This window comes from Myotis daubentonii, chromosome 1 (genome assembly GCF_963259705.1).
Source record: "Myotis daubentonii chromosome 1, mMyoDau2.1, whole genome shotgun sequence".
NCBI lineage: Eukaryota > Metazoa > Chordata > Mammalia > Chiroptera > Vespertilionidae > Myotis > Myotis daubentonii.
The window spans coordinates 173242468-173386646 of NC_081840.1; the positions used below are offsets into that span (position 1 = coordinate 173242468).

At 38.3% G+C, this 144179-nt stretch overlaps 1 protein-coding gene and 1 non-coding gene across 8 annotated transcripts; both read left to right on the plus strand.

Annotated features, from left to right (window-relative positions):
* The first annotated feature begins 7566 nt into the window (after positions 1 to 7566).
* SNCA (synuclein alpha) lies at positions 7567 to 118765 on the plus strand. Of its 7 annotated transcripts, none has more exons than XM_059665452.1 (6): positions 7567 to 7662; positions 9288 to 9433; positions 22817 to 22858; positions 28320 to 28462; positions 115654 to 115734; positions 118180 to 118765. In XM_059665452.1, exons 2-6 carry the CDS (start codon positions 9313 to 9315, stop codon positions 118210 to 118212), a joined length of 420 nt encoding a protein of 139 aa, XP_059521435.1. In that variant the 5' UTR covers positions 7567 to 7662; positions 9288 to 9312; the 3' UTR covers positions 118213 to 118765. The 7 variants fall into 7 exon arrangements, with proteins under 7 accessions (XP_059521435.1, XP_059521426.1, XP_059521457.1 ...); XM_059665443.1 differs by lacking the exon at positions 7567 to 7662 and adding an exon at positions 7789 to 7900; XM_059665474.1 differs by lacking the exon at positions 7567 to 7662 and adding an exon at positions 7797 to 7895 and having other exon boundaries at positions 28320 to 28453.
* Positions 118766 to 140771: 22006 nt separating this feature from the next.
* LOC132225298 (U2 spliceosomal RNA) lies at positions 140772 to 140964 on the plus strand. The gene has a single exon (XR_009450833.1). It is a non-coding gene; the product is annotated as a U2 spliceosomal RNA (small nuclear RNA).
* Positions 140965 to 144179: the final 3215 nt, after the last annotated feature.

A 144179-nucleotide genomic window follows, 5' to 3' on the forward strand; every position in this document is an offset into this window, starting at 1 on the left:
TATAGGTTTGTCATATATGGCATTTATCATGTTGAGATGTGATTCCTCTATTCCCACTTCACTGAGAGTTTTTATCAAAAATGGGTGTTGAATTTTATTGAATGCTTTTTTCTGTATCTATGATATGAGTATGTGATTTTTGTCTTTCAGTTTGTTTATATGATGTATCACATTTATTGATTTGTGAATATTGTACCAGCTTTGTACCTCTGGAATAAATCCCATTTGGTCATGGTGTATGATCGTTTTAACTTACTGCTGGATCCAATTTGCTAATATTTTGTTGAGGATTTTAGCATCTATGTTCATTGAGGATATTGGCCTATAATTCTCTTTCTTTGTAGTGTCTTTATCTGGTTTTGGAATTAGGATAATGCTGGCCTCATAAAAAGAGTTTAGAAGTGTTCCTTTCTCTTAGATTTTCTGAAATACTTTGAGGAGTATAGGTGTTAGTTCTTCTTTGAATATTTGGTAAAACTCCATCTGGACCTGGGCTTTTGTTTGCCTGGGGTTTTTTATTATTATTATTTATATTTCATCAGTTGTTATTAGTCTATTCAGGTTTCCTGATTCCGTTTTGGGAGACTGTTTTTTTCTAGAAATTTGTCCATTTTATCCACATTGTCCAGCTTGTTGGCATATAGTTGTTTATAGTATTTTCTTACAATCCTTTGTATTTCTGCGGTGTCAGTGGTTACTTCTCCACTTTCATATCTGACTTTGTTTATTTGGGCCCCCTCTCTTTGTTTCTTGATAAGCCTGGCAAAGGTTTATCAATATTGCTTATCTTTTCAAATAATTAGCTCTTGGTTTCATTGAACTTTTGTATTTTTTTTTTGGTATTTTTAGTTGTTTTAGTTTCTATGTCATTTATTTCCACTTTGATATTTATTATTTCCTTCTTTATACTTACTCTCAGCTGTTATTGTTGTTCTCTTACTAATTCTTTAAGTTGTAGGGTTAAATAGTTTATTAATAATTTTTCTTGTTTTTTTTTTTTAGGTAGGCCTGTAATGCTATTAATCTCCCTCTCAGAACTGCTTTTGCTGTGTCCCATAGATTTGGAGTTGCTGTGTGTTCATTTTCATTTGTTTCCAGGAAGTTTTTTATTTCTTTCTTGGTCTTATTGGTAACCCATTCACTGTGTAATAACATGCTATTTAGTCTACATATGTTTGAATTTTTTTGAGTGTCTTTACTAATTGATTTCTAATTTTATGCCATTGTGATCTGAGAAGATACTTGATATGATTTCAACCTTCCTGAACTTGTGGAGACTCCTTTTTTGTCCTAACATGTGGTCTATCTTTGATAATAACCCATGTACATTTGAGAAGAATGTATATTCTGCAGCTTTGGGGTGAAATATTCTATAAATGTCAATTAAATCCATGTGATCTAGTGTATCATTTAGAGTCACTGTTTCCTTGTTGATTGTTTTGTCTGGGATATCTATCCAGTGAAGTCAAGGCAATTGCTCCCCCCACCCTTCAGGCAAAAGCTACTTGGATAATAAAGGTCTGCCTGAGAAAGATGTCCTCTGCAGTATGGGGCAATGTTTCAATACAGGAAACTGGGGTGGCTGCCTTCGGAGCTTTGACCCCAGAGACCCCAACCCTGAAATCTCCTCCCACAGCTCCAGTCCACTCTGTCCTCCTTCTGCCAGAGCTCAAAGTGAGTGGTTGCACACAAAATTTTATGTGTTGGCCCTTTAAGAGGCCCTGCAGAGAGCAACCCCACTGGTTTTCACAACCAGATGCTATGTGGGCACCTTTCTCAGTTCTGGTGCTTAGGGCTGGGACTACCAGCTTGGGGTTTAGACCCCAGAGCTCTCAGTGGGAACTCCCACAGCTGAGATATGCCTCCTGAACTTTAGTTGCTGCCTTTGGGATCCTGGGCAGCCCCCTCTCTTGCCTCTGCACTTCCTACCAGTCTCTGTGGTCTCTACTCTCTGTCCTTGGTTATAATAGTTCTCTCCAGTCTTCAGTTCATTATTCAGGGTGTTTTTTCCTATATTTTAGTTGTAATTGCAGTTTTATCCTGGGAGAGTGTCAATGTAGCTTCCACTTACTCTGCCACCTTTTTTCACAGCTTCCTTATTTTTTATGCCATTTTATTCTACAGCACAAGCTTACCTCATGGCACATCTAAAAATCAGTTGTTTTATGGGGAAGACAGAGAGAGTTTAGGTTTACCTATGCATTTCATAGAATGTTGCTCTGTTAGCTAACTGGCTATATTAAACCCAAATAAAACAATACTATGAAAGAATAACAAAATATTCAGAATTTATTTATCAAAGAGGAAACCAAACATGTATGATTGTGATGATGCTGTTGTAATAACCTAGTTATTATTTAACAGCAAAGGAAGAAAGGGAAGACTGGACACAGGCATACCATTTATACAGCTTTGCCAAACATTCTCCAAGTCTGTTCCCTGCTGATCGATGGTGGAAGGGCCCAGACAAAGGCAGTTTAGAGGCGTGCCCATTCGGGTCTAAGTGATGTGGGAAGATGCCTGCCTGTTTGCCAGTCACACCTGGGAACCAATTAGTGGCCATGATGGGCATAGCTACTGCAAGCCAGCTAAACCTGAATATTTAAAACTTCCAAATAAAGGGAGTTCCTGCTCTTCACTTTCTCTTGGCTCCAGGCCCTGGGCTCCTGTGACTCCTGTGCAGTGGGCTTTGCTTCCCTGTGTGCATGTAGCTCATGGCCATGTGGGGCTCCACACATGGACTAATGGACTTTAATTAGCTTGGATGCTGAACCACACCTGGCTGCAACATGGAATGGAAGCTCTGGACACTGGCCTTGTGCCTGGCTTTGCTGAACACCCAGCTGCCCCACTTTCAGGACTGGCTTAAGGGAAATGGGACATTGCAGTCTGAAGAATGTAACCCATGCCAATAAAATCACCTCTCATTCTCCTGTGGGGACTTCTGAAAGTGCCAATTTCAGCAGTGCCCTAAGAACCTCACTCCCACGAACAGTGGAGGATTCCCACTCATGTACTCCTCTGGCAGCAATGGCATTAACAAAATGTGCACATTAGTAATACTTCCCAATAGGTTGTTCTTCCATATTCCTTATGAGGTACAAACTATTCAAAGAGATTGAAGTTTAAAGTTATATTTAGAGAGTTAAAAGTTTACTCAAGGACATGCTTTTAATCAATGAAAAAAAATCTTTATTAATTTCCAGTTCCTTTCTTTATTCTTGAGTAGTTCTGCCTCCTTAAGAATACAGAGCTAACAGTCTACAGTTAGAACAAAACAGTGTCATTATCAGTAATTAAAAGTTTATTGAATGCCTACTGTCTGCAATGCATTTTAAGGGGTGAAAAGGAGAATAAAACGTAGAATTATAATTTAAAATAACAAAAATTGTTTTACAATTCTTTATTCCTCTTTGTTGTCGGTGGTGAGAAAATCATCTCCCGCTACTTAAATTAACAACATTGGAAAGGCAAAATTTCAAATATGAATACACTGTTTTATAATAAAATAAATTCTTGATTTCCATTGCCATATCCAAATTCAAAAGCCAATTCTAACATAGTAAGATCTCACATTTTTTCTCCTATCCAATATTAAACCCATTCTGTAAAGTTTCAGAGAGTAACAGCCAATTCCAGAGATAAATATGCCTTCTGGACCAGTTCCTGCTAGATTATCTCAGCTCTGCCACTTTAGAGCAAAAGAGTCTAGGCCTGTTACTGAAATTCTTTGTGCCTCAGATTCCCTATGTATAAAAGGCACATGATAAAACTTAACTTACCTATTTGTTATGATTAAATGATGCAATACACTATTCCTTTGCCAAGCATGAAGTACTACTTAAAGGTGTGGAATCATGCTATCCTATAATAAGCACAAAAAACTAATTGCTCAATGGAGTCAAGACAGTCTCTTCAACAAATGGTGTTGGGAAAATTGGACAGATACATGCAAAAAATGAAGGAAGACAGGAAACCATAAAAATATTAGAGGAATCCACAGGCAGCAAAATCTCAGACATATGTCGTAGCAATATCTTTACCGATACAGCTCCTAGGGCAATGGAAACTAAAGGAAAATAAGCAAATGGGACTATATCAAAATAAAAAAAACTTCTGCGCAGCAAAAGAAACCATCAACAAAACAACAAGAAAGCCCACTGCATGGGAAAACATATTTGCCAATGTTATCTCCAATAAGGGTTTAATCTCCAAAATTTATAGGGAACTCATACAACTTAACAAAAGGAAGATAAAAAACCCAATCAATAAATGGGCAACAGACCTAAATAGATACTTTTCGAAAGAGGACATACAGAAGGCCAAGAGACATATGAAAACATGCTCAAAGCCACTAATCATCCAAGAGATGCAAATCAAAAGGACAATGAGGTACCAACAAGTGACAAGTGCTGGCGAGGATGTGGAGAAAAAGGAACCCTCATGCACTGCTGGTAGGAATGCAGACTGGTGCAGCCACTGTGGAAAACAGTATGGTGTTTCCTCAAAAAACTAAAAATGGAACTCACATTTGACCCAGTGACCCCACTTCTATGAATGTATCCCAAGAAACCAGAAACACCAATCAGAAAGGATATATGCACCCCTATGTTCATAGCAGCACAATTCACCCTGGCTAAGATTTGGAGAGGCCTAAGTGCCCATCAGCAGATGAGTGGATTACAAAACAGTTGTACATCTACACAATGGAATACTACGCTGCTATAAAAAGGAAGGAACTCCTACCACTTGCAACAGCATGGATGGACATGGAGAGCATTATGCTAAGCGAAATAAGTCAGTTGGAAAAAGATAAATATCACATGATCTCACTCATTTGTAGAATATAATGAACAACATACACTGATGAACAAAAACAGATCCAGAGACAAAGAAGCATTGATCAGACCATCAAACCTCAGAGGTAAGGCAGGGGAGAGTTGGGGTAAGGGGGAAAGATCAACCAAAGGACTTGTGTGCATACATATAAGCATAACCAATGGACACAGACACCATGGCAGTGAGGGCATGAGCAGGGGTGGGGGGTGGGGGGAGGTAATGGGGGAAAAGGACACATATGTAATACCTTAATCAATAAAGAAAATAAAAAACAAAACAAAAGAAAGTAACTGCTCAAAATAATATTTTCATTAGTCTTCAGTGAGTGAGGCCTAAAATATCTATTGTATTCCCCTCTTTGTTTTAAAGCCCTGGGTCTCAAGGAGGTCCCTGTTATACTGTAAATATGCCATACGAAATAATCTATATAATAAAAGCCTAAGTGACCAGAATGACCGGTCACTATGATGCGCACTGACCACCAGGGGGCAGATGCTCAATGCAGGAGCTGCCCCCTGGTGGTCAGTGCACTCCCACAGGGGGAGCGCCGCTCAGCCAGAAGCCAGGCTCACCGCTGGCGAGTGCAGCAGCAGTGGCAGGAGCCTCTCCTGCATCCACGGCAGTGCTAAGGAGCAGGAGCCAAGCAGTTAGGAGCAAGGGGTCCCAGACTGTAAGAGGGAAGTCCGACTGCCTACTTAGGCCCGCCCTAAGCCGGCAGGCAGACATCCCCTGAGGGCTCCTGGACTGCAAGAGGGCGCAGGCCAGGCTGAGGGACCCCACTCCAGTGCATGAATTTCATGTACTGGTCCTCTAGTATATTAAATAATTGTCATAATAGTCTGTCAAGGTACCTAGTCATGATGGGCCACAGTGGAAACCACTTATTATTGGCAATAATAAAAAGAAACAAGAGCAATAAAAGGAAACAAACTACTGATACATGCAGCAACATGAATGAACTTCACAAATATGCTGAGTGAAAGACACCGACGGATACAAAGGAAGTTCATACTGTATGATTCCATTTTTGAAAGTCTAAAATACATAAAACTAAGGAGGGCATGAGGGAACATTCTCCAGTGATGAAAATCTTCTAAGTTTTCAAAATGATGTGGATTACACTAATGCATGTATTTTTGAAAACTGATGTAAAGGAACTACTTAAGACCTGAGCATTTCACGGTCTATAAAATTTACTTAGCTTTTTAAAAAAGACCATCTAAAATTATTATGGTTATTTTTTATTAATTCTTATATTTTGTGGGTGTCTGCTGAAATATATACAAATGCAAAAGATGTAATTCTTGGAATTTAGTAAAAAAATGTAGAGGGGGTAGTGATAAAAATTGGGGAATGGGTGCGTATAAAGATGAAACATGACTAGCCATATGTTTAAAAATGCTGGAAGTTGGGAGACATACACAGGGGGTCTCCATTCTCTCCACTTTTGTATATTTTTGAACATTTTCCATAATAAAAAGTGGAAAAGAGAGGCATCGTCAGGGTTCATCGCATTATAAGAGAAAACTGAACAGGAGGAGGACGGAACTTGTTCGAGGTCTCAAAGCCAGACAACAAAGCCACGTGCAAGTTTAACCTTCTTCCTCTGACCCCAATGGAACAAAACATGAGTCTTTTGGGAAAGACTAGTTTTAGAAAGGGCAGGTCCATAATAGAAGGAATTGTTTAAGCATGCATATACTTATTTCCTGTCCCTGTTGCTTTCAAACAGGTTTTTTGGATTTAAATTGCATATGATTCAAATTTCAGACCCAAGTGACTGCCAGGGTCAGAGAAAGCATCCCTCCACCCCCAAATAAACACAAAAACGAAATAAGAACACAGGGAAGGGTTGGCTTTCTTTCTTCCGGTGCTGAAATCATCCTCCCAGGCAAAGCAAGCAAAGGCATTCCATGAGAGGGAGGAGCTTGGTTCTCCGTGCTGGTGTGATGGGGAACAGCTGCGTTCCCTCCAGCTCCCAAAGAGGTGAAAACGCGTTAAGCGATGCAATGATCGTCCTGAAACCTGCGCGTGCGTGTGTGGGGGTCTGTGTGAGCGAAGGGGTGGGTGTCAGCTAGCTCCGAGGATCCGAAGTCAGGAAGGTGTGCAGCGTCTCGGTTTCAGAAGGGGGCGAAGGGTAAACTGGCTGTGGCGGTTCAAGAGGACACACCCACGCTGGATCTGCCTCCTCCACGCAGGCACTTGAGCGTGGAAAGTAGTAAATCCCATTTCGAGAACGAAAACCCTAACGTCCGCTTGGTTTCGACGGCTGGGGAATATTTATTCCTGGTTCAGCTGATGGGAAAACCTGTGCCTGGCAGCCCCTGATTGGTGGAAAGAAAATGGTGATAGTGGGGTGGAAAGAGGATTTGACCAGCCTCCTCCTGCCTCCTCCACCTGTAACTCATCCACCCGCGGGACCCTTTCAGGCTCAGGCCAGGTGAAGAGCAAACGGAAATCTGGAATATATTTAAGCAAAAGCAGCCTTAACCTTGTGTCCTATGACCATCCATCAGATCTGAGCGACCGGAGGGAAGCGTGCTCCAGGTGGGGCGGCTGGGAGCGCCTTTCTGAGCCTCCCGCCTCCTCAGCAGCTCCCCAGAGATCGGCTCTACCTTTGGTGGTGGGTCCCCAGACCCCGCGCCCCCAGGTTGGCTCTGACGTAGGGGTCCCCGTGAGGAGCCAGAAGGAGAGGCGCAGAGGGGAGGAGGGGGTGGGAGAGAGGGGAAGATGTCAGCCCAATCCTAACCGCTCGGAGAGTCCCCGTGACCCTGAACTTGGGGCGAAGCGCAGAACACCCCCACCTTCCTGCCTGGAGCTGAGGTACAGCCTGCCCCCCAGCCACACCCCCACCCCCATCCGAGGAGCGGCGTGAAGCGCAGCTGGCGCGGGGCGAGGGGCGGGGAGAGGCGCTGACAAATCAGCCGCGGGGGTGGCGAGGGGAGGGGAGGGGAGGGAGGAGGGAAACGAGGAGCAGGAGGAGGAGGAGGAGGAGGAAGATCCCGACGAAAGGGGACCCAAGAAAGGGAGCGAGCGACCGCGAGCGGCGACGCGGGGTGAGGTGGGTGCTGGCTTTAGAGCAGACCCGGGACCGAGCCTGGCCTTTAGCATCCTTCGCTCTCTCCCCGCCTTCCCTCCCGACCCCCGTCTGTTTCTCCGGGACCCTCTCGTGCTGGGGACAGGGAGTGGCAATTCGACGACAGGTTCGTGGGCTCGCCCCCCGCGACCCCAGCCTCTCCACGCTGGGCTGTGCCGACTGCAGCCCGCTCTGGGGACCACCCCCTCCGGGTGCCGCCTCTGCCCTCCTGATGCGCTCCGAGTCCCCCCTCTTCCCGTGGAAATCCTATTTGGGGATTGTTTAATGTTCTGAAGAGGGAAGGGGGAGTCGGACGCCTGGGCAGCAGAGGGACCGAGGTAAGCGCCTGTGCTTCCGAAGGGGCAGCTTGGTGCGTCCTGGCGCACCCTGCCCGCGGGGAGAGGCGTCTCCGCGACACCTGGCGGGGGCTGCGCGGCCGGAGGGCCCCGGGGTCCTTTTCCCTGCGCTGAGCCTGCGGAAAGTAAGTTGACCAGGCTTTCCTCCCGCTGCCGACATTGCCTTCCTCTCCCCGGCTGAGAGGCCAGGCTTCTCCGAGAGCAGCTTTTCCTTCGGGAAAAGCGAGGGTGCGAGAGCATCCAACTTTCTCTCTCGCCTTAACCCCCCCGCTCCTCCCTCTCGGTTCTCTCGGAAAACGAGCTGTGTTGAGCAACTAGTTAAATGGAAGTGCAAGCAGGGCAAGTCAACAGGTTAAGGGGTTAACAGGTGCGGGAGCGGTTGGACGCGAGCTCAGAGAACGCCCCCTGCGGTGGCGGGCGCGCGTCTCTTGGCCGCGGGCGGGCGGGCAGGACCGGGCGCCTGTTCTGGGTAGATAGCTGGGGCTGGGGTGGCTGGTGGGGGTGGATTAGAGCCAGTGCGGGTGGGCTCCCCGTTGGCCTGAGGTTCAGCCACACCCAGGGTGCGCAGGTCTCTTCCCTCCCCGTTCCCGGTCTGCCAATTAGATCTCTTCTGGGGTTCATTTTCAGAGAGTCCCTGCCCCAAGCCTCCAGCTCCCTTTCTTTCCCTGTGATCTGTCTTCTGAATGTACTTCTAACTCACACTGTCAGCTTTTGGACCCTGGGAAGTTGAGAGAGGGGTCCATCTTTTCCTGCAACTCCACTTGGGAAATGCAGTGAGAACAGCTGAGATGATTCATCCCAATCCATGTCTAGGCAACTAGACTTGGACTAGCCAAGATGGATGGGGTATGCTCAATTTTTAATGCAAAAGCTAAAAAAAGGCTTTGTCCAATGGTGGAAATAAGGGTGCACTTCAAAGAGCCTCACACTTTGGGGAGTTCTACTGATCTTTCAGGGTGTTTCTAGTTTTGTTTTACCCCAAAGTTCTCATTCAAAATGTATTTTGTGTTATGCAGCGTGGTGTAAAGGAATTCATTAGCCATGGATGCATTCATGAAAGGACTGTCAAAGGCCAAGGAGGGAGTCGTGGCTGCTGCTGAGAAGACCAAACAGGGTGTGGCAGAAGCAGCAGGAAAGACAAGAGAGGGTGTTCTCTATGTAGGTAGGTGAGCCCCGAGTGTCATTTTGATATTTATTTATGACTGATGAGTTAGGATGATTGATGCTCTAAATGCTGATATTTCTCCCTTGATTCATTTTTACGTCATCACTTGTCAAAAGGATGGATGGAGTCAGTTATGTGTGGGTAGATAAATGTGTATATTTGAGCTAATAGTAAAAAGTGAGTGTGATCTTTTGTGTGTTCCCCCCCACACCCCCAGATTACTGAATTTTGCAATAATGCCAAGGACTTTCTTTGTTTCTTTTAAAAAAATGTTTAAGTGCATAAATGACTATTTTGGAGGTTTTTTTTTTTTTTAAATCAGTATTTTAATATATGATCAAGAATATTTTTAAGAATCTAAATCATTCCGGGGTTTTTGGTTTCTTTGTCGTTATGAAGAATATTTGCTAATTTTAGAGTATATTTTTTTTTTTAAAAAAAAGACTTTGATATGGTCCCGGGGTACCTGCCAAGAGACCTGAAAAGGAAAGGACAGAAATGTCTTAGGTGGAGTGATTCCCCGAGATCACTTGGCAAGCTGGAGACCAAGAGCTCAAGAAAGTACTTGAGGGCTGCTAGTAACATCTCAGCAACATTTATATAGTTCATTTCTCAAATGATACACAAAATAAGCAATGAGATTGATGCTTATCATCTGTACCTTTCCCTAAATCCCCACCTTGGAGCATTCATGAAGACCTTGACTCCCTTTTTCTTATCTTAAACTATGTTAGATTGAATATTATTTTACAAACTCCAGATTCTTTGGGAAAGAAACAGACACACATCTATACACACTTATCCACAGGGACACAAATGCATACTTGCACATAAATGCACACATGCACACACTGCCCATTTCACCTCTCCTCTCTCTCCTCTGAGCTCCTCCACAGTCTCTGCTGGGCCCTGTAGCAGCAGTAGCCACAGGATGAGCAGGAAGGTGGGGGATAGGCCTAGTGAGTGGTGTAGGATTCTATGCCCATATCTGTGGGGTGAAAGAATGCTACACTGTCTCCAATATGGATGGGCTGGAGAAAAGTTATTCTTAGAATGATTTTTATGGATCTTTCTCATATTTTTTTCTCATGGTTTATAGACTCTTTTATATTGGTTGATCTTTACACAAATCTTCAGTTTAATTACTTACATGATCTTAGAACATATTTTCAGGAACTCATTGAATTAAGGTGTTACAAGAGAACAACATTGATAAGTTAACTTCAAGTTTTTTCTTGTGAAGTGTAAATTATGTCTTTTAGATGGAATTTGTAATACTGAATAGTGACATGAAGGTAATCAATATCTTTATAGTTGTCCTCAGTTTTCCAAATCGTGCAACTACATGCTTACAAGTAGTCTTTGATTTCAGTTACTTTATAACTTAGTAACTTTAAAGTTTCTTTATAATAATAACATTCACTTGATTAGTTTTTGTGGAGAGCGGCTACAGTGTTTAGACAGGTTCAAGCCTCGAACTAATGAGAGGGCCCAGTCCTCTCATTGCCACATGCAAGTCGCAGCTTGGAGGGCAGAGCCCTCCCAGCACAATTATAGCCAAAAACTATAGTAGTTGTAAGCTTGAACCTATGGTCCGAACACGTGGCCCCACGTGTCTGAGTGATGTGGGCTTGATAGAGTTCAGGTGCATGTAATTGAGTAGGATCGAAACCCATGAGAATGTTGTAAACATCTTGACCATGCCCTTACTTTGCCTAGTGGACTCTGGCTATAAAATAAAGACACGGCTTGTAGTCCGTGGCGCTGTCGCTGGCTCTCCATCAGAGAGGACAGCGTCCCACCCAGACCCAGCTTTCATTCTCTTGTCTGTCTTTTCTCCATCTTTCACCGCCCCCACTCAGGCTCACCGAACCTGGCTGAGCTGGCGTGGCATATAAGGCGCCCAATGTGGGGCTGAGTATGCCGTGGCCGTGCCAGCCCGCCACAAGTTTTTAGTGAATCCAGAAACTATTGAATATTAAATTAATACATTTGCTCTTTTCTAGGTAATGAACAGGTTTTTCTTATCTGGGAAACTTTTTATTTCTTTTCATTGTTATTTATGAGTTTGGATAAATAAAATTTTATTTTCAGAGATTCTGTTATTCATCCTAAGATTATTATATAAAATAGTAATTTTTTTACATGTCATATTTTTTAAAAAATCATCTTCAATGCCTATTATGGTATTTAAAATAGAATATGTTCTATAAATTATTTATTAGTTGTCATCTAATTAAAAGTTGAACTCAAACACAGAACTTAGGATGAGAAGTGACTATGAGAAGACATAATGGTATTGTACAACTGTTGGTAAACTTTTTATGTAAAGGTCTAGATAATACATTTTTAGGCCATAATATCTCTGTCTCAACTGCTCAGCTCTGCTGTTGTCATGTGAGTGAAGCCATAGACAATACTTAGTGTGACTGTGTTCCAATAAAACTTTATTGGTAATAAAAAAATTAGGCTATAGTTTTCTGACTCCTGGTAAAGTAGAACCTAAACTTTATATTAGACAAAATTAAATTCTAGTCCAGACTACACCACTTATTACCTATAGGGTACTAGGGAAGTTATTTACATTTCTCAGCACCACTTCTCTCATTTGTAAAAATACAATTTAGACAAATGCAGCTACCTTGCAGAGTTTTTGTGAGAATGTCATGATAAAACAAAACATATGAGTAACAAAGCATACTTTAAAAAATTTAAACACTTTATTATTTAGAGCAGTTATAGGTTCGTAGAAAAATTGAGAAAAAGGTACAAAGGTTTCCTATGTACCCCCTAACCATACCCATACATAGCTTCCCACATCATCAACATCCCTCACCAGAGTGGTACATTTGTTACAATTAATTAATTAATTGACAGAGCATTATAACCCAGAGTCCATAGTTTACCTTTCAGTTCATTCTTGGTGTTGTACATTATGTAGGTTTGGGCAAACATATAATGACATGTATCTATCATTATAGTATTATACAGAGTAGTTCAATGCCCTACAAATCTTCTGTGCTCCAGGGGAGTTTTACCAAACATTCAAGGAAGAACTAAAACCTATCCTCCTCAGACTACTACAAAAAATTCAAGAGGAAGGAACACTTCCAAGCTCATTCTATGAAGCCAGCATCACCCTAATACCAAAACCAGGTAAAGACAACACAATGAAAGAGAATTACAGGCCAATATCCCTCATGAACATAGATGCCAAAATCCTCAACAAAATCTTAGCAAATCGGATCCAGCAGTACATCAGAAAGATCATACACCATGACCAAGTAGGATTTATCCCAGGGATGCAAGGATGGTACAATATCCGCAAATCAATAAACGTGATACATCACATAAACAAATTGAAAGAAAAAAACCACATGGTCATATCAATTGATGCAGAAAAAGCATTTGACAAAATTCAACACCCATTTTTGATAAAAACTCTCAGCAAGGTGGGAGTAGAAGGATCATACCTCAACATAATAAAAGCCATATATGACAGGCCCACAGCCAACATCATACTCAATGGACAAAAACTAACACCATTTCCCCTAAGAACAGGAACAAGACAGGGATGCCCCCTCTCACCACTCCTGTTCAACATAGTACTGGAAGTGTTAGCCATTGCAATTCGGCAAGAAGAAGAAATAAAAGGCATCCAAATTGGAAAAGAGGAAGTAAAACTGTCCTTATTTGCAGACGACATGATATTATACATACAAAACCCTAGAGATTCCATCAAAAAGCTACTAAACTTAATACATGAATTTGGCAATGTAGCAGGATACAAAATTAACCCCAAGAAATCTGAGGCATTTCTATACACCAATAGTGAACTTTCAGAAAGAGAGATTATAAAAACAATCCCATTTACCATCGCACCAAAAAAATTAAGCTACCTAGGAATAAACTTAACTAAAGAGGTAAAAGACCTCTACTCAGAAAACTACAGGACGTTGAAAAAAGATATAGAGGAAGACATAAACAGATGGAAGAACATACCGTGTTCATGGATTGGTAGAATCAACATCATTAAAATGTCCATACTACCCAAAGCAATCTATAAATTCAACGCACTTCCCATTAAAATACCAACGGCATACTTCAGAGATCTAGAACGAACCTTCCAAAAATTCATCTGGAATAAAAAAAGACCCCGAATAGCTGCAGCAATCCTGAAAAAGAACAAAGTAGGTGGGATCTCAATACCAGATATCAAGTTGTATTACAAAGCCACTGTTCTCAAAACTGCCTGGTACTGGCACAAGAATAGGCATATAGATCAATGGAATAGAATAGAGACCCCAGAAATCGGCCCGAACCAATATGCTCAATTAATATTTGACAAAGGAGGCAAGAACATACAATGGAGCCAAGATAGTCTCTTCAATAAATGGTGCTGGGAAAACTGGACAGACATATGCAAGAAAATGAAACTAGACCACCAACTTACACCATACACAAAAATAAACTCAAAATGGATAAAGGACTTAAATGTACGATGGGAAACCATAAAAATTCTAGAAGAATCCAAAGGCAACAAAATCTCAGACATATGCCGAAGCAATTTCTTCACTGATACAGCTCCTAGGGCACTTGAAACTAAAGAAAAAATGAACAAATGGGACTACATCAAAATAAAAAGCTTCTGCACAGCAAAAGAAACCATCAACAAAACAACGAGAAAACCCACTGTGTGGGAAAACATATTTGCCAATGACATATCTGATAAAGGCCTAATCTCCAAAATTTATAGGGAACTCATACAACTTAACAAAAGAAAGATAAACAATCCAATCAAAAAATGGGCAAAGGACCTAAATAGACACCTTTCAAAAGAGGACATCCAGAAAGCCAAGAGACATATGAAAACATGCTCAAAGTCACTAATCATCCGAGAGATGCAAATCAAAACAGCAATGAGGTACCATCTCACACCTGTCAGACTGGCTATCATCAACAAATCAACAAACGACAAGTGCTGGAGAGGATGTGGAGAAAAAGGAACACTTGTGCACTGCTGGTGGGAATGCAGACTGGTGCAGCCACTATGGAAGACAGTGTGGAGTTTCCTTAAAAAACTGAAAATGGAACTCCCATTTGACCTTGTGATCCCACTTCTAGGAATATATCCCAAGAAACCAGAAACACCAATCAGAAAGGATATATGCACCCCTATGTTCATAGCAGCACAATTCACCATAGCTAAGATCTGGAAACAGCCTAAGTGCCCATCAGTAGATGAATGGGTTAGAAGACTGTGGTACATCTACACGATGGAATACTATGCTGCTCTAAAAAGGAAGGAACTCTTACCATTTGCAACCTCATGGATGGAACTGGAGAGCATTATGCTAAGTGAAATAAGCCAGTCAATAAAGGAAAAATACCACATGATCTCACTCATTCATGGTCAATAGAGACCATTATAAACTTTTGAACAATAATAGATACAGAGGCAGAGCTGCCTCAAACAGATTGTCAAACTGCAGCGGGAAGGCCGGGGAGGGTTGGGGGACAGGAGGTAGGGGGGTAAGAGATCAACTAAAGGACTTGTATGCATGCATATAAGCATAACCAATGGACATAAGACACTGGGGGATAGGGGAGGCTAGGGGACTGTCTAGGGCAGGGGGATAAAATGGATACATATGTAATACCCTTTGTAGTACTTTAAGCAATAAAAAAAAAAAAACTTTCAAATCTTCTGTGCTCTATTTATCTCAGGGCAGAAATTTTAATGAAGCCTAGTTAATTGATTCTTTCATGGATTGCCTCTTCAGTGTTGTATTTAAAAAGTCTTTGCCGTACTCAAGGTCATGGAGGTTTTCTCCTATGCTACATTCTTGGAGTTTTATAGTTTTGCATCTTACATTTAGAGCTATAATACCTTTTAAGGGTTTTTATTATTGTTGTTTTGTGAAAGGTATCAAGTGTCTGTCTAGATTCCTTTTTGTTTTTGTTTTTACATGTAGATTTCCAGTTGTTCCAGGATCATTTGTTGAAAGGATTATTTGTGCTCATTGTATTGCCTTCGTGCTTTTGTCAAAAATCAGTTAACTATATTTATGCAGTTCTGTTTTGGGGCTCTGTTTCATTGATCTGTCTATTCTTTTGCCAATACCACTCTCTAGCATTAGAGTAAGTCTTAAAGTCAGATAGTGTCAGTCCTCTAACTTCGTTCTTCTCCTTCAATATTGTATTGGCTGTTCTGGACCTTTTGTCTCTCCACATAAACTAGAATCTTTTTGTCAACATCCACATAATAACTTCTTGGGATTTTGATTGAGACTGAACTGAACTGTAGATCAAGTCAGGAACATTTAACATATTGACAATATTGAATCTTCCTATTAATGACCAAAGAGTCTGTATATATATATAAAATGCTAAGCAACCAACCAACCATCCAACCGGCTGGTAGGTATGATGTGCACTGACCACCGGGGGCAGACTTTCAACGCAGGAGCTGCTGAGCAACAGCAACTTTGCAGAGTTCCCTCTTGCACTCCAGATCCCTCAGGGGATGTCAGAGAGCTGGTTTCGGCCCGATCCCTGCAGGCCTGGCCAAGGGACCCCCACCTGCTGGAGGGACCCCACTCACTCCACAGATGCCCTTCTTGCTGTGGCGCTGCCCCAGGTGCAGCCAGCCAGGGAGGGACTAGGGAGGTTGGCTCCAGGGCATGTCCGGCCCGTCTCTCCCAATCCCGCCCTACAGGCCACCTTCTAATTAATTTCCTTTCAATGTGCATGAATCCATGCACCGGGCCAGTAGTATCTCTATATTAATTTAGTTGATTTTATTAACCAAAACTTATACAGATCTTATATATATTCTGTTAAATTTATGCCCAAGAATTTTATCTTTATGGTGCTAATGTAAAAGGAATTGTGTTTTTAATTTCAAATTACTCTTGCTCATTGATAGTATATAAGAAAGTAATTGACATTTATTTGTTAACCTCATGTGCAACCTTGCTAAAATTAATTATTAGTTTTAGGAGTTATTTTTTTAAATTATTCTTTTGGATTTCTACATAGACTATCATGTTATCTGTGAATGAGGACAGTTTTTCTCTTCTTTCACATTCTGTATACTTTTTATTTAGTTTTCTTGTCTTACTGCATTAGCTTGGACTTCCAGCATGATGTCAAAAAGGATTGATGAGAGAGGGATATCTTTGCCTTATTCCTGGTCTTAGTAGGGAAAGCTCTTTGTCTCTCACCATGAAATATAATGTTAGCTGTAGGTTTCTTATAAATATTCTGTATCAAGTTGAGGAAGTTACCCTCTATTTCTAGTTTACTGGATGTTTTTGTCATGAATTTTATCATATTTTTCATGAACTTTGCATTTTGTCAAATACATTTTTGCATCTATTGATATCTTTTAAACCTGTGGATATGATGAATTACTTTATTTTTCAAATGTTGAACCAGCCTTGCATACCTGGAATTAATTCCATTAGGTTCTGGTGTTTGATTCTTTTATACATTGTTGTATTTGATTCACTAATATTTTGTTGAGGATTTTTGTAAAACATACTTTTATATGAAGGAGCCATGGTTATTATCAAATAAGTTCTCCAACAGAATAATTACTTAGTCAACATATATATTTTTATCCTTACAAAACCTATTATCAATTACTAGTTTGGAAAATTGGAAGTGACTAAAGAAAAAATTCTAATTTTATTGTGGCTAAAAAAGTTTTGCACACTTTCATAAACCTCATGAGAAAGTAATTTTTTTCCTTTATAGTATTACTAGAGGCTTCTGGCTGAGCAGCGCTCCCTCTGTGGGAATGCACTGAGCACCTGGGGGGTGGGGGGAGGGGGGTGAAGGGCAGCTCCTGCATTGAGCATCTGCCCCCTGGTGGTCAGTGCATGTCATAGCGACCAGTCGTTCCACCATTCGGCTGATTTGCATATTAGCCTTTTATTATATAGGATACTTTTGGCAACTACCTTTTAAAAAAATATTTTGATTGATTTCAGAGAGGAAGGGAGAGAGAGAGAAGCATCAATGATGAGTGAGAATCATTGATCAATCATTGGTCCCCTACTGGGGACTGAGCCCACAACCCAGGCATGTGCCCAGGACCCTTCAGTCCGCAGGCCAATGCTCTATCCAGCTAGGGCAGGAACTATCTTTTGATTAATTAAAGAACTATCATAAGAATCAATGTTATTTTTATGATTTTTCTTTTTGAGTGATACACACAAGTTTTCAATCAATATATTTCAATTTAATAGACAAAGATATTCTCAGTCAAATGGCTGAGAAATTATAAATTGAGAGTCAAATTCAAAAGCAGGTGGTTCTCTTTATATAATGATAAGTATTATAACCGTAAAGGAAGAAAATAATCTTTAAAAATGTTCTAACACCACTTTGCTTACTAAGCAGTAGTGGTTGTGAGTATGGATTGGTATAAAATTCTCACAATATGTCTCACCTACACCAAGTTGGTAAAGTCAACATGAACAGCATAGTTGAGTTCTGGCAAACGGTCGTTACTTCCAACCTTTTTCACTCTGCAGTTTTGTGAACGGAGGGAGAGGATGGGATGCGTGTAGGCCACCTCAGCTCAGGAAAATTACTAGTAGTTATGTCCCTTCAGCTTTCATATTTTTCTAGTCACATAGCCACTTGGCACCTATTTTGTAGCAATATTTTTAAAATTACTGGTTACTCAACAATTAAAGCTTAATTATTAATTAGATACTAATAAATTATTGACAGTAAACAATAGGTCATTTGTTTGATAAGAAGCAATATTATCAAGATTCTCATTTATCTTTAACTCAGGATACATTCCATGACTTAGCCAAAGGTCAAATTCTCAGGTACTACTGAGGAAGAGAGGGAAGACTACAGACCCCTGTTAAACATTTCTTTCTACTAGTCATTTTTAAACATATGGGTTGCAAAGAGGGACAGGTGGTTAGTGATTAGAAATATTCTCTCTAATACAGGCTGTTTTCACTTAATATAGTTCCAGGATACATGGATTCAGTAACTACAGTTAATTAAATAACATGAGTCCCTAACACCACAGTTCAAATTTCTGTTACCATGACACATGAACTGTGAGTGACTGCATAAAATACAAACCCTGCTCTTAGCTCTTCAGTCCACAGTCACTACCTAAATAACAGAAACCCACTGTGATACACGACCAAATCACACTGCTTCTTCCAATGCCTATTGGTGATTGGTCACATCCGCTAGTAAGTTCATATAGACAGCAAAGCTCACGGTTATTTTACACCCATGTGATATTTTACAAAAATGTATAATTGAATTAGGAAATTGGCCCTAAATGATGCAAGTGTAGCAAAGAAAGTGAAAAATGCTGGAAGTAAAATTTGATTCAAACATAAATTTATTTATGGATGAAGTAGCTGACTGTGGGAATATTGACATCACTATAGTTCAAGAGACTCTAGATGTGCAGCCAGAGGAACTTATTGAAGCTGAAAGGATCGACATGCCCATAAAAGTGGTTGTGATGAATATGGTGAAGATGCACCAGAGGAATTGGTCCCCCAAAACACCTCACTTTAAAAGAACAGAGACATATGATGACATTAAAAGTACAAAGGGTAACAATTTAGAAACTGATCCAAATTTACTAATTTACAACTAAGGTTTAGGAAAGGTGTTGCTCCATATAGGAAGTTATACAATGAGAATAAGAATACATGCAGTGTTTAAACTACTTGTTAAAATTTTACAAATAAATAAAACATGTATTCTCAATATATTGAATTACAATATACTAAGTAAATATTAGTTTTACTAATTTTATTCCTCTGCATTTATAAATGACTAAGAGCTTTTAATGTTTTAACAAAAAATGGTAAAGGTCATGGGACAATGCTAATTTTTACACTGATTAATTGATTAATTGTAATTTTTATCATTGATTTTTAAGATCACATTCCACAACTTCAATTCGGCTTGTGCATAGTCATTTTATGATCTCATAATGCTATTCAAAGTGAGCATTGCCTGAAACACACACACACACACACACACACAGACACATACAGACACACACACAGACACACACAGAGACACATACAGACACGCACACATACACACACATACAGACACACACACAGACACACAGACACACACACAGACACACACACAGACACACACAGAGACACACACACAGAGACACACACACAGAGACACACACAGACACACACACATACACATACAGACACACACAGACATACACACAGACACACATACAGACACACACAGAGACACATACAGACACACAGACACACACACATACACATACAGACACACACAGAGACATACAGACACACACAGACATACACACAGACACACATAAACACACACACATACAGACACAACACACATGCAGACACACACATACACACACATACACATATATACACACACATACTCACACATACACATACAGACACACACAGAGAGACACACATACAGACACACACACAGACACACAGCATCATATGTGTGTGTGTGTGTGTGTGTGTCCCAAGAAAATGTATACACACACTTTGAATAATTATAAAGGCAATGTTTATTAAAATACATTTCATTTTCACAATTAAGCTATCAGCTCTTAAATGTGTATACATTTTTTGGGACACCCTGTATGTATGCACGTGTGTATATGTATGTATTTGTATATATATATACAATATGATCCTATATTCTGTAACATATTTAACATCTGCACAATTTCATTTATATGATTTTATGATCCAAGAAAATCTGAATCCAGAGCTTATGTTCTTAAGTACAAAACTATAGTTTATTTTTTTGAGAATTTTTATGAGTCTATTTGAGCCAAAATTGATGACATATGCTGGGGAGCAAGATCTCAAATGCTCCTTTATGTTTTATTTTTATTGGAGATCTTAAATATTCAAAAATTGGAAGTTCTTAAATATCAACACTAATAAAAGAGAAAAATGGTAATTGGCGTACGAGCTACCCTTTTCATTGGCTAATCAGGGCTATATGCAAATTAACTGCCAACTAAGATTGGCAGTTAACTGCCAACAAGATGGCGGTTAATTTGCATATGTAGGCACAATGCAGGGAGGCGAAAGGGAAAGCAGGAAGAAGCCCCCTGCCACTGACAGTGATCGGAAACCCAGGGGGGAGCTAAGAGCTGGGGGGCAAGGCAAAGGCGGCCCTGGGGCCCCCTTTGCCTTGCCCCCCAGCCATGATCGGAGAATCAGGTGCCTTTTCCGCCCTGGCCAGTGATAGCTGGAAGTAGGGGTGGAGCCAGCGATGGGAGCTGGGCACGGTCGAAGCTGGCAGTCCCAGGAGCTAGGGGTCCCTTGCCTGGGCCTAAAGCGAAGCCCACGATCGTGGGGCCACTGCAGCTGCGGGTCCCCGATGCCCGGGCTGGACGCCTAGGCCAGAGGCGTCAGGCCTGGGCAAGGGGCCGATCCTGCGATTGGAGGGTGATGGGGGTCAACGCCTGAGGGCTCCCAGTATGTGAGAGGGGGCAGGCTGGGCTGAGGGGCACTCCCCCACACACACACCCAGTGCACGAATTTCATGCACCGGGCCCCTAGTATATATATAATTTTATTAAATTATTAAAAACTTTCCTTGAATGTTTTGTATAATGGGAATTTAAATATAATGCATGCAAATTTTACTTAATATCATATCAATATATTTTCATAAATATATTTAATGAACATTTTCAATATTTTTCTGCATATTAGATCAACTTATCGAACATCATATTATAGAAATCATGAATGTGTACTTCTAAAGTTTTACATAAATTTGGAACTAGAAATTGCCTCAAACCAGTGTTTCCTAGATTTGATCTATGAATTACCTGCTTTAGATCATGAGCGTTATTAAAAATGCAAATATCTGTACATGATATTTACTAAGTATTTGAGGCTCTGACTCAGTCGTCAGCATTTTTACCTATCTTCCACCCAGTTAATTCTGCTGTACTCTCTCCAGTTTAAGAACCAGCTTCTCAGAGATTGTTTAATTGATCTTACGTATGAATTTTGTTGATAAGGAAACTGAGGCTCCCTTACAGTTTTTTCCTTTGATTTGAAATGTGTTTACAGGTATTTCTAGCATACTTAATAAGGGTTTGCAAAACTGCATTTTAAAACTAAAGATTGGTAAGCAGCTTAATATCCAAAGATAAGTTTAAATATTCACAAATTTTTTCTTCAATTCTTTATATTCTTCTATGTCTGATAGAATTACATTATTTGACTTACTGTATGCCATGGTCGGCAAACTGTGGCTCGCGAGCCACATGCTGCTCTTTCGCCCCTTGAATGTGGCTCTTCCTAAGCCTTAGGAGTACCCTAATTAAGTTAATAACAATGTACCTACCTATATAGTTTAAGTTTAAAAAATTTGGCTCTCAAGAGAAATTTCAATCATTGTACTGTTGATATTTGACTCTGTTGACTAATGAGTTTGCCGACCACTGGTATAGTGAATCTCCAATCCATTATTTTTCTCCAAAAATATTTTATTAGAAAACTAGTATGAATTACACTGAAAATGCTAATATTAGAGAACTTATAAATAAAATTATTAACAAGCTTAGTTTTAATAAAAATATTAATACATTATTTGTATAAAAGGCGGTCAAAATTTGGAGGAAGTTCCTCTCTTTTGCCATCTTGAAACTAGTGTTAGTAATACTTGAATGATAAAATACTCAATTCCTTCTAAAGGTTTACCTGGCTTAGTGGAAAGAACATGAGAGTCATTGAGACCTTGATTTGAATGTGCTTGTCGCCAGTTATTACCTATGCAACTTCAGAAAAATCATTTAACATTTACTTGTAATTTCTTCATATATAAAATAAGCATAATATACCTTTGAGAAATGTTACAAATATCAAATAAGATGAGACTTAAAATGACTTTTACATAATAGGTGTTCAACACCGATTATGATTCTTTCTTTCCCTCCCCCTTCTACTTGTGTTTCATGGGTGAACTAATCTTGGTTGTGCGGGACTTTAGTAAAGCTGCTACAGTTCTGATCTAAAATCATCTTTCCACTCACCCAGCGTTATCTCATCCCCACCTCTGTAAGTTGATATGTGAAGTGGGACACAGTGGGGAAAAAGTCATCATGTGCGCTAAAAACTTAATTGCAGAGAGCCTCCTGTGAGCTTTCCTTCCTTCTGCTTGTAGTGACAGCTGAATTTCCTTGGTTTGGGCCTTTTGGCCTTGAGGATTTCTTTGTGTATGGGCTTCTACAGGTTGAAATTTTGTTTGGATTAGTTGTATTTAAAATGAGCTATTAGCAATGTAAGTCCAGATTGAGACTCATGTTTATGAATTTGTTTGATTTTATAGGCTCCAGAACCAAGGAAGGAGTGGTCCACGGTGTGACAACAGGTAAGCTCCGTGGGCTGTATCCAGGGATGATGTGGAAAATGCCTTGCGAGCTGTGTAGCCCCGGCACTAATCATTCAGAATGTCAGCAACCACTGTGCCTGCGGAGGAGCAGTCTAAGGAAACATCAGCTCTGTTTAATCTTAGTTCTTTACTAAATATTTTAGATAGGTAAATATTTATTATACATAAATAAAACAATATATTTAGCTGTCAAGAATGGTGAATCTGAATTGACCAACTATGTTTAGTTTACAAAGTAGTATAGAATATGAATATTTTGACTTAGTTAGGCCAGGAGTTTTCTACCTACAATATCCAAGGAAAAGAAATTCTCCCAGCCCTAACTGGTTTGGCTGAGTGGATAGACCATCGGCCTGTGGACTGAAAGGTCCCAGGTTCGATTCTGGTCAAGGCCATGTACCTTGGTTGCGGGCACATCCCCAGTAGGAGGTGTGCAGGAGGTGTGCTGATCAATGTCTCTCTCTCATCGATGTTTCTAACTATCTCTCTCCCTTCCTCTCTGTAAAAAAAATCAATAAAATATAATTTTTTAAAAAAAGAATTTCTCCCAGTTAGCTAATCCCAAGATAAAAACCTAGAAAACTCAACCTTTAACCCTGTCTTTTTTATCTCAGGACATTATTATTTCAGTTGTCAACTTCATGTATCACATTATAGGAAAATATGATAGTGTACTTAATCTGGACTTATGGAATTATATCTTTGAAGGTGCTTTAAAGATGAAAACATAAATTATGATATAAGCTTACTCAGTTTTTCCCTCCTGAGTGTATGGTGTAAAAAACTTCCTATTGAGATTTTCTGAAAGCGTTGATTCTTATAAACTGAAATTTACTACATGATATCGAATACACTTAATTTTTAACATGTCCTAATTTAAACTTTCTTACTAAATTGCTTTATAATATAAATTTCTTTATTTTTCTCAAATTTTTAATTTGTATGCCAATTTAAAACTCGATCTTAATTTTATAATTTTGTTTAATGTCAAAGGTTAGATTTACTATATCTATTCTAAAAGTGCCACATTTCCTTCCTGGAATTTTATTAAGTTAGTTAAAGCCAAATATAAATCTAATTAGTGTATTAATTACAAATATACAGATAATTCTTTATAATGGATTCAAAATTATTTGTTGAGTACCTATTTTGAAATAATATAAAGAAAAATACAACAGTATCTCTGATTTTAATGAACTCAAAATACACTAGTGGAGATAGATATACATACTGGGAAACAAATCAAAGAGATATAGTTATTATTCAGATATAATAAATATATCTGAAATACTGAATTTTCTGAGTTGACAGGGCTACTTGGTTTAGGGATGAAGGCTCCCAGTCAGATGAAGCTGTATGAACCAAAATGGGAAAGACTGGTACATTTGGAGGAAAACATAAGCAACTTAAAATATTAGACTACTAGGGGCCTGGTGCACGAAATTCGTGCACTGGGTGTGTGTGTGGGGGGAGTGTCCCTCAGCCCAGCCTGCCCCCTCTCACATACTGGGAGCCCTCAGGCGTTGACCCCCAACACCCTCCAATCGCAGGATCGGCCCCTTGCCCAGGCCTGACGCCTCTGACAGAGGTGTCAGGCCTGGGCAGGGGACTCTCATTTCCCCCCATCACTGGTTCTGCCCCCAGACCCCTCTGATTGCTGGCTCTGCCCCTTGCCCAGGCCTAATGCCTCAGCCAGAGGTGTCAGGCTTGGACAGGGGACCCCCACCTCCCCCCGATCACTGGCTCTGGCCCCCGCCCAGGCCTGAGGCCTCTGGCCCAGGAATCATGCCTGGGCAGGGGACCCCCATCTCCCTCTGATCACTTGCTCCACCCCCCGCCCAAGCCTGACGCCTCTGACCCAGGCTTCAGGCCTGGGCAAGGGGACCATCATATCCCCCCAATCCCCGGCTCAGCCCCCAGCCCAGGCCTGATGCCTTGGCCAGAGAAGTTGACCCTCATCACCCTCCGATCACCAATCACTGGATCGGCCCCTTGACCAGGCCTGAGGCCTCCGGCAGAGGTGTCAGGCCTGGGCAGGGGACCCCCAGCTCCCCGCGGTTGCAGGCTCCGCCCTTGCCCAGGCCTAACACCTCTGGCCTAGGCGTCTGGCCCGGGCAGCGGGGACCTGCAGTGGCAGCGGGGGGTGCCGTGATGGCTTGGGCTCCGCCCCTGCCCCTGCAGGACGCCTCTGGCTGAGGCGTCCGGCTCGGGCAGCGGGGACCCGCAGCTGCAGGGGACCCGCAGCTGCAGCGGCCCCGTGATTGTGGGCTCCGCTTTAGGCCCAGGCAAGGGACCCTTAGCTCCTGGGACTGCCAGCTTCGACCGTGTCCAGCTCCCATCGCTGGCTCCACCCCTACTTCCTGCTATCACTGGCCAGGGCGGCAAAGGCGCCTGATTCTCTGATCATGGCTGGGGGGCACGGCAAAGGCGGCCCCAGGGCAACCTTTGCCCTGCCCCCCAGCTTTTAGCTCCCCCCTGGGTTTCCGATCACTGTCAGTGGCAGGGGGCTTCTTCCTGCTTTCCCTTTCGCCTCCCTGCATTGTGCCTACATATGCAAATTAACCGCCATCTTGTTGGCAGTTAACTGCCAATCTTACTTGGCAGTTAACTGCCAATCATAGTTGGCAGTTAATTTGCATATAGCCCTGATTAGCCAATGAAAAGGGTATCGTCATACGCCAATTACCATTTTTCTCTTTTATTAGTGTAGATAATTGGTTGGGAGGAAGGTGTCCTTTTTGATCCTGGTTATAATATCTTTTCCCTTAATACAAAACATTTATTAGTCCTAGCTTGTTTGGCTCAGTGGATAGAGTGTCAGCCTGCAGACTGAGGGGTCCCAGGTTTGATTCCATTCAAGGGCACACGCCTGGGTTGTGGGCTCAGTCCCCAGTAGAGAGTGTGCAGGGGGCAGCTGATTGATGATGTTCCTCTCTCATCAATGTTTCTATCTCTCTATCCTCCCTTCCTCTCTCTCTAAAAATCAATAAAAATATATTAAAAAATTTATTAGATGTAAAATGTACTTATTTGAATGTTTCTTTTTTTTTTGTCTTTTTATCCTTGTTTGAAAGACCTTAAAATAAAGGTCAAGGTTAATGGATAAATAAAGGTCAAGGTTAATGGATAAATCCTCTAGATAAATCAAGTCCTACAGAAATCTTTTTAAATCTATTATTGTTACATGTAATTCTGTCATTTTATAATATAACTAATTTACTTATTCTGACAATGATAAAACCTAATGAGAATGTAATAAAGCACAAAATGCATTTTACTATGCAGTTTATATGTATTAAAATAGGTTAAGGTTTATACATCTATACTAATAAAAGGGTAATATACTAATTAGACTGGACATCTTCCGGACAAAGCCACGGTGGCTGGGGCTGAGGCAGAGGCGATTAGGGACAACCAGGCCAGCAGGGGAGAGCAGTTGTGGGTGATCAGGCTGGCAGGGGAGAGCAGTTAGGGGGTTAAGGCCGGAAGTGGAGAGCAGTTAGGGGGATCAGGCAGGCATGCAGAGTGGTTAGGGCAGGAAGTTAGGTGAGCGGTTAGGAGCCAGAGGTCCCAGATTGCGAGAGGGATGTCCAACTGCTGTTTTAGGCCCAATACCTATACCAGCAGTTGGACATCCCCCGAGGGGTCATGGATTGGAGAGGATGCAGGCCTGGCTGAGGGACACCCCCACCCCCCCATGCACGAATTTTGTCCACCAGGCCTCTAGTATAAAAATAATTACCTAAGTGTTGTAAAAATAAAATTTCATGACTGGCAAAAAAGAAAAATTATGAATCTGTAAAAAGATCACAATTTACTGTTGTCTTTGCTCTTCCTTGAACAAAGCAAGCATACCCTTGCCCTGGGCTTTCCCTCTGTCTGAAAAGCTCTTACCCAAGATCATATACTTGGCAAGCCCCCTCATCTCCTCCAGTCTGTTAAATGACACCTTCTCAGTGGGGCCTACCTGGACCTGTTTAAAATTGGCACCATTCCCTTCACCTCTGGTAGGCCTACTCCTCCCCCCGTCCACTCTTAATTATTTTTTCTTTTTTTTGCCAAAGCACTATCACCTCAAACTAGTAGATAAGTTATAACATGAAAATGTTCATTATCAATCAAAATTTTCTATTCAGGTTCTTGGGGTGGCGTGGGGTGGCGGGGTGATGATAACCCAAAGCACATAATTCACTATTTTTAAAAGATCAACATTCTAGAAATGTTTAAAAACATGAAATTTGCAGTACAGCTTTTCACTGCCATTTAAATTTGAACTTTGCATTGCGAACAGCCATTACTCCTTAGGAGGCATCAGTCATGTCCCAGAAGGGGCAAAAGCAAATATCAAGCAACACCTGCTGTGCGCTCTTCCTGGGTTTAGACTCCAGGGTCACTTTTCTCAGATAGTGTCTTAGAGAATTTTTGATATTAGATTAAATCGCTGCATCTAAATATAATCTTAAACTATTGATACTGTTTTCTAAATACTTATTTTTAAAAATCTACTGAAGGACCATATTCTATTTTGCTTTGTGAAAAGGAATTTTCAATGTGTTCAGCAAACTTCTTCATTTTCATATTTTACTTAATGTCTGACTCTCTTGTTCCCATTAAAATATTGAAAATTAATCATATTAAAAACCTTTCTGTTTCAACTACCTGAAGTTTTGGTTAGGTAGGGCCAAAGGTTCCTCGTAACCATCCCTTACTCCACTGTTTATTTCTGATAGTAACATGTATGAGCATGGATGTGTTATGTGACTCAGAAGGTATGGCGAAAATTAACCTCTTGAGTGAGATAAAAGAATTGGCACTGAGCCCTGGCTGGCATCACTCAGTGGTTAGAGCATTGCCCCACACACCAAAGGGTCATGGGTTCGATTCCCTGTCAAGGGCACATAACTGGGCTGTAGGTTTGATCGGGCACATGCAGAAGGAAACCAATCGATGTGTCTCTCTTGCATTGATGTTTCTCTCTCTCTCCATCCCCTTCTTCCTCCCTCTCTTCTTTCTAAAGATCAATGGAAAAATATCCTCAGGTGAGGATTAACCAAAAAAAATGGAACTGAAATTGGAATAAAGAAATAAATTTCATGCTGAGTCTGATACAGCTGTAATTGCACCTGTAACCATAGCTTTCTGCAAACTTTCTTTAATAAAATATAAACCAAACTCAGATTGCTCATGGCTTTAAATTTGCAGTCATAAACTCCAAGCACCTTTTAGTGATTAAAACAAAGTATCTTAGCCAAAATTCAATATTTGGTGCTATGCTCACTTTGAAATCTTTACAGCTTTCATTTTTTTTCGACTCTTTAGCTGTCTGTGGTATGTGTACATAGAGGTCCTGAGAACTGGATAGCTAGTGGAAATAAAATTATCTTAAGTTGCTGTTGTTCTATCCATCTCTTAATCCGTTGTTGCTCTTGATGTACCCCAGTGGCTGAGAAGACCAAAGAGCAAGTGACGAATGTTGGAGAAGCGGTGGTGACAGGGGTGACCGCAGTCGCACAGAGGACAGTGGAGGGAGCAGGGAACATCGCGGCCGCTACTGGCTTTGGCAGAAAGGACCAGGTGGGCAAGGTATGGATGGTTACATACGTTTCACGTTACACTTGTAAGCTTATGAGGTCATGGTGCTTTTCCATGCAAGGCTCTAGACCGGAATAAGATGCTTACTGGGGGAGGGATAACTGGCCCTCTCCATTCAAAAGTACAGCCTTTATATTAACCCAGATAAATGCCAGGAAGACTGCATAATGATCATGATTGTTTCATTTTGTGGAAGAAAGTTCATGAAATGAACAATGTAATAAATGTCAAAGGAAGAGTGACATTTCAGAAAGAATGGGTGCTTTCATGTTGGCTATGAATCTTGGAATTTCTCTTTGTCAGAATAGAACAAATCACTTTGTGCCCAATTTCTTAATTTTCAAAATGAAGATCTTTTACTTGATTTCTTTCTAATGACATCGCCTCCGTTTAAATGACATGTTGAAATATCATGTAACAGTTTATTGCCAAAAATATGTTTGTGGGAACTGAGCTACTTAACGTGCATAACAACCAGACATCATGGTTCTGGGGTGATTTAAAAATTCTCAGAAGAATTTTGACTTTGCGTCTTTGATGCAACTGTGACTCTAGCATGATTATATGCAAGATATTATGACTTTCATTTTAACCAGGTAAGTAATAGAAAACGAGGTGTCAACTGGAAGATGAAATTTTATAAATTTCATGACCACAGCAGCAGAATGATTTTTGCTTTTCCCCTTGCTCTTCCTTGAACAAAGCAAGCATACCCTTGCCCTGGGCTCTCCCTCTGGCTGAAGAGCTCTTCCCCTAGGCCAGTGGTCGGCAAACTGCAGCTCTTGAGCCACGTGTGGCTCTTTGGCCCCTTCAGTGTGGCTCTTCCTAAGCCTTAGGAGTACCCTAATTAAGTTAATAACAATGTACCTACCTATATAGTTTAAGTTTAAAAAATTTGGCTCTCAAAAGAAATTTCCATCGTTGTACTGTTGATATCTGGCTCTGTTGACTAATGAGTTTGCCGACCACTGTGAGGCCTAGAGCTTATTACTTGGCGAACTCCTTCATCGACTCAAGTCTTTGTTAAATGACACCTTCTCCATGGGGCCTGCCTGGACCTGTTTAAAATTGGCAACATTCTCCGCACCTCTGGTAGTCCTAATTCCCCTACTCTTTATTATTCCTTTCTTTTTTGCGAAAGCATTATCACCTCTAACATAGTAAATAAGTTGTTATTTTTTTATGTATGTTATTTATTTCTCACCTTCTAAAATACAAGCACCATAAGGGTAGAATATATGTTATTCGCTGATATTTCACACATGTCCAGAAAGCACCTCTATTTTCTGGCAAACTGCCCTGAGTCCCTCTACTCCATGTGATCCTATGTGCCAGCTTACCTTGATGGATCATGAAAACATTGATTAAAAAGAACAGGACTAAACACTATGATATATTTAGATTTTTTCTCATGGAGTTCCATTGTCTGGGGCAATTGATGCTAATTACGGAAAATCTGGACTGGGCTTTCAGTGACGTTCTTCAGCTAACACTTGAATGTATGGTTGCTGATGGGACTTCTTTGTGCAGAATATGGTTTTCAAATAATCTTATCCCTTGAGCTAACAGCTACAATAATCCCTATTTTGTGTCTAGAATCATAATTACATTTATTCCTTTATTACATTTCAAAACAAGGGAGACTTCAGATATCAGTACAGAGATAATTAACCTGTTTTGTGTCCCAGACACTTTTACCAATCTAATAGAAGCTATGGGCCCCCGTCCTTCCAAAAATGTACTCTCACATACACACAAAAAGGCTTAGTGGGATCATGGAAGCCCTAGACTGACAGAGCCCATGATTTATACCATCCCCTAATTACACAAGTGGGGAAAGTGAAATTTACAGGGGAAAGTTAGTCCAACATCACATAGCCAACTATAACAGACTGGATACCAGTAGTGCTTTTCCATCCATTACATCCCTTCCTCATAACCTAGCATCCTTTGGGTTTTTATAAACTGATTTATGACAGGCAGACTTAACTGGAGAAATTCTCAGCTTTAGAATATTAAGAAACCATGGAAACATGTACCCCCACCCCATTTAAAACATACAATATAAATTGTAAATAAGGCATGAAAGTGCTTTATTTCTTACAAAATAGGACTTGTGTTTTACTCTTCCAAAATATTTTAAAGCAGAAATTTTAAATGATGTGACAAAATTAACCATTTGGAGATATTCTCTTATGGGTACTTACAGGTTCTCACAAATTTCTAATATGAAATAAAGTCATAAAACCTAGAAGTTGCATTATAGTTGTAGGGAAAACAACATTGAACTGGGAGTTGAAATGGCTGGTTTTCATCCCTGCTCTGTCACTAACTGGCTGGATGACCGTTTGCAGATCTCCTAAGACTCTTTCTCACCTAATGAGGAAACTATAATAGAAAATTGGGTTAAAGCCCCATTTAGCAATAAAATTTTGTATTTCTATAACTTAAGGAAGACACCAATAAACTTCTTTCATTGTGGTCACTTGCACTTCTATGAGATGGCAAAAGATCTGGGGAGTTTAAATAAAATGGTTGAATTTGCTCAGTATAAAATTTGAAATACTTTAATTTTATCATTTGAATTCTTATCAAAGTGATTCTGGTGAATGGAAATAAGCAGTTTATTGTTGTTTAACCATTTGTTACTGACTCATTGAGAACTTATTCTCATTAAAAAAAACAAACAAACAAACAAAAAAAAAACAATGCTATTCCCAGAAACTTTGTTAGATGTTGAGGCTAAAATAATGAGAAATATTCTAACAAACAAACAAACAAACAAACAACCAAGACTGCAAATCAATAAACAATCAGGAGCTGAAGGAGTAGCATTTCAGGCAAAAGCAAAAACATAAGGGAATCTCATGTGGTGGGGGGTTCAGTGGCCAATCAAAGAGGGCTGTGGCTGGCGCCCTAAGAAGCTGGAGGAAGAGGCTGCAGCCGTGGGCAAACTACGGCCCGCGGGATCCGGCCCGTTTGAAATGAATAAAAATAAAAAAATAAAAAAAAGACCGTACCCTTTTATGTAATGATGTTTACTTTGAATTTATATTAGTTCACACAAACACTCCATCCATGCTTTTGTTCTGGCCCTCCAGTCCAGTTTAAGAACCCATTGTGGCCCTCGAGTCAAAAAGTTTGCCCACCCCTGCTAGAGAGTATGCTGGGGTCACATCATGGCTGTCCATATTAAGAATGCTGGTCTTTATTCTAAGAATAAAGGAACCTATCAAAGCTTTTTAAGCAAGGACGCCAGGTTACAGGTTTGCATGTTGAAAAGATATCTCCGCCTTAATGTGAGGAATCAGCTTAAAGGGGTCAGAGTGGTAGCCCAGTACCAATTAGTGGGTTGTGGTGGAAAGTGGAGATGACTGCATATACCAATCAAATACAGTGCTGGTGGGGGAAGAGAAAAAACATGGATCAATTCGAAGACTATGTAGAAGATAATAGCAACAAGATTTGGTGGTGTATTGCATGAGATTTGGGGTAACAGGGATGTACCAAGTAGGGCTACTAGATATTAGATTGTAGAGTGGAATCATGTTGGTACTATTCTCTTGGTGGTTGGTGCCCTTCTTGAAAATCAGGAACACAGCAAGAGCAGTAGCTGTGTTAGTGTTCAGCTTTCATGCATTTTAAGGATATTTGGCCCATTACTCCCTGACTGAGGAAACAAAGCCAGCTTCCTCCCTCCCTCCCTCCCTTCCTTCCTTCCTTCCTTCCTTCCTTCCTTCCTTCCTTCCTTCCTTCCTTCCTTCCTTCCTTCGTTCCTTCCTTCCTTCCTTCCTTCCATTTTGTGCTTTCCTGGTTTGTTTGTGTTTAAAACAAGAGCTCTAGTAATTCTCTCTCTCTCTCTCTCTCTCTCTCTCTCTCTCTCTCTCTCTCTCTCTTTCTCTCTCAAGTTTATCTCTTTGTAACATGCTAGATTTGGTGTATTCTGTCTCCTTTTGATGTTAACAGGGAGATATGACAACAGATACCTAAGTGTTTTTGTGAATTTGATTATCATATAAATGAAGCCACTCTTAGTAATCATTTCTAATGATCAGATATCAGATTAAAGGACAAATAAGATGTCTCGAATTTTGAGAATTTGCTTTATCAAATATTATTAGCTTCTTTGATTAATACCTCCGAATAATACATCTTCTGATCTGTATTTTTACCTGAGCACACAAGTGGTTATCAGCCATAGAATTCATTTTTTGAAGCTCAGTCATTTGATTGGCATGATAGAACAGACCACGAATGCATTGGCAGGATATTCAAGTTAAGTTCAAACAAACAGTGATGTTATACAGAGAAAATTTGTTGCCCACGTCTATCAAGAACAAGTGATCTGCTAGTTCCAATGATATTATGTATAGAAAGCAGCTTGCATAAGACTGGTTCTGTAGTGCCACCGTTTAAAGTATACAGCTCGTCACTAGAACATTTGCTCCATCTCAACCTCAAAAGTGCTTTGCATGTCCTTCTGCTCAAATCCTTGCTGAACAAATGAGTTCCTTTCATGCTATCTGGAACGCCCTGGAAGAGTTGGGTCCTCAGTATCCCTGAAGTTTAGAGTTTTGTAATTATCTGGGTTCACAGAGAGTAAAAGTCTTGAATAAACTAAAATCCACTACCTGACAAAGAGTACAGCAGTCAGTTTCACTATCACATTCCAGTTAGGCACTGACCAATCTACAAAGATTGTTTCTGTGCAAGAAAAAAGTTTGGAAATATTTATAGCCTCAGATATTCCAGTTCATCTGTTTTCTCTATTTTTTTCTTCAGAATCAGAGTGAAGTTTTCTACACAGTGCCAATGTGGGAAAATTAGATCAGATTATAAAACACTTTTTCTATCCTCAGCATAGAAAAATGTTGATTTCAAATGGATAGATGTCCGCATTCTCTGTAATCCTGCCATAATTCATAAGAGAATAGCTAACCAAGTGTGTGCTCAGTGACTAAACAAAGCAGGCCAGAAGCATGCCAGGTTTGACATTACGATCTATGACATTTAAGCATCTTTCTGCTTAATTCCTTTGACTTACTAGAGCTATCATGTAAGCTTGATGCAATTTTATTTTTATACACTTGAGTGTTATGGGCATTTTTATTAAATGATTAATCAGATGATGGATGTTGCCATCAGCTAAGTCATTTTAGGTTGACTTCACAAGTAAGCCAAAGATCACAGACAACCTTTCATATTTCTTTGAAGAAGCATACACAGATCATAGATGTTATCTTCGCATCGTTCATGAGAAGGTAATTAGAGATGTCAAGATTAGTGAAATATTTTACAGTAAACTTTCTCCTTAAATGACTAATCAAGATTGATATACTGTCTTAAATAATTAAAAGTTCGAGTGTTGTCTTTGTGCTTGATCTCAGAAGATAACCAACATGACTATTAGTCATATTTACACCTAAACTAAAAGATCTGTGGCACAATGACTGATTTGTATTCCTGGTGGGAGTGGCGTATAATATTGATAGCATTGTATTCTTAGATTAAATCACAATGTGGTCATTAAAGAAAAAACCTAATTGACCCAATCAATTTATATATATATAATCTGTAAAATTTTGACATGTGATATGTAAAATCAATATTTTATACTCATGTGAGAGTCAACTAATGTAGATACACTATCTCCACTTAGAAACACATCCATTATGATGGGCTTTTATTGTACCTAATAATATTTCAAATATTTCACTGGGTCAGGGATGGATGAATCATGGTTCCTATGACCCTTAATCCTGCAAGGTAGTAAATAGGAAATTACGTTTTAATTATATACAAAGAGGTAAGGAAGATAGGCTTATGGTTATGTTTTTTATTAAAATTCAGCAGCATTCAGTCTATTAATGGGTACTTTATATGTGCTGGACACTCTGCTGGGCACTGTGGGGAATGCAAAAGTGCATAGCTTGTGGATGGCTCCTGCCTTCAAGAAATATACAGTCCGGGGATGACAACTGACATATTAGCCCCTGGGGCAAAAGACCATCTCTACTCTTTGAGAACATGTATGTATTTGTATCAAGTGTACATCCATCATAGAGAAAGAAATGGTTTTTGTTAGAAATGAGAGAGATCTATTTTCCAATACATATTATACTTTAACTTTTTTGTCAGTATACTATAAAATTACTTCATATACGTAGAGATAAGAGCCATATTATTTTAGCTGTTTAGAAAAAAAAATAAAAGCACTTCCATCGAGTCCTAAGACCAGTGGTTAATAATCTGTTAGCATTACATCCATGCAGTATATACCAGGTGTACCGGTTAATGCAGATTTTTTTTTCAATAGATGGAGTTACACATATGTTGATATGTATGTGATTTGATATGTTTGCTATTTTGTTGTATTGACAGCAAGCTTCAAAACTTCATATGTCAAATTTTCTGAAGGTGTTAACATCATAGATATTTTTACGCTTAAAAATGTCAAATTTCATGCTAAAAAAAGAGCATTTACAGGAAGTTTTAATGCATTACTTTGTTTTGAAGAAAAGTGCTGCTGAATACTTTGGGAAGCTTATGGTGAACATGCTCCATCTCAAGATACTTGTGAACGCTGGTTTAAACACATTAAAAGTGATGATTTTGATGTGAAAGACAAAGAACGTCCAGGTCAACCGAAAAAGTTTGAAGAACAACAGTTACAAGCATTATTGGATGAAGATGCGTGCCAAACTCAAAAACAACTTGCAGAAAGATTAAACATTGCTCGGCAAACAAATTTCCGATCATTTGCAAGCAATGGGAAAGATTTTAAAGGAAGGAAAATGAGTACCACATCAACTGAACAAAATGGAATACCGAAAAGTCATCAGTAAAATGTTGCTTCAACGGCACGAAAGAAAGTCTTTTATTGCATTGAATTGTGACTGGAGATGAAAAGTGGATTTATTTTGAGAATCCCAAATGTACAAAATCATGGGTTGATTTAGGTCAACCAACAACATCGACTGCAAGGCCAAATCACTTCAGAAAGAAGACAATACTCTGTGTTTGGTGGGATTAGGAAGGTGTGGTGTGTTATGAGCTTCTAAAACCAGGTGAAACCATTAATACCGATTGCTACCAACAACAAATAATCAATTTGAACCACACTTTGATTGTAAAATAACCAGAATGTGCCAGAAGACATGGCAAAGTAATTTTGCTTTTTGATGACGTACCATCACACACTTCAAAACCAGTTAAAGACACGTTAAAAGATCTTACCTGGGAAGTATTAACCCACCCGCTGCATTCACCAGACCTTGCTCCTTCAGATGACCACTTGTTCTGATTGATGGCACATGCACTTTCTGGGCAGCACTTCAAAACATATGAAGAAGTGGAAAATTGTCTCTCTGAATAGTTTGCCTCAAAACAAGAAAAGTTCTATTGGGACTGTTTCCACAAATTACCTGAAAGATGGGTGAAATGTGTAGCTAACAATGGACATTACTTTGAATAAAGCACTGTTAATGTTTCTCTTGAAATTATTGTGTGTGTTTTTTTTATTACAAAATCTGCATATTAACCGGTACACCTGGTACCTGAGTGCAATTCCAATTTCAGTCTTCAAAGAACTGATCATGGTGATAGTTTTGTTTGGTAGAGGAATTTTAGTGTTTTAGCAAGAGTATGATAAAATTTTGGTATTTTAGCAAGAGTAAGATAAAACTTCTTCAAGGCATACCATCAACAGCTTTAAGTCATATTTGTGCAGTTGGTTTATTACTTATATATGCTTAATGTAGATTAAAATTCTGAATGTCACTTGAGAGCAATGATCATACTTATATGAACCCATCTTTTTTAATTTTTTTTTTTGTTAATCCTCATCTGAGGATATTTTTCCATTGATTTTTAGGGAGAGTGGAGGAGAGAGGGAAAGACAGACATAAACATCAATATGAGAAAAACATATATATTGGTTGCTTCCTGCACAAGCCCTGGGCTGGGGAGGAGCCTGCAACAGAAGTATGTGCCCTTGACTGGAATCGAACTCGGGACCCTTTGGTTCACAGGCCAATGCTCTATCCACTGAACAAAACCAGCTAGGGCTGAACCCATCTTCATTGTGTACGTGCTAACATCTATTGATAATGTCCCTTCACATACAAAGATAACATGATATTTTTATAATGTTTTGTTAATCAGATGCTATTATATGAAGGGTGATATCAAGTTTAGGTGGTTCTTCTTTTAATCTCTGTTATCATCTGAGCTATTTTTATTTAGGTGACAGGCATGCTTGCATATCATGACATGCAATAGTCTTATCACAAACTTCAATGAAAATCAACTTGTCTGTCCCTAAAAAGAAAGAAATAACTTGATTTTTTTCTGCTTCAAAAATTATCTTTTAGTTGATTTTTTAATTTTCAGGGAGACAGTTGATGGTGTGTTTGCTTTAATAAAAAGAGGTTCTATGGTTCTCAAATATTCAAAATATACAAAAATCTAGGACAGAATATGTTCACTTGAATTAAAAATATATAAATAAGGTAAATGAGATACCAATTATGTTTTGCATGCAAATATATAAATATGGGACTAGAGTTGGATGACCCATTGCCGGGAGCTGGTCCATCCTTGCTGTTTCAAGGGACTTGGCATATATGGCATACTGTTCTTAATATGTTTGCTCACCTTCTTGGCAATATGTGTTTTAACCAAGGTCACCTCTCTGAGAAAGGTTGTTTCCCCAGGTAGGGATTTTCCCCTGAAGTTAGGGAGGGAATAAAACCCCTTAACTAAGTGCCAGGCGGGTAATTAATCACTTTAACTATGAACAATCATGCTTAAGCTACATAATCTTTACTCCCGGGAATGGAGATAAGAAACGCCCTAACCTTTGGAATAGAGATTGATAGGATTGGAATCAACTGGTATAAATACAGATGAATCAAGACAACAGGACACAGAACCTAGACTCAGAACCTACACACAGAACCTAGACACAGAACCTAGAGACAGAAGAACTTTGCTGGAGAGAACATGGCAAAAGATCCTGGACAGAAACTGGAGACAGAACCTAGAGACAGAACCTGGCTGAAGAACCTAGAGACAGAACCTGGCTAGAGAACCTGGATAGAACATGGCAAGAGAACCTGACTAGAACCTGGTGACTGAACCTGGCTGGAGAATCTAGCGAGGGAACATGGCTACAGAACCTGGCTGGAGAACCTGGAGAACCTAGCAAGAGAACATGGACACAGAACCTGGCTGGAGATCCTAACCAGAACTTCGCTGGAGATCCTGACCGGAACTTGGCTAGAGATCCTGGCTAGGCTGCTGATCAACTGAACGCTGTCTCTGTGTCATTCCTTCTTCGCCGACTCCGTCCACACCTTCTGGGACCCCTGGACCTGCTGCGGTTGGACCCCAGCAACCCATCTCATCAACCTAACTGTTTTTCTGTGAGGGAAAAATAAGCAGTTTGTCAACTAAAATATAAAGTAATTCTTTTATAAGGAACTTTATTAAATCTTCACCAAATGTTTGAATATTTAAGTTACAATTTAAGTACCTCTCTAACAGGTGATTCTGGAGCCACTAACAGATATTTATGAACATCCCCAAAGTAGTATTTACATCTTATCAAGGCTATAGTATATATATATATATTAATGCAAAGAACACTGAACCATAAATTATGTTGGCTGAATAAATGATTAAATGAATGTGAAAAAAATAAAAAGAAGGAATATGTATTTTATCTTTCTGATTAGAGGTAGACACTGTCTCGCCTTTCTTTTGGGCCCTTCATACTAACACAGTATGATGGATCTATTTGGAATTCAGTTCATAAGAATAAATTCACTTGCAAATTTATGGATTGTGAAGAATAATGTGAACTTTTAATTTAAGAAAATCATAGATTTTAACTATCTATGCTTACAAGGAAATGATTTAAGTCTGATAATCCATAGTAGCAAATCACCTCCAATTCATATATATTCCTATTTGATTATTGAAAATCCCCCCAAAATAAAATAAAAAATTCTTTCATTGTACATTAATGCCACACAGATTTTCTGAGTATGTCCATATAGCTTTACCTAATTTTTGCTCATGGATTGTGTATTTTTTGCTGTCTCTAGGAGAATTGGAGTAGATATGCACTTCCTATTATGTCACTGAGTTTTAGGATTCACATAATTGCCATACAAAGCAAATGATATCAGTTAAAAATGTTTTATCTTTAATTTCTAATGCTATGATTTATGTAGAGTAAGCTCCTTTAAAAAATAATCTCTTTTGGGTAGTGAGCACATGGTGCAATATACAGATCTTGTAACACAGAAACCCACCCCTGAAACCTATATGTTCATGTTGACCAATGTCATCCCAATAAATTTAATTAAAAAAATAATTTAGAAACAAAAATAACTAAATAAACATAAATTTTAAAAAATTAAAAATAGTCTCCACCAAATTTCTGCAAAGGGGAATTAACATTTTTGAAACCACACCAGTTCATAAGTGTTCTAACTAAAGCTGCTCTGTATCTGTTTTGGTCCACCATGAGAGCCAGCTGGCCTTTATCTGCCTATGGGGCTTCTGGTTTACCTGCACAATTTGATTTGATCATCTACAGGGAAAGCATGACTTAGTGTAGAGGGCATGTGAGTTTCAAATGAGGGAACATGAAGGTGCTATTGTCTCTCTCCCTATGCTAGATTTTGTCATCACACCTCTCTGAGCACAGATTTTCTCATCTGTGAAATGAAAGTGTTGGATTAAATGAGTTCACAATGTTTCCAGTCTGTGTTTAATGGCTTGAATTTTAGGTTCATTTGTTCAATTATACATTGCCAGACCTCTGGCAACTCATTTAACCTTTCCAAACCAAAGCCACTCATCTATTACTGGCCATTCCCGGCACAGAGTCAGAGTGTGAATTAAATGAAACAATGCAGACAAAAGATAAACAATCAACTGTAATGCATTAAACAGTTAAAACATTCTGCTAAGAAGAGTCTGCCTTTTCTCTAAAAGTTGTGTTAGATAAATGATGGTGGAAGGTCTTTTCCATATTTGTTGACAGTTTGATGACTTTTAGTAAGCAAATTGTATAACACAAAGAGGGAAAAGCTATTCCCTAAGCATTCCACTTTAACTTAATAAAATGAAGTCACACTACTATTTGTCCTTAGAGTTTCCCCAAATAATGTGGCTTCATTGAATATTATACTCCGTCGTGATTAGAAAGAAATGATTTGGGGAAACACTGGAATAAACAAAGCTAAATTTTTTCTCTTTTAAACTGAAAAAAATTTCAGAGCCCTAATATGTTAGGGTTATAGGTCTTTCCTAATGCTTTTTTTTTTTATAATGCCAAATCCAGGGAGAATAGTTCTGGGTATTCAGTGAAACACAGGACATATTTGCCAATGATACATCTGATAAAGGGTTAATTTCCAAAAAGGAAGACAAATAATCCAATTAAAAAAATGGGCAGAAGACTTGAATAGACATCTCCAAAGAGGACATACAGATGGCAAGGAGACATGAAAAAATGCTCGAAGTTACTAATCATTAAAGAGATGCAAAGTAAAATGCCACCTGCCAGAATGCAATCATTAATAAATCAACAAACAACAAATGCTGGAGAGGATGTGGAGAAAAAGGAACCCTAGAACACTGTTGGCAGGAATGCAGACTGGCACAACCACTATGGGAAGTATATAATCAGAAATAATATATGCACCCCTATGTTCATAGCAGTGCAATTTATAATAGATAAGATCTGGAAACAGCCCAAGTGCCCGTCAGTAGATGAATGGATAAAAAAAATCTGCGGTACATCTACACCATGAAATGCTATGCAGCTGTAAAAAACAAAGATCTCTTACTCTTTGAGACAGCATGGAAGGACCTGAAGAGTATTATGCTAAGTGAAATAAGCCAAACAGAGAAAGCCAAGTATCATGGATCTCACTTCTATGTGGAATCTAATGAACAAAATAAATTACAAAATAGAACCAAAGACATTGAAGCATACAACAGACTGACATATTTCAGAGGGAAAGTGGTGGGGAGGGATGTGAAGAGATTAACCAAAGAACTTATATGCATATATACATAACCCATGTACACAGACAAAAGGGCAGTGAATGCCCAGGGAGGAGGAGGGAACAGAATGGAGGGGGTTAATGGGGGAAAAAAGTGGACATCTGTAATGCTTTCAACAATAAAGATACATTTTAAATAAATAAATAAATAAATAAATAAATAAATAAATAAATAAATAAATAAATAAAAAAAACAATTTCTTCAACTAAAAATCTCATTTCTTTTTCCTTTTTATACTTTACTGAGGGAAAAATAGAGAAAGTGTCTGGCTAAGGATTTAGTTTTGTCGCCTCAACTGTGAGCTTATTTCCCAGCAATCCTTACACTTTCTACTTAGATGTAGGATAGGGAAGGGACCAGCTATTATCCAGGGTTTCGTATTTTCATTAATTTTATGTTACATATGAGATGTCCACTTAATCATTAATAATGTAGTTGGAGAATAAATTGATACAAATTATTTTTGTGAACATAATGAAAATCTATATTGAAATTATGCATATCCTCTGACTCAACAATTTTACTTCTAACTTTAAATGATCATAAATTTAAATATAAGGATATTCATCTCAGCATTGATTATAGTTGAAAATCTGGGGGGGGGGTGGTGAAAGCTAGAAATTTGACAATAGGTACTTAGTTAAATACACTATGATTGATCCATACAGTGGTGAGCAGCCATTAAAATGTTGGTGTAGAACAATAATTAATGGAGTGGAAGGATGCTCTTGCTGCACTAAGTGAAAAGAACAGATTATAAAACAATATGGACAGTTTACATAGTATAGCCTATGTGAAAAAAACATCCAAATATGACATATGTATGTATAACGACCTGAAGTAAGTGCACCAGGCTCTTGGGTTTTTCTCCATTAAGCTCTGTTTGCATTTCCCACTGACTAATTCTTTGCTTTGGGGAACTGTGTCATTCACTATAGTTTGGTTCCCAGCCCCAGGCCTTACTTGTTAAGGGCCAGTAGTGCCTCCTAGGCTTTGTAACAACCACAAAAAGGCCTCCCACATTGTCCTTGAAGAAATACTGCAACTAAGTGACTATTTCTGAGTCATGGATCACATTTTATCGTCTCCCTTTGCTTATATTTTAAAAAATTTTCTTTAATAAGCATGCGTTTATAACAAAAGCCTAATAAGCATTTATAATATTTCACCCTATTCAACATTTATGTGACTAAGCATTCTGTTTTAACCATAATTAGAACTCGAAGATGCTAATTTTCCTTTTTAGCATCTTAGTTCCCACTCACATTTATTCAACTGATTCAGAAAATTATCTTAGCTTCACAGGTACTTAAAAGTACAGGTATAATGGCCCTGGCTGGGCAGCTCAGTTGATTAGAGTATTGTCTTGATACACTAAGGTTGCAGGTTTGAGTCCCAGTCAGGGTACATACAAAAAAGTCAACCAATGAAGGAATAAATAAGTGGAACAACAAATGTTTCTCTCTCTCTCTCTCTCTCTCTCTCTCTCTCTCTCTCTCTCTCTCTCTCCCTCCCTTTCTCCCTCTCTCCCTCTCTCTCTCAAATCAATAGATAATAAATAGATAATGAAAATAAAAGTACAGGTATAATTATCCATTTTTCAATTCATTCATGCGACCCACATTTGTTAAACTTCACTATGTGTAAAATACTATGCTAGGAACCCTTACATAAAAATAGAAATATATTTATATGTAAGACCAATTTCTTGCATTCTAGGCATTGATATCTGGTTGTTAAATCATGATCAGTGTAGGAATGGGTTAGTCTGTTAATATTATATACCTTGCTTAAAGATTTCTTTCCCAACCTCCTTCTTTTCCAAGTTTCAAGGAAGGCTGTCTCTGAGTGAGTTATCTCATAGCACTCATAGTCTCTTATAATTTCTCAAAAAAATGTGGTTATAATATATTTCATTTATTCCTTTTGGTCCTAATTATCAAACCAAATTAAAATACCACCATTTCATGCTTTTGGTGCATATTAGTAACTTAGTATTTTGTAGAATATAAACCTATTCTAATTAAATTACTTGTATCATTCATATTTATAATAGTTCTTGCTTTTCCACACTTTTATAACAATTGAGTTGATTATATATGGATACATGAAATTAAGAACAAAGCAAACATTTCACTCATGACATAAATGTTGTATTATCTTAAAACAACATTATCACTACACATTATTCCTTTTCCATTACATATTTTCTCAGTAAACCACATAAACTACATTGACTGTTGGACAGATGGGCAGAACCACATGCATCCAATATTAGGCAGTTGGTGAGGCATACAATGCCGGAAAGAAGATTAGGAATATCAAGATAGAAAGCTTCCGATTGCTCTTTAAAATGATGACCCTTTGCTCCTGACTCTCCACTCTGTTTCCCTTTGAAAGTAATGCCCTACAACTTTTCATGTTTTATATCCAAACACATGCTCAGTGATTTCTTGTTAAGTTATATATTAATAACAATGAAATGTTTAGGCAGATTGAAAAAGGAATTCCCCATTTCTCTGCTTTTTATGCTTGGATGACAGCTATGAAATGTATGTTTTCTCAGCAAGGAATGTGATACTGTTCAGCTGCAAGGTGAGAGGGAGAGAAAGGCTGCACACGGAGGAGTAGTGTGGCATTTGTCACTGCCAGGGCTCATCAGCTGCGAGGGCCTCGGGGAGACCAGGCTCCTTCACTGATTTCTTTTGGAATATTTCAGCGATAAAGGTTTCCTCGGAAGCAGAGAGAAACACAAAAACTAGTTAGCTTTTGTGAGGCAGAGCAGTCATCTCTAAACCTTGATAGAGATTCAAGAGGAAAGGTTTATAATTCTTTTATCCAGAGGCTCTACTGAGGTATCTAAAATATTCCAATCTCAGAAGCTCCTTTGAGGTGTGACAGATCTTGTTAACAACAAGTGAATATCCATTCAAACCAACAGATAAATTCTGCCTACTGTGATGTTGGTCTGGTTGAAACCCTTTTAGTCTAACAGTTCCTCCTTTGTAAAGGGAATCAATAGACAACTTACAGCAAATTATGTATTAAGGGCTACTAGCTTGACAGTCAATGAAAATCGTGCATATATTTGCTCTTTCTTAATCCAAAATATCTCTCTCAAATCAAGATGGCAGTGAACATTGTGTGAGCAAGAGGGCTTGAGGGCCACAGCTCTTTTCACTTCCTATTCTCAAACCTCTTCTGATTGATAGAGTAAAATTGGTAGAGTCCTCAAGCAGCCATTGCAGCCCCATTCATTCTGCCTCACAAAGGAAGATGTAATAGCAACCACAGTGATGGTGGTCAGTCTCACTATTTCATGCTCAGTATGAATATTTGCTTGGAAATAATGCTTTCCACCACATTAAAAATATTAGAAAATTGTTTATGTAAATCAGCATGCCCGATTATTTATCTATTTAATTATTTTATTTATTCATAGTATTTTGTGTGGAATTATTTCAGTCCAAAATTTTCATTTCAGTTGTTCTCTACCCAAACTATTAACTGAACCCAAACCAGCTAAACACACATGGCTTTTACTATCATGCAAATTAATCCTTCTTTAAAAATAAAAATTTTAAATGCTGGTAAATATGCTTTTGAAATTTTTCTCTCCTTTTTTAAAATTAAATTTATTGGGATGACATTGATTGATAAGATTACATAGGTTTCAAATGTACATTTCTATGCTACACCATCTGTACAGTGTATTGTGTGCCCACCACCCAAAGTCAAATCATCTTCCATCACCATATAGTTGGCCTCTTTACCCTTCACTATCCCTCCCACCTCTCTTCCCTCTGATTACCACCATGCTGTTGTCTATATCTATGAGTTTCGGATTTACATCCCACATATGAGTGAAGTCATATGGTTCTTAGCTTTATCTGACTGACTTATTCACTTAGCATAGTATTCTCAAGGTCCACCCACGTTGTTGCAAATGACAGTATTTCATCTTTTCTTATGCTGAGTAGTATTCCATAGTGTGTATATATGTCCCATATCTTCTTTAACTACTCCTCTATGGAAGGACACTTTTTATTCATGATTTTCAAAAACTTATCTCCCTTTTCTTTTTTAATTTAAATTCTTTATTGTTTAAAGTATTATATTCTCCCTTTTCCTTTAATTATGTCTGTAGTCTTCATTTCTCAAATTGATTTTGAACCTGCTTTTAATGTTAGTTCTTATGAACTCCTCTCTCGATTCTAAATATTCCTGTCTTAATTTGTTTTCTATACATACCTTTTCACAGTCTTGAAGAACATTTATTCATTTGTTAGAATTATGTTTCTTAAGGTAATGCATTTTAAAATACATGCAATCACCAGTTAACACAGCCTTGGAGTTTTCCTGTTAGAGATGCACTGTTTTCTGTATATCTCACTGGGAAGAAGCTGGCGTGACACTGTTATAATGTACTTGATTGATATTAACTTTTCTAAGATGCATTGTTTCTGAGAATGCCATTGTTTTGTTTCATTTGGGTGCATTTCACACAAAATGATTCTTTTAGATACTTATTTCAGTACTATTATTGCACAGGCATTAAAACTTGTCATCTTTTATCTGTCCAGTTCAGATTCTTTATGTGACTTAAGTTAGATACACATTTACATTTAAGTTGTCATTTTTTTTAAACTTTGTATTTTGAATGAAGGTTGAAGGTGATCCACTAGAGAGCAATCAGTAATAATTTCTAACAGCAATGCTATTTAAAAACTTTATAGGTAAATACAGAACACAAGTGAGCCCATAAAAATTATATGAGGTCCTGTTTACATCACTACTTCCCTTCACATCTAACACTCAACTAATATTTAACCAATTCCTATGCAGTATTATATGCTATGATAATTATAGGACACAAGAATGAATAAGAAATGTTCTTGAATCATTTTTCAAATGGAACACAGCATATCTGTGTAAGAGTTACTCCTACAAATCTCAGTAATGCTAAAGGAATCATTTTCCCAGAGCTATTTTAGACTCTAGACACTTAGTTCACTGTCTTTCTCTCCTTATCAGGCTGGAATCATTCCAAGCTTTTTAAATTCTGGGCAGCCATGAAAATAAGACAGAGAGGATACTGAATCTGCCACAAATGTGACATTCGTTTCAGTCTTGTTTGGTACTGAAGGTCACGAATAGAATGAGGTTTTGTGTGTCTTGTTTTTCCCCCTGTTTTTTTTTTTCCATTGATATAAGAAAATAATTACTAAAACCAGCAACATGAGCACTAGGCCAAAGACTAAAACTAATTCTTAAGTAAATCGGAATCTTCTTCTTAATGATCTCCGTGTATTTAAAGAGATCCCATGTTTTCCCATTGTCTGTGAACGGCGGAGTAATCTATTATATGTGGCATAGTTTGAGTTACAGAAATCTGAGTTCTGGAAATGGCCCCTGCAGTTGTATAAGGATATATAATGTAGCCCTCTCCAACTTTCCATGAAAAATGGAACTGCACTAAGTTTACTAGTTGTGTGATCATGAATAAATTGCTTCACTATTCAGTTACATCATCTGTATATAAAGAGAAAAATAAAATTCGTATCTCAGAGGTGTGGCGGAGTTTACACATGATAAATGTGGGCTCAGAGCCTGGCGCGAAGAGCTTAATACTTGTAGTCCATCCTAGTTTTCCTCAGTATTCCAAAGGACGTTAGTCGTATCCCATCTACAACACTAATCCACTTGTACTCTGGTTAGTGTGTGCTTCCCTGCCAAATTGTGGGATAATTTGGGATAAGGTCCTTGCTGATACACCCCATATTTTACATAGTGCTTTATGATTTTCAAATTGTTGGCATAGTGACAAATACACAGCATAGTTTTTAGGTGCGCATTATTGTCATTCTTGTTACAGCAGCTTCCCCGTAAGATGGGCAGAAAAAAGAATATACTTTCCATTTTATTTATTTTTTATTTTTTTTAAAATGTTAAGTATTCCATTTTAAAAATCTTTATTGTTGAAAGTATTACATATACTCCCCCCTCCCCCCATTGACCCCTTCTAGCCCACCTCCACTCCCTCCTCAGGCCGTCACCACCCTATTGTCTGTGTTCATGGGTTATATATATACTTTCCACTTTACAAACACATTTTCAATTCTCAAAGAAATCAAATGAACTCAGGTCACATGTAAAGTGAGTAGCTCAGATTAAACAAACTGAAGTCCACTGTTTGTAAACTCAGTGCTTGCCCTGATAAGTATCCTAGAGACTCCTACATAGCTCTCATCTATGTACGTGTACGTATCAGAAGAAAGTATCCTGCTACTCAACATTGCTAACAGTTAACAGGTACTGACAGTCATTGGTACTTAAATGTTTACCAAATGAAATATTGATATCCATGCAAGAATGGACAAGTTAATATTTATATCTTGTGTATATCACAAATCAACTTTTTTCAACTATTCATTAGTTAAACATCTTTTTTTAAAAAATATATTTTATTTATTTTTTACAGAGAGGAAGGGAGAGCGATAGAGAGTTAGAAACATCGATGAGAGAGAAACATTGATCAGCTGCCTCCTGCACATCTCCTACTGGGGATATGCCCGCAACCCAGGTACATGCCCTTGACCGGAATCGAACCTGGGACCTTTCAGTCCGCAGGCCGACGCTCTATCCACTGAGCCAAATGGGTTTCGGCTAGTTAAACATCTTAACTGCTAGAAAATTCTTTATATTTAGCATTCAGCCTTTTTATAATTTCAACCCATTTCCTCACAACTTCAACATGAAAGCAGACTCTCTGTTCCTCTGTTCTTTCCTTGGTCATTTGCCGGTTCCACAAAATATCTATCAAATTGTAAACCCACAATACACTATTAGAATTCAAAACACTAGCAGCACCTAATGTTGGCGAGGATGTGAAGCAGTAGGAACTCTCATTCATTGCTGGTGGGAACACAAACTGTTATAGGCACTTGGAAGGCAGTTTGGCAGTCCCTTATGAAACGAAACAAACTTTTTACAACACAATCCAGCAGTCTCATTGCTTGGTATTTACCCAAAGGACCTGAAAGTTACATGCACACGGATGTTTGTAGAAGCTTTATACATAATTGCCCAAACTTGGGAGAAACCAGGATGCTCTTAAATAGGTAAATGGATAAGTAAACTGTGGTGATTCCAGACAATAGAAAATTATTTGGTAATAAAAATAAATGAGCTAACAAGCTGCAAAACACATGGAGGTACTTTTAATGCATATTTCTAAGTGAAATTAGCTAGTCTGAAAGGGCTACATACTATAAGATTTCAACTTTATGACATTCTGGAAAAACAAATCGATGGAGACAGTAACAAGTCCAGTGGTTACCAGGAGTTCGGGGGAAGGACAGAGGGATTAATATGAGAAGCCCAGAGCATGTTGAGATCAATGAGGCTGTTCATTATTATACTAGAATGGTGGCTACATGACATTATACATTTGTTGGAACTCATCGAACTGGACAACACAAACAGGGAACTCTAAAGTAAACTAGAGCAGATCAATATTGGTTCATCGATTTTAACAAATGTACCACCCACTTAAGATGTTAATAATAATTTTCTGTAAATCTAAGATGGCTCAAAAAAAATAAAGGCCATTTAAAATATTGTAAAGCCCAGATTTATGGGGGAATTATTTGAATTTCAAAATAATCCTTAATTAATGTGCTACTGCTAACGTAAGCCAGAATGGAGCAGTTAATGCTCATTTAATCAAAGAAGATTGATGTATGTCAGATACTCCAGGAATGCAATTAGAAACTGGGGAAGCATGCTATACTGATAGCTCCCACACAGCACTGTGAGGTATCATGGTTTGTTTGTTTTTCTTTTCCTTTTTCCTTCAAATTCCATTTAATCACACATTAGATTCGTACTTTTGTAAGCCTATGACGTGGCCCTCGCTAGCACTGAGGATACTGTCTTTGTCATCATGGTGATTCAACATACGAATGTCATTTTCCTCTGCAGTCTTCGTGGTTTTTCTTCACCTCAGGAGAGTATAAATCCTTCTAAGGGTAAAGTCTACTTCTTAATCACCCTTCCCATGGAATCTAGCACAATGTGTTCAAAAACAACAGGCTCCAAGAATCTGTTGACTGCATGAGGGCTGCATGACTAACGTAATGAACAAACATCTATTTATCCTTCCCTTGCTCATTGATAAGGTATAACTATCAAATATTGAAACTCTCATTTCTTCATGATCCTAATACCTCTTCCCTGGGATAGTACTGTTTTATAGTTCTGCTGGATTGCCACCCTTTCTTGTCAATTCATATCCCCATTTTACATGAGAGTAACAAGAACAAAGACGTGGTGTTTTTTTTAAATCTTTGTTTGTTTGTTTGTTTGTTTTTTGCTTAAAGTATTACAAAGGGTATTACATATGTGTCCTTTTTTTTTTTCTGCCCTTGACAATTCCCTGGCCTCCCCTATCACCCAGTGTCTTATGTCCATTGGTTATGCTTATATGCATGCATACAAGTCCTTCAGTTGATCCCTTACCCCCCTCCCTCCTTCCCCCCAACCCTCCCCGGCCTTCCCGCTGCAGTTTGACAATCTGTTTGAGGCAGCTCTGCCTCTGTATCTATTATTGTTCAAAAGTTTATAATGGTATCTATTATCCATGAATGAGTGAGATCATGTGGTATTTTTCCTTCATTGCCTGGCTTATTTCACTTAGCATAATGCTCTCCAGTTCCATCCATGACGTTGCAAATGGTAAGAGTTCCTTCCTTTTTAGAGCAGCATAGTATTCCATTGTGTAGATGTACCACAGTTTTCAAGATGTGTTTTTAATGATCTTTTTACCCATAGCTAGTTTTCATCGCTCATATCAAAGTATAAAAAGCAATATAGGTATTAACCAGTAATTAATATAAGGCTGTATTATAAAACATTACAATGATTGGGGCTGATATGGAGAAAACACCTCAATGATTATTTGGTATTTTGCTTTTCTGTAAATATTTTTATATGTACTTACCCTGTATCAATTACAATTTCTGCAGGAAGCAGATGGTACACACAAATTAGGTAGTTTGCAGAGACTTTTATAAAGTGACTAATATGAAGGTTTGGAGAGAGTTAGGAAACACAGGAGAAATAGTGTAGTACCTCAATAGTAACAGGGCACCACTGCAACCACTAGGCCTAAACGAGCAGGGGAAGATTCTCAGGGCAGGGTGTGGTGGGGAGGTGGGCGAGAGAAAATGAGCCCACAGGTGAAAAGGCAAGGGCTGTGTGAAGCGGGCAGTCTGGCAGGAGCTGTGATCTTAGGAGTAACAGCCCGCCTGCACTGACTTGGCAGGGAGTAAATAGTTGGGGGAACAGTGACCTCCCCATTTTATCTTCCTGGGGATCCCATTGGCCAGCACACACGGTAACTGAAAGGCAAAGGAGTACACTGATGCAGCCCAGTGGTTCTCAAACAGGGGTGATTTCGATCCCCGGGAACATTTTTGGCTGTCACAACTCTGGTGGAGAGGGAGGGGGAATGCCACTGGCATCCAGAGGAGGGAGGCCAGGGATTCTGCTAAATATCCTCCCATGATAAAGGAATATTGGTTCAAAATGTCACTCGGGCCAAGGTTGAGAAATTCTGATATAACCCATACAAGGCATCTTTTCAAGGTGTAGAGCAAGAGAAGGGGTGGAGAGAGTTTCTTATGGGGAAAAAGAAAGAAATAGAGCACTCTACAAATAAGCCATGCAATAGCAGATGTGAGAAGAAATCGCTGTGGGAAATACAGAAGTCTCAAAAATATGTCTGGTAGAGTTTTATGGAATTTATGAAAATTCAAGTAGGGGTGCATAATATTTAGCAGGCCAGGTTTGTTTTTAGAGAAATCCTTGTGAGATTTGTATAAAGATTTATTAATAAAGGGCACAAACTATACTCAGTTGACAGCCAGTCATGTTACACAAAACATGGACAAGAATATAATAAAAACAAAGGATTTTATGACTACACCGGAAATCCTCCATCACTTTCATTTATGTACTGATAACGGCTGTAGTGTACATAGTAATATAGCTACAGTGCAACTTTATATGTTTGCACACACTAATATACAATGTCTTTCTATATAGTCAATATTTAATTCTTTTATTCATTTCTGTTTTATTCACAAGAGCATTCTCGATAAAAACTGTCTCTCACAATTTTTAAAAAAATGTTTTTATTGATCTTTAGAGAGAGAGGAAGGGAGAGGGAAAGAGAGATGGAAACATCAATGAGAAATATCAACATTCATCAGCTGCCTCCTGCATGGCCCCTGCCAGGGATGGGGCCACAACCCTGGCATGTGCCCTGGCCAGGAATCGAACCAGTGACCTCTTGGTGCATGGTTGAGGCTCAACCATGGGACACACTGGTGGGGCTGTTTCTCACATTTGTACAATGTAAGCCTTTAATCTGCTATATAGATTCCTGCCTCATTCTCTGACTTTTTCTCTTTTTCCTGAATAACATCATATGTTCTCATGACTACTTATCCCTTTATTCATTACTAGTGGGATCTGTTACCTAATCTACAGTCTCATATTTCTCATTATCCCCTGCACATTTTTACTTATACATCACAGTTTGATTTCAACTGGTCTAAAGTTGAACTTAATCTCTCCCTCAGGCAAGGAGCCCTTCCATATCAGTTATCACCATGGACAACTGAAATTTCCCTATGACCCACAATATTGATCTTTAGTGTATTACAATCCCCCTCTTTCTCACATTTAGCCATGAAATTATTCTAGGATCCTTATTTTTTTTTCATTTTCCCATCTTTCTCCCTCCTCTTCCATTATGTTTGGAAAGGACTCTCATCAACTCCTGCCTACTTTAGTACATACAATAGGCTCACAGTGCATCTACCTGTGGCTTACCTTTTCCTCCCAGTAAACTTTCAACTACCGTATGTACCGCTTCATACCTTACTTTCCATTCAAACGTATTTAACTGGCTCCTCACTTATTAGAAGCCAACGTTTATGTCATTAAACTGTCTACATTTTTTCTTAGTGTCTGCATTATATCTTTTGTCATTGGTTTACTTGTACATTTTTAGTTGGCTAACCTTTGAATACCATTATTATCAGATCAAATTGGGCTTTTACTACCTTTGTGTATGTGTATATGATCTATGCCTAAAACACACCCTCAAATCTCAAATATCTAACATACACACTTTTGTCCAAGATCACAAAAATTCTTACTATGATTCTTATAGCACCTGTTGCCTGTACTATGCCTGTTGAACCTGTCAGAGATGGCCACACATGTTAATTATCTTTTCAGTACAAAATCTTTATTTACATCTGCATTGTATTACTTTAGCTTTGGACTGTAATATTTTTCCTCTTGTGTTCCCTAGTGCAATTTCTTCCATATAATAGGTATTAACTGAATATATCCTGTTGATCTCTACACTTGCATTGCCCCATGCTATAGGCACAAGATTCATGTTACTATTAAGCTCTTGAAATGTAGCTAGTCTGAACTGATAAGTAGTATAAGATAAGGTAGGAAGTGTCTCCTGCTGCGGTGCAGCGCTGAGGAAGTCTTGGCCTCCAACAGGGAATTCTGGTACAGAGATTGCTTGTTAAGGAGAAATGCACCAAGCAGAAATGTCCAGGCCCTAGTTATATTGCTGTTCTCAGTCACTGGCAGAAGGCTGGCCTTGGTTCAGAAACCCAGCGGATCCTATAGCTGCTTCAGTATGTAACTAACCGCAATTATTGCAGCTAATTGGCTTTGGAATAGAGATCCACACTGTGTAACTTCATGGCTACCATCCAGGGTCAGGGCCGAGGTTGCAGAGGGGCTTAACAAGAAAAAGGCACAAAGGAAATTTTGGGGAGATAATAAAAAAATATATGATTTCATGATTAGAGTGGTGAAGATACAGATTTTTAAATGCATCCAAATTCTAGAAATATACATTAATAATGAGGTCACGTTTTTGAAGGCAAATTATACTTCTGCATGGTTGACTTTTTAAAATTACATCTCATTGATGTATGAGAACAAGCTTAAGGCCACTTCCCCTCTAAAACTTAATTGTCTTGTGATCAGCAAAGCAGAAGGTACCTTGTAAAAGATGCAACCTGTGACATTTAGCAAAGGAGGGGAAATGGGCCTTGTCCTAAGTTATCCTAGTATACAATTTTGGATCTATGAAGGGGCTACACTATTGGTCCAGGTGAATAAAATATTGAAGATCTATTATGGGGTCTGGAGAAATAAAATGAGAAAGATTGCTTCGCTAGATGACATATTTAACTTTCAGAACATGTGGAATAAAGTTGTGTAGGTTATGCAGGGTCATATGATGAATCAGTTCTTCCACCTAAGCTTGCTCCTCCTCCCGTGATGTTTTTTCAGTCACCTTCAACTCTTCCTCTGCCTCACCCACCTCACTCACTTGTAGTCAGTCACCAAGTTCTGCAGTTTCACTTTCTACATTCCATATGCCTGTAATTCATCTCTGGATGTCAGAATCTCTTAGGTGGGCGATTGCAGTTATATCCGACTGGTTTCTTTTATCCTCTCCCCGCTGCCATTCAAGTCCAGGTCTCATAATTGTCAGAGTTGCCCCCAGCATCCATGAGCAGCTCTCATTGTGTCAATTTCATGACACAAGCCTTTCTGTGTGCCAGCTCAGGCTCTCTCCCACCTCATCTCTCGCATCTATTGGTCTATGTTTTGCCCTCGGGTTGGCTGGTGCTCCCCTAGCATATCTTTTCGTGAATATTTTTTCATGAATATTAGGGCTTTTGATACATAGTACCTTTGTTTACTAATTTATCTCCAAAGTTTGACAAGGAACTTCTTGAAAGTAAGGATTGTCTTTCTCATTTTAAAAAAAATTCTCAGCATTTCATAAACTCTTGGAACATAGTAGAGCCCCAAATGGAATAAATCAATTGTTATTTAGTGAGTTACTTCTCTTTTGTTTTATATGGTTTTTAATAAAAAGTAAGTTATAACCTTTTTATTATGTAAGATAACGCTGAGTTTGACATAGGTGTTAGAAAAATTGGAGATACTTCTTAAAATTTTTCTATCTATAATCCCCCTATATATTTTTTCATAAGGTGCAAAATAATAGGAAAAAAATCAAGACTTTCAGTATCTTTCCATGAAGTAATGTTATGACAAATAAGGCCTGGGAGCTATTTGAATTCTCTACACCTTCAATGGGGCAAATCTCATTCTAGAGTTTTCTATTCTCCTGTAAATGAGTTTCATTGGAATATTGCACACAGCCTTCCAAATTGGACTTTGCTTTTTTCTTTTTTTTCTGGGGTAGTTTTTTTTCTTCTTCTCCTCTTGGAAAATTACCGAAGATGACTTAATTTAAAATCAGTCTATCCCTCCCTATATATTTGAACCAATTTTAGGTGTCAATCCTCCATCCAAACAGAATAAGACTTACTGTGACCTGTAAGTAGTAGTGGCTACTTCATGTAAAGTAAATAGCTGCATTTTATCTCCATCTGAAGGTCAATTAGCTCAGCGTTCCTTCCAGCACCCTGACAATAAAGGAAAGAATATTATGTCCATTGTATGACTTGGTAGTATTTCTAATTATAATACTGAATTGCAGGGGTAATTGAAGCAGTTCCATGGGAACACATATTATGGACGTTTTAACAGTTGTTAAGTACACGCTTTTATAGGTCAAGGAATCCCCAAGTAATAATCGTGGAGAAATGAGATTATAGTGATGAGAACTAAAATAGCTCTGTGTTTATTATGTGGGAAATAAATGTAGGAAAAGTACATTAAAGAGTTCTGGAACTTCTATTCCTTTCTTCACAAATTCTTCTCATAGTCATTACTTTTCTACTCCTCATTTTAAATAATACACACACACACACGCACGCACGCACGCACGCACGCACGCACGCACAATCTAGATCTACAGAGGATATGGATATTGAAGTCAAGGATGATTTATTCTCCCTCACTCTTTAATGCACCGAGACTACTGACTTGGCCTTGCTTAAGTGTTCTCTCTTACTCCCTCACTTCAAAATAGCTCACCTGGCCTGTAATAACTTTCTAACTGCTTTCTGTCACTAGAGCATATTCCTGCTACACAACATACTCTATTGTATTATAAGTCACACACTGCAACCTCTAGGAAAGAGACTGTCCTAAGGGTCTAAATCTGAGACTTATGAACATCTGTTAAATGAATGAGCAGTCTTCAGATTTGGACATTTAAGCAAAATGCTATGACTAGGTAGGGATATATAATTTCGGGGAAAGTATTCATGGCTTTTACTGGGTTCTAATAGGGTTAAATAAAACATAGGACATTAAGAATTCAAAGCTTCTTCCATACCTATCACCAACTCAACCACTGTTCTACATCCCATATTGAATTCTGAAACAAAATCTTTAAGAACATGACAGCCATCAAATAGAGAATAAAAGTCCCCTAAGGTTCTTTTCTAATTGTAACTTAGTTCAACAAACATTTCTCCAACTCCTACTATGTACCAATCACTGTTCTAGATACTAGAAATACAGAGTGAAACAAAGATTTTGCTTTTGTTGATTAAGTAAGAATAGAGTAAAGAAATAAAAAAGCAAAGTAATTTGGATAGCTGTAGGTGACATAAAGAATATAAAACAGAATACTTTAAAATAATAACAGTAATAGCATCATTTTTTCATACTGTGTCAGACACTATGCTACTGGGTATTCACAAATATAACCTCAATTATTTTTCAAAATAATATCTTGATATTAATACCCCTAGTTTACATATGTGAAAATTGAGGCTTAAAATGGCTAGCTTTCCACAGGTAACATAGTTACTATGTGACAGAGCAAAAAATTGGTTCATTTATTCATTAATCCAAGTTGGCTGAGTGCCTATTATGTATCAGGCATTGTTCTTGTTTGAGACACTAGGATACAGCTATGAACAGAACAAGTAAAAATTCTTGCCCTCGAGGAATTGACATTCTCATAGAGGTTAGGCAAACAGTAAACATAAAATGTATAATATAGAGTGTCCCAAAATTCACGCAAGAAGTAATTTTGATAGAAAAGACAGCTTTATAATTTAAAATTGTAAATTTTTTATTGGTTCATAAAGTATACAGTATAGGCTTATGTATGGAATAGCACATCAGGTAAATGGCCTCCACGGCTTCGCTGGCACATATGCAAAGCCGTGGTCTTCATTGGTCTTCATTGTCCCCGCTCCTGGGCCATAATTGGTACTTGGTAATGCTTATCAAATTGAAGGTATTGAAATCAAAGAGCAACAGATATTAGAATCTGATTCAATAAACAAAGTAAAATTAGACTTTTGTTTTTTGTTGTTGTTAATGCTCATGCAAAATTCAAATCTTGCGTCAATTTTGGGACACCCTGTATATAGTTTCCTGGCTCATGGTAAGAGCTATGAGTGGCCTTGAGAAGCTAGAAAAGGCAAGAAAACAGATCTCCCCTAGAGCCTCCAGAAATGAAGAGTCTTTCCAACAACTTGAAGCTCCTGTTGGACTTCTAACCAGCAGAACTCGAATCTAATAAATTTGTGAGCTTTTAAGCCATAAAATTTGTGGTAACTTATAGCAGGAATAGAATAATACTATATCAAAATATTCATAAAGTAATAAGGTATAAATGTGACATAATATCTAAGAAATTGTAAATGCTAAAGATAACAATTTAAAACACTAAGGACAATGTTTGACATAAAGTAATGTATGCTATAATGTTATCATCATTATCAAAATTTAGGGACTGAAATAAGTGGCATACATGTAAGAGATATATGGTTTCCTGCTGAAGTAGAGGTTATAATAGAGTGTACACGGGTAGATAACAGCTATAAAATATGGAAATACTGAATGTTTTATTGGGTTAAATCAAATTTTAAAAAGAATGAAATAAGAGATCTGCTGGGGTCCAACCCCAGCGGGTCCAGGGGTCCCCAAAGGTGTGGACGGAGTCAGCGAAGAAGGAACGACACAGAGGTAGTGTTCAGTTGATCAGCAGCCTAGCCAGGATCTCTAGCCAAGTTCTGGTCAGGATCTTTGGCAAAGTTCTGGTTAGGATCTCCAGCCAGGTTCTGTGTCCATGTTCTCTTGCTAGGTTCTGTCTCTAGGTTCTGTCCAGGTTCTCCAGCCAGGTTCAGTCACCAGGTTCTAGTCAGGTTCTCTTGCCATGTTCTATCCAGGTTCTGTAGCCAGGTTCTGTCTCTAGGTTCTTCAGCCAGGTTCTCTCGCTAGGTTCTGTCTCTAGGTTCTGTCTCCAGTTTCTGTCCAGGATCTTTTGCCATGTTCTCTCCAGCGAAGTTCTTCTGTCTCTAGGTTCTGTGTCTAGGTTCTGTGTCTAAGTTCTGTGTCCTGTTGTCTTGTTACATCTGTATTTATACCAGTTGATTCAATCCTATCAATCTCTATTCCAAAGGTTAGGGCATTTCTTATCTCCATTCCCGGGAGTAAAGATTATGTAGCTTAAGCATGATTGTTCGTAGTTAAAGTGATTACGCCCCTGGCACTTAGTTAAGGGGTTTTATTCCCTCCCTAACTTCAGGGGAAAATCCCTACCTGGGGAAACAACCTTTCTCAGAGAGGTGACCTTGGTTAAAACACATAGTGCCAAGAAGGTGAGCAAACATATTAAGAACAGTATGCCATATATGCCAGGTAGGTCCCTTGAAACAGCAAGGATGGACCGGCTCCCAGCAGAGATCCACAGTAGGCTTTTAAAAATAAAATGCAAGCTAAAGGCTAGTTTAAACTCTGAGTACTGTATATATAAGAATAAAGAGATGATAGAAACATAAGAGATGAGGTTGACACACTTTCTATACTAGTCATAGTCATGACCAGGGAATGAACTATGGGAGTAAAGAACCATACCAGAAGTAAACCAGAGATTGTATTAATATGGGGGAGTGTGCACAGATGGCCATCATTGGGCTGTTATAAAGGAATTTGGTGCCCATCGCATCACTAGTTTTCACCAGGAGAAATGGAACAGGATGGGCTTACTACCCCTGTTCTCCCACTAGCTTAGGCTTGTGCAAGTCACTCAGAGTCCTGTACCCTGTTTCCATTTGTAAATATGAGGATGTGTGTTTCAGGATCTATGAGGTGTTTTCCAGCTGTAAATTAGTATAAATTTCTATTGTCTTCAAAGTAGAAATTTACTTTTGTATTCTAAATATTCTAAATATTTGGGATGTCAGGAACACTTGTTTTAAAAACAAAATCTAAAAAATAAGCATTCTAGAAATTAACACAGGAAATGTTTAGATTTGTATGTCTATTTATCTTCAAAAGTGTCCACAATACCAGTCATCCAGAGAAGAGAAAAATGCCATGATGGCATCAATGCACGTTGGAAAGATCTGATTTCCTGAAGTTTGGAAAGCACTTTCCATTTTTGAACATTTTTTTTTCATTTTTTTCCAATGAAAGCCATTTGGAAGGGTCAATATCCATGTTTGAGAGTAGCCAGGTCAAAATGACTTGTTTGCCAGACATTTTTACCTGTAGGAACCATTGCCATATAACACATAGAAGCAATCAGTTCAGTAGTAGGTATATTTACAAGGAGCTGGACATTTTTAATCAGCATGATTTCGAGGCAAGAGTATGTCATTAACTTTGAAAGCGGTTGGGGTTAAAAACACTTCAACAGGCTAAGTGGTGATGATGGGGGAGGGTTGCAAAGGGAGGGCATTTCTATTGTGTTATCTCTGTGGACAGAAACACATTCTTCATTTTTGTCACACTTCTAAGTGGCAGCTGTGCTGAATTTATTAATGTATTCTTCTATGGTGAGCAAAAGCCACCAAAGGAAATCAATGACATGCTCTCCTCACACCTGCAAAACAGGGTGAGAAACATATCTACCACTGACTTTGGTTTTGACCTGTGGAGTAACTCCTCTTAAGAAAAACAAATTAATTCAATGACTCTCCTACTTAATCTTTGACCTTTACCTTAGAAGAGATTTTTCCATATGACATGCTGAGTTGTCTCAATTATGTCAGTGTGTCCCCTGAGGCTGGTGAGATGAGATTACAGCTACTACAAAACACAAAATCTTTAATAGCAGCTATATGGCAAAACATTCCTTAAATATGCATAAGTACACATAATTCTCATGTCAGAGGGCATGCTGTAAAATACTGCTTGAGGCTATTGTGTAGTAATTATTATTTTAAACTAGCTTGCAATGCTCCCTTTAGTGTATTAATACCCGATAGATGTGTGTGTGTGTACACATATATACACAGATAGGTGATTTCCTTTTCCCTGAGGTTGGGATTCAGTTACTCACATAGAGTGCTGCTGGAATTGTCCTTTACTCTTCCATTGCCCTTACGTATTGCTTATACCTCTTCCTAAGACATCACTCGTCACCAAAGGTGTGGTTCCTCCCCCCCCCCAGACCCCCCCCCCCCCGCCCACCACCAATCACAGCTGGAGACCTAGGACACAGATTTAGGCAGCACTCACTGTCTTCCAAGGACTGGACCAGGGGTACAGCCCAAGGTTGCTCAGTCCCTTTCTGCAGCAACCACTACTTTACCCAGGATCCTCTCTTCTTATCTTACTATTGAGAACTAGAAAAACTTACTGCTGAGAACTAGAATAACCAGTACAGTTAGAACTAGTAGAGAAACCTGGGTCTTGAGAGTGGGCTTTTAGTATCTCTTGGTCAGATATGTAGTACTGGTAATATCGTATAATAGTTTCAGGACATGAATGGATAAGAGAGCCTGTTCTGGACTTGCCTGGGGAACAAAAATCATCCTTAATGTAATTTGTGTGGTGAAATAAGGTCTGTGTTTTAGCAAAAGACTTACAAACACATTTTTCGAAGAAACGCATTTATATTTGAGGAGACAGTGCCGCAGGTAACAATTTATTTCCTGTAATAATTGTAAGTCATAATCTGTTTTTGTATATATCCTCACACGTATTGGGTGTTGTTGTTGTTTTTTGCCCAGTTTAGTAATAGTATTGCATATATTGGAGAAAACTTTTACTTTTGTGTTAATTTATAAGAGTACATTAATCAAGATTTTTACAAGGTTATTTAACATAATAAATAGATGTTAAGAATATAAAAGATTATTAAATAAGATATTGCTAATTGGCTCTGTCTCTTTTTTTTTTTTCATTTGTGAGGATTTTTGGCATCTATCGTGAATAATCAAGAAAAGGAATATATTTTTAGCAGGAATGTTATACCTCCTACATAGAAATTAAGCATTTACTGAAACATCTATGAGATAAAATGTTTTTGTGTATGTACTATACGCTTCCTATTAATCCATTTTCTGCTGTAGCTATACTTCAGAGAAAAGTTTTGCTTTCACAAAAAGAAATCTTGCTGGCTGACATATTTTAGAAGTTATCAGTTTTTTAGTTTATGATAAAGGAAATAAAAAGATAAAAGCATTAAGTATACATAAATAAGGCCTTGTTTGATAATCTGAGTTATGCTACTGGACAGTTGAAATGGATATTAAGTGTTCAGACAGCCTTTAGATTGTCAAGAGCCTAGGAAGATATTCTACAACCCAGGGGATGAGAGGAGACTTAGATTCAAGCTAAGTAAAGAATTCAGCCTTGCATGCTGTTCAAGATGCCGGTCATCCAAGACTTATAAATCTAGGCAGCCAACTCTGATTTCTCACCCTTTCAACTCTTCTTTTCAATTCAGACAGAATTTTAAGTGAAATATAAATATCCACATTAGGTGGGGATCTCTGGGGGATGTTTTTACTACTCAAAAATATTACTTCCTGGCATTTCCTTTCATGTAGCATTATGTAAAAAATGAATTAATTCATCCATCTTCCCTTGCTCTTTCCATTTGCCTTCTCATTTTTCATCTCCCTCGCCCGGTGGCATAGAGTCATGCAAACATGGGTGCTTGATGTCTGAACAAGCCTGAAGGCATCTGCAGTGTCTCAGCAGCCAAGGAAGTGGGAGGGGGAAAAGAGGGGTGCAGAGATGGTGAAAAAGGCAGCCAGAATGCTTACAACATTTGACACAATGAACAAATAATTGCTTTTTTTAAAATTGTTTTTTTAAATGAATGACAAAAATAAAAAATTTATTCATTCAGTGACATTTGTCTATGAAATACCATAGAATAAATTTATTTAAAAATACTTAAACTCAATAAATTTATTTCTTATCCATGTAAGTCCATGGAAGGTGTATTGGGCGGGTAGGTGAGTTCCCTCCATAGGGTTATTGAGGGACCCAGACTCCTTCCATCTTGCAGCCTCGCCATGCTCTAGGCAGACATATCAAACCTGTTTGAAGTACATACATTATTTCCTCTCTGCCCCCCCGCCCCCATTGGATATGGCTATAGTTAATGCAAGGTAGATGGGAAAATGTAGTACATAGCTAGCTACATGCCCTGTTAAGGAAGTGAAAACAGACTTTGGTGGACAGCTGGCAAACTGGTACAACCTATTATTAAGCATTACTTGTGGTTAGATACTAACTAGAAGATTCTCTTTTCTTCAGCAAACATATGTGAACACCTTTTCTTTGGTTGGAACTGAGCTAAGTGATGGAGGTATGGAAATTTTATAAGCAGACATAGTCACTTCTGTCAGTGAGCTCAGGAAGGATGAATATCTGTAATATTATCATACCTACATAGGGCCTGTGTCACTTAAGTAAAATGAATATTCATGAGCATAATTTTAGCAATAAATTTCTGTGGGATGGTGAAAAGTCATATTTGAATGTTCTTATGTCAGGGAGAGGAAGGAGATGTTTTGGGTTTGGGATTAATAATTATAGTTTAAGAGAGTCTTAACTTTTTTAGTTTTATTTTACATGTTTAAACATATTTATGTCTGCTTTTTCATAAAACTGTTGGCCATGTGACTGTCTTCTTTGGAAAAATAATATCTATTTGGATCCTTGGCCAAATTTTAATTGGGTAATTTTGTGTGTGTGTTTTGTTTTTGTGTGTGTTTTTTTGTTGTTGTTGTGGGTTTTTTTGCTATTGAGTTCTATGAGTTTCTAATATATTTTGGATATTAACCCCTGAATTGGATATATGGTTTGCAAGTATTTTCTCCCAATCCATAGGCTGCCTTTCAGATTGTTGGTTATTTTCTATGCTGTACAGAAGCTTTTCAGTTTGATGTAGACCCACTTGTTTGTTTCTTGTGCTTTTGGTGTCATATCCTAAAACAAAAATAGTTGCCAAGACCAGTGTCCAGATTTCACCCTATATTTTCTTCTAGGAGTGTTAGTTTTAACTATTACATTTAGCCTTTAATTCATCTCAAGTAAACTTTTTGGTGCGTTATAAGATAGGGGTCCAGTTTCTTCCTTTGGCATATGGGAATCCAGTTCCCACAGCACCATTTTGGCAGAGACTATTCTTTCCCCATTGTGTGTTGTTGAAGCCTTTGTCAAAGATTATTTGATCATATATGTGTGGGCTTATTTCTCTGCTCTTTGTATTGTTCTATTTCCTTTTTTTATTCCAGTACCACACTGTTTGATTACTATAGCTTTGTAATATAGTTTGAAACCAGTAAGTGTGATGCCTCCAGCTTTGTTTTACTCCCCTCCCCACAAGATTACTTTGGCTATTTAGGGTCTTTTGTGGTTCCATAGAATTTTAGGATTATTTTTTTATTTCTGTGAAAATTTTCATTGGAATTTTGATAGGAATTGCATTGAAGATATGTATATATGCTGCTAAAATTATTGAAAGCTTCCAATGTACAATAAATCTATTTTATCTCATAAATATTTTTTCAGTTTTAATGTATTCATCTTTTTGCTTTTGCAATAGTTTCCTGAACAAACACATATAAGGTCACAAAATAGAGCAGACTTTTACAGTCATATAACTGAATATGTCTTTTGAAGTCAATGTTAGTAGCTGATCCCATAGAGATAACTTAAGAGTTATAATTAATATCACATAATTTAAGAGGTCTGTGACTTTATTCATGCCATTTACCCTCCCTGAATCTTATGTGTAAAGAGATGATAATATTATCTATCTACCAGGGTTACTGTAAGAATCAAATAGAAACACACGTGAAAATGCTGTGCAAGTGGTAAAACTCTATACAGATGGTACCTGACTTATAATAGTTGGATTTAAAATTTTTCAATGTGATGATGGTTCAAAAGCAATATGCATAATAGATTACATGAGAAATTCAACACTTTATTATAAAATAAGCTTTGTGTTAAATGATTTTGCCCAATTGTAAGCTAGTGTAAGTGTTCTGAGCCTAAGATAGGTGAGGCTAAGCTATAATATTTGGTAGGTTAAATTTATTAAATTAATTTTCAACTTATGATATTTTCAACTTATAATGGATTTATCAGGAGGCAACCCATTGTGAACTGCCTATTTTTATTACTGTCATTAACTTTTGATAAATAAAATGGTCAACTTTATTGAATGACCTTTAATTTCAATTTTAGGTTATATTGGTTTCTCTCTACCATTTCTTCAGATTAATGAATAAGACATTTCTATTAAGAAATATATTAATCACTGTTTTTCTGTGAACATATTGGATATATTTCTACAGTAATATTAGAACATAGTGAAATTTTGAAGTTCTTTAGAGGACAAATTTATGAACAAGATTAAAAGCAATGCAGTGAACAAATGGACTTACATGATACATCTCCAAAAACATTTAATTTCAAGAAAAATCTGAGTTGTTTTTCATGGACATTTCAAAATAAATCTAGCTTGTGGGGGTAAGTTTAAAGAAGAAAAAGGGAAAAACCACCAGAGAATCTCTGGCATCCTGCCAAAAGCATAATTTGGCATTTTATCTCACCTTCTGGATGCAATTGATTGGCAGTAATTATATGATGCTAGAGGCCTGGTGGGACTAGAAAGAGAAAACCAGAGAATTCAGTGTTCTTGCTTCTGAAGAACAGCTTGTTTCTTTACTTGCAATTAAATTCTCCCACCCCAGGCTCTAAACCTGTATGATTTGTGGATCAATCTCTTTTAAGTTGCTAGACTTTCACATCCTCTTCCCACACTATCTCAGAAGAGTAAACATTGCTTGATAAATATTGGTTGATAGTCCCATTCAGTATTTCTTAAAAAAAAAGTTAAAGGTGAATTTATGCATATAGATTAAAATGATGAACTCTTCAGATATTTCAAATAAAATATGTTGTTATTTCAAAAGGAAAATGGTTGGGTTCTAACTTTAATGGTCATGTAGAATGATCACCAGTTCTAAATGAGTTTCTAAGATGTGTTCAGCTTCCATTATCTGGGAAGGGAAACAAGGAAAGTTTTAATGAAGACATCTTTTCACATACACGTCAATGTTATGTTTAAAAAGTACCACCAACCCTAACCAGTTTGGGTCAGTGGATAGAGCGTTGGCCTGTGGACTGAAGGGTACCGGGTTCAATTCCAGTCAAGGGTATGTGCCTTGGATGCGGGCTCGGTCCCCAGTGAGGGGCGTGCAGGAGGCAGCTGATCAATGTTTTTCTCTCATCAATGTTTCTAACTATCCCTCTCCTTTCCTCTTTGTAAAAATCAATAAAATATATATATATATATATATATATTTTTAAAGTACCACCATAGATATTTTATTAATGCATATTGAGTCCCTGAAACTCTCGGAAAGCTTCAGAATTGTTAGGGAAGTTACCAGATATAACCGTGGTTGCAGAACCTCCAGACTTGGCATTGGAAAGAACCATGTTGGCCCCTCGACTGTGAATTTATCTTTAGACTTAGAGTCATTAACTGACTAGCCCAACGTCACAAAGCTAGAAGGTGGTAGGACAGGCAATAGGATAAATATTCTTTCCCTAGTGCTAACAATGCCCTATGCATAGTAATTTTAAAATAACATTTTCATACTTTATGCAACAGAAAGAATTTTGAAAAATGATTTATTTGCATTATTACTAATTAATGGACTTTTACAAAATGGTAGGCTAGTGTAGTGTTTCTTAAGGCCATCATTGCAAATAGTATGTGAAGCATTTGTTATTGGTTCTTTTATTGACCAAAATATCCTTTGCACTCAGAAGATTCTTCTAGAATTTTTGTCATCCTTAACATTTGCTATCTTTATATTTGGGTTTGGACTAGGGATGGACAGCTCAGAACAAGCAGAGAAAAGAACCAGTGGCCAAGGTAGATAGCATAAGTCAGAAAACCCAGTGGCACCAGATGTCTACACTGAGGGTTTGCCTAAATACGGCAAAGAATGTGGATTGGGATCCATGGAAGGTCTTGCTCAGGAATCCAGTGAAGACAACACACATACACACACACACACACACACACCACCACCACCACCACCACCACCACCACCACCACCACCACCACCACCACCCCAACCGTAGTGAGCATCTGTGAGGCAGAAAGGGAGAACCATGGTAGTACAGAAAGGCATCCTGTGAGGCCAGCAAGGAGCAGGTTTCACTTCTCACAGGAAAATGGCATGGACCCAACCTAGGTGAGCACAGGTACTTGACATGGAGAAGTAGGATTCTAAGCAGGAGCCTAGTTTTACACAGTCAGGCACCTTGGGCAAGGGAATTACATCTCTGGAATATAGGCTTCACAACACCATGCTCAGGACAGGTATGTCTTCCAGGGGTTCGTATGTGTGCTGTGGGACACAGGTGGCAAGGAGATGATTCTATGAGCCAGGTTGGTGTCAACAGATAAATATTAAGGGGGATTTAGAGAAAAAATTAGAAGCCTGACCCCCAGTGATCAGTTCTCAGGCACTTCCACAATGAACCTAATAGGAAGGTGACTTGTTGTCTATTGGGTGTCAGGTCTTGACTACCAGAGAGAAGTAAATGATATTTTACTTCTAGATAATAGAGAAATAGGAAAGAGACAGTGAGATCTCAGAGAAGCATTTTAAGCTGTTAAGTGTCTAGAGCAGGGGTGGGCAAACTTTTTGACTCGAGGGCCACAATGGGTTCTTAAACTGGACCAGAGGGCCAGAACAAAAGCATGGATGGAGTGTTTGTGTGAACTAATATAAATTCAAAGTAAACATCATTACATAAAAGGGTACGGTCTTTTTGTCAATAGTTTTATTCATTTCAAACAGGCCGGATCCGGCCCGCGGGCCGTAGTTTGCCCACGGCTGGTCTAGAGCCATATTTAGGCTGGTTCTGGAATATAAGAGGTGGCTGAGCCTTGTGGGAAGTTAGTGATCCAGCAATTACAGCAATTTTGGAGAAATGGTGTTGGTTATTTTGTTGTTTTTGATTATAAAATCTCATAGTAGTTTGAAGCCCCAAATATTAAATTGTTGATAATATTTTTTTATTTTAGCCTTTTTGCTTCTAATTTTTAAACAGTTTTTTTTTTTTTAGATGTAATATTGTTTTCAAGGATTGTTCCAGAACACGTGCTTCTTAACATCTGGGACTTTTTGTCTTCTAGTTTCTTTGTGATTCCACAACAGAAAGTCATACAATTTTCAGATCCACTTAACCCTCCAATCTTATGCAACCCATATATTCACAGAACATTTGTGCAGTCACACTATGGGTTGGAGATACAAAGACAAACAGAGGTTGTGACATCTCCATCAAATAATTATAATACAGTGTGATAGGTACAGTGATGGAATCAGGTGCAAAGTGATGTGGGAACACTGAGAATGAAGACTTGAACTCTGGACAGGAAGACTGGAGAAGGTGTTACAGAAGTGTCATTGGAATATCGGCAGCTTCTAACCAGGCCTCTCTTACCTTGGTGCCTTGGGCTTGCTCTCTCCTTTGCCTTCTTTCTCTCAGCCAACTCTTTCCTACACTTCGGGACTTTCTGCTGGTATTGCGTCCTCCAGGAAGTCTCCCGTAGCCCTCTCTTCCTGCCAGCCTCGTTTATTCTGTATCCTTCCTCTGCTCCCATGGCGCCTGTGCACATCTGTCATTGCACTTGTCTATCTCCTCAGCTAGGTCATTGAGAGCAATGGCCGCTGTACTCACCATCATATTCTCACCACTGTGCTGGGCCACAAGGTGAGTGGCTCTTTGTGCCACGTGAATTTGAACTCTAGCCAGTAGCAATATGGATAGATTGACAGTTTTTCAGCAGATTTTATAAAGCAAAATTTGAATGGTGTATTTAGAATTATGAGAGGAAATTAGAGACTTAAATTCCAATTCATAAATTTAAGCACAAGTATAGGTGAGACATCACTGAAGGTCTGATCCAGACTGGGAAGGTGAGAATGGAAAAAGGTTAATAATGTAGGTGTGAGTGGGGTGAGCAAGAGAGGTGTGAAGAATGACTCAGTGTGGAACTGTTTTTAAGGAGTGACTAAACATTTGAGTATGCGAGCTTATCGGGCCTAATATTTTGAACAAAGTCAAATGCTTGTAACTTTTCAGTTCAGCTATGGACTGGAAAAATATAAATCTTCACTTCACAGCCTCTTTCAGTTACCTTATTTGACTAAGGAGTCCAGCTTACCCCATTGCCTCCAAACTCCAAGCAATCCTAGGCCAACAAAACAAGTGACTTCTACTTAACTCCAGAATCCTATATGAAAAGTTTATTGCCCTTTTTCTCTACTTCTGTCTGCTTGGATAGAACTTTTACCCATGTTTTAATAAGGTTAAGATTTTCCTATAGCCATGGATCTTCATAAATATTTTAAATAAACTATTTTCCTAATCTGAAAAATTTGCAACTGGGTAAAAGCATTTCCCAATTGAAAAAAAAAAGAAATCTTATAATAAACATTTTTAGAATCATCTAATTAAATATATTTTTATTATTTTTTAAAAATATTTATTGTTGAAAGTATTACATAGGTCCTCCTTTTCCCCCATTAACCTCTTCCAGCCCATTCCCATCCTTCTGCCCCACCCACCCGCCCCAGGCCTTCAGCACTCCATTGTCTGCCTCCACGGGTTATGCATATATGCATACAAGTTTATTGGTTGATCTCTTTCCATCCACCCTCCCCTGCCTTTCTTCTGAGGTTAAACAGTTTGTTTATGCTTCTATGACTCTGGGTTCATTTTTGATCTTTAGTTTATTTGGTTCATTAGATTCTACATATGAGTGAGATCATGTGATACTTATCTTTCTCTGACTGACTTATTTGATTCAGCATAATACTCTCCAGGTCCATCCATGCTGTTGCAAATGGTAAGAGTTCTTTTTTATTGCCACATACTATTCCATTGTGTAAATATACCATAGTTTTTTTGTCCACTTATCAGCTGATGGGTGCTTAGGCTGTTTCCAAGTCTTAGCTATTGTAAATTGTGCTGTTCTGAACATAGGGGTGCGTATATTCTTTCTGATGAGTATTTCAGATTTCTTAGGATATATTCCTAGAATTGGAATGACTGGGTCAAATGGGAGTTCTATTTTTAAATTTTTGAGGAAATTCCATGCTGTTTTTCACAGTGACTTTGAGCATTTTTTCATATGTCTCTTGACTTTCTCTATGTCCATTTTGAAAAAATGTCTATTTAGATCCTTTGCCCATATTTTAATTGGATTGTTTGTCTTCCTTTTGTTAAGTTGTATGAGTTCCCTATATATTTTGGAGATTAACCCCTTATCAGATATGACGTTGGCAAATATGTTCTCCCACGTAGTGGGCTCTCTTGTTATTTTGATGATGGTTTCTTTTGCGGTGCAGAAGCTTTTTATTTCCACGTGGTCCCATTTGTTTATCTTCTTAATTTCCATTGTCCTAGGAGATGTATCAGTAAACATATTGCTACTAGAAATGTCTGAGATTTTGGTGCCTATGGTTTCTTCTAGGACTTTTATGGTTTCACATCTTACATTTAAGTCTTTTATCCATTTTGAATTTATTCTTGTGTATGGTGTAAGTTGGTGGTCTAGTTAAATATATTTTTTAAAAGTATGTAAAATATTTCAGATCACTTTAAAACTGATAGAATTACAAAAATACTTCAACTTTGTCTGCTAGCTATTTCTAGTGATGTTCTTCATATAATTTCACATTTTTATATCACTACTACTGATCTTTTCTCCAAACCTTGGTCAGGCATACCTCTGTTCACCCTTAGCCAGCATACTACAATCTACATTTACATCGGAATAAATACTATTATTTGAGGTTATTGCTAACATAGTTGTAAGATTATGCATAAATTTTACCTTTGAGTAAAAATTTTAATTATATTTTATGCACAATGACACAAATATAAAATTCATTTTCAAACCTACAGAACAGTGATAAAAGAAATGGCAGAAGACTCTGTGTTGCTTATGACAATTTCAAACCTTTTATTGGTGACTTAGTGAATAGAGTATAGGGAGACTATGAATAACAACAATTGAGGCTGGCTACTACAGCCATCAGAAGGTCAGAGGGACATCTGTGCTCCCCTGTAATATTTTCCTGAAACTTTAAAAGCCAAAGAAGAAAACTTGGGAAGCACTAGACATTTACACCTCCAGATCTTGAGGAATAAACAAGGAAATGGTCAGAGTACTGGCACCTCGTCCAGGCAGGCTGTCTTGGGACCGCTTGCAGTGCTGGCTGGCTGAGAGTGGGGAAAGAAAGGGACACTTGCTTTTAGCCCCTTTTTTCTTCAGGCCACACTTGTTCCCCTCCCTAGCTAATATCACCAGGTCTGACGCCTGAGAAAAGGTGTCCATCTTATTTCTCTTTCTCTCTCACAACCTATCAGAAGTTACAATGGGGAACTGTTACTTAATGTCTGTTCCTTCGGTGAGTTAGCTTTTTCCATTTTCTTTTATTCCACAGTATTGTTGAGCTGTCACTGGGTCCATTTCCTAAAGCTCACAGTTTAACAAAAAGTCCATAAATGAAAATTATGAGTTCACTTATTTAATCATCGAACATTTACTAACCATCTGTAATGGAAGTTGATTCCAGGACCTGGTGCACAGAAGCAGGGTGAGGTTGAACAAGAGCTGGGCCTTGTCTTAGCCGTGATGGGTTCCCCCTGGAAGCAGAGCCCGGCACAGAGTGGAGAAGACGGCAGTGTATTTGGGTGCTAATCCCAAAGAACAGGAGCGATTACAACATGGAAGGAGAAAGAGCCAATATAAAGGTGTATTATTGAGGGAACCTCTGAAGAAGCATACAGACAGCTTCCCTGAGTTAGCTGCCTGAAGGACAAGAGGAAGAAACGCTTATCCATCAGTTCCTGTCTCCCATTCATGGAGAGCTGCCAGAGGACATTAACTCCCTGCAGTTCTGCAGGGTCCCGTCTTATCTTTGGCACTGGAGAAACCCCTAGGCAGAAAGCATAAAAAACACAGCATTTTAAAAGCAAGATGCTGGTAGAAAATGAATCAAAGCCCCTACGGAACTGTGCATCTGGTACAGGCTGGAACCTGAGGAATTGGCAAGGGAGCAGTGACACTTCTGATGTTCCTTTTAATCTGCCCTGTAGTCCTTCCTGTGTGCGGGTGAGCGAGGGCATGCTGGACAAATTGGATAACATGTGCAAAATGGTGGCAGCAACGAGCATAAGTGAAATTCATGAGGAGGCAAGGTGTGTTATGCCTTTTCTGGCTCTAAGAGTGAGAGAGAAGAAGGGGTTGAAGTAAGAAATGGGGCTAGACCTCACACTAGAGAGAGTGAACTTTATCCCACCGGGCTTGAAAAGGAGGGGGTGAGTAGGAAAAAGGAACAACAAACAAAAACAAACGACTTTCTCTTTCTCCCTCTCCCTTCATCCCCAATCTGTTAAATCCTCTTGATTATACATTGTAAGTAGCTTCATGCTTTGGAGCACAATGACATTTCATTTGTATCTGAATTATAAAGTGCAATAAAGTGAAACCCAATAAAACGAGATATGCCTGTACAGCTGAAGCAGCAACCAGCTCTCGAGCACACAGGCCATTCCAATAAAAATGTTCTCAGTTTCTATTGCCTGAATCTAAAAGTTGGCCTTTTCTGCAATAGATAAAAGTAAAATAACTGAAAAGAATCTGTTACAATTTTGAAATATCTGAAAATATTGGGGTAAAGTCAACTTCCCTTCCATTAGGGACAAATTGCTGGTTGGTTCCTATAGGTAGATAGGAGTAACGCCCTCTTTCTCTCTTTAGCTCAACACCTCACCTTTTACTATGTACCAGCAAAGTAGGGCACCATAAATGGAGATACTTACTGATGGAGGTGATTTGACAAGGGACCCCTCTTGCAATCTGGGACCCCTTGGGGATGGTAGGAGAGCTGGTTTCAGCCTGTTCCCTTCAGGGCAGGCCAAGGGACCTCACTGGTTCATGAATCCATGCACCGGGCCTCTAGTATGCATATAAGATCTTTGGTTAATCTCTTCCCGCCCTCTCCTCGCCCCCCTTCCCTCTGAGATTCATCATGTTCCATGTTTCCATGCCTGTGCATTGGGTGTCTGCCCTCTGGTGGTCATTGCACATCATAGCTACTGGCCAGTGGGCTGGTCTGCAGGAGACCAGTCACTTAGGCTTTTATATATATGGATGAGAAGATTGGTGTGAACACAGGTGGTTTGGAGTGGGAGGATTTGGAACCAAATAAATAATAATTAGCAGAACCTGGTGCATGCGTGTGTTTGTCAGAGCAGAATTCAGGAAAGAGAAAAACAGGCAGAGTTTTATCACCAAAAATTAGATTTTGGTGAAATCATGGAACTTTTTTATACTTTTGGAGACAAAGAAATCCCTGTAGAATATTGGTCACTTGGGGAGAGTACCCAGGATTATGCAGGTGGGGCCAATGTAGTCACAAGGGTCCTTCCTTATAAGTGAGAGAAAAAGACAGGAGAGTCAGTGTTAGAGTAACACTGCTGCTTGAGTAAGACTCAACCAAACATCACTGGCTTTTCAAGATGCAAAGGGTCTTATGCAAAGGAATGTGGGCTGAATGAGGAACCTGGAACAGACAAGGACATTGTTTCTCCTATAGATTCTCCAGAAAGAAATGCAGCCCTGCCAACACCATATTAGCCCGGTGAGACCCATTTCAAACTTTTGACCTCCGGAACGATAAGATAATACCTTCCCATTGTTTTAGCCACTACATTTTTGGGAATTGTTTTAGCAACAACAGGTAACTAATATAATTAAGTTAAAAATCATAAAAGAAAATTAAGTAGGCATAATGCTAAGAGAAATTAGAAAAGATTATAAGAATTTTGTTGTCAAACTAAGAATTAAAATTTGTTTCTGTTAAAACATTGTCCTTTCAACTACCTTTTAAAAATATATATATATATTATTGATTTTTTACAGAGAGGAAGGGAGAGGGATAGAGAGTTAGAAACATCGATGAGAGAGAAACATTGATCAGCTGCCTCCTGCACACTCCCCACTGGGGATGTGCCCGAAACCAAGTACATACCCTTGACCGGGATCGAACCTGGGACCCTTGAGTCTGCAGGCCGATGCTCTATCCACTGAGCCAAACTGGTTAGGGCTCAAATACCTTTTTATCCCATAGAAATATAAATATTATGTGTTGACTTGTGTAAACAGAAGGAATTCGAATAATTTAAAATGTAAGTAATGCTATTTTAAAAAAGAAACAGTAACAACATAATACAGAGAAAGTCTGTCTAAAGGATCTTTGTAATTATCTACTTGTATAGGTGTTCATGGTTTCAGAGGTAGGTTATGAGACATGAACATAAGACAAAACTTTTAAGGGAAATATATGTTTTATTTAGTGAAAATGCAATACATCTGTTATAGGCCAATATACACTACATCTTTTGAACATTAGGCCATATTTATTATTGAAATTTTAGTTAAAGATGGATTCTAACTTCTAATTGAAAACATAGCTAAGATGTGGAACAGCTGTGTCATGTATAAAGAAAAAACGAAGGTTTTTTTCCTTATATCTAATTCTCACTACCTAATTTGGCTACATAGTCACACCATGAGATGGAAGACACTCCATAACTCTTAATTAAACTTTACTAATTATGCACTAAAGGAAAATGGTTTATTTGTCATTTGGAAAAAAACAAAAGTTTTACATAGTGTTAAAATAATTGAATATCAGCATTAAGTGTATGAAAGAGGCAAAGTGCTTTTATTCATTTGTCCTGTATCTTTTAGAAATAAAATTCAACTTTCTTTTACTTGTGTAAAACATAAAGACTCAGTTTAAGGAAATCTAAAGTTTCAATTTTAAGTGATTCGCTATTCTAGTAGTTTAATATTTTGCTTAAAATGTTTGTGCTCACTCTAGCCGGTTTGGCTCAGTAAATAGAGCATTGGCCTGCAGACAGAAGGGTCCTGGGTTCCATTCCGGTCAAGGGCATGTACCTGGGTTACAAGCTCAATCCCTTGCCCTGGTCAGATGGGTGCAGAAGGCAACCAATAGATGTGACTCTCACATCAATGTTTCTCTCTCTGTCTCTCTCCCTCACTTCCACTCTCTCTAAAAATCAATTGGAAAATATCCTCAGGTGAGGATTAACAACAACAAAAAAAGTTTGTGCTCTGCCCTCCACCAAGTGTAAGTTTAAAAAAAACACACAGAGACTTTATTCACCTGAACTTTAAGAGGAAATAAACAAATTAAGTGGATAGAAAACATCACACTTTCTTCCCTATATGTCTTTTTATTTTTAATGCAGAAACAGAAATTGTATGGGTTTAGTTTGTCTTGGAATCTCACAAGTGTCAGTATTTTACTCTCACCTATCTTTTTTTTATATGTTTTTTATTGGTTTCAGAGAGGAAGAAAGAGGGGGAGAGAGATAGAAATATCAATGATGAGAGAGAATCATTGATCGTCTGCCTTCTGCATGCCCTACACTGGGAATCAAGCCCACAACCTGGGCATGTGCCCTGACCAGGAATCGAACCCTGACCTCCTGGTTCATAGGTCGATGCTCAACCACTGAGCCACGCCGGCCGGGCACTCTACCCTATCTTGATAGCAACATAAAATAGAATTTCAGTAGCTGAAGAAAAATTGGTCTCTGAGATTTGGTTAAAGATTATTTGGCTGGGAGCCTGTTGCTGAGGGAAGAAGTAACGAATTCCAAACATATTTTTAGAACCAAATGCCAAATTGTTTGTGCTTAGTATCAACACACCAGGCTTATCCTGCAAAAATGATTCCAAAGCAAACACCACAAATCTTCAGGTTCTGGCTGCAGAATTCTAGTCACAAATAATAGGAAGAGAGAGGCAGCATCAAATTATGTGACAATCTTATTTTTCAGAATAAGGGCTCTTTGCTTTTATAGTCATTTACCATTCTGGTTTTCTTCGCATTTTATGATTACTCAATAAGAAGATATATACATTCACTTTAAAAAATTCTGAAAGTGCTACAGATCTTGTAAAATAGATGTGGGTGAAAAAAGAACTGAAAACATTATTTCCCTGTACTGATATACTTTGGTGTCTGCTTTAAAAATTCTCTGTCATTAACACTCAATCTGGTGACAGTAGCTGTTACCAAGGGAACTCTGGAACTCCACCCAGATAAAAACAAATCTTTAATCTTGAAGATGAGTTTTTATGCTTCTGAACTTAGATTTAGGGCTTACAATTGATTAAGGAAGAGCAAATTTGAAAATACACAACCATAAATATATAAATGAAAAGTAGAATAGAAGAGTTAAGGATAGCGAACCTCTTGATATTTACCAGTTAATAGATATGTGCTTATTGCTAAACATTTTTATTCTTTTAGATAGATAACTTTGTAAAACAATTGCTTCTTCATGCAAATATCCGGTATATTTTCAATAGATTAAGACACTTTACAAGGTCATTTTTGTAGCAAGCTATTTGTCTACCTTATTTCTTTACAAATCCCACTACCTAATATTTGGTTTAAATCTTTCAGCAAATATTAAAATGTTTGTGACATCAATCTTACCCTGTGGACATACTGGTAATGACAAAAATGCATGTGTCAGACTATGATAAAATGAAATGCCAATTTTCCATTGAGGAAAAGAATATACTTTTGTGCTTAAAATAATTCCTTTCATCTGTACTTTCAAATTTGCTCTTGTTTAATCAATTGTAAGCATCTTGAACAAACCTAATTTATATACCTAATGGTAACGCATAGAGAAGTAGTGATAACTCAAAAGAGATATCTACAAAGAATTACAATTAATTCTCATCACTTTCAAAATAGAGGACTATCTAGCAAGAAATTTAGTTCTGTAAGCACTTCAAATGTTATGATTCTTACCCACATGGGCAAAAACCTAAGTTATCCAAGTAAAATTTTTGCATGTTGGCTCTGTGCTGGCCAGCAGACGGGGTAACAGGGCTCCTGAGTACAACCAGTGCTTGGTCATCTGCTTCTCTGACACTGGGGATATCCTGCGATCAGCAGATCTTTTGTCCACATACTCATCTGTGGCTCATGGAGATTATAGGAGGCAGGGGGTTTGCAATTAGGAGCAGCACCCCTTTCCTGTAAAGAATTAACACATTACCACATTAGAGTGAGAAAGGCCATTGATATCTTCAAGACCAAGAGGGTCACATGACTTGTAAAATCATAAATTTGTCTCCTGCCAGTGGCTAGGCACTTTACACTCAATCATGAAACAAAAGTTCCTCAAGCGAATCCCTCCTCCATATTATTTTCATCCCTTGGAACCCCATCTGTTGCTACAGACAACTATGCTGTAAGGATGTCTTCACGTGTGTTTTACCCCTACTCGACTTTGAGATCCTGGTTTGGGTCAGCGGTAGCATCTTAGTCTTCTAGATTCTCCTCCACTTCCCACTGTCTGGTCACAGGGAGATATTTGCTGAAGAGTTGAATACAAATATGTACAAGGAACAGATTTAGCATTGGAAAGGGGGATGTAACAAGGTAAAGAGTAGCTTTGGAGGGTAAATCTTCAGAGCAACCAATAATATCTCTTCATCTCTTGCTTATTTGCACTTAAATTTCTGCCATTGGACCAAACATACAGCATAATACTATTTCCATTAGGCTCTTGAGTCTAACACCTAATAATAAGATGTACTATAGATTTAATAATATTTTTCAAAGAGCTTGGAGAGACAGAGAGGAAAATAGAATATATATTAATTTTTTAAATTACCCCAATATCAAAAAAAATAAATATGGAAAATTGTGGGTCATTGAATAAAAAAAAATTTACAAAAATAATATAGCACTTTAAACTACTGAGTTTACTATAACTTGATAGCTAATGATTACAATCACTGACATATACTGAGTATTTAATATATTCCAGGTACTGGGTTAAGGTCTTTACATTCATTATCTCATTTAATCTTCACCATAAGCTAGGATATAGGTATTTTCAGAAGTTAAATAACTTGCCTTTGATCAAAGACCTAGTAATTAGAATGCACAGATATGCTAGGCTCCAAAGCTCATGCTTTTAACCACTATTCCCCCTACGTTAGCTCCCAAATTTATTTCCAATCCCCATCAAAGCTTCTTTCTCTCAAGATAGAGGCGCAAACCTGGCAGCCCCAGGTGGGAACTCAAATATGCAATCATTTAAAGGCAAGTCATACACTTAGTCACACCAATGTATCCACTTACTAAACTGTATCTACAAATGGCAGTTTTATCTTAGTTCATAGATTAATGAGCATGCCATTTTTCACATTATATGACAAGGACTTATTTATAGATATGCAAGGGCATGGTTACAGATATATCTACTTCCTGTGCTTCTTCATAATGGTGGAACATAACAAAAACTCAAACTTAATATGCAGATACCATAGGCCTGTGGTGTCTGAATAGTAATAAGCACACCTACAACAGAGAGAGAAAGCATGTGAAATATTCCAGTGAACAAAGGCCATTCAGTCACAGACTCTGGAAAACAAAAACCACAAGACACTGAAAATTCCTCATGCAATCTTCATAAGAAGACTTCTTTAACAAACTGTGTGCTATAATTACTTAAAATACTGTTCGTCAAATTTTCGATATTTTCCCTGAGATTGATTTTGCCTGTTTCTGGTTAATAGGACATAGTGCATTTTTAATTAGCTTGGGTTTCTTAGGAGATATACAGTAAACATATTAAAACACCAGTCTCCGGGTTGGGTTGCCAGCATTAGTCCACTTCCCATTTACCACCTGTACCATCCGGGGCAAGTCATCTTGCCTCTCTCCCAAATCTCTCAAATGGAAGACAGTAGGAATGCCCACCTCAAATAAACAAGCTGTAATGTGTTTAGAAAACTGCCCCATAGCACTCAGCGAGTGTTGGGTTGGATTGACTCTCTGGAAATGGAGAGTGGAATTATATAAGGTATGGCCCTAAAATCCATCTAAGTGACAGAAATGAAGAAATTGCAGGTCTGGCGAAGAGAGTGTTTTGGAGTCTTAGCATGTGCTTTTAGGACAAGACGGTTCAATTCCAGCTGCAAATGAGAAAGCATATTTGAGTTCCCACCTGGGGCTGCCAGGCTTTGTGCCTCTATCTTGAGAGAAAGAAGCTTTGATGGGGAAGAGGGGTAGTCTGACCCACCCAGGCATCCAGGCAAGTGAAAGCAATTGTCTCCTCTAAACAGTCAAAATTCTTATAACTTGCACATATATTTTTTAAGTCAGGGAATTCTGTGTATAGAGGGTTTTTATGGCATACACCTGCTCTTCCTGGGAATAAAATATTCGAAGCCAGGAACCAGAGTCAAAGCCACCTCTTGGGTCAGCATCTTGCCAAGTCAACTGTGTGTCACTTGCATAAAAGCCCTCACGGCTTCTCCCCTGGCTCTCGGTCTTCATTTACCGGCTATTCATGAAGCGCCTGCCACGTGCCACCCTCTGTGCTAGTCCCTGCTTGATCTGCCTTTCCTTACATTGTCTTCTTCCGCTCCTCACACTCCTCATGCCATAAACAGATGAGGTAAAAATATGAAAATCTTTTTCTTTTCATCAAAACCAGTTTTTTAAACAAATGATATTTTTATTCAAAATAAAGAGTTTTATTCCTAATAAACTACTGTTAAATTTTTTGAGTGTACCATTCTAGCAATTTTTCTATATTTGCACATAAACAATTATATATATATGTACACAATTTTGGTTTTTTTCTTCCATTGGTATGTTGTTTTGTACTCTGGTTTAGGTCAGTGTGCTTCTTGCCTGGTCCCTTGTGTTGTCTGACCTACTTGAGCATTAGCCTGGGTGAGCATTATGTGACTCCAGAGTCCTCCTAACCTGGGCTAACCTGTATGCTATGAAGCATGGCTTGCCCAGGATTTCATAAGCACATCTAAGGAAGTTACATTTTAACATTAGCTTTCCTGTTGAAGTAGTAGAGGTAAAGAGTTATCACACTTATTCTATTTTTGCAAGTACGTGTCTTGCATATCACATGATTTCATTTATATGGTATTGTGTGTGTGTACGTGTGTGTGTGTGTGTGTGTGTGTGTGTGTGTGCGCGCGTGCGTGCGTGCATGAAAGAGAGGGGGGGGGGGAGGCTGGGTTATGGACCTCCTTAGGTTATAGAAAAATAGCCATGATAATTTGTCATCTAAATTGGATCAGCTTCTATGGGTTCTCTGAATGCTGCTTCAGTTCAAAGAGGAGTTTTACTTAGAAATACAAGAAACTATTTAAATCCTCCCCCCCCCTTTTTTTTTTTACCAGGTTTTTGTTGTAAAGAACATTATGTGAAACAAGTTTGTGACTAAGATATGCACCAATACCAGGCAACACGTAGCCCACCTGTTCCGTCACAGCCCAGTAGCCTCAGGCTTCATCATTTTCTCTCCTATTTCTCTGAACCACATATGTGTATGTGGCGTGACTGGGAAATGAGAGTTCTATTGCGTGGGAAGCAGCCACAGAGAGGGCTTAGTTCAGGCTGAGAGGGACTGAGAGCAGGGCCAGAGCAAACCACCTTTCCAGGGCAGTCACCGTAATCGTCCTACGTGTTGGAGATCAGCAGTCAGCAGCCCCTCAACCCATCCCTCCCTCTATTCAATCACTAGGGTTTACCTACAGATTTCACTTTCTAAATATTTTCTGACTCTGTTCCTCCTCCCAGTGTTAACATTAATGTATTTCAGGGTCTCTTTCTCTCTCCCCCCAGTCTTCAGTTAGAGCTCTTCAATTCTTCATATTCCCAGCTACAACTCTTCAGTGATTACCCACCCAATACTACATAATAAAAGGTTAATAAATAGACTGAATGGCAGAACAACTGAACAGTCGGTCGCTATGACATGCGCTGACCACCAGGTGGCGTGTGCGGAACATGGCGGGTGTTGGCCATGGCGGGATGGTGGAGCAGATGAGTGGGGGTGCCAGAGCAAGGCAGGGCGTCGGTCGCTGTCATTGGGGTGAGCCTCTGGTGGTTACTGAAAATTATTTGCTCCTGTGCAACACGGTCTCATCCAGCACTCACACCTGCTGCCAGTGCCGGCCCGGCTCTCACCCACTGCTGGCGCTGGAGCCACCACTTGCACCCGCTGCCAGTGCCCAGTGCCAGTCCCAATCACTTGGTGCCATCAGCGGGTGCGATCTGTAGCTGCTGGCCCTGATCAACCCTGAGGGCTTCTCCACCTCCCCCCGCTCCTGAGGGGCGATTGTGGCAGCAGCCGCCCCTTGCACCAGCTGACGGTGCCAGCCCCCCTTGCACCCACTGCTGGCACTGGCCCCAATTTCTCTGCACCATCAACAGGTGTGAGCAGGACTGGCACCATCAGTGCGTGTGAGTGGTGGCAGCAGGAGCAGGGCTGCCAGCAGACAGAGGATTGGGGGCTGTGGTGGGAGGGGCTAGGCAGGGTTGTGGAGGATGGGCTGAGACCGGCCCCTCTGCCTACTGCAGCCTCTCTGCCCACAGTTCCTTTCAAGGTGCATGAATTTGTGCACTGGGCCCCTAGTGTAAAATAAAGTCCAAACCTCTTATTAACACATACAGGTACTCTATGCCCTAGCTTTATTTTCTTCTGTAGACTAATCTACACTAATAAAAGACAAAGATGCTAATTAAATGTACCTTCGCTACACCCATTAGCCAATCAGAAGAGTATGCAAATTAGCCCAACAAAGATGGCCGTTAAATTTGCATACAGCAGGCAGGGCCGGCAGTGCGCGATGCTGTCCAGGGGATCCGGGCCTTGGATCCATGACCTGGCGAGGGAGCAAAGCAGAGGAGAAGGGAGAGAGCCCAGGTGGCAGAGGAGGGAGGGATCCGAAGGCGAAGCGAGGGAGCAAGGCAGCGGAGAAGGGAGCGAAGCCTGCCTCGGTGGGCTTCACTCCCTTCTCTGCTTTGCTCCAGTCTCAGGAAGCCCTATTCTTGAAGGAATAGGCCCGAGGAAGCCCTATTCTTACAGGAATCTTCCTGCAACGGGCCTCTAGTTTTCTATAAATTGACTTTCAATGAAAATGGACACCTAAGGCCATGAGTGCATGATAAGTAAATTTTAGACTGAAGATTCCAAATGTAAAGACTATGCAATGAATGAAAGACTCATAGAAATAATACAGGAAACCTTATAGTATAGTATTTGAATGCCTGAACTGCTGTCAGACCATTTGACAACTGTGAGACCTCAGGCAACACATGCTTCAGTTTCTTCTGGTGTGAGATATGAATAAAAGTTACCCAACTTCATAAGATTTACATAAAGTGTTTAGCATAATATACTTGCTAAGGGTTAAATAACTGTCTAGCACAGTGATGGCGAACCTATGACATGCGTGTTAGAGGTGACATGCGAACTCATTTTTTTGGTTGATTTTTCTTTGTTAAATGGCATTTAAATATAGAAAATAAATATCAAAAATGTAAGTCTTTGTTTTACTATGGTTACAAATATCAAAAAATTTCTATATGTGACATGGCACCAGAGTTAAGTTATGGTTTATCAAAATGCTGACACGCTGAACTCAAAAGGTTCGCTATCACTGGTCTACATAACAATTACAAATTCAGTGGTGGTTATTTATTATAAATGGAAGATCACTAACTTTATATCCATGTTTAATATATTCAGGTATATGGATATATACCTATAAAATAGAGGCTGATAGAATGATCAGGAAGCCTTGGCCAAAGGATGATTAAAGATATTAATGGAAGAATAAAAGAAGACTGCAGGAACTGGCATAGGGGAAAGATAGATCAAATAGCTACTCATGTGGTTTTTTGTTTGTTTGTTTTTTTGGCCTCTTTTGCCAAAATGGAAATGAGAAATTTGGGGCATAAAAATTAGGACAATTGTAGCATCTGGTTTCCACATAATTCTTATCCCTAAAAAAAGAATCTATAAGAAACCTACAAGAAAATAGGCAGTCATGGGTAGCAACACATTTCAAATAATCTTTTAACTATTAAATTTATACCTTAAGTTTCCAATATGAAAAATTGTTTGAAAATTTAAAAAAATGTGTTCCAATCTTGTGACCAATAACATAAGAATAAACCCTATTAAAAGATGAATCCCATCTCTTTAGAGATCAAGTAAATGATTTATCAATGTCCAATCAAATCTTCAGCTAGTACATTTAAACTCATCATTTCAAAATGTTACTTAATGATGCCAATTAGCAGTACAATGTCTCTGAGTACTACATAGGCTGAAAATGATCTGTGTGATTTGATTGTCAGTAAAACCAAGCCATGAGAAATGTCCATATTCTGTATGAATGTATACAGAAATTGAATATCAATGAAATGTCTGTTGGTATTAAAAATAAGTGAGAATTTTCATATTTCATTTTTCCTCAAGGTTATGATCTTGTTTAAGATAGCTCTGTATAGTAAGGTGTGTATAAATAACCTTTAGCAAAGGTTAAAAAAAAAATAACACATTGGTTCCAGCATAGCTTTTAAAATAAATTAGTTTGTAGTTAGGCAGCTACTAGTATCCATAGCTTTGGTCCTTTTATCATTTTCCATTAAACTTTACATAGTGGGGGTTTTAGGGTTGAATGTCTTTTGGCACCTATAAGCTTTATTAAAAGGTGTATTTATTTGTTTCGGTCTGCTGACTTTTATATTTGTAACAGGTTTCTTGTGAGAGTAGTACATATAATTTATATTGTGTTATATTTTGTACATTTATAAGCTTTTCCTATGGAAAATAAATACTGGGTGGGGCAAAAGTAGGTTTATAGTTGCTCATTTGGAAAATATTATAATAATTAATATATAATACAAAAATAAACTCTTTCACATACACCTATAAACCTACTTTTGCCCACACTGCATTGTTCTGAAGTTTCTTAAAAGACTAATCAAAAGTATTATAGTTTTAAATATTGTACAACATATTTTAAAAGTTAGGGTATGGTAGCTCATGTTCTGTAGTTAAATTAGAAGCTATAGATAATACATGTATAACTTTCACCTTTCCTCAATGAATAATAAGAAATTTAGTAGTGAAAATATAGCAATGCATTAACCCCCCATAATTCAGCTAACTTAGAGATTAACTATCTGGTTCTGGGTGTGTCACCTGAGAACCATAGCTGCCAAGTCACCACAGCTCAGCAGTTCCTGCATTGAGCGCCTGCCCCCTGGTGGTCATTGTGCGCCATAGCTACTGGTTGGAGCATCTGCCCAGTGGTGGTCATTGCACGTCATAGCTACCAGTCGCACGGTCAGATGGTCGGTTAGGCTTTTATATATGTAGATACTAAGAAGAAAAAGAAAAGGTCTGAAGAAAGACTGAGGGTTAATTCATTTTTAAAAAATGACATTTGAGTCCTGGCCAGTGTCTTCGTGGTTAGTGTTGGCTTGTGCACTGAAGGGTCATGGGTTTGATTCCCAGTCAAGGGCATATACGTGGGCAGCAGGTTTGATCCTCAGCCCTGGTCCAGTTTCATGTGGGAAGCAACCAATCAATGTGTCTCTCTCACATCAAAGTTTTTCTCCCTCTCCCTCTGTCCCCCCTCTCTCCCTTTAGCTCTAAGGATCAATGGAAAAAATATCCTAGGGTGAGGATTTTAAAAAATGACATTTGAGGACTTTTTTAATGCAAAACATGAAGTTACCATCTTTATTAAGAATAGATATTTCAGAAATAGGATGTGAAACTCAAGATCCAATAAAGGTCATTGAACAGCAGGTAGGTGCACTGATAACACTATTCCTGATCGCCGAGCAACGTTGCATCGTAGCTGCATGTTTCAGATTTCATGATGGCTGATTCCTTCTATTCTCACTAGTGACTATCTGAGCTTTGGGATTTCCCATAGTACCTGGGGTATAAAGGCCTATTTATTTAACTGGGGGGAAAAAATAACAAATATTCAAAAAATACGATTGGCTTTGTCACTTTATTGTAGCAAAAAAATGTATGTTTGAGACTATATAACTGCTTTTTAGCCCGAAAATATCTCATGCCAAGTTTTACATATTTTTGAGTTAAGAAAGGAATGGAACTTATGTTTTATCCACTATCATCTGTTTTCTTAGAAAAGCTCTCTGATGAATGAGTGCATTGTAAACATAGTAGATATATAACTATAAGCTTTCTTGACCTAGTTCCTAAATATTGAATGTCATTTTAGGAATGCCTCCAAAACTTGTCCTTTGCTGCAAACGATATCTAGACACACATCTAATCTACTTTCCACTCTCTTTCTTAGCCACTGTGACCATACTGTTTCAGACAGCACTTCTAGTCCTCTATTCATGTAACTCATACCAGCTGGACCTGAGGATAGTGACTGGCTGTGCCTACTCATATTCATGGCATCTGCCAATTATTATGGCTTTATGAGGAAAGGTGTAAAGTGCCATGAGGAAGAATAACCCCTAAGACAACCTACTGACCCATTCACTTGCCCCCTCTTCTAAACTCTCTCCTAAAACTGGCACAGATCAAAGTACAGTTTAAAGAGCTGGTGGTTCTTGACAAACCACTATCTTTCTTTGCATAAAGCCTCTTAAATGTTTTCTGCCTAATGCACTTAGATTAATATTTACATGTTTTATTTAACACAGTAAATATAATTATCCCAGAATATTAGCAAATAAAGAGGATTAAAATGGTAAATTAAATGGGAAATATGTGGAACTGTAAATATACATCTATAGAAATATCCCATTAATAGAAGAGAGTGTCTATGTCATAAATAAAGGCATATTTTAAAAAAAATGATTTTGGTTAGCGGTTTGGAAACATGAATAAATGTGAGTATAATTTAGATTGTTCCCTCAGTGTGGATAAAACCTTTGTATTTTTCTTCTCATAAAAAGAATGCTGAAGTAAGTGACCTGATTTCTTTCTATAAATATTTCTGAATGGATTCCTCAAAAGAAGAATTATTGATGAGATTTTCTTACTGTAGGAGAATATATAAGTCCTGATGAGGTCAGCATTCTTTATTTCCAGGAGGAAATAAATGAAGGAGCCATTCCCAGTGTAAATTCCTCCAAATTCACAATGTTGACTTATAGGCAGAAATGCTGATGTAGCCTGGTGAAGTCTTTGCCCACTGGTTTGTGGGTACACAAGCACAGTTAGAGAGATGGGTAACATATGTCTAAAAATTCTGTAACAGGGATGTTCACATCTGGCATCAAACAGATTAGTGCATTGGAGCATCTCTGTTTTTCACCACACATCTGTTTCATGCATTGGCCCCTTATTTCTGAACCCACTTGGATTCTGGTGGCTAGAGAAGATGCTTTCCCTGGGGTAATATTTTGTCCTCTCGTACAGTGGTACTAGTAGTGCACAGAACAGCATTGAACAGTGGTCAGTTTCCATGGCTTCCCAAACATCTCTTTCATCACCCTCTCTGAATGTTTTCAAGATTTTGTTCTTAAAGAACAGCCAAAGACCATCCTCCATGGTGGGGTTCCCATAGACAAAATTTAAAAGCAGCTTTAGTTGAAGGTCACGGTATAGTTCTCAGATAATGTTAATCAGATTGAAAACAAACCTGCCACTGCGTAGAACTCAAGACACCACAGCCATTTGCCAAAGGAGATCTTTTTATTTTTTTTATTTTTATTTTTTATTATTATTAAGGTATTACAAATGTGTCCTCATCCCCCCCATTAACCCCCAACCTCCCCCCCCCCGCCCCACACACTCATGATCCCATCCCCCTGTTGTCCATGTCCATTGGTTTGGCTTATATACATGTATACAAGTCCTTCGGTTGCTCTCTTCCCCTTACCCCCGCCCTCCCCTACTTTCCTTCTGGGGATTGATAGCCTGCTCGCTGTTTCTCAGTCTTTGGATCTGTCCCTTTTCATCAGTCTATGTTGTTCTCTATAATCCACAAATGAGTGAGATCATGTGGTATTTATCTTTCTCTGACTGGCTTATTTCACTTAGCATAATGCTCTCCATTTCCATCCACGCTGTTGCAAAAGGCAAGAGTTCCTTTTTTTTTTTTACTGCAGCATAGTATTCCATTGTGTAGATGTACCATGGTTTTTTAATCCACTCATCTGCTGATGGGCACTTAGGCTGTTTCCAAATCTTAGCTATTGTAAATTGTGCTGCTATGAACATAAGGGTGCATATATCCTTTCTGATTGGCGTTTCTGGTTTCTTGGGATATATTCCTAGTAGTGGGATCACTGGGTCATATGGGAGTTCCATTTTTAGTTTTTTGAGGTAGCTCCATACTGTTCTCCACAGTGGCTGCACCAGTCTGGATTCCCACCAGCAGTGCAGAAGGGTTCCTTTTTCTCCACATCCTCTCCAACACTTGTTGTTTGTTGATTTGTTGATGATAGCCATTCTGACAGGTGTGAGATGATAAAGCATTGTCGTTTTGATTTGCATCTCTCGTATAATTAGTGACTTTGAGCAGGTTTTCATATGTCTTTCGGCCTTCTGTATGTCCTCTTTCGAAAAGTGTCTATCTAGGTCCGTTGCCCATTTTTTTATTGGATTGTTTATCTTCCTTTTGTTAAGTTTCATGAGATCCCTGTAAATGTTGGAAATTAAACCCTTATTGGTGGTGTCATTGGCAAATATGTTCTCCCATGTAGTGGGTCTTCTTGTTGTTTTGTTGATGGTTTCCTTTGCTGTGCAAAAGCTTTTTATTTTGATGTAGTCCCATTTGTTTATTTTCTCTTTAGTTTCCATTGCTCTAGGAGCATTATCAGAGAAGAAATTCCTTCGGCATATGTTTGCAATTTCGCTGCCTGTGGATTCCTCTAGTATTTTTATAGTTTCCCGTCTTACGTTTAAGTCTTTTATCCATTTTGAGTTTATTTTTGTGTATGGCGTGAGTTGGTGGTCTCGTTTCACCTTTTTGCATGTATCTGTCCAATTTTCCCAACACCATTTATTTATTTTTGTTTTGTTTTGTTTTGTTTTGTTTTTTTGTTTTTTTTGTTTTATCGCTTAAAGTATTACAAAGGGTATTACATATGTGTCCATATTATCCCCCCGCCCTAGACAGTCCCCTAGCCTCCCCTATCCCCCAGTGTCTTATGTCCATCGGTTATGCTTATATGCATGCATACAAGTCCTTTAGTTGATCTCTTACCCCCCTACCTCCTGCCCCCCAACCCTCCCCGGCCTTCCCGCTGCAGTTTGACAATCTGTTTGAGGCAGCTCTGCCTCTGTATCTATTATTGTTCAAAAGTTTATAATGGTCTCTATTGTCCATGAATGAGTGAGATCATGTGGTATTTTTCCTTTATTGACTGGCTTATTTCACTCAGCATAATGCTCTCCAGTTCCATCCATGACGTTGCAAATGGTAAGAGTTCCTTCCTTTTTAGAGCAGCATAGTATTCCATCGTGTAGATGTACCACAGTCTTCTAACCCATTCATCTACTGATGGGCACTTAGGCTGTTTCCAGATCTTAGCTATGGTGAATTGTGCTGCTATGAACATAGGGGTGCATATATCCTTTCTGATTGGTGTTTCTGGTTTCTTGGGATATATTCCTAGAAGTGGGATCACAGGGTCAAATGGGAGTTCCATTTTTAGTTTTTTAAGGAAACTCCATACTGTCTTCCATAGTGGCTGCACCAGTCTGCATTCCCACCAGCAGTGCACAAGTGTTCCTTTTTCTCCACATCCTCTCCAGCACTTGTCATTTGTTGATTTGTTGATGATAGCCAGTCTGACAGGTGTGAGATGGTACCTCATTGCTGTTTTGATTTGCATCTCTCGGATGATTAGTGACTTTGAGCATGTTTTCATATGTCTCTTGGCTTTCTGAATGTCCTCTTTTGAAAGGTGTCTATTTAGGTCCTTTGCCCATTTTTTGATTGGATTGTTTATCTTCCTTTTGTTAAGTTGTATGAGTTCCCTATAAATTTTGGAGATTAGGCCCTTATCAGATATGTCATTGGCAAATATGTTTTCCCACACAGTGGGTTTTCTCGTTGTTTTGTTGATGGTTTCTTTTGCTGTGCAGAAGCTTTTTATTTTGATGTAGTCCCATTTGTTCATTTTCTCTTTAGTTTCAAGTGCCCTAGGAGCTGTATCAGTGAAGAAATTGCTTCGGCATATGTCTGAGATTTTCTTGCCTTTGGATTCTTCTAGAATTTTTATGGTTTCCTGTCGTACATTTAAGTCCTTTATCCATTTTGAGTTTATTTTTGTGTATGGTGTAAGTTGGTGGTCTAGTTTCATTTTCTTGCATATATCTGTCCAATTTTCCCAACACCATTTATTGAAGAGACTATCTTGGCTCCATTGTATGTTCTTGCCTCCTTTGTCAAATATTAATTGAGCATATTGGTTCGGGCCGATTTCTGGGGTCTCTATTCCATTCCATTGATCTATATGCCTATTCTTGTGCCAGTTCCAGGCAGTTTTGAGAACAGTGGCTTTGTAATACAACTTGATATCTGGTATTGAGATCCCACCTACTTTGTTCTTTTCCAGGATTGCTGCAGCTATTCGGGGTCTTTTTTTATTCCAGATGAATTTTTGGAAGGTTCGTTCTAGATCTCTGAAGTATGCCGTTGGTATTTTAATGGGAAGTGCATTGAATTTATAGATTGCTTTGGGTAGTATGGACATTTTAATGATGTTGATTCTACCAATCCATGAACACGGTATGTTCTTCCATCTGTTTATGTCTTCCTCTATATCTTTTTTCAACGTCCTGTAGTTTTCTGAGTAGAGGTCTTTTACCTCTTTAGTTAAGTTTATTCCTAGGTAGCTTAATTTTTTCGGTGCAATGGTAAATGGGATTGTTTTTATAATCTCTCTTTCTGAAAGTTCACTATTGGTGTATAGAAATGCCTCAGCTTTCTTGGGGTTAATTTTGTATCCTGCTACATTGCCAAATTCATGTATTAAGTCTAGTAGCTTTTTGATGGAATCTCTAGGGTTTTGTATGTATAATATCATGTCGTCTGCAAATAAGGACAGTTTTACTTCCTCTTTTCCAATTTGGATGCCTTTTATTTCTTCTTCTTGCCGAATTGCAATGGCTAACACTTCCAGTACTATCCAACACCATTTATTGAAGAGACTGTCTTGACTCCATTGTATGCTCTTGCCTCCTTTGTCGAATATTAATTGGGCATAGTGGTTTGGGTCGATTTCTGGGGTCTCTATTCTATTCCATTGATCTATATGTCTGTACTTGTGCCAGTACCAAGCTGTTTTAAGAACAGTGGCTTTGTAATACAGTTTGATATGTGGTATTGAGATCCCACCTACTTTGTTCTTACTCAGGATTGCTGCAGCTATTCGGGGTCTTTTTTATTCCAGATGAATTTTTGGAACGTTCATTCTAGATTTGTGAAATATGCCATTGGTAGTTTAATGGGGATTGCATTGAATCTATAAATTGCTTTGGGTAGTATGGACATTTTGATGATGTTGATTCTACCAATCCATGAACATGGTATATTCTTCCATCTGTTTATGTCTTCCTCTATCTCTTTTTTCAGTGTCCTGTAGTTTTTGGCATATAAGTCTTTTACCTCCTTAGTTAAGTTTATTCCTAGGTATTTTAATTTTTTTGGTGCAATGGTAAATGGGATTGCTTCTGTAGTTTCACTTTCTGTAAGTTCACTATTGGTGTAAAGAAATGCCATGGATTTCTTAGCATTAATTTTGTATCCTGCTACACTGCCGAATTCATTTATTAAGTCTAATAATTTTTTGATGGAGTCTTTAGGGTTCTCTATGTACAGTATCATGTCACCTGCAAATAAGGACAGTTTTACTTCTTATTTTCCAATATGGATGCCTTTTATTTCTTCTTCTTGTCTGATCGCAACGGCTAGTACTTCCAGTACTATGTTGAACAGGAGTGGTGAGAGGGGGCATCCCTGTCTTGTTCCTGTTTTTAGGGGAAATGGTTTTAGTTTTTGCCCATTGATTATGATGTTGGCTGTGGGTTTGTCATATATGGCTTTTATTATGTTGAGGTATGATCCCTCAATTCCTGTCTTGCTGAGAGTTTTTATCAAGAAAGGGTGTTGGATTTTGTCAAATGCTTTTTCTGCATCAATTGATATGACTATGTGTTTTTTTTTCTCAATTTGTTTATGTGATGTATCACATTTATTGATTTGTGGATATTGTACCACAAAGGAGATCTTTTTAAATGGCAGTGCTGGCAGAGAAGATGAATGTTCTGTCACGCTTGAGAGAATCCGGGTCCCTGAAGACTTATAGGCATGCTTAGCTATTATCAAATCGTCTCTTCATAGATGACTTAGTAAATGTATGTTTTTGCATCAGAAAATGGCTTACAAGTTAATCTCTTCTAGCTCCTCGTTACACACACACACACACACACACACACACACACACACACACACACACCTTCTTCCTAAACAATTTATAAAGTAGAAAAAAAGATTTTGATTTGTGATGTGAAATTGATATCACACAGGCCACCTGCTCATCATCTGCTAGTCACATTGGTAGAGTTTACAGTTTCAAAGACACTAGAAACAGTGCATATATTAGAAAATTCTCAGTTTTATGAAGTAAGTTTTATTGTAACTTCTGAATCATCTAATTTATTTTTACTTCATGTTTCATGATATTTGATTAAAGAATTGGCCAATTCAATTTGAACTCAACTCTTTAGGGGTTTGCTCTGATAGGTATTCTAAAACCTAAATTTCAAATCTTCCTTTTCTCTCATAAGCATGTTTTACTTTAAGTACTATGGTCATCTCCAACAAATTCCATGTCACAATTCATTACATTAAAACATTGTTTTAAAGGCTATTTCAGCCCTAACCAGTTTGGCTCAGTGGATAAAGCATCGGCCTGCAGACTCAAGCGTCCCAGGTTCGATTCCGATCAAGGGCATGTACCTTGGCTACGGGCACATCCCCAGTGGGGAGTGTGCAGGAGGCAGCTGATCGATATTTCTAACTCTCTATCCCTCTCCCTTCCTCCCTGTAAAAAATCAATAAAATATATTTTTTTTAAAAAAGAAACATTTAAAAAAATAAAAAATAAAGGCTATGTCAAGCCAACTGTCAGCTGTGAGTTAAGCTTACCTTGAAAGTGGTACAGAACAGTCCTGGCTGGTTTTAATCAGGGGTTAGAGCTTCAGCCTGAGGACAGTAGGGTCTCGGGTTTGATTCCCAGTCAAGGGCACATACCTCAGTTGCAGGCTGGATCCCTGGCCTGGGGTGAAAATGGGAGGCAACCAAGCGATGGGTCTCTCTCACATCATGTTTCTGTCTCTCCTTCTCCTTCTTCCTCCCCTCCATTCTCTCAAAAAAAAAAAAAATCAATGGGCAGGAATATCCTTGTGTAAGGATTTAAAAAACAAAAGAAGAGGTTGGAACAGTAAGTTCCAAACTCTCAAAACATACATGTTTTCACTTAAAGATAACATTGTTCTTTCCTGATATATTGCATTATGCATATATCCTTTATAATCATATAATTTTTACCAACCATTTCTGCATCCATCTTTGAAATAAACATCTATATTTTAATCTTTCTCATTCCATAAAAAATGTCCTGTGTAGAGATATTGCTGCAGATGTGTATATTTGTATTCAAGAGACTAGGGGTGAAGAGAAGGAATAAACCAAGCCATCAGTGTCAATGTGTGTGAGATAATTTAAGGATTATAGACTGAAATGACTTCAACAAGAAATACAGTTGCCCCTCAGTATCTGTGAGGGATTGGTTCCAGTGCCCCAGCAGGTACCAAAATCCACAGATGCTCAGGTCACTTATATAAAATGGCATAGTATTTGCAAATATAAACTATGCACATCCTCCTGTATGCTTCAAATTATCTCTAGATGACTTATAATATTTAATACCATGCAAATGCTATGTAAGTAGTTGTTATAGTTTATTATTTAGCGAATAATGACAAAAAGAAAGAATCCTGTACATGTTCAATGCAAACATAACCAACATAGGCCATAACTACATAGTATACATCAGCAACAACATAACTTTTTCTTTCATTATTTGAAATTCTTTGCATTTTTTAACATAAGTGCAGCAATTATCTACAAAACTTCCCCACATGTTTAATTTTATTTTCCTAATTAGAGGTTCAGCTGGTCTTAGCATAGATCTACCTACACATTGTCAAATAGCTTTACAAGGTTTAAGAAATACTGTTTCACTGAATCTTGACCTTGGTCACATCTTGAACAACTGATACACAAGTAATAGAAGTTAGGATGATTTATTTGACATTACTAAGGAATGAGATATTTCACATATGTACATTTTTAAAATGATAACCAACACACTGTCAACACAAAGGTTTAGAGCTGTAATCTTTCTGAATATTTTTGCTATTGGTTGATTCCATGGATGTGGACCTACGGATACAGATGGCCCACTATATATTTTTCCAGTCCAGAGTGCCTTAGCCTCAAGATAAAAGTATGTTTCTGTATTATACACCCGAATTTATTGAATGACTACTTGGCTCTCTTTATTATATACACAGAATTTATATTTTTGGTCATTATTGTAAATGGTGCCTAAAAGGTATTTGTAAAATACATGACTAGCAAAAAGAATAAATGTCTATAGTTATTTTCAACTCATGGCACATATAAACTAATTACTAAAATTCTGCAGCACACGAAATAATATTATTTTGCCAATCTAACAAAAAAAATAAGTATAATTTTGATTGATTCACACTGAATGGCTATTGTTGTGTTGGCTATTATCATTTTATTTTATTTTTGACAATCTAAGGGAAAACAGGTCAGTGCCTCTGACTAAACAGTCAGATATTGCATGTTTTAAAAAATCATATAGTACACCGGTTGAAAAAAATCACTGGTCCATACAAAATCACTCTTTATTTGGATGTAATCCACTACTTTGAATTGCTAATAGCCTCTAAGGATGACAACCACAATTATTTGAATAAAGTATTATGTTAATTATTAGAACATTAGACATTTTATAAGTTCACATAATGCATAAAATTTCTATTTCACATTACTGCTGTTTAGGTTATCAGATACTAATTTATTTAATGATTCTTTCCAGTTATTTCTCTTATGTGTTTGCTTATCCATTTGCTGAAGGTCAAAGTAAAACAGTCAAAAAGGAGGAGGGTATTCAAAATTCCAAACAGCTACACTTAAAACAAACAAACAAAATGCATCATTTATAAATTTATTTATTTTTAAATTGTATATCATCTAGGGCTCTTACAATGAAATGTATTATTCTTATTATATGCATTTAGAGTTGAGTAGTTTAAAAATTTAGTTGGTTTTAATTTGCCTTTGAAAATATTCAATTAAAAGTAGAGTCAAACTCTGCCTTCCACATTTATGTCCAAATATATATTTTAGCAATTTTGCTGGCTCCCTAGAAATCTATATATATTCCATTTAATTATTTAAATATAAGGGATGTGTGTCAAAGGATATATTTAATTTTTTCCTGAACTCTAGAGATATGTTTGCTTCTTTTCTATAGCATTGTGTCAGGAGTTCAGAAAAATGTATCTTTGCTTAAGTCTCACAGAGCATTTAGGAGAATAGTTAAGTTTAAATTCTTTTAAGGCTGTTATTTTCAGGAAAAATTTACATTTTATGCTTTGAGGTCATATTTATATTTATGATTTCAAACTATTGGTAAAGTAATATTTTCTTTTCTAATATATTTAATAATTTAAATTTATTAATAGTGTGTTTACACTTTTTCCATGCTAACAATCATTTTCAAAAAATTTAAAATTTACCCTGTGGTCATATGAAATGTATTTTGTGGCGGTTCATTCATATATTTGCCTTACTTAGTAGCACTGATGAAATGAAAATATGTTGACAAATATATGCTAAGATTATTTTCTATTCACATCTCATGGTAATTATATTAAACACAATATAATTGTGTTCAGAATCTTCTACATTAATTTCTCTTTCATGTGTGTATCTGTGCCTTTTTATTTTGAAAATAAAAAGGTGACTTTTTAGTTCCACTGAGTAATTTTTAACAGGATGAAATGGATGAGTGAACCTTACTAGTCAAATCCCCCACTGGTATGCAATATGGCCACAATAGTGAGTTCACATAGTGGTCTGATTCAGTGCTGTAAATGCTTTCATAGTTTTCTTGGAATATGGAAATGGAGCTGTCCTCAGATGATGCTTCTTCCTTTGAGTCTCATTAGTATCACTTTCACAAGTTAATTAATAAGACCTTAGATATTAAATTAGCACTTTAAGAAAATTTACAAAGTCTTTATATTTTGATTCTGTGGGTAAATAAAAACCCTTGGAGAAATGAAAATCTTGATCGTGTGCAGGAATACCCAGAAATATCAAATACATTTTTAAAGTTTAAAAATATTTACTGTTTTTTAAAAACATGTTGATATAAAATATCATTTGCTTCAATTATTTTCATATGAAAAGGTAAATATTTGCCAACATGTTTTAAATGGTGAGCCTAGTGATTAAAATAGTAATCTGTCTTTTATATCTCAGTTAAAAATAATCTATAATTTCAGTTAAGAACATAGTTTCTTCATTGACTGAGGTGCTGTTTCAAGTAGGTAGATCCATTAAAAAAAACAAGCAAACATTGTTCCCATGCTTTGTTCAATATGGCTGACTTGTGTCATGTTGAAAAAAATTTTAATCACTAGCCACAAACTTTTCCATTTTTACTTTCCTTTCAAATGCATCCTAAGATCCATAGAGGACTAGGAGAGAGATAAGATGGCCTGTGACAGGCCATCAACATCACAAGGAAAAAACTGACATGAAAGCACATGCTGTACTAGCAGCATCATATGCATGCGAGAGAGCATATTCCTAGTGTCAATTCAGTTGCAATTTCTCACGGTTGAGAGTCAAATGAAATGCTTAAATGCATTGCGTCATCGGCGTTAGGGACTAATTATAGCTAGATTTAATGGCTGTGCTAAAATAAAGCTAGTTGGAAAACAGATTTAGTTCCCTGATGATACCAAGTCTGACTGATGACTCACCTTAAATTTGGGGACCAACATTTGCCCTCACTTCTTTGTTTGTCTATTTGACAGCTTGCCAATACCCATTAAGTAGATACCAGGAAAGGGAAAAGCACTACCTGGGTGCATGACAAGACGCTGGGATGGATTCGTGGCTTTTGATCATTCCTAGATGCTGTTATCTGGTTTAACATGGAGACAGGTCTGTAACTGGTGAGAATCACTCACTGTTACCATCCCAGGGGTCATTACTTAACCTGAGCATCTTCACACCTGCCAGCCCGAGAATAAACATGATTCCCTTCCATTGCAGAACTCCGGCTGCGGGACCTAAGCCTCCCTCGGCCTCCCAGTGATGTACTGCCATCTCCACGGGTACCTCACATGTGCTCAAAAACAAGTCTGCTCATTTGCATCTGCTGCTTTTTTGAAATCTGCTGCCCTCAAATTACTAAGGGAGGCATCGTGCCACCGCCACCCTTGCCAGTGACTTTCTTGTACCCTAAGTATTTCAATTACCTCAATCAAAACAATGCCTTCAGCATAAGCTGCAGTTCTCTCTTTCCCTCTTTTCCGCTCCCCCCTTAAGATCCTAGAGCCAAAATGGAGAACAGACACTATTTTCCCTCTCACACCTCTATACCAGGACTTCATTCTCCGGAGACAACCTCCCTCTCATTTTATTTCCAAGCAATGCAACATAAAATAGATGCATAGAGAGTATGTAATGAGAAGGAAAATCCACTAGACATTTAGATTCAGGCAGGCTGTCCAACATATGGAAATTAATACAGGAAGGTCAAATTGAGATTAGAAGGGTGAGAAGGGGCCGACCTTGTAAGGAGAGAGGGCATTTGGGGAATGAGGTGAATGCAGAGCAGAAGCATCCAAAGCAGAACAAGATCACCTGTGAAGGCCCGGAGGATGGGAGAATCTGGTGTTTTTGATGGCATGGAAGTGGCCAGAGTAGCTAGAATATAGGGAATGAGAGAGAGAGAGAGAGCAAGGGAGAGACGAAGGCTGTAGATGCAGACGAACTATTCCAGATTATAAATTATAGGAAGAAGTTTGGATTTTATGTGTAAGCTTGTAGGAAAGCATTGAAGTTTTATATGATGAGGATTATTTACATTTTCCTATTTATGTTTTTTTATGGTTAGTATGCAAAAATATATAAGAAACAGTCCCTCTCCCCCTCCCCCAGAAAGAGCAACAATAGAACCGTGGTGATGATTTGCATCACAAAATGTGTCTATATCCATTTTCACAATGTAAAACCATTATTTTAAATTTTATTACAAATGTGAGTATGCATGAGTTTATGAATATCAAAGTTTATTAGGGAATATTGCTAAACACAGTGTTCATTGCATGAACGCAATGCACTATTGGGAAACATCACAATGCCTTTTGAGATAATGCATGCATATTTTTAATCTTCCTGCAATGCTATAAGAAGAAATTGCCAGAAAATGTCCATGAAACATTTTGAGTTTCTTTGAAGAAAGTAACTCTATAAATACAAAGATTGTAACTGGTAGGTCTTGACAGCTTCCAAAATCGTCTCTCAAAAGTTAATGTGTTATTTATTTACTTACTAATATGGGCTTAGATTGAGCCAAGTTCTGAAAAATATTTGCTTTCATAAATTTCTACAAAAAACAAAAAGATATTTTTAATTTAAATAGTCGTGTCCATCCCAGAGTAGATTTTAAATCTGACTGTATTTTGTTTTGAAAAAAGTATATATTAACTGTTATATAAAATGATTCATACTACGTAAAAAAAATCATTCTATTTGTGCCTTTTATGTGTCTGCCTATAGCATCACAACCACCCATCTGTCCTCAGATTCCCAGAGCATACTATAATAGTAGATGTTTTAGATTCAATTTTTATTTTGTGTAAGCCTCTTCTGGTAACATAATTTCCACAAATACAGTAGACTCTGAGTACTAAATTTCATAGTTTTGTCCATACTTTTTTAAAGTGTTTATTCAGAATGTTACCTCATATACCAATCTCCTTTGGCTTTAAGTAGTCAAATCCAATGCTTTTTTCCTCCCTCAAGAGTATCTGCCTCCCTTCCCATCAGTTTTATATTTATTCACAAAGGACTAGTCTCACATCGGATGCTATTGTCTGTGTTTCTTCCTGGAACCATTGTTAATTAATCTCTTTGGGTTTGTATGTAGACTGGGGAAGGGGAGGGAGAGAGTGAGTAGTTGTCTGGGGAGTTAACTCTGTCTCTATGGAGAGTGGACAGATGTTCTACATGAAAGCCTTTTGGAGAGGAAATGAAGCAGCCACTTCTCCAGGGCTTCCTTGGTGGTCAGACCCCCCTATTGCTTCAGATCCCCTGGCTTTGTCCTGCCAAGGCCACTTATTGGACGGGGAGCGGCTGTTTGTTCATGTCTTGGCACACTGTCCTGTACTCTCCAGAAAAGATGCTTGTTCAGATACATGCCTTCTCTGAAACCGCCAGAGAACAGAATGCACTCCAAACAAAAAGGGAAGTGAAGAGACAATTTATAAAAATAATTAATAGCAACACCCCATGGGACGTGTGTTTAAAAAAATCCACCTAATCTTGTTGAATGTGCTCTTTAGGAGTCATTATATAGAGTGTGGCTTAGAGGGCTGGAAAACAGTTCTTTTTAATGTGTTTACATTTAAGATTTACCTCCCTAATTTATGTAACAGGTTATACTACTTAGGAAGACTAAACACATGAGCCTAACATAATTTCTGTGTTTTTGAATAATCTGAAATTGTATGGGATGTTAAAACTAAAAGAGGAAATATAATTCAACAATGCTTCGGTTGAACCTAGCAACTGGTCTTTCTATAGTGTGTTAAAGTATGGTTTTAAAAACATAAACACTTATGACTTTCACACAAAAATAAAATGAGCATATGTCAAATATTTTATTCACCTAATTAATATGAAAATCAGTAAGTTCGTAAGACTGGTTCAAAGGAGAAGTTGAAGAATAAAGATTTATAGAAGCAGTGAGTCAAAGGAATTCTGAAATTAATTGGCTAATAGATACAATACTGACATTTTACTAGCCAGTAGCCTTTGGAATTATCTTTAATACTGGACAAAAGTCTACAATTCAACATATTACTTCAAGTTGTTTGGGCGCCAATCAAAAAAATACCTAACTCACCTGGCTGGGTAGCTCTGTTGGCTAGTGCATCCTCCTGATACGCCAAGGTTGCAGGTTTGATCCCTGGTCAGGGCACATACAAGAATCAACTATGGATGCATAAATAAGTGGAACAACAAATCGATGTCACTCTCTCTCTCTCTCTCCTCTCTGTCTCCCTTCCTCTCCCTTTCCCCCTCTCTCCCTCCTCTCTCTAAAATTAATCCATCAATCAATCAATTTAAAAAAATTTTCTCCTAGATAATTTAATAAGCATTGGGTGAACCTATTAAAAGTAATATGTAGTAATCTTTATTACCAAGTTTTTAATAATTTTTTTCACAAGTGAGAGAGGGTGTTATAAAAATTTTTACTGATGACAATGGAGACATCATATAGGCCCCCAAAATCACCTCCAAGAAAGCACTCTAGTCTATTATATATGTGTGTGTGCATGTGTATATATATATGTTTATAGGTAATACTAGAGGACCATTGCACGAAGAGATTTGTGCAATAGGCCTTCCCTTCCCCTGGCTGCCAGCACCGTTTTCCTCTGGCACCCAGGACCCAGGCCTTTGCTGCTCTGGCCGGAGCCTTCAGTCTTCACTGCTCCAGCCAGATCCTTCAGTCTCTGCTGCTCCAGCCAGAGCCATGGAGCCTTCAGTCTTTGCTGCTCTGGCCGGAGCCTTCAGTCTTCACTCCACTGCTTTGTGCCTATGTATGCAAATTAGTTGCCATCTTTGTTGGGTTAATTTGCATACTCTCCTGATTGGCTGGTGAGCATAGTAGAGCGATGGTCAATTTACATGTCTGTCTATTATTAGGTAAGATATATTAACCAAATAAAACATACTGCGAGACTGTTATGAACTGCTTTTAGAGAAAGCGAACTATATTTTTGTAGTTCTGAAAGATTGATCTATTTAATTACTTAAGTTCAGTGCATTCCTTCTTTATCCAGATTTCTAAGTTGCTGGGAGAGTCCCATAGACAACTTGGGGAATAGGACCTGGACCAAATGGCATGGGACTTAGGATCTTCTTTTGAAAGGAAATAAGGACAACAGGTGGCGGTCACTGTCACAGTCTTTGATGATGGCATCACAGTGATCAGGGTTTTTTTAGAATGTGTGCTCTCACGAAAGTTGATTACCTTTTTATATTTCCCAGAGAAGAGTTTTTGTTTTGTTTTTATCAGGAAAAGGAGACTTACCAGTTAATGCTTATGTAAATTTCACAATAGCAGATAGAAAAAAATAATAATTACTTTTAATCTCTACAAATCACCCAATGAAAATTTTAAAAATTCAAATTCCTGTTGGTTCAACCCCAAATATTCTGAATAAGCAGTTAAAGGACAGAGTCTGGGGATCTGCATTTACAATGAGTAGCTCAGGTGATGCCCATGCATATTGTTCTTAATGCTCTGTAGTTAGTTATACAGAAGAGGCAGATAAATAAGCAGAACTTCAATATCAAACATTTTTACCTATTATATATCAAGTTGTGATATCTTATGGGCAATAGTATTTCTTCCTACTTGGTTCTGAATCCTAATTTCTGCTATAAATCACTGAAGGATTCCTATTTAATAACAATTCAATTGAGTCAAGTTTTTAGTAAATTTTTATTGACTCTTTTTTCCACTGGTATCTTGTATATATTTATTCATCCTTTAAAAACAAACAAACTTGGCATTATGCAAAGTACCAGGCAAAGAACTCTAGAAGATAAAGATGGATATGTCACCCCTCCTGTTAGGAACTCACACCTAAGAGAGGACATTCACCTACACTAGTGATCTAAAAAAGAAAAATGGCCATTTATGCTGAACTAGATCCAGGGGGTGAGTTTAGGGGAGCACATAGGAGAGAGATTAGCTCTGATGGAGGATATCATGGAGAACTCATACACAAGTTGCAGTCATTTGATGAGTACTTACAAAGCACTGAGTAGGTGTGTGCATTGTTCTAGGATCTAAGGATTGAGTGATGAGGAAGACCTTAGGTCAGTCATCCTGTGACTTTGACTTTTTAGGATCTTCTCAAATCCCTTCTCTTCTAGTGGATTTGTGAGCTGGCGTTAGAAAATGGTAATCAAGGAAATTGGTGAAAAAACTGAAGCAGTTCTTATCACTCAGTTTGCTTCCTTTCGCTTATTTTATTTTAATACAGCACGATGTAATAAGACACCCTCCAGAGTCTAGGAGTGGATATATGTTGGCTGGCATTCCTGTAGCCAGGAGCCTGGTTCTCCCATCATCAATGATGAGGCACCTGTAGGTAGATGTATACCGCTCTCAGGCTAATCAGTTACTGTTTGCTTCTTGTTTCCCTGTTTTTACACCTTTGAGTGTGATATACTATAAATATAACTTTAGCATCTTCATTGCAAACACCCGATTCCATATTTCTTTACTAGCTCAATTGAAATCTGGTAAGTACCTTACAGGTTATGAAATATGTACAAAATCCTTAATGGCCTCCATTTAAAAAATGTACAGAAATAAGTTCAAGGCATATTTCAGAGACCTATTTGAGAATATCTGTATATCAGAAAATTAGCTAAGAGGCAACCTTATTATATATACTAGAGGCCAGGTGCATGAAATTCATGCATGGATGAGGTCCCTAGGCCTGGCCTGTGATCAGGGCCAATCAGGCTCCCTGCCTCTCCACCTCCCTTCCTCCTCCTTCTCTCGCCTCCTCCTTCCCTCGCCACCCGCACACCGCCACCTCACGGTTCCCCACCTCTCCACCTCCGCTCCTCCTCCTTCCATCGCCACCAACGTCCGCTGCCACCCATTCCAGGTTCCCTGTCCCAGCCCAGGGGCCTGGCCAGATAGGGCGATTGGGGCCTGCTGGCTGGTGGGAGGGACCCGGAGGTTGGCTAGCAGGCCCCATCGGTGATCAGGGCCTGAGGGCTGGGGGCAGCTCCTGTGTTAATCATCTGTCCCCTGGTGGTCAGTGTGCATCATAGTGACCAGTCGTTCCAATCATTCTAGTCATTCCATCGTAATGGTCACTTAGGCTTTTATATATAGATACTAGAGGCTCACTGCACAAATTTCTTGCAAGGGTAGGGTTCCCAGGCCTGGCCGGCAACCAGGGCCAATCTGTGGGGCGATTGGGGGTCCCCTGCTGGCACCCGCATTGGCTGGTCTGGGGCCTGCAGGCTGGGGGCAGCTCCTGTGTTGAGCGTCTGCCCCCTGGTGGCCAGTGCACATCATAGCGACCGGACATTCTGCCATTTGCTCGATTTGCATATTAGGCTTTTATTATATAGGATATATTGATTTCAGAGAGTAGGGGAGAGGGAGAGAGAAATAGAGATATCAATGAGGAGAGAGAATCATTGATTGGCTGCCTCCTGCATGCCCCCCACTGGGGATCTAGCCGCAACCTGGACATGTGCCCTGACCGGGACTCAAACTATGATCTCCTGGTTCATAGTTTGACACTCAACCACTGAGCAATGCCAGCTGGCCACCCTTATTCTTCATGTACTTTTTGCTCCTTTGACAATGAAGAACTAAAACTACTTTAAGGTGCAGAGCAGCAACCCATCTCCAGTGATTCTCTCCTAATTAACGTGGTGATCTATGTAGGAAAAAGAAACAATTGCAAGAGTCCTTTAATAATTATCTGGCCAAGGACTTCAGATAATTACAGCAGGAAGATTTTCAAGAAACAAAACACTCTGCAAAATTTGACCTCTCATTTTGATTTGGGCAAATTGATTTAAACCTCTTCTTTCATGTTGATGTGTACGCTTCACAAAGTCAGCCTAATGCCAGACAGATCTGCAGAAATGAAAACATTACTGAGTCACAGTTGAAAGATTTCAATATACTAACCCAGGCTTTTAGAAATCCCATAATGAGAATGAGAGGACTGAATGGGGAAAAAAAAAATCAAGAAATTTGTGGGTAGAAATATAGAAATATAAAGTGGAAAAGTAAAACCTATTTAAAATAAGAAGTATTAACTCTTGGCAAAGAAAAAAATAGTATCAGACAAGGATATGTTCCATTTGTAAAAATGATCATTAATTAGTGGCCTTGCTGTAGGGAATACTGGAGAAAACGCTGAGCCATCCTATTCATGAATATTAGAACTGCCATGAGCAAAACTTCCCATTTGCTTAATTTCATAATTGATAATACAAATAATCATTTTTTCCCATTGCAATAAAAAAATAAGCTTAAGTCTTCAGATAAGTTTCTGGACTTTATGAATTTATCCAGTCAGAAACTGTATAAAACTGCATAAAAAAAATCTTTCTTTTTGTTAAAAGCCTGCTTGCCCTCATGATCTTTCTAAATTTTAAAAAATCTTACATCAGCTCTCTCTCTTACTTGAAAAATGTCAGTGTTTTCTGAAAAGGATAAGCTCTATTTCCTTGGAGTCCCTCAAGATAGAGTATATAAGCCAACCTTAGTCCTTAGAGATTGAGCTCTAAATTGTCTTTTGTGATACAAGCAAGGACACTATTTTGTATTAATGGCCACAGTGTTAACTGTAGCCAAAGGCAACACTATATTTTCTAAACACCATATATTTTTTAAAAATGACTGACATATAAATAAGATCATAAATAGACAAATGCATAGATGCTATATTTTCAACTCCCTGTCCTTTTTTTCTGAGTTATTTCCCTATTTGGCAGCCTTTTCTCTCGGTGCCTTGTGCCCCATGGTGTGTGTGTTCACACACACCACAACAGTTGTCTAACCTCCAGAAATAGCTTTGACATTTAAGAGGGGACCAGGGGAGAGAGCAGAGCTTAACACCCAAGGCTAAATAGCTAATAGTAAAATTGGGACATCAGTGAGAGAGAGATTTAGGGTGAATGGATATGCAGGTTTCTCTGTAAGTCGTTCATGGAAATGATTTCTGTTCTTAGTATGATCAAAACTAGCTCACGTCAAACTTGTTTATTCGTTTATTAACTCATTCAGTACATGTTGTGCAAGGACGTGAAGAAAATAAAACTAAAGGTCTAAGCTTTTGCATCTAGGCACTCCCCAAATACTTGTTTTACAACACCTGTGGGTATCTGGTGGGAATATGTATTTTGAAGGTATGCAGAGAAATGTAGGTAATCTAAGAAATTATAATAATTTATCAGTACATTGAAAGTGGCTTCCAGTTTCATAACTAGTGATACTCTATTATAGCATGCTGGCATTTTCCTGAATTAACATGCTTAAATTTTTCTTTTGATGGACACATTTATTTAGTTGACCATTATGGTCTTCACACTTGCTGCAAAGATTCTGAATTCCTTTGACATGCCTAAGTCTCCTACCCCAGGGAGCAAGGGAAGGATGGGCAGGAGCCACTTTTATCTGCTTACACAAATATTTCTTTTTCATTTCCTAAGAAGCGATAGTTATTTTGTACTTTACAATCATGCAATGTTAATGATGATACCTATGTTTAAAATGATTGGATCATCAAATCTGGGCAAGAATTGCTATGCTGTAATAACAGTCATAGAGAAACTCCAACCTATTATTTTCTGGGCATAACCCATGAGAACACCAACATGATTCTACCACCTGGCTTTGGGACATACAGTGGTTTTCAGATATTCCATATGCCTAGGAAAATTCAACAATCAGACATCATTCTCCAGGTTAAATTTGCTGAGCCTGCTAGGAAAATTAATTGTGTGCACTAGTTCTTCTGCTCTAGTGGACTTTCTAATAAAACCGTCTTTGTGCTGCCTATGTCTTGGTTTCCATAGAGATAGGATGCATGGGTACCCCGACACCAAATTATGGTTTGAGATGTGAAAAGTAGGATAGGAAAGCCACAGCTCAGAAAACAGGATGCCAGCAGTGGAAAAGTTGGGGCTAGAAAAGACTGAATAGTTCCCAGACTAAAATTGTAAGTACTTGGAAACAAGAAAAAAGTCACGTTGACATAAAATTGACATGGATAAAGGAGACTGTGCATAATGCATTTTTAAATGAGATGAAAAATTAAAATTTTGTCTTTGATATTAAAAACAATTTTATATAAATCAATTTAATTATTTTGACTAAATATGTTTATTTTGCACCCTCCTTCTATACAAATTTTTACTGTTTTGCTTATCTTCATTTTAGGTTCCTCTGCCTTAAGAATTTGATTGAATAGAAGGTAGTTTTCTACATAAATATGCTTTAGCGTTAGCTTTCAATGTAACACAGCTAGGCCACCTAAAATTCCTTGTTTATGAACTAGCCATGAGGCCTGGAGAGTCACCCAAGAGGAAATACTGACAGTAGAGCTCTCTGAGGCAGAGGTGGTGTTGTATTTTTTAAATCGTTATCTATTGAACATTATTACATTGTTGCTATAAAACAGTTCACAGTGAACTCACTCCATGTGAAAGAACCAAAACTTAGACTAAATCCTTTGTCTGCTAAAAAAAATTGATGGTACCCACATTTCACCTGGCACTCATTGCTTCTCAGTAATGGTTTTATTTCTGTCTAATTGATATTTTATCTTATTTTTCAGTCTCCATTATAAAACCTTTCCACTTCCTTTAAGACCACAACCCTACTGGAGCGATTAAAAACTTATCTTTAGCATACACTGATATTATTTTGAACCCAGTTTGACTATTAATCACTTTTTTTTTATTTTAGGCAAAAATGCAATCTCTGACATTCATGTTTCTTGTCAATATAATGGGATGATTCGCTACCTACAATATTATTCAATAAATAAATATTTCCTCCCCTGCCTTTCCCATTCCTAAAACCTTCCTCTTTATAATCGTGTTGCCTATGTCACTTAGAAATTAGCGACTGCTGCAGACTCCTTTCTGTTCCCTGGTCTCCAGATGCATGTGCATGTTGACACTCCCCAACTCTCCTTAGGTAAACATCACCTGCCTTCTGGATTCCATCCCTTACCCCCTCATTTGAGACCTTCCTCGATTAGCCAGCCCTTCTCTGCCTTGTATCATGAAACTCTACGTGTACTGATATCATTATCAAGTCTCTCCATTTCTTTAAAAAAAACAAACTCCAAAACAAAAAGCCTACCCCTCACAAATTGCCACCCTCAAAATGAATGCTCCCAACAACACCTTTCTCTATTCACAACTTCTCAAAATGTTGTCACCATCACAGCCTTCAATAGTCTTGCTTTTATTCATTTATCCTCTGAAATCTGACATTTCTTCCATCTTTTTCGGACAAACATGAACATTTTCCTCAACAAACGTGAACGTTTATTAAACACATATGTATCCCCCATACATAAATGCTTAGTACTAAAAGCCAACTGGGTGACTCCCTTCCTCATTTTCTTTTTTCAGTGTTTGAAACTACCAGGAGTATACCAATCGCTAGTAAAAGGCCTCTTTCATCAAGCTTCCGAAAGATTATGGATTCCTAATTTCTTTTTGTCTCCCATCGCTTACTTTGCTTTTGCTTTTCCCTCCTGTGTCCCGCCTGTGTCCTAACTGAAAGGGTGTTCATGTGATGCACATTGTTTTCCTTCATTTGCCTCATTTTGTCTTAGTTTTGCAAACTCTGATGACTTCCTCAAATATCTCTATGCAGTAAATATTCAAAACATATCTATAGTTCTGAAGCCTCAGTTCTCATCTCATATTTTCAACATATATTTATGGGGTACCTCAGACAACATAAAAGTGACTTTGCCCCTACAATCTACTTTGTCCTATTTTTCTCTATTGCTAATACGAATAGCCTCCATCTTCCTAATCAGTCAAACCTCAAAGCCTAATTGTTTTTACCCCTTGTCCTGTGTTATCTACCCATGCTTAAGCAGCGATGAGAGACCGGGGCTCTCACATTTCTGCACATTTTACAAGCAAGGCACTAACTACCTTTTGTTTGAAACTGTATTTCAAGGATTTTTGTGTAGTGAACAGCCTTGGGAGACAGAAATAGTTTCTTCCTTTAAAGTAAAGGGCAGGTGTGCTTATAGCCTTGGTTAGAGATTTAAAGTTCCTGGAGCAAAGGAGAGATACGGTTGCAACCTATTACAAAAGATTCAGATTTCCTAAGCCCTGGATTCCTCTTCTATACAGCAACTCATGGGGTGTCTAGGTCTCACCTGAACTTCCCTATGGGAACTGGGGCTTGGGGAATCAGCTCAAGAAAAATGAGGATACTCTGGCTACTGCTGTTATCTATAATAATAAAAGCATAATATGCTATTAAACCGGATGTCCTTCTGGATGAAGCCAGGGCTGCGAGGGAAGGCTGGGTCCCGGGTGCCAGAGGGAAGCTGGTGCCGGCAGCTGGGGGAAGGGAGGCCTACCCTTGCATGAATTTTGTGCATCGGGCCTGTAGTAAGTAATAGAGTCATTTGTCTCTGCCCCAACACTCTTGTGTCTTTGGCCTGCATCCATGAAACTGGCAGGCTAACTTTCTAGTTTGCAAGAAGTAGAAAATCTCTGACTTATCACAGTTCTTAAACAACAGTTGCTATATTCTGTCCATTCATCTTCTACAGTATCTTACAACATGAATCCCTTTGCTCCATTTACACTCCCATTCCGCTGGTTACCTCATCACCTCTGTCTGGAATTGACTGCCTGCACGACCCATTCATCTCTGATTTCTGCACATCATTGCCAGAACATTCTTCCTACAACAAAATGTGTACCATATAACTCTCTCATGTGATAACACAGAACAACTCTTAAATGTTCAAACCTCACTTGGAAGGGTGATTCTCTATCTCCACACCCTAGTCTCTAGCCAGATAAAATCACTTCTGGCCTGTGTTTTTGTCCATAATGTGTCCTCTCCCTGAAGTTCCCAGTCCCCATGAAAACATTCCGACCCAGTTCTAATGATATTTCCTCAAACCAGAAGTCATCCAACCCCATTCTGAGCACTTTACTTTTCCTTCCTTATGCCCTGAATCACATTTACTCCCTTGTGTTATACCAGCTTTTATGTATCTCTTATTTAATAAGTATCTATATTTAAAGTTGCTTGAGGTGAAGGGACCATGCCTTGTACAACATTGTATACTCTACAATTGCTGGTATAATAGATTATACATAATAAGTATACTGCTAGAGTTATACTGCTATTTAGTTTCTTTTTTTTAATTGAATAGGTTGATATTAGCAATAAGATTGCATATTTGGAAACTACATAACACAAAATATATGGAACCTCTATCTGAGAATGAAGAGAAATAACATTTTGTTTCATAGTATTTTACTATAATTTGGAGGTGCTGATTAATATATGATATCAAAAAATAATCATTCTTAGGTCAATTCTTAGTATAAAACAATGTTAAATTTATTATCACCTCCCAAAATTTTATAGCCCCTTAAACACAAATGTATTACACATTTTTGGTAGCAAGCCAAGGTGACACCAGTTATTGTGATATATTGTCATATATATACTAATGTGACACTGTTTATATTTATTTCTACTATCTTAGTTCTCTATATTTTCCTCAATGGTGTGTTTCCTATGTAAAAACTATAACCAATTGATATAGCAACCTAGAGTTTCATGAGCTCAGTACTGACCCATTGTTCAGGTTGACCCCAAGAGTATACAAAAGAGAAGTCATGGATTTTAATATATATCTTGTTTTGCTTCAATTTTAAGAATTTAGTTACTTCAAGGATAGGATGTGCTTCTTTACCAGCATTAGAAATACCAAGGAAAATACATTCAGCCTCAAGTACTGTGCTGTGGTCTAAATATAACAGCACTTCCGCTTATAAGTCTTCAATGTAAAACAGTGTCTTTGTAGCATTTGCACTGATAGCTCCGCAGCATTTGCCTCTTATCTCTGTCACTAGGATGTACTCAGTATTTAGCAAGGTCCGTCTGTCATTTAATACTAAAAGCTCTCAGCTGGATTTCTAGACAGCCGAGAGAAAGGGAACAAAGAGGAGGACCTAAGCACCAGTTTGAAAAAAGCAAACTACTAAGGTTCATTGGAGAGTCAAACGCAGCTAGCCAATGAAATAAAGTAAATGCTTCTATTCTTAAAATGTCTTTGGTTCCAGGCTTTTTCAAGAAAAGCTTTATAAAAATAAAATTAGCAATAAGATGAAAATATAACAGTGGGGACTATACATGATATACATTTAGTGAGATACTTAGATAACAAAAGTAAAATGCTAAGACAACCTAGCACTTAGTGCATGCTCAGTACATACGTGGTTTTATTATAACTGTATGCTGGTCATTATATGCTATTTTATATATATATCATCTCATCTATACTAATAAAAGGATAATATTCTAGTTAGGGTGGATGTCTTCCAGACGACCTTCCGGATGTCCTTCTGGACAAAGCCGCAAAGGCTGCAAGGGCCCAGGCTCAGGACAGCAGTGGCAGCAGCAGTGGGGTAATGGGAGCGGCGCCTTCCCCTGATCTACCAGGTCACCTCCCGCAGAGGGAGACCAGACTGCGGCTTAGGCCAGGGGCCAAGGCAGAGGCGGTTAGGGGTGATCAGGCAGGCAGGTGAGCAGTTAGGAGCCAGCAGTCCCGGATTGTGAGAGGGATGTCCAACTGCCGATTTAATTGGGCCTAAACTGGCAGTCGGACATCCCCCAATGGGTCCCAGGTTAGAGGTTGCAGGCCGGGCTGAGAGACCACCCCCCTGTGCACAAATTTCATGCACCAGGCCTCTAGTTTAATATAAGGAAGGTTTATTATTACTGTTTTCCAATTCAGATATCTAAATTGCTCAAAATCTCACAGAAACCATCTTCTACTAGGTCAGTTGGCCACCAAATCCCATGCTCTTAAAACCATATTTTCTCCTGGACTTTCAAACAACAAATCCTATATAATAAAAGGGTAATATGCAAATTGACCCTAACAGCAGAATGACTGGGAATGACTGGTCATTATGACACACACTGACCACCAGGGGGCAGATGCTCAATGCAGGAGCTGCCCCTTGGTGGTCAGTGTGCTCCCACAGGGGGAGCTCTGCTCAGCTGAGCCAGGCTGCCAGCTGCCAGCACAGAAGTGGTGGTGGGAGCCTCTCCTGCCTCAGCAGCGCTAAGGATATCCGACTACTGCTTAGGCCTGCTCCTCGCTAGCAAGTGGACATCCCCTGAGGGCTCCCGGGCTGCCAGAGGGATGTCTGACTGCCAGTTTAGGCCTGATCCCCCAGGGAGCGGGCCTAAGCCAGTAGGTGGACATCCCCCAAGGGGTCCCAGACTGCGAAAGGGCACAGGCCGGGCTGAGGGATCCCCCCAAGTGCACACATTTTTGTGCACCAGGCCTCTAGTAATCTATAAATTTGGGTAGGGACTATGATCAAAATATTTAGAGTGATTGCATAACCACAGTTTTAGTTCCTCACCAGTGACAGAATTAGGAATGATCCTCAATATATAGTTTTCCAACACACGCACACACACACACATGCATGCATCCCAGCTTCTTTTGCAGCCATAGAGACAGTTACACATCTTACAGACAGGATAGTCTGAGTGTTCTTAGTTTTTGTGCCTCTGATACATAGGTCAGGAGTTCCCACTCAAAACCAAAGGGAGATACACATGAGTCAAGGGAGAAAGAATGGTTGAAAAAACTAAATAGAGTGCCCCATTTTGATTTACTGAAAGTTTAATGATGTAATCCAGAAATAATGTATGATTTAAAACTAATTGAATGAACATTCAGTGCTTGATTAAATAAACAAAAATTAGACAAAGCAAAGGGTATTCATTTGTTGAGATGAGATATAATCTTTTATCTCCCTTCTGTGGAATAAGACAAGGTAAATAAACAAACATCATGACTAAGGATAACATCACCCCATGGACTTAATGGACCAGTATGTTTTATTGTAGCAATACAAACGAACTTGGTGCAGGTGCTTGGGAGAGAAGAGCATTTCCAGTGTGAAGATAAGGTCTGTGACTCAGGCAAAATCTTTATTGGTTCATCAAAAGGAATGAAGAAACCCAAGCGATATATTTCAAACCATTCTAAAAATTGTAGTTTCCATGCCACATATTTAATGGGGGGAAGTGAACAATTTATTTCTGACAATTTCATCATCTCTATCCTGTTTGGAACACAGTCTAATGAAAAGGTCTAAACCAGAAAAATGCTATGCATTGAATTCATAATAAGCTATTTTCCCTGTGACAAAAAGTTAATCAGTTTAACGTTTGCAGATTTAATAGCCATGAGATAAAAAAATATATTCTGGTTTTGCACTTATAAATATATTACTCATGTATGTGAGTGCATATATGTATGTACGTATATGTATATATCTTTTAGCCTCTTATTTTTTTCTGATAGAAATGACAAATTACTACATGGTAGAGATAGCTAGATATTTAATCATAAAATGTTTTACCTTGTGTTTTGAGGTTAATTTTTTAAACCTTAATTTTACCTTGTGTAAATAGCTCAACTTACTGTTTTTAGTAAGATTTTTTTTTTTTTCAGAAGCTTGACCAATAATAATTGCACAATAGCTAAGAGTGCTGGCTCTTTGCCAGGCTGGTTACCTCTGTTCATTCTTTGATACAACAGAGATAAGTAACTTCTTCAGATAGGGATTTTTTTAAATAAACATTTATTGTTGAAAGTATTACATATGTCCCCCTTTCCCCCCATTGCCCTCTCCCACCAACCCCCCCTCACCCCGAAGACTTCACCACCCTCTTGTCTGTGTCTATGGGTTATGTATATGTACATATGAGCTCATTGGTTGAACTCTTTTCCCCCTCCACCCTCCCCTGCCTTCCCTATGAGGTGTGACAGTATGTTTGATGTTTCTATGTCTCTGGGTCTATTTTTGTTCATCAGTTTATGTTGTTCATTAGTTTATGTTGTTCATATGAGTGAGATCCTGTTATACTTATCTTTCTCTGGCTGGCTTATTTCGCTTAGCATAATGCTCTCTAGGTCAATCCATGCTATTGCAAATGGTAAGAGTTCTCTCTCTTTTTTTAAGGTCAGTAATGTATGTAAAACTCTTGGGCTAGTACCCAGTACAGAGTAAGCACTAAACAAACCTTAGCTATTATTGTTATTTCATGTCAGAATACGATGAAAAATTAAACATCTTAATATTTCATTTGAATGACCTTTCAAGGATACACCCAGCCCATTATCTTTCTTGATCATCTTGTAAATAGATTCACTTTTATCTCAGATCTGTTGAGACATGGATAGAGATTTCCCCGGGAACTTTTTCTAAGTAATCCAAAGAAAGTAATAACCACAACTTTGTGACAAAGCTTACAGACGAATGAATTCACGGGGTAGAATAATTGCAACAACTATTGAAACTGACTCCAGTGGTCTGAGGGGCATCATTCCTTTCTCGCCTCCTGTCTGTCATGGATGCTAAACAAAGATATTCCGACTTGAAGGACTGAGATCCAGATCTTGAGAGCCCTTCTTCACACTGGATTGGCATCTCTTCCCAGTACTAAGAAGACTCCTGCAGCCTCCGGTTACCACGTGCCTCTCACTGCACGGGGCTCCTGCTCTGGCTTTCTCATGGCCCTTCCTAGTCTTGACTCTGAGATGAGGAAGACATCGTTATCTTGCACTTGGGTTTTATAGCCACTGATCTTGAATCTATGGTCTTCACTCTCTGCTCCACAGCCCTATGAGTCCTATTCACCCTTTGAGTACTTTGTTTTGCCTGACGTATTTTCCTCCAGTTAGATATTAAGACCAATTTCCCAACTATTTTTGAAAGCAAATGCCTGGACCCTGACTCACTACTAGTAAGACCTTGACCACAGATTTCCTCCTTCCAGGAGCCTTTTAGCATTCCCTACATTCCCCACTGATTCTAGTTTTAAGACTTGCCTCCATATATTAATTCATTTGCAAAAATGAAATGACTGCCTGCTTCCAAACTCTACAAGAGTAGATCTTTCTCAGGTTGATCCACTTTCACTTTGATGTCTTAGTCAATCACTGTCCAAGGGGCTGATATCCAAGAAGACAGGGGCTGGGGGGCTGCGGTGGGATGGAAGAGGTCAATGGGAGAGAGAGGGGGACTTATGTAAAACTTTCAACAATAAAGATTTTTTTTAAAATCCTATCTTCACAAACTTAAAATAATAAGCATATATAATAGTGAACATATATAGTATTTTTATTGATGGCGGAGGGGCATTAATCTTTAGACATGAAACTAAAAGTAGTTTATTTCCAGAATTCCCACTGTGAATTAGCATTTGCAACTAGGTCTGCATCCAAGTAAGGGGGGAATAGTTGGCAATGTTCCTATGCTGTGAACTCTCATTAGGTGAGTCATCTAATTGCATGGCACTGTCACAAATGTTGCAGCCACTGAGCTGCTAGTTTTGTTTATAATGAAAATGTCTTCTAAAAAAAAAATGATTTCACACTGACTCCTGACTTATAGGCCAATTATTTTGTAATTTATGGTTGAATGTATTTAAAACTGGGTTCATATAGCATACTGATAAATAGCATACAAAAATAACCCCCAAATAGAATAAATCTATTAGTTTTGCTCTCTCCTCCATTCTCAAACTTTACAAAAACAGTCAAACAAACCAGTGTTCATTTTATCTTTCTTTCTGCCCCCTTCTTCTCTCTCTTTCCTTCTATCTCTCTCTTTTTCACTTTTTGTTGTTGTTAATCCTCACCCCAGGCTATTTTTTCCATTGATATTTTTAGAGAAAGAGGAGGGAAGGAGGGGAGGAGAGATAGAGAGAAACATTGATGTGAGAGAGATACATCATGGGTTGCCTCCTGCACACACCCCAACTGGGACTGTGGGTCAAACCTGGAACCCAGGTGCTGCAACCCAGGTACATGCCCTTGACCAGGAATCAGACCCAACACCCTTTGGTATGTGGGCCAATGCTCTAACCACTGAGCAGGAGTTCTCTCTCTCTCTCTCTCTCTCTCTCTCTCTCTCTCTCTCTCTCTCTCTCTCTCTCCCTCCCTCTCTCTCTCTCCCTCTCTCCCCCTCCTTCCCTCCATCCCTCCCTCAATTATCAAAACCAAAGAAATAGAGATAAAAGACAAGTAACTAATATGGTAATAGATTATCCTAAGCAGAGCATGAATAGCTATGTAAGACTGGTTTCTCTAAAAGCACTGAATTAAAATAGATTTGCATTTTTACTGAGAATGTTTCCTTGTATGTATGAACTGTGTATAGTCACTATATGACTTAATGGTGTTCAATTTGACTCTTCTCAAGTGATTCAGATTGTTGATGACACAGTCATTTGTAAACTTGCTGAGACATAATCTGAACAGATAAATTATACAGCTAATGAGGGGAGGGAGTAGGTCGATTTACCAATCAGAAAGCCTAGCAGATGACCAGGAACTATATCTTTTATTCAGCCTTGTTGCTAGGTTTTGCTTATTGGGGTATATGCAATTTATGATGAAAATCATATGCTATAGTTAACATTTCATTTTAATTAGGAGAGTCAAGATAGTCTTAGGAAATAGCCCCAGAGATAATCAGTAGTCTAGTGTAGAGTGTGTGTTTTCCCTCATGAGCATGTCTTTTTTAAAAAATAAATATTTTATTGATTTTTTTTACAGAGAGGAAGGGAGAGGGAAAGAGAGTTAGAAACATCGATGAGAGAGAAGCATCGATCAGCTGCCTCCTGCACACCCCCTACTGGGGATGTGCCTGCAACATGCCCTTGACTGGAATCAAACCCAGGACCCTTCAGTCCACAGGCCGACGCTCTATCCACTGAGCCAAACCAGTCAGGGCATGAGCATGTATTATACAAGGGAGTAGTAAATGTTGGTAGAAAATTATGAATAGGACTTCTAAAACACAACAGGGCACTACATTGCCAAAACTTGAAATGTTTTATCTTGTTGAAAGTTAATAGAATCCTAAATATTGCTAAATTTAAATAGCAGTGCAAAAACATTCAAAATACCATAATTTATAGACTTGTCTCTATGACTGTACCACTGTTATCACTCTTTAATTCTTACTGATGCCTTGCCCTTCTACTTACATCTATCTCACTACACAAGTAGATGTTTCAATTCTTTGCCCCTTGTCTACATAATTGCCTCCAAAGAAACAGATTAGTCCAATGTCCTTCAATGGACTCCAACCACAAGGCCCCTATACACTAATGCTGGTTCTGCCATATTTGATGCATTCCTAAAGGAATAGAGCAGTGAATGGACCAATTCCATTCATCACTTTAATTCTGCCCTAGATCTAAACCATAACTGTATTTCACTCAATAATAAAAATTAAACTGTAATTAAACCATACATAACTGGGAAAAGAGATGGGGGTTTATGGAATGCCTCCTTAGCATTATTATTATTCTTTGGGTATTGGTTATATCAGAATGTGCCAATTTCCATGGTTTCTCATGTCATAGCATTTAATTACTAGAATGCATTGGAAAACTCCTTAAATCTTTTAACAGTAAATGTGATTGTTACATTAGCATTTTTATCTATAATAACATTAAGACTTAAAGTATGGTGGTATTTCTAAACTACCTATATTGTTTTGGTTTTAAAGATTTAATACTTGTCCCAGGTTTTCTAAAATTTTTATTTTCTTTCTAAAATTACTTAGCTGTTTTAAGAAAAATTGAAATTAATCTGATTTTGAATCAGATGCCCTTTGCCCCCACCCAACTCCCCAAATTTGAATATATCTTAAGCTTACTTTTAAACAAGATTCTCATACCCACCGACTTCACTTTTTAGTTTTTCAATAAAATAAATGGTACTGCTCTTAGTGAAATACCCATCATATAATCTCAATTTTAAAAGGGGTTTGGCACATTTTTTAAAAGTCTGTGTCATTTTCACTTGAATAGGAGTTCTGTGCTTGATTTCATGTCAAAAATGCTGGATTCCTTAAGATGAGTGATTAGTGGTGCCTTTTTTTCCCTCTTAAGTTAGAGTTCTTTGAGTAGTTTCTTAATTTATTTTTAGCGTTACTTCCTCTCTCCTCCATCCCCATTGTGTGAACTGTTGAGTTATTAGGGGTTGATTATCATTGTCCCACAATGCAGCAAAATAATGGTTCCACACAAAATATCTCTCAGTGAGAAAGCAGTGGGGAAGAGTGCTTCTACTGCTGTGAATGTTTAAGGCATAGATGCCCTGTAGTGAGGGAAGCCCTGTTATTATTAATATCACCATGGAATGTGTCTTAGAAAACCCTGACCAGTTGCCAGCAGTCTTTTACAGACTTCAAAATGGGAGACTTTTAAAAATTTGTTTCTGACCTATTCATTGCTATATTCTGTACCAAATGACGCCACAGAGTTTACAAACATATGGTAATACTGGGTAGTGATTTCCAAGGAACACATCACACATTCACTGGACCCTAGGATCCGTCTTTAACAAGGACCACAAATAATTGTAGGTTTTGGATAAAAAGGTGGTTGGGGGAAGCAGTTTTATCTCCATTGTGAGTTACATTAAATATATAATAAAAGCCATGCAATTGAAAAAAAGCAATTTTGTTACACAAAGTACTAATCTAGCTCTTTTTGGTTTTTAATAAGAAAGGTGGACAGGGGAAGGTGACCTTTAAACTTCTCTGCCCAGCTAATGTAGGTATTAGCTTTAGTTTGACCTTCTCTGATGGTCAGTGACAGCCATTATCTTCTTCTTCTTCCTGTCACTTCCACCAGGAAGACATGAGGAGATATTATTTAAATCAGGCATATTTTAAACATACGCTACATTGGTTGAGAGGCTACTTGAACTCTTCGAGTAAGTCCATTTAGGCTCACCTTGCTTCTCTGCTTTGTAATTTGCAATGAACTTTATCTTTTCATAACTACTTTTGCTGGAATAAATGCAAAGTAAAAAAATAAATAAATAGTGGTGTTTAATGAAGAACACTGATAAAACCATGACCATTTCAGGTTTTTTATAGTATCCTATTTCTAAGGGAGAGACCTGGAAAATTGTCTACTTATTTGATTTTTTCCCCTCCAAATATATATAGTTTGAATTGTGAAATTTCAGAAAAATATTATTTGCCATAATTTAAAAATAAATTACAAAAATATATGCTTTTACATAGTGGTTATAACTTAAAACTTATTTTTTAAAAATACTCTTTTCTTTCAATTGATTTTACCTTTGCATCTGAATTCTATGCAATTGTGTCCACAATGTATCTGAATTCTACACAATTGTGTTCACAATGTATATAATACTTGATATCCTGTCAAACATTTTATCATAAGTACATTTTTATTTTGTTATATAATTCTCATGTCACATTAATATATGTCTTCATAGTTATCTATTGAGTAGTTGAATAATAATTTTCTTAGCTCTTCTTCATCCATTGAACATTTAGATTAACAATGTTTTACTGTTGTCACTGATTCTGTGAAGAATATTTTGGGGCTATTTCCTGGACAGTGAATTACTTAGGCAAGAAAGTTGTTTATGTTTAGGGTAAGTAATACATGTTGCCACAATGTGTTTCCAACAGCGTTGTATAGATGAAGACGCCAGCAGTAATGTTAAGTAGTGCCATTTTTGTGACATCCCTGCCAGTATTGTATATAGGATGTTTTCAAAATGTTTGTGACTTTAAAAACCAGAGAATGGTACCTCATTTTATTCTTTTTGTGCTTCCATTTAAATATTAGAGTGAAGAAGGAGCTCCACAGGAAGGAATTCTGGAAGATGTGCCCGGGGAGCCTGACGAGACTTATGAAATGCCTTCTGAGGTAAAAGTTTATATACATAAAACTCCAAAAGTATCACTTAGGAGTTTTAGTTAGGTCTTTATAATAAGCGCTATCAAAATCTGTCACTCTCAGATTTCCCTTACATTTCTCCTTGGTGAGAACAACTTACTCTCTAGTCTAGATGAACAAGTCGGCCAAATCCAGGATATGTTTTATGAGGACAACTTGCAAGCTAAAAATGGTTTTCACATTTGTGAAGGGTAGTTAAAAAATAAAAGTAGCAGCAGCAACGGAAGCCATATGTGACTCACACACTAAAATATCTACTAGCTGGCCCTTTACAGAAAAAGTTTGCCAACTTGCATTAGAGAATTATTTTATTAGAAACCTTACATTCTAAAATAAAAATTCAAAATGGAAAGCTAGAGAAATCAACTAAAGGCCAAAAGAAAGCAATTATTGTTTGTCATACAGTCCCAGTGGGGTGTTGGCTTAGTAAAGGAGTTTACCAAAAAGTAATACAGTAGAAAGATGATAAATGAATGATTTGCAACAACTGGTATAATTTAGTATAGCATATTAAATAGCATAACTTAGTAATTTTATTTTAATTTGAAAATAAAAGTTTCTTTAATAGAAAGTGCACCACAAGGGAAATTTTAAAAATACTTGTAGATGAATGAAACTGCTCAAAAGAACACAGAAAATCTGAAAAGATGTATAACAAGTAAAGAGGCTGAATTATTGTTAAAAACCTGCCCACAAAGAAAATCCTGGGACCAGATGCCTTCACTGGTGAATTCTGCTGAACATTTAAAGAATAATTATAGCAGCACCAATTAATTACAATCAATACTAATTAAATCCTCTTCCATTTTATGTTCCAACTAATTCTATGAGGACAGTGTTACACTGATTCCGAAACCGGGTGTCATGGAAAAAGAAAATGTGTTATTGTTTTACTAAACATTGAGTTCAAGGGAATTGTAGTTAGATTATACATTATTCTTCACGGCATCATTAGAAGGCATATTGATAGTAATCCCATTTATAGAAATTGAGATTCAATTGCTTCTTTCCCTAATTAGATTTCACCAATATTGTGGGGACTTTTATGCATGGCACAATGCTGAACACTACAGAAAATACAAATAAGAGTAATTGAAAGCACCAGGATCCAGAAGTATGCACTCTGGTTTTAGGTTTGCTAAAAACAAATACAAATTCATTCCTTCATTTACTTGTCATGATTATTTTAACAAACATTATTGACTATCTTCTATGCACCAGGTATCACAGGAGCAAAAATGTCTAATAGTTTAATGGGTCTGTTTAGATCAATGGAGAGAGGTTTTATAGAGGCGATGATGTTGATCTGGGAGGGAGATATGATAGGCCAAAATGAAGAAAGGACATTCTAACACAAGGGGATATCAGAAGTGAAGGCATGCATATCTGAGAATGCGTAAAGATGTGTCAGAGGAACAGTGAGTAATTAAACATGAGTCAAGCTTAGGGAGCAGAGAGAATAGTGACAGATAACAGCTTCAGCAATGGGTCAAAGACAAATTGTAGAGTACTAGAACAACCTTTTGATTTACATTTGTGCTTTATTCAGAAAGCAGCTTGAGATATTAAAGGTATGTTTGTTTGATTTTGAGCAGAATCCTGATATCAAATTGTTCTTTAGAAGGACTAATCTGATCACTTTAGTTAAGGCCATTAATATTTTTATTGTGGATGTATCCATATACTGTATGGCTGGGCTGGGTTGGGGGAATAGGAGTAATAATTGAAGCCATAGCCCTGACCGGTTTGGCTCAGTGGATAGAGCGTCGGTCTGTGCAGACTGAAGGATCCCAGGTTCTATTCTGTTCAAGGGCATGTACCTTGGTTGTGGGCACATCCCCAGTGGGGAGTGTGCAGGAGGCAGCTGAATCGATGTATCTCTCTCATCGATGTTTCTAACTCTCTGTCCCTCTCCCTCTCTCTTTGTAAAAAATCAATAAAATATTTAAAAAATAATAATTGAAGCCATAAATGAAGATGAAATTTCAAATGGGAGAGTAAAAGGAGAGAAAACATAACTTGCCTTTAAACATCTTAGTCTCCTTCTAAGAATTAGAGCATCTTATCATTGAAAAAAGCATTATAGGCCACTTGATTTGATTTTTACACTTTGGGAAACTGAGAGCCAAATAGAGCAACCAATTTGTCCTGCAGGATGAGATTATATGATCATTCAGTGGCATATGTACAAGTAGAGCTCAGCTACCCTGACCACCAGCATGATTCACTTTTATATTTGACATGAAGACAAAACTATCAACAATATTGTGTGTAGCAGAATAGTTCCAGAACTATTACGAGTATGACCTTTATTCAAAGTGGCAAGCCATATCCTATCTTATTCACCCTAAATCCTTGATTACTGATCACTTACACTAACTCTGCATGTTGTTTTTCTGATTCTCCTAATATTAGGGAGGTTATCAAGACTACGAGCCTGAAGCCTAAGAAATCTCTTTGCTCCCAGTTTCTCAAGATCAGCTGACAGATGTTCCACCCTGTACAAGTGCTCAGTTCCAACATGCCCAGTCATTTTCCCAAAGTTTTCACAGCGTATCTTGGATTCTTCCATCAGCAGTGATTGAAGTATCTGTACCTGCCCCCCACTCAGCATTTCGGTGCTCCAGTGAATATATGGTAGCAGGTCCCTGTGTGCTGTGTGGATATTGTGGCTTCAAATAAAAAATGTTAAAACAAATTAAAAACACCTAAGTGACTACCACTTATCCCTAAATCTTCACTATTTTTGTTGTTGTTGCTCTTGTTGAGGAGTTGTGACTTACTATCATATATTTTAAGATTTTTAGGTGTCTTTTAATGATTCTGTCTAAGAATAATGATGTATTGTGAAACTTGCTAATATATGTAATACTTAAAAATATGTGAGCATGAAACTATGCACCTATACATATTAACTATGAAATTTTACTGTTTTGTGGTGTGTTTTGTGTTTGTATATAAATGGTGAAAATTAAAATAAAATATTATCTCATTACAAAAATCTTATTTTTTTTTATCCCATCTCACTCTAATAAAGTCATGCTTATAAACTGGCACAATTATCTTAAATATATAGTTGTTGAGAGCTGTTTGAAAGAGGAGAAATTTTCGAGGAGTTAAACAGATGAGATGGAGCACTAACCCTTTACTCTGGAAATTACCTGAACCATCACTGCCCAAAGTCTGTTCTGATGTGCACTGGTGCCTTCAGAGGGTAGTCTGAAAAAGTGGTTCCAAGAAAGGATGAGTGTAAAATTGGACTTTTACTGCACCACCTTTAGATATTCATAAGACACATGAAAGGTTCTGAGGGAAGCAACCTAATTTTGTTTAGCCTAGAATTTTCTTTCTTAAAAAAAAAAAAAAAAGATTTCTAGGAACTCCCTTAAGAAATGTTCATTCTCCAGATTTATAAAAATCTCATAGACCCCTTTCAATTCTACTAAATTTATTAATTCCAGAATACTTCTTTAGGAAAAGGTTTTCTATGTAGGAATGATCCATTAACTCCTCATGCGTACTGATAGTAAGCTTGACAGTGGAAACCATATATAAATTAACTTATTTGGTTGTTCATTTTAATTTTTCAGGAGAAAAATGTCAGGTTCACTTTTACTTTTTTTTATTTTTTTAACATATTTTATGATTTTTTTACAGAGAGTAAGGGAGAGGGATAGAGAGTTAGAAACATCGATGAGAGAGAAACATCGATCAGCTGCCTCCTGCACCACCCCTCCACCACCACTGGGGATGTGCCCGCAACCAAGGTACATGCCCTTGACTGGAATCGAACCTGGGACCCTTCAGTCCGCAGGCCGACGCTCTATCCACTGAGCCAAACCGGTTAGGGCACCATATTCACTTTTAAAGGTAGTTAGATCAATGCAATAGAATAGAGCCCAGAGATAAATCCTTGCTTATATGTTCAATTAATCTATGACAAAGGAGGCAAATATATGCAGCGGGGTAAAGTCAGTTTCTTTAATGAGTGGTGTTGGCAAAACTAGACAGGTACATGCAAAAAAAATAAAACTGGACCACTTTCTTATACCACATACAAAAATAAACTCAAAAGGGATTAAAAACTTAAATGTCCGACCAGAAACCATAAAACTCATAGAAGAAAACAGAGGCAGGAAATTGACATTGCTCTTAGCAATATCTTCTTGGGTATATATCCTTGAACAAGGGAAACAGAAGAAAAAAAAACACAAACAAATGGGACTACCTCAAACTAAAAAGATTTTGCACAGCAAAGAAAACCATCAACAAAACAAAAAGACAACTGACTGATTGGGAGAAGGTATTTTCAAATGATACATTTGATAAAAGTTAATATGCAAAATATATAAAGATCTCATACAACTTAATATCAAAAACAAGCACTCCAATTACAAAATGGGCAGAGGACCTGAATAGACTTTTCTCCCAAGAGGACATACAGATGACTAACAGATATATGAAAAGATGCTCAACATCACTGATTATCAGAAAAATGTAAATCAAAACTGCAATGAGGTATCACCTCATACCGGTCAGAATGAATAAATCAACAAACAACAAGGCTGGTGAGAATGTGGAGAAATGGGAACCCTCGTAAATATTGGTGAGATTGTAAATTAGTTCATCTACTATGGAAAAAAGTATGAAGATTGCTCAAAAAATTAATAATAGATATGTGATTACCCAGTAATCACACTTTTGGGTATTTATCTGAAGAAAACAAAACCACTAACTCAAAAATATATATGCATTCCATGTTCACTGCAGAATTACTAGTAATAGCCAAGATATGGAAGCAACCTAAGTGTCCATGGATAGGCAAATGGATAAAGATGTGGTATATAAAAACAATGAAATATTATTCAGACATGAAAAAGAATGAAAACTGTCATTTGTGACAACATAGCATAATACCCTCTAGGTCAGAGATGGGAAATGTCTGGCCCTCAAAATCATTTGTTCTGGCCCTGCCCAGGCCTTAGGGGTGAGTTAGTTAAAAGTTTTGACCGAATAGAGCAGGCTAATCTTTAATTTGATAATTTTTTGTATGGCCCTCCCCTCCACCCTGCTCCTGGTCCATCTAAGTGAAAAAAGTCAGATGGAGAAATATAAATAACACTAAAGGCCCGGTACACAAAAATTTGTGCACTTGGGAGGGTCCCTCAGCCTGGCCTGTGCCCTCTCGCAGTCTGGGACCCCTCAGGGAATGACCACCTACTGGCTTAGGCCCGCACCCCGGGGGATTGGGCCTAAGATGGCAATCAGACATCCCTCTGGAAGCCCGACAGCCCTCGGGGGATGTCCACTTGCCAGCGGGGAGCAGGCCTAGCTGCAGTCGGACATCCTTAGTGCTGCTGAGGAAGCGGGGGAGGCTCCCACCACCACCACTGTACTGGTAGCCGTCAGCCTGGCTTGTGGCTGAGCAGAGCTCCCCCTGTGGGAGCACAATGACCACCAGGGGGCAGCTCCTGCATTGAGCATCTGCCCCCTGGTGGTCAGTGTGTGTCATAGTGACCAGTGATTCCCAGTCACTCTGCTATTAGGGTCAATTTGCATATTACCCTTTTATTATATAGGATAGAGGCCTGGTGCATGGGTGGGGGCCGGCTGGTTTGCCATGAAGGGTGTCCCGGATCAGGGTGGGGGTCCCGCTGGGGTGCCTGGCCAGCCTGGGTGAGGGGCTAAGGCCTGTTTTCAGACTGGCCAAGCCCCGCAGCAAGGACCCTCACCCAATGAGGGTGTGGCCTGCCTGGGTGAGGGGCTGATGGCTGTTTGTAGGCTGGCCACAGCCCCCTGCCACCCATGCTCCCAGTGGAGGCTGGCTGGAAGCATGTATCTGGGATTTATTTAGCTTCTATAATTGAAACTTTGTTGCCTTTTGCGGAGGCCACAGCTGGCCAGGGCAGGTGGGAAGCTTGGCTTCCTCCATCGCCAGGCAACCAAGCCTCCTGCTTGCTCCAGCTCTGTGGCTGCCGTCCGCCATCTTGGTTGGGTTAATTTGCATATAGTCACTCTGATTGGCTGGTGGGCATGGCTTGGGTATAGTGAAGTTATGGTCAATTAGCATCTTTGTCTTTTATTAGTGTAGATATGTTCTCACTTTTATGTGCAATCTAAAAAAACCCCCACAAATTAATGATAAACAAAACAGAAGCAGACCCATAGATACAGAGAACAAGTTGATGGTTGCCAAAGGAAGGGAGTGGGAGATTGAGAATAAAAAGTCACTAGTAGAAAGTATAATTTCATGAAAGAATATTCCAAAAGTTCTAGGCAGATGATATGTAGTTGTGAGGAATTAGATGTAGATTAGGCACTGTTAAGGAAGGAGGAATGCATACAATGACGATAAGTAAGAATGTTCTACATAGAAAGTCCTTTTCTTCCCTAATTGGAAAGAGACCAGTGTTATGCTGCCTGTGTCTTCTCAAACTGGAGAGACCTGGTAAGTCTCTTATTTCATTTACATACATTAATGAGTGTTACTAATTAGAAAAACAACATGGAAAGTTAAAATATCTTTGTACAAAAAGAATTCTAGTACCAACGTGAGCATAGAAAATACCATGGGAAGATATACACCAGTATTGGTTATTTTTGTGCCAATCACTTAAGTACAGAGTTGTGGAAGACACACAAGACTTTTCAGGAAGATTATCTCATGTCTACTGCTGAGATATCAACCTGGCAATGCCCTGAGGGTCAGTCTAGTCTTAGGTTTATTTTGCAGACGTCATTCCCTCAAGTCCAAGTTATTCAGCTTTATCTGACACCAGGAAGGCTTTAGCAGAACAGGCCAGGGTGGGCTTGGCAAATAATTGGCAGCCCAAGAACCTATTGTGTGGTTTGGCAATTCAACTTGGATTTTTTTTTTTAATATATTCTTATTGATTTCAGAAAGGAAGGGAGAGGGAGAGAGAGAAAGAAACATCAATGATGAGAGAGAATCACTGATCGACTGCCTCCTGCACGCCCCCACCAGGGATCAAGCCTGCAACCTGGGCCTGTGCCCCTGACCAGAATCGAACCCGGGACCCCTCAGTCCACAGGCAGACACTCTATCCACTGAGCCAAACCGACTAGGGCTCAACTTGGATCTTTTAAAAAATCTCCCCACCAGTGTGAGATGCAAGTTGTTTCCTTATCTTTCTGGCTCATCCGGTAGGTAACTACTGTTGGATTAACACACACACACACACACACACACACACACACACACACACACACAACACACACCTCAAGGTAACCATTAATTCTGAGATGGCATTGTTTACATCTATACTGAGGAAGAAAAAAGCACTTTCTAACTGCAAGCTTGACAGACATCTCTCCATGCTTACAGCAGCCTGTTTTGTTCTGGGATGAGTTCACCCCAATGTGTTGTCTTGGCAGGAATGTAACAGGGGTGACACTTCCCTGTTCGCTCTGTCCCTGGAATTGGAGGTAGTTTTTAAAAATGACTATGTGCCAATATGTAATACTTTCAACAATAAAGATTTTTAAAAATTAAAATGCATTGGCTATAAATAGAAGACCATTTTTTTGGAAAAAAATAATAAAAATGACTGTGTCAAATATTGATGAGATTTATCAATATTAGCTCATTTATTCTCAAAATAACCCTAAGAAATGCTATTATTATCCTCATTTTACTTAATTTTAATAACATATTTTATTATAAATCAATATATCCAAAGTGTTATTTCTACATGTAATCAATACAAAAATTACTGATGACATATTTTACTTTTTCTTTAGTACTAAGGTTTGAACCCCAATTTTACCTACACTTATAGGACTTACATCATATTTGGACTAACTAACCATATTTCAAGTGCTCAGGAGCCACATGTGACCTGTGGCCACTGGACTGCACAGTGGAGTTTGAGGGGAAGTGAGGTTTGACTCTGCCACTTGAGCTACCAAATCCCACAGTGGTTGTTGCTAAAAATTTTTGCTCAAGTACCTTCAAAACAGTTTTAGCAATATATGCCTCCCTCTACCTTCCTTCCTCTGCCTCACACACACATTGTTAGATTGCTAACTTCAAGTTTTCCAAAGTCAAATAGTTATAAAGATATAAATTGCAGTGTAATTTTAAACATTGACTTTTTAAAAATTTTTTTTCAATTACAGTTTACAATATTATTTCGGGTGAATTTCAGGCTTATGTACAGCATAGGATTTAGACAATCATATACTTTACAAAGTGGTCCTCTGATATTTCTAGTACCCCCCTGGCACTGTACATAGTTATTACAATAGTAGAGGCCTGGCACATGAAATTCGTGCACAGGTATGGTCCCTAGGCCTGGCCTGCGATGAGGGCCATCTTCCCCGGCCACCTGCAGCTGGCCCCACCCCCACCGCTGATTCCCTGTTTGCCATCAGGCAATGGGAACCTGCCAGCCGGTGAAAAGGAACCAAGAGGCGGTCAGTACACCTCATAGTGACTGGTCGAACGCTCATTCTGGTCGTTCCACTGTTAGGGTCAATTTGCATATTACCCTTTTATCATATAGGATTATTGACTCTATTCCCTATGCTGTACAGTCATTTTATACATGAGCAAACCAAGGTACCCACAGGCTAACTAGCATTCTCATAGCCACACAGCTAGTACATGGCAGAGCCAGGAGTTCCAATCAATATAGGGACAGAGTCAGTGCTCTCAAGCGACTGTCTCTCAGAGTGAGGGCACGTAACTATGTAAGAGAACCTTCCAAAAGCCTAGGAAATGCGTAGTAGCCTTATTTTTCTACATACAATTATTTGTATAGTGCTATTTTTCTTCAGATGACTTTTTTGGAATAAGCGATCTTCATATATATGGAGATATATTTCTAATTCTAGGAAATTAGCCAGCCCCTGATTCCACTGATTGATATTTTCTTATAGCTAAACTGTGCATATCCTGACCACAGAACTAATTTATTTTCAGGAGATAAAAATGTTAATATAATAACAGCAGTCCAAAATAAGGCAGATTTTGTCATTTTTTATGTAGAATTATGGGCACTTGGTTTCTGTCAAATGGTATATGAATATGGATATATAAAAAATAAAGTTTAATAAGATTTTTACTTAATGTATTAATGTAATTACTGAATTTAGACATTAAACCAGAAAAGGCATAAATGAATTAAGAATTTATATTTTTAAATACTATTAACACCTTAACCTTTTATAATAACCTTTAATTTTCTTGGTATATTTTTGGATATAGTAATGTTATATTTTATTCTTTGCACAAGCATGGATTTGAAGAATCCAAATACAATACAATAGATATAACACAAACTACTTCAAAATATGATTTTAGTTCTCATATCTACTATAGAATTATCTAAGATTTCCTTAAATGTTTTTTTGCTGCTACACTAGTATCTTTGATTTTTTAAAATCCAATAACACAGATGGTATTTTAGAAGCAACTAAAAAAATTTCTTTCTAAAAGCCCGAGTTTGGGCCTTTAGTAATTTTGCTGATATTCTCCTAAAGTCAGGTAGGATTGCATAGGAGATTTCCAAAGTTCATCCTGCAACTATAGGTTATTGCACTGGGATAGCTTCTCTTGTGAACCTTATGAAAATGTATCCTCAGATTCCCTTAAAGGTCAGTGACCAGAAATCCCCACTGTTTCTATGGCAACACAGCAAGATATGGTGCCTTGGAAATGTGCTGCATTTTAATTAGGTTCCTCTAGTGCAGTGGTTCTCAACCTTCTGGTCCTTTAAATACAGTTCCTCATGTTGTGACCCAATCATAAAATTATTTTCATTGCTACTTCATAACTGTAATATTGCTACTGTTATGAATCGTAATGTAAATATCTGATATACAGGATGGTCTTAGGCGACCCCTGTGAAAGGTTCGTTCGACAGCCAAAGAGGTCGCGACCCACAGGTTGAGAACCGCTTCTTTAGGGCTTCCTAACTGCCTTTTGCAGGTAAACTAAATGCCAGGTTGTCTTATAACTTGCAGCAAGGTAAAAGCTAACCCAAGTCTGCAAAGGTCAAAGCTAAGCTGGGCTCTAGTAAAGTCAATCTAAACAAATACAGTAGCAAGTCTTTATATTTATCTTAGAAGGGAATACAATACTCTTTATCTAGAATAGTCAGGGATGCTTGCCTTGCTTAACTAGACTGGCAGCAGTAGTGAAGATCCTGAATTCTAAAACTAGACTATGTAAGTTTGATTCCCAATTATGTCATTTACTACTATTTTTACTTTGATCAAGTTAATTAATCTCACAGTGCCTCTGTTTTCTTGTCTATAAAAATGCAGATGGTAATAATAATATCTCACTGCTTTTTTATATAGATTAAATGAGGTAATATAGGAGAACTAGTGCCCCAGTGCACAGATTTGTGCACACTGAAAGGAAATTAATTAGAAGGTGGCTGGTGGGGCAGGACTGGGCTAGAGGGGATAGGCACGCCCTAAGCCAACTTCCCACAGTCCCTTCCTGACTGGCCACACATGGGGCTGTGCCGTGGCTCAAAGGGCCTTTTCAGTGTAAGCAGGGTCCCTCCGACAGGTGGGGTCCCTCAGCCTGGCCTACGGGGATCGGGCCAAAACTGACTCTCTGACATCCCCTGAGGGGTCCCAGATTGTGAGAGGGTGGTTCTTCAGGTGATGCACCCCAGAATCAGGCTCCCTCCTCTCTGGTTCCAGCATGCATCACCCGAGAACCGCCGCTGCCAAGTCACCACAGCTTGGCATCTCCTGCATTGAGCATCTGTCCCCTGGTGGTCATTGCATGTCATAGCTACCAGTTGGGCAGTCAGACAGTCACTTAGCCTTTTATATATATATAGATATTTAGGACTATACCTTGCCCATAGTAAGGAATCAAAGATGCTATTAGTAGTAATACCAGTAATGGTAGTAGTAGTCATAGATGACACTGTATTTATAAAAATAAATAAGAAATAACAAACATTAAAATATTTAGAAATATTCATTTATATCTTCTCTTAATAGATATTAAAAAAATAAAGCTGGAGGCATCATACTTCCTGATTTCAAGCTATATTATAAAGCTATGGTAATCAAAAGAGTATGGTATAGGCATAAAAACAGACACATAGATACATGAAACAGTAGACAGCCCAGAAATAAATTTATGACAAAGATGCCAAGAACAGAAAACAGAGGAAAAACAGTCTTTTTAATAAATGGTTTTGGAAAAAAATAGACAGCCACATGCAAAAGAAGAAAACTGGACCAATATCCTATACCATACACAAAAAAAATTGGCTTAAAATAGATTAAAGTCTTGAATGTAAGACCTGAAACCATAAAACTTCTTGAAGAAAACAGGCATTAAGCTTCTTGACAATAGTCTTGGTAATAATTTTTTGGCTCTGTCACTAAAACAAAGGCACAAATAAAAAGAAAAAATAAGTAGGACTTGTAAAGTAAAAAATAAAAAAGCAAAAATGTTCTTTAGAGCAAAGGAAACCATCAACAAATTAGAAAAGCAACCTACTGAATAGGAGAAAATATTTGCAAATTCTTTATCTGATAAAGGGTTAATATCCAAAATATATAAAAAGTTCACACAATTCAACAACAAAAACTTGATTAAAAATAGAGATCTGAATTAGATACATCCGAAGAGGACATACATGACCAACAGACAAAATAATGCTCAACATCAGTGATCCTCAGGGAAATGCAAATCAAAACCACAATGAGACATCACCTCATACCTGTTAGAATGCTTATTATCAAAAAGCCAAGAAATAACTGTTCGCATGGATGCAGAGAAAAGGAAACCATTGATATATAAACTGGGACTGTAAATCCTTATAGCACTATGGAAAACAATATGCAGATCCCTCAAAAAATTAAAAGTAACTACCATAAAATAAATAACTTCCACTTCTGGGTATTTATCAAAAGGAAACAAAAATACTAACTTAAAAAGATATAAGCACTCCCATATTTGTTGTAGCATTATTTACAATAACCAATACATTGGAAAAAACCTAAGTATCCATCAATGGATGAATTGATAAGAAAATATCATACATACATGCACACACACACACACACACATATAACAATGGAATATTATTCAGTTATTAAAAATGAAGGAATCTTGCTATTTTCTACAACATGAATGGACCTTGAGAGCATTATACTAAATGAAAGAAATCAGAGAAAGACAAATACTATATGTCACTAATGTGAAATCTAAAAAAACAATGGAACTCATAGATACATAGAATAGGTAAGAGGTTGCCAGAGGTGGGGAGTGGGAGTTGGGGGTCAAAATGGGTAAAGGGGATCAAAAGGTACAAATCTACAGTTATAAAATAAGTTCTGGGGATGTAATGTACAGCATGATGACTATCTATATATATAAAACCCTAAGCGACTGGTATGACCAAATGACTGGAACAACCAGAAAGACCAGTCGACCAGTCACTATGATGCGCACTGACCATCAGGGGACAGACGCTCAACACAGGAGCTTCTCCCTGGTGGTCAGTGCACTCCCACAGCCAACCTCCCGCAGCTCCTCCCCCAGGCCGACCCAGCCCCGATGGACCCTGATCACTGGCCAGGCCAAGGGACCCCACCTGTGCACAAATTCGTGCACCAGGCCTCTAGTAGTTAATAATATTGTATTATATATTTGAAAGTTGCTAAAATTTTAACTATGTATGGTAATGGATGTTAACCAGATTTATTGTGGTGATTATTTCCTAATATATAGAAATATCAAATCATTATGTTGTATACCTAAAACTAATATGATGTTATATATCAATTATATCTCAACAAATAATATATACAGTGATATATGCAGGATACACTGTATCAGGATTATGATAGATTTAAGTAAAAGCTATTTACTAATATCTATGTGAGCATTTTAAAGGTTTAATAACCAATATGGATATTAGTATAATATCACATAACAGCAAAAAAATGTAAAAGCATAATTTACTAAGAGGTGAATATGCACCAGCTCTATAAATACTATCTTTCCTTAGACTCAACTATACTCATCAAGTCAGGTATCTTTGCATCTAAGTGGGACACCTTTGATATTTCTATTTATACAATATATCCACTGAATTTGGTTCTGATCACTAGAAAAAAAAAGGACATGCATATATAGAAGCAAAACTCATGGTCTAAAACAGATTATTATCAACCATAAGGGAAAAAAACAGCCACTTGAATCTCCATTAACTTCCCAAATGTCATTTATTTCTCACTGCCTTCCCCCATACTCCTGCCATTTGGCCATTTGGTAAATCTCATTTTGATCTAAAAGAAGGAAATATTTTACACTGACAACTTCTGCATTACACTAGAAACAACAGAAATATCAGCAATTACAATTGCTCTAGATAATGTACTGCTTCTTTTCCCTCTAGCGTTAGGCGAATCCCTGGAAATCATTGCCCAAAAAAAGTGAGTGAGCTGATAAGACAATTGCCATGGTTCTGTTCTGTTCAATCATCCTGCACAGTAGGCATTGAAAGTTAAGCAGTAGGACAACACACACTTGTCCTTTACCTTCTGGGCTGTTAAGAAACGGCCTAGAGTAGCATAGAATTATTATTCCATATTCTTTCCTGAACTCTGTGGTATAAATAACCAAAAACTAAATCCAGACAAATTCTAGACCATATTATTTGCCACATAAAGCCTTGCCCAAATCTTTATAGAAATGGTCAGGTCACATCTTGCGAGGCTGCCAAGCATTTGTAATTCAGCAGGACTGACTCCTGCTGTCCAAGGAGGAATGCCACGTTGAATGATGACAAATCTGGCAAATCTTGGCAAACTTCCCTGGAACTCAGCCAATGACATCCTTAGTGGCTTGTACCAAGCTTTTAGGTAGGCCATTTGCTTGAGAAGGATGAGCAAAAGGGTGAGGCTAAGATAAAGACCTTTTCCACAATTTTCTTAACCTTGTTTACACCGAAAGACAACACCTGATTTAAAGTAATTGTAAATTATATCGTTAATAACTGATGCTGAGCTTTTATTATCAGGGCAATGTTTGGAGATGGAATATTGGTAGATTCTTGGTGCCATGCTGAAAAGGAGTCCTGCACAACTCGAAGTCATGTCTAGGAGCAGCTATTCAAATTAATATTAAGGAGTTTTGATCTGGCTGTTTTGTCACTGCCCATGCTGAGAACAGACATTCAAATACTACAGTCTGTCAGTGTTTCACTCTCAGACCTAATTCCAGGCCATTAGACATAGCTTTTAGTTATAGTATTCCTGCCAACAATTCCTGGATGTTCTAGAAAGTAGGCTAAAAGCAATTCTTTCTAGAATAACAATGATTTCCACATAACTGAACCTCTTTATAGATGATAACTCATATTGACAGTTTGTAACTCACTTGACTTCCTGAAGCAGTTTCTTTACTGACAAACCTCTCCATTTCTACTTTCCCACACATTCATCAAATGCTATCAGACCAGTCTTGTAACCTTGAATGTTTAACTGTGGAATGCCTTAAATATGAAGATGCTGATATTGTAATATTTAGCACTTAATATCTCTATAATGTTTCTGACTTCTGAATGCATTTTTTATTTATAGCCAACTTACACCCCAAAAATTCAGACCTGATTTACAACAAAAAAGCAAACTACCAAACAAATAAACCAAAAATCACACTGGACTGTACAATAAAGCTGACATTTTTTATTTTTTATTAATTTTTAAAAAATATATTTTATTTATTTTTTACAGAGAGGAAGGGAGAGGGATAGAGAGTTAGGAACATCGATGAGAGAGAAACATTGATCAGCTGCCTTCTGCACACCCCCTACTGGGGATGTGCCTGCAACCAAGGTACATGCCCTTGACTGGAATCGAACCTGGGACCCTTCAGTCCACAGGCTGATGCTCTATCCACTGAGCTAAACCAGTTAGGACAAAGCTGACATCTTTTAAAGTGAGAAATCATTTATAGAGACTAAAAAAGTAAGTCTACTGAGAATCTGTGTAGAATAATACATTTAAACCCTAATTTAGATCTAGACTTCTTGGTAGCTATATCTGAATGGGAAACATAAATATTATATAGTTTTCAATGTCTACAGAAAAAAAGACATTTTCTTATTATTCTTGTTTTGATTTTTTTTATTATTACTTTTCAGAGGAGCAGAAGAGCCATTCTAATTTTGCTATTTTTGTGCCTGGTACAAACTAATCAAACAGCTCTTTTATGTTATTTTTTATTATTATTAATTTTTTAGAGAGAGAGAAAAGGAGAGGGAGAGAGAGGAAACATCTATGAGAGAAATATCAATCCACTACTGGGGATATTTCAGGGCACAACACAGGCATGTGCCCTGACCATGAATTGAAACTGTGACCTCCGTGCATGGGACAATGCTCAAACAACTGAGCCACACTGGCCAAGGCTAAAACAGCTCTTTTAAAACCATAACACAGTCAATGGAAGCTCTTTTAAAAACATAACACAGCCTTACAAATCATAACTTCCTATAATCAAAGACATATTCATAGCTAAGCTCTTCGCTGAGAAATAGTGAAAGTCCCAGGCCATTCTAAGTATGGAAGACTAGACAAACTACACTGTCTTCCCCTTTAATGCAGGCCCACATTATGACCAGTATAGACAGAGGTAGCTGTTGTAGTTTGTCATCTTTCCTAGGTTTCCAGAAACAGTGAGTCAAAGCCCCAAGTGCTGCCTACTCAGCGACAGGATTAAAAGCATTACTTTCCTTAAGGAAAAAGCCACGTGGAGTAATCTGTACAAATAGGGAAGGCATCTCATAACGTGCAGGTACAGAAGGTTCAATATTTGTAATACAGCATACATACATTAAAGGAAAAAACCATTTTGAAATTTCCTTATTATGAAAAGAAGGAAATACTGGGAAGAAGTCTAAATATACTATAGGCACTAGAGAGAAAACCATCCAACAAATGAGAGTGAACTGAAGGTCCATCAAGAAGTAGCTGGAAGCATATGAGTAAAATTCAGCTCTAAGAATATAGGAATAAGAACTATTTAATGAGGCAGCATTGGGGAAGTCAGATAGCAGGCAGCAGCATGGCCCCACCCCAACCCAGGGGTCAGTCGCAAGATTGTGGAGCCTTTGGTGAATTGGCAAGGTCAAGGTCAGACCACAGACCAAAAGACCAGAGTTCTGAAGAGATTAACAATAATCTCTATTTAAAATTCCTTATTACCATTTCAACTAGGTAGCCCAAAATGTCAGTGTTGAGTCAGAGGCATTTGGCAGAAAAAGAAAGCGAAGTTCTTACCATACTCTTGATACGTTGAGCAATTCAAAGTTTTTAAGGATTGTGTTGAGAATTTTGTTCCAAACAAAATGGGATCACCATTAGGCCAAGGTGAAGCAAAAATATGAAAAATGCTGTTTGGGCCTCATGATTTCTGAGATACAATGCACACTGTAGTTCATTCTTTGCTTTGTTTTCTTTCAAGGAAAGATAAAAACAACAACAAAAACCTTACATATGAGTTCTAGGAAGCAGATTGATTGGCACTGTGCTTTCTGAAAGTCCTCAAGTGCACACTTGAAAAGTTCAAATTCCTAGGCAGAACCTTAACTAAGTTTATGTTGCCTGTGGTTATCTAGTTAGCTTTCTTTTTGGTGGATGCTTCATCCCATTAAGTTCAGACAGAAGTTGCGAGGGGGGTTGCTACAGTGATATTCCCCAAGTGACAGCACAGAGAGAACAGTTCAAAAGAGTCTAAATTGTTAAACGGTACCAAATATTCAGTCATGAGACAAGGTCAAGATTTAGATCTAACGTAGATGTAGGAGGAAAAATCCATCTCAGCAGTTCCCTACCTCAGAGTCTAGCAATTAGTGCTGACAGCTCTCCCAGGAGATTGGCCCCACCTTCCTTCCCATCAGCCCTCCCACAAGTAAAGCAGCCCAGCCCCAGTGTGATCACAAAGCCGAGACTGGCTGAGGATCAGAAGGTCACCTATCTTTGTAACTGTCCAATGCCTTCAGTTTACAAACAAGCAAACACCCAAGAATGCATGGTCTTGACATTTTGGATAGAATTAAAACAAACTTTCAAACAATACAACTTTATTGCTGCAAAAATTATTACAAGTGAATTCCACCCTATCACATGGCAATATTCCAGTAATTTCTCTAGAAGGAATAAAAAATATTAAAACTCAAATCCAACATACACTAAAGCATATAATGCTAGAAATGTTGACAATTCTATACACCAGACTCAGGATTCAGTAATGCTTGTGCCTTTGAGCCACTATATTCACTCTTACTCCCACACCTTTCTTATTGCTTGTGAGGAAAAAAAAACAATTATAATTTTAAGTAAGCTAAGAGAAGTACGATAAATTTATATGTAAGAGTACAAGAAAAGAGACATAAACTCCATGTCTAAATTTTAAGCACAAAAAAGTAAGAATATTTAAGTTAAGGATGACCCATATACTCACACACTTATAATTTTAGCAAGTTCCTTACTGAACATATTTTGGGCCCTCATAGTACAGTCCCAGGTATAATCTTGCTCAGAATATATATCTCAATGATTAAATCAAGCTATTAGATATTATTCCTAAACATAAAATATCTTCTACCAGGTATATTAAGACTGAGATGAAAAGAAACCCATTTGTACACTGGCTAAATATGGAAACATGACTAAAACCTATGTCATTCTGGTGTACAATTAATATCTTATAAATATAGCATAGATAACCTACCATCAAGTAGAATGACGTTTACTTTTGAAATGCTATCTCTCTGTTCTGTAAGCCATGACCAAATTATCTTGATCCTTTAAATAAATACTAGGTCATTGGGCGGGGGGGGGGGGGGGGAGATGAGTGCTAATCTTTAGGTAAAAGCAAAAACCTCAGTCATCTCAGGACACCAAGAGTGTGAAAGAAGACAGCACTTTTTTGGGAGTATGGTTGACATTTTCCACATATTTCAAGAAGGTTTTACTGATCTAAATTGTAGCAGATGGAGAAGCAGCAAGTGTGAATTCAGCAAATATACAAGAGACAAGATTCCAGACTAGGCCAGCCACTTAGGCCTCTCACAACTGAGGTTAGGGGATGGAAATACTTTAGAAAAGATATAAAAGTGTGTGTGTGTGTGTGTGTGTGTGTGTGTGTGTGTGTTGCATTAAAAATATGAGTGTTTTTATGTATGACATGCAATGAATCTAAGTCCTAGATTGTAGGACAGAAACAATAAACATGGGGAAAAGGAGGTAAGAGTCAGACACCACAGTACAAAGAGGAAATAGTTCTCCATCACTTTGCAGACTAAAGCAAAGGTTCCTATGTTATTAACCTCAGCAATATGCTTCTCTAAAGGCAAACTCGTATTTATTTTGACAATCACATTCCAAACACTCATCCTGACAGTTGTTTTGGAATTGTAAAACAAACCCACAGAAACACATATTGAGTATTTATAAAATCAGAATCCCTGGATTCAAATCTTACCTATAGTGCATCCCAGTCATGTGACCACAGGAAATATCTTAGTCTCTAAATATTAGATGTAAATTTGAAATAGTGGTATTTATACACTTTGTTGTAAAGATTAAATGAGCTCTACTATAATTAAATTACTCAACATTTTCTCATCTTCACGGTTTCCAAAAATCTAAGAATAAGGTGTAATAAAATTAAGTGATATAGATGTTTTTCAAATAAATATGCCATCCAAATAAATATATCAGGGCTAAAACTGTAGTAATCACTTCTTTTACTATGGTGAATATTAGAAAAGAAAAGGGGAAATGGACATAGAGAAAAAAAAGGAAAAAAAATTTTTTTTGTTTTTTTTAAAATATATTTTATTGATTTTTTACCAAGAGGAAGGGATAGGGATAGAGAGATAGAAACATCGATGAGAGAGAAACATTGATAAGCTGCCTCCTGCACACCCGCTACTGGGAATGTGCCAGCAACCAAGGTACATGCTCTTGACCGGAATAGAACCTGGGACCCTTCAGTCTGCAGGCTGATGCTCTATCCACTGAGCCAAACCGGCTAGGGCATAAATGTTTTAAATCAAGATTCCAATCGTATTACCAATCCAGAAATACCTTTCTGTACATTATGTTGGAGAGAATTTGATAATTTCCTAAAATGTCTTTTGATTCAGTAAGAAGTACACAGAGTGATTTAATTTAAATTGCAAAGCAAGATCTGTTTGTTTACTTATACCATCCTAACTACATGGAGAAGAAAGAAAAACTATGTGCACACCAGCCTTAGACATATATTTAAAGTAGACTGTGCTTCAACCAAACACAGTGTGTGTGTGTGTGTGTGTGTGTGTGTATGTGCTTTTGGCTACAGCGCAGCACAGAAATGTGTTTACAGACTGTTGAACGAACTCAATGTTATGTTTCCAAATATCAGTAATATAAACAGAGTAAGAAAATTCCAATATGTTGTTGAACTTGATCCATTAAAGAAATGCATTTAAAAGTTTGTATTCTAAATTCTGTATTTTAGAAGACATAAAAGGGAGGAGATATCCACCATGGCTTTCTTGTTCTTGGTTCGTTGATAACATCCATTATCTTTCCACTTGCAGGTGATTTAAAGAGTCACAACTGAGGCAAAAGTCACAGATTACACTATATAAGCCACATTAGTAAAACTCTGCAAAAGTTAAGTGATGAACAGATGAATAGTTTCCATGGTAGCAGCACCAAAAAGGTTTGATTTGTGAGTGAACCAAATGGTCCAGGTGTCCTCAACATGGTGCCAGTGGTGGATTTTAAGTATCACTTTCAAATAATATGCATTTTTTGAAATGTAAAATTTAATATCCATATGTCTACATAATTTTACATGGGTAATAACACTTACAGCCTTCATCTACTTTTAAAATGGATGTGACTCAGAAGAAGTTAAAAAACTGAAAGAATAACATGTAATTTCTAGAGGTATCTCAGAATTACTAATTAAAACTTTATTTTCACAAAAAAAACTATTCTATAAAGCACTAGTTCATAGGGAGTTACATAATTATAAAATTATTTAATGGATAAATTAAACTTATATACTGTAATATTTTTCAGAGCCATTAACATCTTAATGAGCATTGTTCATCTCCAAGAGTGTGCTGCAAAAAGCAGAGCTTCAAAAATTCACCTACCCAGGCAGACTTCTTTATCCAGCTCCAGCTACAATATTTTAAAGAAAACACTATGAGAAATAATGTAAGATTGAATTTCCTGGCCAGACATTCAGTGATAGATAACAAAGGAGAATTTTATAATTCAATTCAAGTCAATTACTTTTTAGTGAGTAACATAATGACTGTGCCTTTGACACCATGTTATTTTCCAAAGAGCAATAACCATATAAGTTGACTGGTGGGTCCCAATTGGATGAATAATTTTCCACATATTTTTTAATCATCTGGGCAAATTACCTTTGGGGGGGGATATATATCTATGTATCTATAGATATATAGATATATATAGGTATATATATATATATATATATATATATATATATGGCTTGGCTCTGTCGTCCCAGATACCCCTAACTAGTTAGCAGGTATAAAGAAAAAAAATAGAGATAAGAACAGTAAAGGACAGTGAAGAAAAAAATAAAAAGACAGAGAATGTTTTACCTACAAGCTCCAGAACATAGTCACTGGTGAAACTGCAAAATGTGGTAAGTACAGCCAAGAGCTATATTTTATATGTAGGATTACCAGGATTTTCAGTTTAATCCATTCTAAATCCATGTCAAAACAAACAAAACCAAAAGAAAGAATCAAATACTTTTCTAATTAAACTTGAATGGCTGTAGATCTCCACTGTCATACTTCCTAAGACTCGAAGTTTATGTGACTGCTTCTAATATCATATAGACCTATAGGATTGATGTTCTTTATGAATGAATCAGAAGCATACTTTATTTCTACAAGAACCATGGCTATAACCTACAGAGAGAAAATAAGATTGAGGTCATCTTTTCCTTCCTACCTACTTTATCAGCTGTTCAATTATATCCAAGGACTATATTTAAGCTGACAACTGATTATTTCTCTTGTATTCCCTCTGCTCACACTGTTTTTTAGCTTCCTTACTCTTCCATTAGCTGCACTGTCTTGTTTTTGCCTGCATCTGTTTTTCATTAGCCTCCCAGAGAGGTAAGTTCTCATTCAACAATATTTATGAAGTACCCATGATAGCATGAGACTGAATATATGTATTTGGGAAGATCTGTTTCAAGATTGGAAGAAGCTGACACTCTCTCAAGGGAGCAAAGGACAAAAATAGCTACTACTTTATCAACCAACAATAAGATTAATTTTTTGATAAGTGGCTTTTTGCGAGAGTAGTAAATGAGATAGGGAAACTCTCGATTCCTAGTTTGTGAAATGCTATTTTGATAGTACCTAAAGATTGCTTTAGAAGCTATTACTCCTCATTCATAAAATGGCAAGAGGTTGTACATTTTAAAAAAAATTATGAATATTCTTAGTGAATCTCTGTTGTTCAAAAGCTCTGTGTTAGACATGTAACAATATTTTTTTTCCTTTAATATATATATTTTTTAATATTTTTTATTGATTAAGATATTACATATGTGTACCCTCTACCCCCCCGCCCCCCCCCCCCCCCGCTCATCCCCTCACCCCCCCGTTGTCCGTGTCCATTGGTTAGGCCTATATGCTTGCATATAAGTCCTTTGGTTGATCTTTCCCCCTTGCCCCCACCCTCCCCTACCTTCCCTCCAAGGCCCGACAGTCCAATCAATGCCTCTCCGTCTCTGGATCAGTCCTTGTTCATCAGTTTATGTTGTTCATTATATTCCACAAATGAGTGAGATCCTGTGGTATTTATCCGCTCTCCAGCTCCATCCATGCTGTGGCAAATGGTAAGAGTTCCTTTTTCTTCTTCCTCTTCTTAAAGAATACCTTTCAGCATTTCATATAATGCTGGTTTGGTGGTGATGAACTCCTTTAGCTTTTTCTTATCCGTGAAGCTCTTTATCTGACCTTCCATTCTGAATGATAGCTTTGCTGGATAAAGTAATCTTGGTTGCAGGTTCTTGCTATTCATCTCTTTGAATATTTCTTGCCACTCTCTTCTGGCCTGCATGGTTTCTGTTGAGAAATCAGCTGACAGTCGTATGGGTACTCCCTTGTAGGTAACTGACTGTCTTTCTCTTGCTGCTTTTAAGATTCTCTCTTTGTCTTTTGCTCTTGGCATTTTAATTATGATGTGTCTTGGTGTGGTCCTCTTTGGATTCCTTTTGTTTGGGGTTCTCTGCGCTTCCTGGACTTGTAAGTCCATTTCTTTCACCAGGTAGGGGAAGTTTTCTGTCATTATTTCTTCAAAAAGGTTTTCAATATCTTGCCCTCTCTCTCCTTCTGGTACCCCTATAATTCTGATGTTGGTACGCTTGAAGTTGTCCCAGAGGTTCCTTACACTATCTTCATAGTTTTTGAATCTCTTTTCTTTTTTCTTTTTCGGTTGGGTATTTTTTGTTTCTTTGTATTTCAAATCTTTGACTTGATTCTTGGGATCCTCTTGTCTGCTGTTGGATCTCTGTAAATTATTCTTTATTTCAGTCAGTGTATGCTTAATTTCTAGTTGGTCCTTTTTCATGTCCTCCATGGTCTCACTATACTCCTTGAGGGATTCATTAAATTTATCGGCGGTTTCCATAAAATTCTTGAAAAACCTTATAAACGTGGCCTTGAACTCTATATCCAGTCGTTTGCTTTCCTCCGTTTCTGCCATTTGTGACCTTTTTCTTTGTCTCCGCATTTTGGCTGCTTCCCTGTGTTGATAGAGTGGCCCTGCGCGCCAGGTGTCCTGTAGGGCCCAGTGGCTCAGCCTCCCCGGTTACCTGGGGTAGACACTCTTGGTGCACTCTTGGTGCCTTGGTTGTTGTAGGATCACTGGGAGGAATTGACCTCCAGGCCAATTGGCTGTGGGAATCAGCTGTGTCTGAAGTGGGAGAATGGTCCCCCTCTGACCACTGGGTACAGTGGCTCCTGGATCTAAGGAGGTGCTAATTCAGCCCCTGCCTGAGGCCACACAGCAGGAGCCACGAAGAGGCTCAGCTGTGAAGCAATGCAAGCCGCTGCGGGGCCTTGGGCCTTCTCTTGGAAGTTCCGGGTCTGCCTGGCTGGGCAGTAGTTAGGTACATTCACATGCAAAAGCCTCTGCTGCAGCCTGGGTGGGGCGGGGTCTCAAGGAGTCAAAGGGCGGTGAAAGCAGCTATGGTGATTCTCCGCGCCCGGAGCCGCGCGTCTCAGTGTCCCGGTAACGGCCGCAAGCAGCTCTGAGGGAAAGCCGCCCTCAAGTTTGCCCGCTGCCGCCTGACAGACCAGCCTCTCCCCGTATGAGCCCTGGGTCCCCAGAGACCCGCTGGAACCGGAGTTCAGAGCAGTCGGGAGCTTGTGATTCAAAAAGACAGCCTCGTCCTCAGGCGCCACCCCCTTTCCACGCGCTCGAGCCGCCACCGTACCTCTGCACTTCACCTCCGCAGCTCCGCTGGCTCTCAGCGTGCCCCCCTTTTCTTCTAGTTGTAGAAATTACACTCAGCCAGCCTTCCTGTTGTTCTGGACGATGTTTGCTCTGACCCTTGCGGCATTCTTCAATTGTTGTGTGAGGCGACAATTTCCCGGTGTTTATCTATGCCGCCATCTTAGTTTCCTCATGTAACAATATTTTAAACGCTGAGCTGATTTTTACCGCACTGTCTCCTTTAACAACTATTTTTTACACAGCTGTCATTAAAATATTGAATTATCAAAAATTAATGTAGTATACTATACAAAAGAAATGAGCTAAGAATGTAGTTGTTCCAAAAATATGAAATGGAATTTATTCAAGTTAATTAGATTTTTGACTGAATAGCTTCTGTATAGTTAGATTAAGGGCATAGTCTGTCAATGGTGTTATTTCAGTAAACTCCGATATTAAATGTGGATTTTCTAGTATGGATATCCTTGCATAATGCAAACATTCTAATTGGAGTACAAATTTTCAGAGAAAATTATTCCTCATACATTTGTTAGTAGGCAGGAGATGTGTAAAAGGGAGGCGGAAACTGGTCTTGCAAGGCCTGTCAGGACATAAAAACTGAACAATGAACTGCCCTGAGGGCGGGGTGGTCGTTATCGCTGGCCCCAGGACAGATCATCTGATATGACCTGGGATCCCCAACACCTGGGGTCCCTCCTGTAAGCCCACAAGGGGGCGGAACCATATCAGCAAGACAAAGACCCCAGAAGATTATAAAAAGCGAAGCCTCTGTATGTTACTTCACTCTGATTTGGAAATTATTTCCCGGAGTCCACTAGTCACTAGTGTTAATAAATGGGTTCCTCCCTTTCTCTGGGAAGCCTGCTTGGTATTTCTTTGCTCTTCTGGAACAAAAGGACTAATGTTTACAATGGAAAAATGTATATGCATGATAGAAATAGACTTTAATATATTAGCTGAGTTTCATTGGATTACAAGAACAGCCACCAATTGGTGCTAGATTAAACAAAAAGCATACTTTTAGGAAGATACTGGCACATCTCAGAGAAGCTTAGCCAGACCTAAGCAACTGGCTCTCTGGTGAAGCAAGTATCATAGGTAGGGAAATTCAAAGGCCTCAGGGCACTGCCATTAATAAAACTCAACTACCAGAAGCTCCCAGCCTCCGTGTCTCTCAGTTCAACTTCCTGAATTCCTGGGATTGTGTGATGGCTACTGCTTAAATGAAGTGTTCACCTCTGACCCCATCAACCACAGTAGACCAAGAGGGGCATATAGCAGAGCCATGACTGATGGGGAGCCACCCCCCACCACCCCTCATCTGAATCAGAGGCAATTTCCAGAGAGAGAGAATGGTTGTCACTAACCAAGAGCTATTTCACTGTCTACAGCCAAAATGAAGCCTGATAGTTTCCTAAATTAAATTTTAATGATTATCAAAGTTGATTATTCTAACTTTAAGGATATCTGTTGTTGTTATCGCTTCTCAGCCTTTTGGCTAAGATTTAGTGTAGTATCTGTTCTTATCACTTTAATATCTGATACGTCCTCTACCCGAGGACAATATATTAAATGGATTTCTTTTTTGGGGGGGTGGAGGGGTGGGAAGCAATACAACTAAAATATGTGCTCAGTGTTCCTTTGTAGTACACAGAGAGAAGTATTGCAAAATGCATTTTATTTTATTTATATAAGTAAACACAGGGGAGGGGGGCAAACCCTAATAGGCTTTAATGTTTCTTTTTTCTCCCTTTGTGCTTTTGCAGTCTTGGATGCAAAATGTAATTATTCAACTGTTTGTTAAATTTTATAGAAAGCTGAAAACTTAATGGAATGATAAAAGAATAAAGTAGCTTTTCTATATACTAATGCGTATATCAAGAATATAAAGGTCTGATTCCTTTTTAGAAGTAAACTAGGGTTTCCTTTTGTGCATTCAAGACATTACAGCTTCTGACTACTCCTAGATCAAAGGATTTTACTCTGTTACTGACGGACCATATTTCATGAAGTTAGCAGTGTGGTTTTTTTTTAACTTGCCCTCTAGGAAGTTAATAATCAGCCTTACTTGCTTTAACATTCAGAACTTACTAAGGAATTCACTGACTAAAAAAGTGGCACATAAATAAGCAAAGATCAAAAGGAAATACTGAGTTCTTCAAATAATTACATAACCTCCCTTGATATTAAAGAACACAAATCATAGTTACTCTTCTGCCTATTCTATGGTGGCATAATGAGCTGAATAATAAAACTGTAGGTAGTTCTTTATGATCATGGTGAGGGAAGAACTGCCTTCAGTGACCATTGTAAAAGAGGTCTGTGGTCAAAAATAGCTAAATTTGTTTTTCTCCTTCTGATAATAACCAAGCACTTAACTCTTCTAATGAATTCCTTTTGTTGGATCATGGGAGTGGGGAATGGAAAGCAGGAAATTGCAAGATGCAGAGACAGGCTCTTATTGTCTGGCAGCTGACTGCTGAGCTACAGCAACATCAGTAGGGCTCAAGCGAGAAGAAAAATGACAAAGTACAACGGATTCCTTTGTACATTCAGCAGTATGTTAGATTCAGGGCCGGATACCAGCAGTGCATGGGAGACAGGAAACAAGCATGGATGTCTGTGAGAAGATGAAAGCCTGGCTGATTTGCACACTGGCAAATGACATGCATGCACACGCCAGGGATTTTCCACAAGGCTCCAACTTCTTTCTTTCTTTCTTTCTTTAGAGGAAGGAAATCAATTAAACTTGGAGCCTTTGACCTTCACCCTCAAGGACTCAAACTAGCTAGAATGGCATTCCCTCTATGATAGCATGCTATGTGGCCTTGAAAGAAATTGCACTGAGAATGAAAGGCAGAAGTTTCTGTCAGTATAGATAAAGGAAGCTGTGACTAATTCCATTATGTTCCACGGGTTCAGGCAGCATTACCAGAATTTTGCTGGTATTTATTGTGATTCATAGCAATTCAATTTTAATAGGAAGTGTGTGTGTGTGTGTGTGTGTGTGTGTGTGTTGTGTATCTGTGTGTGCATGTGTGTGTTGATAACTTCTCCATGTAAGTAATATGATTGATGCAACAAACATTGACACAGTAGATTCTAAAATTAATCTAGAACTATGTATGACTGTAGCTTATTTCATTATATGCAGAGAAGACTCCATCAAGAATCTTAGGGTCTCCCTCCAAGAAGTTTGAGAAGAAGCTGTGGTCTGGAGCCATCTAGATCAAACCCCAACATATTAGATTGGTCTTACCAGGCCAGTTTCAGATCAATAGTAACCACTGGCCTAGTTGCAATCTTTTTCTTATTGTGAATCAGACACTTTACAATAGACAGAACCCAATTCCAATATATAAATAACTAAAATTAGCCTTGTTCTATTTTTCTATATTAAAAAGAAATAAATTATTGTGTTATGGGTTCAATCAGCGAGATAGACCACCGACTCAGAGTTTAAATTTAGGAGCCTTTATTAAGCTGGCCAGTGACTGCAGCACGTACCTCCTCACAGGGAGCCTCGTAACTGCAGTCCCGACCGAGTGTGCAGCAAAGCTTTTATTTGCAAAAAATACAAAGCTTTAACTGGCAGGGTAAAAATTCAGGAGGAAAACGGGGTCACACCTGGCTGGAACATATCATAACACTGTGTTTCTTAAGACAATCAGTAATTTTTCTATGCCCCGGTCCATGCCCCTAGCACACTAGGGTCTTGAGATAATTGTGCTGTCCTGGTTCCCAGATACAGAGGAGGAATTTGCTTTCTAAAACCAGTAAGATCACAATCAATGGGATATTCACATTACAATCAATAAGGCATTCAATCGAATGGGATGATATATACAATTCAGAAAATCAAAGTAACTTTTCTATTGTTAAGCCAAACAGTAGGGTTAGAGTTAAACTACAGTTTCCACCTGAGATGATTGATACCATACTTCAATTGGAATTAGTGAAAATCATCACATAGACCCTAAAAACATCTAATATTTACATATTTAATAAGTCTACTAACTATGCTATGCCAGACACTAAAGTAGGAGCTTGCAACTCATTTTGAATTTTGCTTGGTGGGAAAGAAAAGCATCAAACTGGAAGATAGAATGCACTTTGATTCAAGTGATCATTATTCAACAGTTTCTAGTTGGAATGGATGAAATACCAGAGAAGGGAACTGCACAGGCTGGTACAACACATTAGGCTTTTGGAAGGTTCAGTGGAAGCACTAATTATAAAGACAATGGAATCAAATGGCTCTTGCTAAGCATAATAGATGCATTGGAGAAAGACTCTGAAAGGCTGAGGGTAATTTTACAAATCAAAAGCAAAATGTAAGACAGAGTTCCTCCTAGGCTGCATATAAAGTCACTCTTATTTTTCAGTGTAGGACAAAAAGATCAGAGGATCTGGGCCAGTAGCAGATCTCCAAAGAAAGTTGATATTTCAACTACATCGGCAAGGCTCTGGGTGAATAGCAGTGGGACTCGAGACGTGGGATGGGGCCATGTGGGTAGAAAATATTGAAGTCCCAGATCCCTTTGAAACCCTTTGTGGCAGAATATCCTGTTGGTGGAAATAGTGTATGTCATGAAAGTGAAAGGAATTTTTAGGGGTGAAATAGGCAGGTTTAGGATAGTTTAGAAATTAAGGGGCCCATAGAAAAAACACAGGGCTACAGAGTTGCAAAAGGATACATTTCCATAAGACAAGGGAGCTGGGAGTGGCAGAAGTTACATTTCCATAAGATAAGGGAGCTGGGAATAGCAAAAGGTACACATTTACAAAATAAGAGGGAGGAAGAAAAGCCCAGAGGGAATAAGAAAACAGTAAAGGAGAAGAAGGAGCAAACCTCACTACTTCACCTGAGACTTGAGCTCAGGAGT

Bases quoted from the DNA above. Each gene is read 5' to 3' on its own strand.
- SNCA (XM_059665452.1), top strand. From the start codon at position 9,313: ATGGATGCATTCATGAAAGGACTGTCAAAGGCCAAGGAGGGAGTCGTG. The intron at 22,859-28,319 runs GTAAGCTCCGTG...GATGTACCCCAG, and splicing joins GGTCCACGGTGTGACAACAG to TGGCTGAGAAGACCAAAGAG. The intron at 28,463-115,653 runs GTATGGATGGTT...TTTAAATATTAG, and splicing joins GAAAGGACCAGGTGGGCAAG to AGTGAAGAAGGAGCTCCACA.